General features: G+C 43.3%; 1 protein-coding gene across 1 annotated transcript; it reads right to left on the bottom strand.

Annotated features, from left to right (window-relative positions):
• Nucleotides 1-16,218: 16,218 nt before the first annotated feature.
• Nucleotides 16,219-123,962, bottom strand: LOC133044310 (uncharacterized). Its single transcript, XM_061125702.1, is given in 30 exon segments — nt 16,219-16,424; nt 17,663-17,761; nt 18,962-19,033; nt 20,261-20,344; nt 20,845-20,943; nt 22,202-22,273; nt 23,491-23,574; nt 24,063-24,161; nt 25,361-25,399; nt 25,402-25,432; nt 26,641-26,682; nt 33,000-33,052; nt 33,549-33,647; nt 34,854-34,925; nt 36,140-36,223; nt 36,728-36,826; nt 38,032-38,103; nt 39,306-39,389; nt 39,891-39,989; nt 41,201-41,272; nt 42,490-42,573; nt 44,569-44,695; nt 53,654-53,838; nt 70,121-70,218; nt 70,673-70,892; nt 112,235-112,318; nt 113,049-113,117; nt 117,862-118,004; nt 122,539-122,680; nt 123,890-123,962. Coding segments are annotated over 30 exon segments (2,886 nt in total).
• Between the last annotated feature and the right edge of the window lie 8,991 nt (nt 123,963-132,953).

The raw sequence follows: 132,953 nt of genomic DNA, 5'->3' as shown, positions 1-132,953 counted from the left end.
AGGTGGGCTCATAGTAAGTGGTGATAAAAGATAGCTTGCTGTTCTTGAACAACCTTATCAATTAATTATCATTATTCCTTTCTTACAGATGAAGATACAGAACTACAACTACAGAAAAGTGACTTTCTGGAACACAAACAGCTGAAAAGCAGGAGGAAGACACTTGCCTGTTTTTCAAGTGTTCCCAGATATTTCAATTTCACTAATACACAAACATACAAACACCACCCAGGCAAATCTAGTTGATATTAACACAGATGATGCATCAAAGATTTTGGACATGACTTCATGAGTGTCACATCATATTCACAAGAATAGGAGGTGGTTCCAGCCTCTCTGGCAGCATCCAGGTGGCCATGTTCCCAAAACTCTTGAAGTGCTGGTGGGGTGGAGGAAGAAGGAGGTGAGGATGCAGTGATGAAGAAGATTACAGCAAGAATCAGGATTTCACATGCCAGGCTCTACTTTCACTCCAGTCTTGAGGAACTTTTCTCCTACATTGTTTCCATACTAACTTCAATTTTTATGGACTGTATTCTTTGTGCCTGGAGCTGTGCAATATTCTGGGGATAAACAGAAGACTTGCTCTCAGGGTGCTTAGAGCCAACTGGATGAGAGATAAGTAAAGCAAATAGTCAAATGGGAGCGGAAAGAGGCAGATTTCTGCTGAGAAAGGTAGTGTTGAGAAGCAAGAGGGAAAGGCTGAATATTATCACAAGCAGCCAGAGCTCAGCCCTGACTGGATCCTCCTTGGACTTCAGCTTCTCAGGAAACCTAGTTCCTGTGGCCTCTGCAGAAGGAGAGGAACTTGATGACTGAATCTCTGAAGCCCCAGACCTGGACACTGTGTACCTGGACAGGACCTAGTCCTGCCTAGAAATGAGCAACCACAGTGCTTTCAGGATCGCAGTGACCACCAGAAGGAAGTGAATTTTTGAAGCCAAGGTGGGGGACTCAGCAGCACTCCTGACCTGCTCTGTGGGGTGCTGACTTACTCTTCCCATCTAGAAAGGGGAGCATGAGCGTAAGCTCGGATTATCAGGATGGTGCCTCTAGGGCTGAACCTTTGCCAACTGGCTCCTGAAGGACATGCTCAGCCCATGATTTCAAAGAACACTGTAGCCACTTCTCAGGAAAATAGTCACTGTGGGTGGTTTTGAGGACTGTGTATCCTCCTGAGCTCCACCTCTCTCCCCAGCCCTTCCCCTCTCCCCTGCCCTTCAGGCTGTCTTACCCAGGATAGGATACCACCAGCAGGGGTCTTAACACAGGCCAGCCTCTGATGTAATCTATATTCTTAACATTTTAACTATTATATACAGTGGTCTCCCAGAACCTGTGTTTGAGTTGTAGAAGTGTCTGATTATTTTGGTTTTGCAGGGACCCATGTGTGAAAGCTTCAGGCAGACCTCAGCCCGCAGGGCTGTAGCAATGGGAGGATATTGGTAAAATAGAAAAATGGGCAGCACAGTTGGAACTAAAAGGTGAACAACAGAGAATACCAGCTTGTTTGCAATAGAGAGTGGTAGGGGTACAGTGGTGCAAATATGAAAAGGCCTTTTCATATCCTGTTCTGTAGGACATTAGTATTAATGTTGTTAGGCTTCAGATCCACAGAGTAATGTTGTGAATAATTACATATCATTACTGAATATTTGTGCATGAATAGGCATGTCATCAATGATGAGCTCCAAATAGGACAAGAATAAAAGATACACATTAAGAATATTCTCCATATGTTGATCATGACTAGAGCTGGACAATGGTCCACCAGTTTATAATTCTATGATCTGTACATATATATAGTTGAAAGTTTCCACTATAAAAAACACAGTGAGAAACCATCATGATTTAATGGAGAATGGCATGGAAGAAAACTGCCCACAGTGTTCACTTTGTTTACATCATGGGCATTGGAAATAAGAAATATTGAGGGAATACTGATACTCTGACTTACATAAGAAGTATTAATTTGGTCTAACCATTCCTGGAACTGAGCTCCTAAAATGACTGGATTTCCTAAGAAATGGCAGCATCAAGGGTGTCTTTTATAATGTGAGGAAGGTGACCAGCAAAGCCTCAACCTAACCTAAGAAAGGAGGTGGGTTGCCTGGGTAACTAACACGGGATTTGGTGGACGAGTTTTTTTGAGTTTTTTACTTTATATATTTTTTCACTGTATGATAATTGCTTTACAGAATTTTGCTGGTTTCTGGCAAACATCAACAAGAATCAACCATAGATATAGGTTTTAATTCCCACCTTCAGCTTTTCCCTTGCCCCCAAACCTCAATGAGTGGCAAGGGTTAGAAGGGTGAATACATCACAAATGGCTGAAGAGTTAATTAATCCTTATTTGTGATGAAGCCTCTACAGAAGTCTCAACAGAGCAAGATATTCACGTTATTCTAATAAACTGAGATCAATCCATGCAACAATGTGGATACACACTTCATCACAGCTCACCTGGACAATGCACCAGTCCACCCAGGGGCCTCTGTCTCTGCCCTTCACCCCCTAAAGGCCACTCTTCACATGACAGCCACAAGGACCCTGTTTCAAAGTGAATCATATTCCATGGCTGCAGTGACCAGTCCCTCAGCGACCCCCTAGCTTTCTGAGAGTCAAATTCTGATTCTTACAATTCTACAGACCTCTTCATGACTTGTCACCAGAGCCTCTGTCTCATGCCTTCCACTCCCCTGGCCCTCAACCACTCTGGTCCTGGGTGCTGTTTACTCAGGCACTTTTTTGGAAGGCTCTGCTCAAAACCTCCTTATCACAGAGCATTTCCCTGACACTTGTCCAGTCTCCTTTATCCCCATCACTCTCTTTCTTCAGAACACTCCTCATAACTGGCATAGGATTTTCCCCAACTTTATTGTGTGTTTCCCTCCTTTACTGTGTGTATATTATTCTACTATATTTTGTTTACAGCCATTTCCCTACTCAAACAACTATGCTCTCAGAATAAAAAAGATGCATTTTGATAAATATTTCACAAGTAAATGATTCTCCTACTTCATACTCATGCCAAGTACACTGTCACTGAAGAGAGTGGACAGAGTAAAATTCCTATTAGCCTCTATGATGATGAGGCTTAACTCTATAATTATGAGGGTAACTGTCATGTGTATCATAGGAAAATAAAATATAGTCTGATAGGTGAGAGCAAGGTGAAGGGCATTGAGTCTTAACTAAGATCATACCAGCCTGGAAAAAAGTGTCTAGGCCCCGTGAGCAAACTCAACAAAGTACTGCATCTCTTGCTGCCTGCAGTTGCCTCTGAGGAGAAGACCCTCAGCTGTCACTCAGCTCTCTGATTAATTTCATCACAGAGAAATGATCATTATTTGACACTTTTTTTTTAATATGTCAAGAAGAAACGTAGGTAGGTTGACAAGTCTTTCACACTAAAATGCTTTGGTGGAAAATGGACACCTCTGACCACAAAGGTGTAAATTCTCTGTACTCATGACTGGTAATCCTTTCAAAAATCTCTAGAAACATGGTGCCCTAGCTCTCTTGAAAGAGCTGTAGGTGGGAATATCCCAGGACACACAGCATGCAGGTGGTTAGGATGAGGACAAGACACATTCTGTCACAACCCATTTAATCAAGTCCTTGATTCTGCCAGGGATTCTGAAAATGCAGAGAACTACTGAGGGGTTCTGAGTGCTCTGTTCAGCATATTATAGTCTCCTGTCCTTGAGCCTCACCCCAAACGCAAATGGAGGGAAAGAGTGATTCTGGGTTTTGTCCCTGACACCAAACATGTGGGGTGTCTGCCAACAGCAACCAGTTCCTCCAGACCCACTGGACATCCAGGAGTCAACTCATCTGACACTAAATCCCCAAAGGTTACCCAGAAACCACAGGGTGAGGGCTCCATCCCTGAGGATGGCCCACACTTCAAGTGTTGATCACAAGTCCTGGGGTCACTTACACGTGTGACCAACTAATTGTCAATTCAGAGATTCTTTGACCCAATTTCCAAGTTGAACATGTTATCAAAACCACTCACAGAACTGGGGAACTTTTACTTATGGTCCCCAGTTATTATAAAGGTTAAAACACTGAGACAGTGAATGGGAGAAGAAGCATAAGGCAAAGAGAGACTAGGAAATGTCCAGCATCCACCCCATCTAAGGACATCCCCCCTTTACAAACGCTTGATGTTATCAACCTTCTAAAGCTCACTGAATCCAGTGTACATGGGATTTAATTGAGGGTTTGAAGTAGTCAATTTGATTGAATCTTTGGCCATTGTTGATGGAATTCAATATTAGTTCTCTCTTCTCCCCAGAGGGACTGGTGATTGATAATTCTAACCCTCTAATCATCTGATGGCACATTCTGGAGTCCAGGTACACACAGATACTATCTAACATCTGATCCATCACAGATTTTCATTACTTATAGAAAGACAATAAATTCCAAGAGTTTCTGGAGTCAAGGGGCACGAACTAGGATGAAGATCAAATATGGGTCTTTTTACTATTCTAAGGGGGGGGTGGTTATGGACTAGAAAGATACCAGGAATAGACAGTCTCAGAGAAGAAGTTCATGATTTTGTAAGATGAGGTGGGATATATTTATTAAAAGCAGACACATAGTGATACTTTTTGAGAGTGAAGTAATGTCTCTGGAGCTCAATTGCTCACTTCCGAGGAGAAATCCAAAGAGGGCTGGCAGCATCCACCACACCCCTCTTCCCACTCCTTCCATGCACTCACCTCCTTTCTCTCCAGTCTGTAGAGGAGAGGTGAGCTGGGACTTACTCTGGACCCAGTTGTTGGCTTTACAACCCAGAATGCTGGCCACCAGGGTGCCCAGGAGCAGGACTGCAGAAAGGCAGAGTCTGCTCACACTTGTGACCTTGCAGAAGGGCGTCTATGGAAAGACAGGTGTTGACAGATCTGTTTACAACCCAGCAGATGTGTAAGAACAGGCCAGAAGGAGGGGAGTGAGGAAATGGAGGATTTGAGGTCAGTCATGTACATATAATCTTCCCACCTTCCATTGTCGTGCTTCTCTCTGTCCATGTGTGTCTGCTCAGTAACTCATCTGGTCTGACTGTTTGAGACCCCATGGACTGTAGCCCACCAGGATCCTCTGTCCTACTTCTGTTCGCCTGAGTGAAATGCCCAGGAAGTACAGTTCTCAAACTTGACTCTGTCTGTGGTCTCGTGACAACACAGAATGTGACTCTGTGTGTGGAATTCTGTCCAGTATGGTCACTGAAGGGGCATTCTGGCACCCAGAGACATGCATGGCACATGAGGGATGGCCTGAGAGTGGATGAGATCAGACTAAAGGACTCTTAGGTGATCAGCAGTGTGTTAGCCCAGGTCCTCCTTTACATGCTCATGAGGAGACTTCATATCTACCTGTCAATGCTCCCCCTCTCACATTAACTCCACCTACTTCAGAAGACAGGTATGACACAGGTAAGCTTCCTGCAACCATTGTTGCAGCATCTTTACTGAAACACACAAGCTCTTTCCTGGCACTGGTTCAAAGAGATGTTGAGCTGGGGAAGAGCAGCACCATCTGCAGCACAAACGCTGATATTCTGGGTAGCAATAGAGTAAAGGGAGTGGGCAGAAGGGAAGTAGAGACATAAACACATCTCTAGAGCATGACCACACACTGCCCCTCACCTGGTTTTACCAACAGGAGAGCTACCTGACAGAGTGGACCTCAGGGACTAGAGTGGATCTCAGGGAACTTGGAAGATTACCTACCACTCATATACACCCACTACAACTTGGAACTCAACATTAGTGGTTTTTGGAACAGAGGAACTCAGTTTAAGCCTCAGTTCTGCCTTTTCCTAACAATGTGACCTGGGGCTGGAAATTACCCTCTTCTGCACTTGTAACGTGATATCGTGTTGCTTATATCCTGGGGCTGTTCTGAATCATTAGAGGCCCTAGATATATATTCTTCTCCCTGCAGAATCAAAGTCCTTTGAAATAATAATGATGAGTAATTATTATAATTAACACTTAACTACATTGTCCAGAGAGTCAAATAGACAAGAAGGAGTGGGAAAGGGGCTGGACATGGGTGAGATCAATCAGTGAAGCAAGAGGGCTTTTGCTTACCTCTGAGGAACAAGGAGACCTAATTGGAATTGGGACGATGACTCCACTCTAACACTGAGGCAGTTTCCTGAGGGTGAAATTCTAGAAGATGACTCTACTACAGTCAATTTTATTTCCTCCTGTCTTTACTACAGTAGACAGCACATTTAAAGAGCAGTCAGGAACAGAGGAAAATAAAATTCTGTGCTTCTAGAAATTTTTTTTTAGTCTGAGGTGTTCAAATACATTAGCAACAAAATCACAATGGTTCTCGAAGTACCCAAATCTGGGCATTTCTTAATACAGATATCATCTTTCCCTTTTTACTAAAAAAGAATCTATGTCTCAGGGAGGTGAAATGACTTGCCTAAGATCACAAAACACAGTGAGTTACTGAAGCCAAACTCTTTTCATTAATATCAAATCATTTTCATTACACAGTTACAAAGTAATAATTATTAAAATTAAATAACGTATAGTATGACTGCTCTTCTTGGATCACTGCCTTTTTGTGGCAAAGGGGCTTTTGTAACTCAACAAATCTATGAGCCATACCATGTAGGGCCACCCAAGATGGACAGGTCATAGTGGAGAGTTCTGACAAAACGTGATCCACTGGAGAAGGAAATGGCATACCACCCCAGTATATTTGCCATGGAATCTTATGAACTCTATAAAAGGACAAAAGCATATGACACTGAAAGATGAGTCCCCCAGGCCAGAAGGTGTTCAATATACTGCTGGGAAAGAGCAGAGGAGAACTACTAATAGCCCCAGAAAGAATGAAGTGGTAGGGCCAAAGTGGAAACGACACTCAGTTGTGGATGTGTCTGTTGATGAAAGTAAATTCTGATGCTGCAAAGAACAGTACTGCATAGGAACCTGGAATGTTAGGTCCCTGAAGCAAGGTAAATTGGACATGGTCAAGCAGGAGATGATAAGAATAAACTTTGACATCTTAGGAATCAGTGAATGAAAATGAATGGGAATGGGCGTAATTAATTCAGAAGACCAATTTATCTACTAGTATAGGCAAGAATTCCATAGAAAAAATGGAGTAGCCCTCATAATCAACGAAAGAGTCTGAAATGCAGTAATTGGGTGCAACCTCAAAAATGACAGCATGTTCTTAGCTTGTTACCAAGCCAATTAATGTCACAGTAATTCCAGTCTATGCCCCTTCTACCAATGCTGAAGAAGCTGAAATTGATCACTTCTATGAAGACCTAAAAGACCACTTAGTTCAGTTCAGTTGCTCAGTCATGTCTGTTTCTTTGCAACCCTATGGACTTCCACATGCCAGGCTTCCCTGTCCATTATCAACTCCCAGAGCTTGCCCAAACTTGTGTCCATCCAACCATCTCATCTTCTGTCGCCTCCCTCTCTTCCTGCCTTCAATCTTTCCAGCATAAGGGTCTTTTCTAAGGTTCATCACATCAAGTGGCCAAATTTGGAGTTTCAGTTTCAGCATCAGTCCTTTCAATGAATATTAGGACTGATTTCCTTTAGGATTGACTGGTTTGATTCCCTTGCAGTCCAAGGGACTCTAAAGAGTCTCCTCCAACACCACAGTTCAAAGCATCAATACTTCAGTGCTCAGTTTTTTTTTATAGTCCAACTATCACATCCATACATGACTACTGGAAAAACTATAGCTATCACTAGATGGATTTTTGTCAGCAAAGCAATGTCTCTACCTTTTAATATGCTGTCTATGTTGGTCATAGATTTTCTTCCAAGAAGCAAGCATCTTTTAATTTCATGGCTTTTAATTTCACCATCTGCAGTGATTTTGGAGCACCCAAAAATAAAATCTGTCACTGCTTCCATTGTTTCCCCATCTATTTGCCATGAATGATGGGATTGGATGCCATGATCTTAGTTTTCTGAATGTTGAGTGTAAGCCAACTTTGTCACTCTCCTCTTTCACTTTCATCAAGAGGCTCTTTAGTTCTTTACTTTCTGCCATAGGGTGATGTCATCTGCATATCTGAAGTTATTGATAATTCTCCTGGCAATCTTAATTCCAGCCTGTGCTTCATCCAGCCTAGCATTTTGCATCATGTACTCTGCATATAAGTTAAATAAACAAGGCAACAATATACAGCCTTGACATACTCCTTTCCCAGTTTGGAACCAGTCTGTTGTTTCATGTCTGGTTCTAACTGTTGCTTTTTGACCTGCATACAGATTTCTCAGGATGCAGCTCAGGTGGTCTGGTATTCCCATTTCTTTCAGAGTTTTCCACAGTTCATTGTGATCCACACAGTTAAAGGCTTTAGCGTAATCAATAAAGCAGAAGTAGATGTTTTTTCCTGGAACTCTCTTTCTTTTTCAATGATCCAGTGGACGTTGGCAATTTGATATCTGGTACCTCTGCCTTTTCTAAATCCATCATGAACATCTGGAAGTTCTTGGTTCATGTATTGCTGAATCCTGGCTTGGAGAATTTTGAGCATTACTTTAGTAGCTTGTGAAATGAGTGCAATCGTGCGGTAGTTTGAACATCTTTAGCATTGCCCTTCTTTGGGATTGGAATAAAAAGTGACCTGTTCTAGTCCTGTGGCCACTGCTGAGTTTTCCAAATTTGCTGGCATATTGAGTGCAGCACTTTCACAGCATCATCTTTTAGGATCTGAAATAGCTCAACTGGAATTCCATCACCTCCTCTAGCTTTGTTCATAGTGATGCCTCCTAAGGCCCACTTGACTTCACATTACAGGATGTCTGTATAGTTCTTCTGTGTTTTCTTGCCACCTCTTCCTAATATCTTCTACTTCTGTTAGGTCCCTACCATTTCTTCCCTTTACTGTGCCTATCTTTCCATGAAATGTTCCCTTGGTAACTCTGATTTTCTTGAAGAGATCTCAGGTCTTTCCCATTCTATTGTTTTCCCCTATTTATTTGCATTGATCACTGAGGAAGGCTTTCATATATCTTCTTGCTATTCTTTGGAATTCTGCATGGATGTATCTTTCTTTTTCTCCTTCACTTTTAGCTTCTCTTCTTTTTTCAGCTATTTGTAAAGCCTTCTTAGAAAACCATTTTGCCCCTTTGCATTTCTTTTTCTTGGGGATGGTCTTGATCACTGCCTCCTGTATAATGTTGCAAACTTCCACCCATAGTTCTTGAGACACTCTATCATATCTCATCCCTTGAATATATTTGTCACTTCCACTGTATAATCATAAGAGATTTGATTTAGGTCATAATTGAATGGTCTAGTAGTTCTCCCTACTTTCTTCAATGTAAATCTGAATTTGGCAATAAGGAGTTCATGATCTGAGCCACAATCAATTCCCAGTCTTATTTTTGCTGACTGTAAATAGCTTCTCCATCTTCGGTTGCAAGGAATACAATCAATTTGATTTTGGTATTGACCATCTGGTGATGTCCATGTGTAGAGTCTTCCCTTGTGTTGTTGGAAGAGGCTATTTGCTATCACCAGTGCATTCTCTTGGCAAAACTCTGTTAGCCTTTGCCCTGCTTCATTTTGTACTCCAAGGCCAAACTTGCCTGTTACTCCAGGTATCTCTTGACTTTCTACTTTTGCATTCCAGTCCCCTATGATGAAAAGGACATCTTTTTGGTGTTAGTTCTAGAATGTTTTAAAGGTCTTCACATAACCTTTCAACTTCAGCTTCTTTGGCATCAGTGCTTAGGGCATAGACTTAGATTACTGTGTTATTGAATGATTTGTCATGGAAACAAACAGAGATCATTCTGTCATTTTTGAGATTGCACCCAAGTACTGAATTTCACACTCTTTCGTTGACTCTGAGGACTATTTCATTTCTTCTAGGGATTCTTGCCCACAGTAGTAGATATAATGGTTAACTGAATTAAATTCATCCGTTCCAGTCCACTTTATTTCACTGATTCCTAAAATGCCAGTGTTCACTCTTGCCATCTCCTGTTTGGCCACTTCCAATTTACCATGTTTAGTTCACTGATTCCTAAAATATCTATGCTCACTCTTGACATCTCCTGTTTGACCACTTCCAATTTACCTTGATTCATGGACCTAACATTCCAGGTTCCAACGCAATATTGTTCTTTACATCATCGGACATTACTTCCATCACCAGTCACATCCACAGCTGAGCGTTGTTTTTGCTTTGGCTGTCTCTTCATTCTTTCTGGAAATATTTCTCCACTCTTCTCCAGTAGCATATTGGGCACCTAACAACCTGGGGAGTTCATCTTTCAGTGTCATATCTTTTTGCCTTTTCATACTGCTCATGGGGTTTTCAAGGCAAGAATACTGAAGTGGCTTGCCATTCCCTTCTCCAGTGTTTTGTCAGAACTCTCCACTATGACCTGTCTGTCTTGGGTGGCCCTACACAGCATGACTCATAGTTTCATTGAGTTAGACAAGGCTGTGGTCCATGTGATCAGTTTGATTAGTTTTCTGTGATTGTGGTTTTCTGTGATTCAGGAGAATGTTGGATCCCACCAAAAAAAGATACCCCAAGTTCAAGGGCAGAGGAAAAGTCCCAGCAAGATGGTAGGAGGGGCAAAATCACATTTAGAATCAAATTTCATACCCACCAGAGATATTCGGAGGGTTCAGACAAAACCTTGTGTGCACCAGAACCCAGAGACTCCACAAAGAATGTGCCAGGCCTGCCTTTGAGTGTTTGAGTGTCTCCTGTGGTGTCACGGGTCAACAGTGGCCTGCTGCAGGGGCAAGGGCTCTGGGTGCAGCAGACCTGGGTCACACAGCATGTGGCATAAGCCCTCCTGGAGGAGGTCACCATTAAGCCCACCTTATAGCTGCCAAGCAGACGACCCACAAACTGCAAAACAATTATACCAAATAAACTCTCATACTATTAAGAAAGTTCTAGGACCCACAACAGAATTCCCAATCTGGGGATCTGACAGATGGACTGAGAATCCCCAGGGAATTTGACTTCAGAGGCCAGTGGGATTTGATTATAGAACTTACACAGGACTGGGGAAACAGACTCTTGGAGGGTACAGACAAAACCTTGTGTGCACCAGGACCCTGGAGAAAGGAGCAAAGACCCCACAAGAGACTGACCCAGACTTGCCTGGGAGTGTCCAGGAGTCTAAGGTGGAGGTATGGGTTGACAGGGACCTGCTGCAGGGTCAGGGGCACTGAATACAACAGTGAGTGCACAACCTTTTGAAGGAGGTCACCATTATCTTTATTACCCCTACTATAGTTTAGTCTCAGGTCAAAAAGAGAGAGGGAACACAGCCCCTCCCATCAACAGAAAATTGAGTTAAAGATTTACTGAGAATGGCCCCGCCCATCAGAACAAGACCCAGTTTACCCCACAGTCAGTCTCTCCCATCAGGAAGCTTCCAGAAGCCTCTTATCCTTATCCATCAAAGGGCAAACAGAATGAAAACCACAATCACAGACCTCCTAGAATTAACACACAAAATAAAATGTTTGATTCATCACTGGGTATTGGAATGCAAATATAAGAAGTCAAAAGATACCTGGAGTAACAGGCAAGTTTGGCCTTGGAGAACAAAATGCAGCAAGGCAAAGTCTAACTGAATTCTGCCAAGAGAATGCACTGGTCATAGCAAATACCCTCTTTTAACAGCACAAGAGACAACTTTACACATGAACATCACCAAATGGTCAGTACTAACATCAAATCAGTTGCATTGTTTGTAGCTGAAGATGGAGAAGCTGTGTAGAGTCAGCAAAAGAAAGACCTGGAGCTTACTGTGGCTCAGAACGTCAGGTTCTCATAGGAAAATTCAGGCTTAAACTAAAGAAAGCAGGGGAAACTACTAGGCCAACCAGATATGACTAAATCAAATCCATTATGAATATGTAGTAGAGTTAACAAATAGATTCAAGGGATTAGAACTTGTGAACAGTGTGCCTGAAGAACTATGAACAGAGGTCCATATTATTTTATAGGAGGAAGCAAACAAAACTATTCCAAAGAAAAAGAAAAACAATAAGGCAAAGTGGTTACCTGAGGAGGTTTTACAAGTAGCTGAAGAAAGAAGAGAAGCAAAAAAACAAGGGAGAAACAGAAAGCTATATCCAACTAAATACACAGTTCCAAAGAACAGCGCAGAGAAAAAAGAAGGCCTTCTTCAATGAACAGTGCATAAAACTAGAAGAAAACAAAAGAAGGAGAAAGACCAGAGATCTCTGCAGTAAAATTGGAAATATCAAGGGAATATTTCACCCAAAGATGGGCACAATAAAAGACAGAAAGGTGGAGACCTAGTAGACGCTGAAGAGATCAAGAAAAGATGGAAAGACTACATGGAAGAACTGTACAAAAAAGATCTTAATGACCCAGATTAATATGATGGTGTGGTCAGACACCCAGAGGCAGACATTCTGGACTGCCAAGTCAAGTGGGCTTTAGGAAGCACTGCTGTTAATGAAGCTAGTGGATGCAATGGAATTCCAGTAATTACGCAAAACCTTAAAGGATGATACAGTCAAGGTGTTGCATTCAATATGTCAGCAAATCTGGAACACTCAGCAGTGGTCACGGATAGGAAAAGGTTGATCCTCATCCCAATTCCCAAAAAGGATAGCACTAAAGAATGTGCTAACTGTTGGACAATTGCACCTACCTCCCATTCTAATAAAGTCGTGCCTCGAAATCTTGCATGCTGGGCTTCAGTGTTATGTGAACCAATAACTTCCAGATGTCCAAGCTGGGTTTAGAAAAGGCAGAGGAACCAGAGACCAAATTGCCAACATTCACTAGATAACAGAGAATGCAAGGGAATTTCATTAAAATATCTACCTCTGTTTCATCAACTATGTCTGGTGTGACCCTGTTTGTTTAACCTATACACTGAGCACATCATGAGAAATGCCAGGCTGGATGAATTACAAGCTGGATTCAAGAGATGAGAGAAACATCAACAACCTCAGATATGTGAATGATACCAGCCTAATGGTAGAAAGCGAAGAGCAACTAAAGAGCTGCTTGATGAGGGTGAAGGAGAAGAGTGAAAGAGCTGGCTTAAACTAAATATTTAAAGAAGATCACGGCATCTGGCCCCATTATTTCATGGCAAATAGAAGGGGAAAATGTGGAAGTAGTGACAGATTTCCTCTAAAACCACTGTGGATGGTGACTGCAGCTATGAGATCAGAAGATGATTGCTTCTTGTTAGGAAAACTATGACAAAACTAGACAGTGTGTTGAAAAGCAGAGACATTACTCTGCTTGAAAGGTCCATATACTCAAGTCTAAGGTCTTCTCAGTGGTCATGTATGGTTCTGAGACCGGGACCAGAAAGAAAGCGGAGCCTGAAGAATTGATACTTACAAACTGTGATGCTGGAGAAGACTCCTGCAGGTCCCTTGGACAGCAAAGAGATCAAACTAGTCAATCTTAAGGGAAATAATCCCTGAATGCTCATTGGAAGGGAAAAGCTGAAGCTGAAGTTCCAGAATTTTGATTATCTGATGCGAACAGCCAACTCATTGCAAAAATCCCTGATACTAGGACAGATTGAGGGCAGAAAGAGAAAAAAGTGTCAGAGGATGAGATGGCTGTATAGCAAAACTGATGCATTGACATGAACTTGGGAAAACTTTGGGAGAGGGACAGGGAGGCCTGGCATTCTGCAGTCCATGGGGTCGCAAAGAGTGGGACACACCTGGGTGACTGAGCAACAATGACAGCAACAATATAGTATTACTATCACTATTATCATGTCTGACATTCATCAAATGGTTACTCTGATAACACTGGAACAAAGCATTTAACAAATACATCTCTTTCACTCTCATCACGACCCTTTGAGATTGATAAAGAGAAAAGCAACCTCTGAGTTCCAAGACCTGAGCTGGTACCACAATGGCCCTTCTGTTCTCCTGCTCAACATAAACATTTTACAATGCTTCCACACCAGATGAGACCATTCTGGGTTGGTGAGAGATCTACACAAAAATAGGACATTGGATAATCATGTTTGAGCACTGAGCAAAGGAAACATTACACAAACCATCAATATGACCATACACCTTCCTATCTTGAGTGACTGTTAGTTCTTGGCCAAGTACAACTCTAACCCCTATCTAGTCTTTGCCTCTTAGAGTTAAGATTAAGATACTCAGAGAACTATCACACTTCCTAAATATCATCCATTCAAAGCCAGCTATCTGAAATCATCCCCAAATTCAGCTCAGAAGCCCACATCTTATAAGTTCTTTCTAACATTGTCTTAAGAGGACTGCATATTATTATCCAAGATAATACCACTTCCTTGCTGCAGTGAGTAATAAACTCAATGAGTTCAACTAGAAACGGGAGTATTCTAGTGTTCTCTGGTTAGAAACATTGACAAGTACAAGCCTTCTCCTTATTTTTATAAATAAAGCAAAGCTCAGAGATGTTGACAGTTTTCCCAGGACTGGAAAGATATGAAAAAGAGTACCAACACCCTGTGTGTTCTCCTTTATTCAAATACTAATACTTGCTCTGGTCTCCATGACATAGTGAAACAGATACTGTCTGTTTCCAAAGTTGCCTTCATTCTAAATCTTCCAAGATGCTGAGCAAGAAAGCATCATCAAAGAACCTCTGCTTGGGAGAGTGGGGACCCGCCATATTTGGAAATGAATACAGCACCTAAGTGCCATCTCTATGTCTCCATTTCCTCCCTTGAAGGATTCTTAGCATGATAAATAGAAAAATGCAGGCAAAATGCTAACACAGAGCCAAGGACACTAAACAGTAGTTGCCCTTTCTTTATCTGAAGTTAGAAGCCCCCTCCCTACATGTGACCTCAAGGAATCGGATTTCTTAGAAAAGTGGACAACTGAACCTCACGCCCATTCTCCTTATGAGAGTCAGGAGGACAGCCTGCCCCCCAGTTTGACTGAACTTAGAGGTAAGGAAGAAAAGCTGTCATGTTGACATGTGTATCTCCCAGGATTCTGTGTAACTTGTGCAGCTATTAAGAAGTCATTGATGACATAATGAGTTTGCTTCCTATACTCGGTAGGGCACAGTCTGTGGAAAGGTAAAGGTTAGGTGCTCACAGTCTGCAGAACAGTGAGAAGGACCACCATTTCCATGGACCCTATTGGTTGAGGTTTGTAATTACAAACAACAGACTCCACTCTAGTCAGTTTAATTTTGAACGTGCATTTATTGAAATATAACCCATAGTGCTTGAGGCTACAGAAACGAAAATTGCAAATCATTGTACGGTCAAGAAACATTTTTAAATGAAACTCTTCTCTCATGACTGATGCTCAGAACTGGATTCTGGAAATACCACCTTGGACATCCACAAGGAGAGCAGTGATGGTGGGCACAGGGATGAAGGTGAAGATGCCGTGAGGATGGAGGTGAAAACAAAAATCCTGTGTTACACTGCAGGCTCTGAGTTAATGTGGTCATGAGGAATGTGCTCCTACCTTACTCCTTCCTTACTCAAATAATTATAAACAGCCTCATTGGTGTCAGGAACCGTGTGAAGTGCTAGGGGTAAATGGAAGACATGCTCTCATGGTAATGAGAGCCACCTGGATAGAAGAGAATTAGACGTGTTGACCAATAGAGGAAAGGAAATAGGCACATTCTGCTGAGGAGGGCAGGGAGAGAAGGACTGTGAGGAGACTGAAGACGTTCAGATGTAGACACAGCCCAGCCCTGCAGGAGTCCTCCTCGAACATCAGAGTTTCAGGGACTACTCTTCGCGTGTCCTCTGCAAAAAGAAAGGAACTTGTTGAGTGCCATCAGTGTAGCCCCAGACCTGGACAATGGTCAACTTAATAGATCCTGTATTTTCAGAAAAATATGGAACCACATTCCCGAATCACAAACAAGAAGGAAGTGAGTTTTCTAAGCCTAGGTGGGGTGCTCAGGAGCACTGCAGACCTGCCCTGGAGGGTGGCTGAGTCAGTGTTCCCATCTAAGAAAGGGGAGCATGTGATCAGGCTGAGAGGACCACAAAGAGGCATCAGGGGTTGACCTTCTGCCATTCTCTCCCTGGAGACCTCGCTCAGTGTGGGTTTCACAGGACACTGCAGCCTCCCCTCCTGGCAGCAGTGAGGAGGAGGACACTGTGCAGGGTGAATGGTGTGCGGCCCCCTGAGCCCCACCTCTTTCCCCAGCCCTTCCCCTCCTCCAGTGCCCTGCCCCCTGTCTTACCACAGGGACCCTGCCTCTTGAGAGCAGGTCTTCATGCAGTCCTCTAACTTCTCGAAGTTGTTTGCATTTCCTTCACAGCCACTGTACACAAACTGCTCACAGAGGCCGGTCTGGGCATTGTAGAAGTACCTGGTCATCATGGTATTGCAGCCACCTGTTACTTTAGGCTCCAGGCAGAAGGCAGGCTTAGAAGTTGGTGAAACTAGAGGGACAATGGCACAATTATGAGGATGGTCATCACTGCTCCGTACAAGGACAACAACTAGAACCACCAGTTTGTTTGCAAGAGAGAATGTTAGGGTTGTGGAGTGTGGTCAAATTGAAATGCCCATGTGAAAACACCCCTTCTGGGACAGAATATGAATGTTGCTGGGGATGGCATGATATAGTAATCATGTACAAATGTATATCTCCTCATTAAGTCTTTTAAGAAAGATAGGTATAATGCCTCTGATAAGCTGAAGAACATCTATAAGACTTCTGAGGTGGTCGAGTGGTTAGGAATCTGTATTCCAATTAAGTAGTCCTAGGTTCAATTCCTTGTCAGGAAACTAAACTTCCAAATGCTGTAGACACTAAGATAGCAGGGCATAAATTCTTTATACTCATGACTGGAACTCTGTTCAAAGGATGTATGTAACGTATTTCCCCTCTTCAGGTGAGGAAATTGCAGATAACTTTTCCCATGAAACAGAGCATGTGGATGATAGAGTCAGGACAAGTTGCTATAGTGTCACACAACTCATCTGATATAATATATGATTCTACCAGGAATTCAGGAAACACAGTTTACTTGTAAGAGTTTCTTGAGCTGGTGACCTACTTTCATTACTTCCTTGTATATAAGGTAACCTAAGCCCCCAAATCAAGGGGCAAACTGAGCCTGGGTTTATCCTATCACAAATATATGGTGTCTCTACCAACATTAAGCCATTCTCCAAACACCCACTGGGTGTCCCCCAGTCAACTGATGTCTGGTATGATATCTATGCAGTTACTGCAGATCCCGCAGGTTGAGCACCCAAGACTGTCCTCACTTTAGTGCAAGCAATGTGGTCCCCACTTAGTTTTGCTTATGACCAAATGGTTAAAATGGAGAGGTCCATGATCCCAACTCCATGTTCAATAACTGAGTGTTAATGATGACCAAACTTTGGACAACACTTACTTACTGTTCCCAGATGAATATACATGAAACATTCACAGTGAAATGGAGGAGAGGAGTAGGGAAAAGGGGCAGTGAAGGTGTGTGGAGCCTCCATTCCCCAGGGAACACAGCACCCTCAAAATGGTATTGACCACCCAGAAAACTCTGAATCCAAATATTTACACACTGTTCAGGTTTCAATAAATAGTCTTACTGATTGAATCATTGGTCATTGATCATTGATCTGAATCTCAGTGCCCTTCCCTCTTCCCCAAGGCACAGACACTACAAACCTTTCATCTCCTCACTGAGTGTTGAGTATTCCATATTGAGTGTAAGAAATTCCTCTTGCGTATGGTTATCAAACTGTATTCTGGAAATCATCACCTGACCTATGAAGGAGTGTAAATTTCAAGAGTTTCAGGAGGCCTGGCCCATGAAACAGGAAAAGGATCAAACATGGGTAAGATAATAACAGTCAAAAGACAACAAGGGAAAGGGCCTGAAGACTTTCATTATATTGTATCAGCCTTGCTCCCACAGGCTACCCCACAAGGGCTGTGTTTCTTGCTTTCCCTGCAATTGCCCTCCTCCGTGGTTTGACATCTTTTGATTGTTCTTAACAACACAGGAGTAAACATTATTTGATAGAGAAATATTTTTACTTGGCCACAGCAAGTAGGTAGAGAATATTTTTTCAGATTAGCACATTGTGGTGGGAAGTGGACAAATCTGGTCGTGACACATGGATAAACTGTTTCTATTCATAACTAATGTAACATGTTTCCCCTGTTCAGATGAGGAAACTGCTGATAACTTGCCCAGGACACAAGCATGTGGGCGGCCTGGTCAGGACAAGATACTGTCATGTCACATCACATTTGATACACTATTGATTGGCTAGGAACTCGACAACATAAATAATGGGTGAGCGTTTCCAGGTCCAGGGGCTCACTTTCACTACTCACCTCTCCCCAAGCCTCACCAGAGCCCTCACATCACAGGGGAGGGTGAGCCTGGGTGAGTCTATTTTTCCTGACAAAAAATACGTGGTTTTTCCACCAACCATCCAATTCCCAGCACCCAACAGGCCTCCCACTGTCCATTGACTTCTGATATCATATCTGTGGAGTCAGGGCCGATGGCATAGGTTGAGGTATCAAGACTGCTCTGACCTCAGATGCCAGCCTTGTGTTCTTGAGTTATCATGTTTCTGACCAAGTGACTGAAACTTGGAATTTCCATGACTCCACCTCCATGTTCAAAACTCAGTTGAACCAGCGACCAAATTCAGAAAACTATTAATCACTGTTCTCAGATTAACATACAGGAAAAAAACTCAGAAACCTTGAAATGGAGGAGATCTTTCACACATGGGAGAAGTGGAGATGGACAGAGCCTCCATGCCTTCCTGAGCAGAGCACCCTCGCTTCATGACCGTTTCTTCCCACCTCATGAGCTCTCTGAGCCAATATTTATGGATTTTTATTGAGGTTTCACTCAATAGGCATATGTTTTGAATTGTCAGCCAGTGGTGACTGATCTCAGTCTCAGTGCCCTCCTCTCTCCCCAGAGGTGCAGAAAGTTCTAACCTTTAAGGGCTTTGTTGACTATTTCAGCCAATCCTGTTAGTATACTGGCTCCCTTTCCGAAAATCTTGGTACCTAAGAAAGACAAACATTTCAAAATTTTCACGACTGTTGGGCCATGAACCAGGACAACATTCAAATATGAAAAATAAAATGATAGGAAAAAGTGGACAAAGGAAAAGGCCTGGACAATTAGCTAATATTGTTCAAGGCTTGGTGCCATGAGCCAAGGGCTGGTTTGCACCCTTTCCCAGCAGTTCCATATCTGAGTGGTCAGGGTCTGTGTGATTAATTTTTAAATAAAGGGATGATCATTATTTGACCCATAAATATTCTTTCTTTCTGGCCCCAAGTGAGAAGGTAGAGAAATATTTCATGAACATATCCTGTGGAAAATGACCAAACATGGCCATGAAATGTGAATAAACTGCTTATATTTATGACTGATAATATGTTCAGTGGAGAAGGAAATGGCAACCCACTCCAGGATTCTTGCCTGGAAAATCCCATGGACTATAGATGACTTGCCAGAGGACACATGGCATGAGGGTGAAAGGGTCTGAGCAAGATACACCCTGTCACAACCCACTTTATATACTATCCTATTCTGCATGGAACTCTGAAAATACTGATAACTGGTAACAGCTTCTGGGTACAGTGTCCCACTTTCATTACTCTCCTGGCCCAGCACTCACCCGAGCTCCCAAAGCACAAGGGAGAGTGACTTGGGTTTCCTTGACACCAAATATGTGGTGTCTCTCGAAACAATATCCAGTTCCCCAAACACCCACTGGGTGTGCCACCAGGCAATTTAATTCAGAGAGGAAATCAGGGGAGTGAATATACATTCTGCATGTTGAGGTCTCAGAACTGTCCTCACTTCAGATACCAACCATGTGGGCACATTCCTCATGATTTGACAAAGTGTCTAAAACTGGGAAGTTCCATTACCCCACCTCCATGTTCAATAACTCAGTTAAACTGATGACCAAACTCAAGAAGACAACTCAAATACGAATCTCACGATAATATTAAGGATAAATCTAGACACACCAAAATGAACAGATGTGCAGGGCAAAGTGGAAGTGGAGTTGTGGGGAGCCTCCATGTCCTAGAGAACACAGGACCCTCATATCATCAACCTCACTAATTTAACAGCCCAAAAGCTTTCTTAATGCCAACTTTTATGGATTCTTCTTCAGGTTTTATTAAACAGGTATTTTGATTGAATCATTGGCCAGTGGTTACTGGTTCCAAAAATCAGGGCCCTCTCCTCTCCCCAGAAATACAAGAAGATCAAACCTTTAATCACACCGCCGAGGATACTTTTGACCACATGTACTACTGAACGCTTCTCAAGTACCCGTTTATGGCTTGTCTCCACACCTATGAAAAATAGGAAATTCCAGATTTCAGGAGGCCTGGTCCATGAACTAAAACAAGGATCAAATATGCCTAATAAAATGGTAGTGAAGAGTGGACAAAGGAGGGAACAAATATGGATAATAAACAATATTCAAAATGGGACATGGGAAAGGGACTGGAGACTTTCCTAATAATTTCTCAGCTTTGGTATCAAGAGTCAACCTACAGAGGAATCACAAATTCCCTGCAGAACACTCATACCAAGTTTTTCTAATTTCTTTTCATGATAGCAGGATACTCCTTATTTGACACCTAAATATTTATCCTTGCCCAAACTAAGAAAGTAAAGAAATTTTTTGAGATTTATACATCCTGGTGGAACATGCACAAAACTCACCATGAAACATTTATGCAATGTTGAGGTCTCAAGATATAGATTTATTGATTGAATCATTGGTCATTAGTCATTGATCTCAATCTCACTGCCCTTCGCTCTTCCCCGAGGTGCAGAAAATACAAACCTTTATTCTCCTCACTGAGTGTCGAGTATTCAATCTGGAGTGTTGGCAATTCCTCTTGTGTATGGTTATCGAATTGAATCCCGGAAATCATCACCTGACCTATGAAAGAGAGTAAATTTCAAGTTTCAGGAGCCCTTGGTGATGGAAATAAGAAAAGGATCAAACATGAATGAGTTAATAACACTCAAAAGACAACAAGGGAAAGGGCCTGGTCACTTTCATTATGTTGTATCAGCCTTGCTCCCACAGTCTACCCCACGAGGGCTGAACTTCTTGCTTTCCCTGCAGTTGCCCTCCTACGTAGCTCAACATCTTTTGATTACCCTTGATAATACAGGCATGAACATTATTTGATAAAGAAATATTTTCCCTGACCAAAGCATGCAGGTACAGAATCTTTTTTCACAATTACACATTGTGTTGGAAAATGGAGAAATCTGTTCTTGACACATGAATACAGTCTTTCTATTCATAACTCGTCATCTATTCAAAGGACTAATGTAACCCTGTTCCGTTCTTTTGGAACCCTGTTCCAAAACTAATATTTCCCTTGTTCAGATGAGGAAACGGCAGATGACTTGGTCAGGACAGAAGCATGTGGGTGGCCAAGTCAGGACAACATACTGTCATGTCACAACTAATTTGATACATGATAGATTGGCTAGGAACTCAACAATACAGAGAACTGGTGAGAGTTTCCAGGTCCAGGGTCTTATGATCACTACACACCTCGCCCCAAGACTCACCTGAGCCCTCACATCACAGGGGAGGGTGAGTCTGGGTGAGTCTATTTCTCCTGACACCAAATATGTGGTTTCTCCAACAAGCATCCAATTTGAAACACCCAATGGGCCACCCCCTGTCCATTGATTATTGATACCATATCTGTGGAGTCAGGGCCGATGCCACAGTTTGAGGTATCAAGGCTGCCCTGACTATAGATGCTAGCCATGTGTTCTCGAGGTATCATGCTTCTAACCAAGTGACTCAAACTTGAAATTTCCACGATTCCACCTCCATGCTCAAAAAGTCAATCAAACCAGTGACCAACATCAGGAAAACCTTATTAAACTGCTCTCAGATTAACATACAGGAAAAAAAACTCAGAAACAGTGAAATGGAGGAGATCTTTAGGGCACAGAGGAGTGGAGATGGATGGAGCCTCCATGCCTCCTAAGCAGACACCCTCACCTCATCACCGTTTCTTCCCACCTCATAAAGTCTCTGAGCCAATATTTATATAAGGATTTTTACTGAGGTTTCACTCAAGAGTCGTACGTATTCAATCGTCAGCCACTGGTGACTGATCTCAGTCTCAGTGCCCTCCTCTCTCCCCAGGGGTGCAGAAAGTCCTAACCTTTAAGTGCTTTCTTCACTATTTCAGCCAATCCTGTTAGTATGCTGGCTCCCTTTGCGAAAATCTTGGTACCTATGAAAGACAAACATTTCAAAAATGTCAGGAATATTGGACCATTCACCAAGACAATGTTCAAATATGAAAAATAAAATGATAGGCAAAGAAAAACAAAGGAACGGACTGTGGAATTTTCTAATATTGTACAAGGCTTGGTCCCATGAACCAACGACGCAAGGCCTGCGTTTCATGCTTTCCCAGCAGTTGCCTCTCTCAGTGGTACAGGTCTGTGTGACTAATTTTTAAATAGAGGGATAATCATTGTTTGACAATAAGTATTCCTTTTTTCTGGCCCCAAGTAGGTAGGTAGAGAAATCTTTCATGAACATTTCCTAGTTTAAAATGACTAAGAATGGCCATGAAATGTGAATAAGCTGTTTATATGTATGACTCATAATATGTTCAAAGAACTCATGCAACACTTATCTGATGTTCAGATGAGGACTATAGAAGACTTGCAAGAGGATACATGGCATGAAGGAGCCAGGGTTGGAACAAGATACTTCCGTGTCAAAACCCACTTGATATACTATCCTACTCTGCCAGGAACACTGAAAATACTGAGAACAGATAATAGCTTTGGGTGCAGTGTCCCACTTTCATTACTCCTCTGGCCCAGCATGCACCCGAGCTCCTGAAGCACAAGGGAGAGTGACTTGGGTTTCCTTGACACCAAAAATGTGGTGTCTCCAGAAACAATATCCAAATCCCCACACACCCACTGGGTGTGCAACAAGGCAATTTAATTCAGAGAGGATATCGGGGGAGTGAATATGCTTTCTGCATGTTCAGGTCTCAGAACTGTCCTCACTTCAGATGCCAGCCATGTGAGCCCATCCCTCATGATTTGACAAAGTGTCTAAAACTGGGAAGTTCCATTACCCCACCTCCATGTTCAGTAACTCAGTTAATCTGAGGACCAAACTCAGGAAGTCCACTCACATAAGGATAACACCTTGTTACTAAGGATAATTCTAGGCACACCAAAATGAGGAGATGTGCAAGGCAACATGGAAGTGCAGTTGTGGGGAGCTGCCATGTCCTAGAGATCACAGGACCCTCAGATCACCACCCTCCCTGTTTTAACAGCCCAGAAGCTCTCTGAAAGCCCACATTTGTGGATTCTTCTTGAGGTTTCACTAAACAGGTGTTTTGATTGAATCACGGGCCAGTGGGCCCTGTTCGCAGTCTCAGTGCCCTGTCCTCTCCCCAGAGGTACAGGAAGAACAAACCTTTAAGCACACCGCCGAGGATGCCTTTAACCACAGGTAGTACTGAGCGCTTCTCAAGGCCCTGTTTATGGCTTGTGTCCACACCTAGGAAAGACAGTAAATCCAAAGAGTTCCAGGAGGCCTGGTTCATGGACTATAAAACAACGATCACACATGGATAACAAAATAGTCGTCAAAAATGGACAAACAAGGGAAAAAAATGTGGATAATATGGAATAGTCAAAAGAGAATGTAGAAAAGGGCCTGGAGACTTTCCTAATAATGCCTCAGCTTTGGTATCAGGAGGCAACATACACAGGGCTGTTTCTTACATTCCTTGCAGAGCATTCATCCAAGTATGAATGGGAATACTCATTATTTGACACTTAAATATTCTTTGTGGCCCAAAGTAAGTAGGCAAAGAAATTTTTTAGATGAATACATACTGGTGGAACATGCACTAAATTCACCATGAAATATTCATGCACAGTTGAGGTTTCAACAACAGGCTTATTGATAGAATCATTGGTCATTGGTCATTGATCTGAATCTCAGTGCCCTCCCCTCTTCCCTCAGGTGCCAAAAATACAAACCTTTATTCTCCTCACTGAGTGTTGAGTATTCAATCTGGAGTGTTGGCAATTCCTCTGGTGTATGGTTATCGAATTGTATCCCGGAAATCATCACCTGACCTATGAAAGAGAGTAAATTTCAAGAGTTTCAGGAGACCTGGTCCGTGAAACAAGAAAAGGAACAAATATGGATAAGATAATACCAATCAAAAGACAACAAGGGAAGGGGCCTGGAGACTTCCCTGATATTGGGTCAACCTTGCTCCCACAGGCTACCCTACAAGGATTGTGTTTCTTGCTTTCCCTGCAGCTGCTACCGTCATGGCTCAGATTTTTGATTACTCTTAATAATTCAGGAATAAATAATATTTGATATATAAATATATTTACTTGGTCACAGCAAGTAGGCAGAGAATTCTGTTTTCAGCTTAACACACTGTACTGGAAAATGGACAAATCAGGTCATGACTCATGAATAAAGTCTTTCCTTTCATAACTCATCATCTGTTATAAGAACTCATGTAACATGTTTCCCCTGTTCATATGAGAAAACTGCTAATGACTTGGTCAGGAATAAGCAAATGGGTTGCCTGGTCAAGACAATATGCAATGATGTCACAACCCATTTGATACACTATTCATTGGCTAGAAACTCAACAATAGAGAGAACTGGGTAGAGATTCCAGGTTCAGGGGCTGACTTTCACTACTCACCTCTCCCAAGCCTCACCTGAGCCATCAAATCACAGGGGAGGGTGAGTCTGGGTTTTATCCTGACACCAAATATGTGGTTTTGCCAACAACCATCCAATTCCCAATGGCCCAACGTGCCACCCAGTATCCATTGATCTCTGAGACCGTATCTGTGGAGTTAGTACTGATGCCACAGGTTGAGGCATCGAGACCCCCCAGATGCCAGCCACGTGTTCTCAGGTTATCATGTTTCTGAACAAGTGACTAAAACTTGAAATTTCCACTCTACCTCCACGCTCAAAAACTCAATCACACCAGTGAACAAACTCAAGAAAACTCTTAATCACTGTTCTCCGAGTAACGTACAGGAAAAAACTCAGAAACAGGGAAATGGAGGAGATCTTTAGGGCTGGGTATAGTGGAGTTGGATGCAGGCTCCATGCAGTTCTGAGCACAGCACCCTCAACTCATGGCCATTTAGCGCCACCTCATAAGCTCTCAGAGAGAATGTTTATGTATTTTTATGACGTTTCACTCAAGAGCCGTATGTATTGAATCATCAGCCAGTGGTGACAGACCTTAGTCTCAGTGCCCTCCGCTCACCCCGGAGGTGCAGAAAGTCCTAACCTTTAAGTGCTTTGTTGACTATTTCAGCCAATCCTGTTAGTATACTGGCTCCCTTTCCGAAAATCTTGGCACCTATGAAAGACAAACATTTCAGGAATATTGTACCATGAACCAGGACAATGCTCACATATAAAAAATAAAACGATAGGAAAAGTTAAGACAGAGGGAAGGCATGGAGAATTTTCTAATGTTGTACAAGCCTTGGTCCCATGAACCAACCACACAGGGCCTGTGTTTCATGCTTTCCCGGCAGTTGCTCTTCTCAGTGCTCCAGGTCTGTGTGATTCATTTTTAAACACAGGGATAATCATTACTTGTCTCATAAATATTCATTCTTTCTGGCCCCAAGTAAGTAGGTACAGAAATGCTTCATGAACATTTACTGGTGTAAAATGACAAAACATGGCCATGAAATGTGAATAAACATTTATATTTATGACTCATAATATGTTCAAAGAACTCATGAAGCACTTATCTGCTGTTCAGATGAGGACTATACATGACTTGCCGGAGGACACGCCGGAGGACACATGGTATGAGGTGACAGGGTCCGAACAAGATACACTCTGTCACAACCCACTTTATATACTATCCTATTCTTCCTGGAACTCTGAAAATACCGATAACTGGTAACAGCTTCTAGGTGCAGTGTCCCAGTTTCATTACTCCATGGGCCCAGCACTCACCTGAGCTCCCAAAGCACAGGGGAGAGTGAGTTGGGTTTCCTTGACACCAAATATGTGGCATCTCTAGAAACAACATCCCGTTACCCAAACACCCATGGGGTGTGCAACAAGGCAATTTAATTCAGAGCAGAAGTCAGGGGAGTTAACATACATTCTGCATGTAAAGTCTCAGAATTGTCCCAAGTTCAGAAGCCAGCCAAATGCACCCATTCCTAATAATTTGGCAAAGTGTCTAAAACTGGGAAGTTCCAACTCCATGTTCAATAACTCAGTTAATCTGAGGACCAAACTGAGGAAGACCACTCACATAGGGATCGCACCTGTTATTAAGGATAATTCTGGGCACACCCAAATAAGTAGATGTGAAAGGCAACGTGGAAGTAGAGTTGTGGGGAGCTCCATGTCCTAGAGAACACAGGACCCTCACATCACCACCCTCCCTCTTTTAACAGCCCAGAAGCTCTCTGAATGCCCACATTTCTGGATTCTTCTTGAGGTTTCACTAAACAGGTGTTTTGATTGAATCACCGGCCAGTGGGCACTGTCCCCAGTCTCAGTGCCCTTCCTCTCCCCAGAGGTGCAAGAAGAACAAACCTTTAAGCACACCGCCGAGGATGCCTTTAACCACAGGTAGTACTGAGCGCTTCTCAAGGCCCTGTTTATGGCTTGTTTCCACACCTGGAAAGACAGTAAATCCAAGAGTTCCAGGAGGCCTGGTCCATGGACTAAAACAACCATCACATATGGATAAAAGTATAGTCATCAACAGTGGACAAATGAGGGAACAAAATGGATAATACGCAATAGTCAAAAGAGAGTGTGGGAATGGGCCTGAAGACTTTCCTAATAATGCCTCAGTTCTGGTATCAGAAGTCAACCTACACAAGGCTCTTTCTTATATTCCCTGCAGAACATTCATCCTAGCTTGCTGTAATTATTTTTCATGATAGAGGAATACTCATTATTTAACACCCAAAGATTCTTTGTGGCCCAAAGTAACTAGGTAAAGAAATCTTTTGAGATGAATACATCTTGGGGTAATATGCACAAAATTCAGCATGAAATATTTCTGCACTGTTGGGGTTTCAAGAAACAGGCGTATTGATTGAATCATTGGTCATTGATCTGAATCTCAGTACCCATCCCTCTTCCCCGAGGTGCAGAAACTACAAACCTTTAGTCTCCTCAGTGAGTGGTAAGTATTCAATCTCGAGTGTTGGCAATTCCTCTTCTGTATAGTTATTGAATTGTATGCTCGAAATCATCACCTCATCTGTGAAAGAGAGTAAATTTCAAGAGTTTCAGGAAACCTGGTATATGAAAGAGGAAAAGGATCATCCATGGATAAGATAATACCAGTCAAAAGACAACAAGGGAAAGGGCCTGGAGACTTCTGTTATATTGTAAAGCCTTGTTCTCACAGGCTACCCTACGAGGTCTGTGTTTCTTTCTTTCCCTGCAGCTGCCCAGTTTCATGGCTCTACATCTTTTCATTACTTTAAATAATACATAAATAACCTTTTCCAACAAGAAATATTTTTACTTGGCCACAGCAAGTAGGTAGAGAATATTTTTTCAGATTAACACATTGTGGTGGAAAGTGGACAAATCTGGTCGTGACACGTGGATAAACTGTTTCTATTTATAATGCCTCATCTGTTCTAAGAACTCATGTAACATGTTTCCCTGTTCAGATGAGGAAACTGCAGATGACTTGCACCAGCACACACATTGGGGTGGCTTGGTCAGGACACGATACTGTCACGTCACAACACATTTGATACACTATTGCTTGGCTAGGAACTGGACAATTCTGAGAACTGAAGAGAGTTTCCGGGTCCAGGGTCTTACTTTCCTAACTCACCTATCCTCAAGCCTCACCTGAGCCATCACATCACAATGGTGGGTGACCCTGGGTTTTTTCCTAATACTGAATACATAGTTTTACCAACAACCATCCAAGTCCCAGCTCCCATCATGCCGTCCAAAGTCCACTTTCTTCTGATACCATCTGTGGAGTTCGGGCCAATGCCACAGGTTGATGTAGAGAGATGACCCTGACTTCAGATGCTAGCCATGTCCTCTTGAGTTATCATGTTTCTGACCAAGTGACTGAATCTTGAAATTTCCACAACTCCACCTCCATGCTCAAAAGCTCAATCGAACCAGCGACCAAACTCACGAAAACTCTTAATCACTGCTCTCAGTGTACATTACAGGAAAAATCTCAGAAACAGTAAATACAAGGAGATCTTTAGTGCACGGGAGGAGTGGAGATGGACGGAGCCTCCATGCCTTTCTGAGCAGAGCACCTTCAACTCACTACCGTTTCTTCCCCCTCATAAGTTCTCTGAGCCAATACATATTGAGTTTTATTGAGGTTTCACTAAGAGTTCAATATGTATTCAATCGTCAGCCACTGGTGACTGTTCTCAGTGCCCTCCTCTCTCTCAAGGGGTGCAGAAAGTCCTAACCTTTAAGTGCTTTCTTCACTATTTCAGCCAATCCTGTTAGTATGCTGGCTCCCTTTGCGAAAATCTTGGTACCTATGAAAGACAAACATTTCAAAAATGTCAGGAATATTGGACCATTCACCAAGACAATGTTCAAATATGAAAAATAAAATGATAGGCAAAGAAAAACAAAGGAACAGACTGTGGAATTTTCTAATATTGTACAAGGCTTGGTCCCATGAACCAACGACGCAAGGCCTGCGTTTCATGCTTTCCCGGCAGTTGCCTTTCTCAGTGGTCCAGGTCTCTGTGACTAATTTTTAAATAGAGGGATAATCATTATTTGATAATAAATATTCCTTTTTTCTGGCCCCACCTAGGTAGGTATAGAAATCTTTCATGAACATTTCCTAGTTTAAAATGACTAAGAATGGCCATGAAATGTGAATAAGCTGTTTATATGTACAACTCGTAATATGTTCAAAGAACTCATGCAACACTTATCTGCTGTTCAGATGAGGACTATAGAAGACTTGCAAGAGGATACATGGCATGAAGGAGCCAGGGTTGGAACAAGATACTTCCGTGTCAAAACCCACTTGATATACTATCCTACTCTGCCAGGAACACTGAAAATACTGAGAACAGATAATAGCTTCTGGGTGCATGTCCCACTTTCATTACTCCTCTGGCCCAGCATGCACCCGAGCTCCTGAAGCACAAGGGAGAGTGACTTGGGTTTCCTTGACACCAAAAATGTGGTGTCTCCAGAAACAATATCCAAATCCCCACACACCCACTGGGTGTGCAGCAAGGCAATTTAATTCAGAGAGGAAATCGGGGGAGTGAATATACATTCTGCATGTTGAGGTCTCAGAACCGTCGTCACTTCAGATGCCAGCCATGTGCGCCCATCCCTCATGATTTGACAAAGTGTCTAAAACTGGGAAGTTCCATTACCCCACCTCCATGTTCAGTAACTCAGTTAATCTGAGGACCAAACTCAGGAAGTCCACTCACATAGGGATCACGCCTTGTCATTAAGCATAATTCTAGGCACGCCAAAAAGAGGAGATGTGCAAGGCAACGTGGAAGTAGAGTTGTGGGGAGCTCCATGTCCTAGAGATCACAGGACCCTCAGATCACCACCCTCCCTGTTTTAACAGCCCAGAAGCTCTCTGAAAGCCCACGTTTGTGGGTGAAACCTGAGGTTTCACCAAACAGGTGTTTTGATTAAATCACGGTCCAGTGGGCACTGTTCCCTGTGCCCTGTCCTCTCCCCAGAGGTACAGGAAGAACAAACCTTTAAGCACACCGCCAAGGATGCCCTTAACCACAGGTAGTACTGAGCGCTTCTCAAGGCCCTGTTTATGGCTTGTGTCCACACCTAGGAAAGACAGTCAATATAAGAGTTCCAGGAGGACTGGTCCATAGACTAAAACAACCATCACATATGGATAACAAAGTAGTCGTCAAAAATGGACAAATGAGGGAAAAAATATTGATAATATATAATAGTCAAAAGAGAACATGGGAAAGTGCCTGGAGACTTTCCTAATGATGTCTAAGCTTTGGTATCAGGAGGCAACCTACACAGGGCTCTTTCTTACGTTCCGTGCAGAACATTCATCCCAGCTTCTGCCAATTATTTTTCATGATAATAAATACTCATTATTTGACACCTAAATATTCTTTGTGGCCCAAAGTAAGTATGTAAGGAAATTTTTTAGATGAATACATACTGGCGGAACATGCACTAAATTCACCATGAAATATTCATGCACAGTTGAGGTTTCAACAAACAGGCTTATTGATTGAATCACTGGTCATTGGTCATTGATCTGAATCTCAGTGCCCTTTCCTCCTCCCTCAGGTGCCAAAAATACAAACCTTTATTCTCCTTATTGAGTGTTGAGTATTCAATCTGAAGTGATGGCAATCCTTCTGGCATATGGTTATCGAATTGTATCCCAGAAATCATCACCTGACCTATAAAAGAGTAAATTTCAAGAGTTTCAGGAGACCTTGTCTGTGAAACAAGGAAAGGAACACACACGGATAAGATAATACCAGTCAAAAGACAGCCAGGGAAAGGGCCTGGAGACTTTCCTGATATTGTATCAGCCTTGCTCCCACAGGCTACCCCACAAGGATTGTGTTTCTTGCTTTCCCTGCAGCTGCTACCCTCATGGCTAGTATCTTCTGATTACTCTTAAATATACAGGAATAAACATTATTTGATAAAGAAATATTTATACTTGGCCACAGTAAGTAGGTACAGAATTTTTTTTTCACCTGAAGCCATTGTGTTGTAAAATGGACAATCAGGTTGTGACACATGAATAAACGTTTTCCTTTCATAACTGGTCATCTGTACTAAGAACTCATGTAACATGTTTCCCCTGTTCATGTGAGGAAACTGCTAATGACTTGGCCAGGAGTAAGCAAGTGGGTTGCCTGGTCAAGAGAATATACCATGATGTCACAACCCATTTGATACACTATTGATTGGCTAGGAACTCGACAATACTGAAAACTAGGTAGAGATTCCAGGTCCAGGGGCTGACTTTCACTACTCAGCTCTCCTCAGCCTCACCTGAGCCATCAAATCACAAGGGAGGGTGAGTCTGGGTTCTTTCCTCACACCAAGTATGTGGTTTTTCCAACAACAATCCAATTCCCCTCACCCAGCGGGGCGCCCAGTGTCCACTGACCTCTGAGACTGTATCTGCGGAGTTAGTACTGATGCCACAGGTTGAGGCATCGAGACCTCCCAGACTTCAGATGCCAGCCACATGTTCTCGGCTATCATGTTTCTGAACAAGTGACTAAAACTTGACATTTCCACTCTACCTCCATGTTCAAAAACTCAATCACACCAGTGAACAAACTCAGGAAAACTCTTGATCACTGTTCTCAGAGTAACATACAGGAAAAAACTCAGGAACAGTGAAATGGAGGAGATCTTTAGGGCTGGGTGTAGTGGAGTTGGATGCAGGCTCCATGCCCTCCTGAGCACAGCACCCTTAACTCATCACCGTTTATCGCCTCTTTATAAGCTCTCTGAGCCAATATTTACGGATTTTGATTGAGGTTTCACTCAAGAGTCGTATGTATTGAATCATCAGCCAGTGGTGACTGACCTCAGTCTCAGTGCCCTCCTCTCGCCCCAGAGGTGCAGAAAGTCCTAACCTTTAAGTGCTTTGTTGACTATTTCAGCCAATCCTGTTAGTATACTGGCTCCCTTTCCGAAAATCTTGACACCTATGGAAGACAAACATTTCAGGAATATTGTACCATGAACCAGGACAATGCTCACATATAAAAAATAAAATGATAGGAAAAGTTAAGACAGAGGGAAGGCATGGAGAATTTTCTAATGTTGTACAAGCCCTGGTCCCATGAACCAACCACACAAGGCCTGTGTTTCATGCTTTCCCAGCAGTTGCTCTTCTCAGTGCTCCAGGTCTGTGTGATTCATTTTTAAACAGAGGGATGATCATTATTTGTCCCATAAATATTCGTTCTTTCTGGCTCCAAGTAAGTAGGTACAGAAATGCTTCACAAACATTTACTGGTGTAAAATGACAAAACATGGCCATGAAATCTGAATAAATGTTTATATTTATGACTCGTACTATGTTCATAGAACTCATAAAGCGCTTATCTGCTCTTCAGATGAGGACTATACATGACTTGCTGGAGGACACATGGCATGAGGTGACAGGGTCCAAGCAAGACACAGCCTGTCAAAACCCACATGATATACTACCCTATTCTGCCTGGAACTCTGAAAATACCGACAACTGGTAACAGCTTCTGGGTGCAATATCCCAATTTCATTACTCCACGGGCCCAGCACTCACTTGAGCTCCCAAAGCACAAGGGAGAGTGAGTTGGGTCTCCTTGACAACAAATATGTGGTGTCTCTAGAAACAACATCCCATTACCCAAACACCCACGCGGTGTGCAACAAGGCAATTTAATTCAGAGCAGAAATTGGGGGAGTTAACATACATTCTGCATGTAAAGTCTCAGAATTGTCCCGAGTTCAGCAGTCAGCCAAATGCACCCATTCCTAATGATTTGGCAAAGTGTCTAAAACTGGGAAGTTCCATTACCCCACCTCCATGTTCAATAACTCAGTTAATCTGAGGACCAAACTCAGGAAGACCACTCACATAGGGGTCGCACCTTGTTATTAAGGATAATTCTAGGCACACCAAAATGAGTAGATGTGCAAGGCAACGTGGAAGTAGAGTTGTGGGGAGCTCCATGTCCTAGAGAACACAGGACCCTCACATCACCACCCTCCCTCTTTTAACAGCCCAGAAGCTCTCTGAAAGCCTACATTTCTGGATTCTTCCTGAGGTTTCACTAAACAGGTGTTTTGATTGAATCACGGGCCAGTGGGCACTGTCCCCAGTCTCAGTGCCCTTCCTCTCCCCAGAGGGGCAAGAAGAACAAACCTTTAAGCACACCGCCGAGGATGCCTTTAACCACAGGTAGTACTGAGCGCTTCTCAAGGCCTTGTTTATGGCTTGTCTCCACACCTAGGAAAGACAGTAAATCCAAGAGTTGCAGAGGCCTGGTCCATGGACTAAAACAACCATCACATATGGATAAAAGTATAGTCATCAACAGTGGACAAATGAGGGAACAAAATGGATAATACGCAATAGTCAAAAGAGAGTGTGGGAATGGGCCTGAAGACTTTCCTAATAATGCCTCAGTTCTGGTATCAGAAGTCAACCTACACAAGGCTCTTTCTTATATTCCCTGCAGAACATTCATCCCAGCTTGCTATAATTATTTTTCATGATAGAGGAATACTCATTATTTAACACCCAAAGATTCTTTGTGGCCCAAAGTAAGTAGGTAAAGAAATCTTTTGAGATGAATACATCTTGAGGGAATATGCACAAAATTCAGCATGAAATATTTCTGCACTGTTGGGGTTTCAAGAAACAGGCGTATTGATTGAATCATTGGTCATTGATCTGAATCTCAGTACCCGTCCCTCTTCCCCGAGGTGCAGAAACTACAAACCTTTAGTCTCCTCAGTGAGTGGTAAGTATTCAATCTCGAGTGTTGGCAATTCCTCTTCTGTATAGTTATTGAATTGTATGCTCGAAATCATCACCTCATCTGTGAAAGAGAGTAAATTTCAAGAGTTTCAGGAAACCTGGTATATGAAAGAGGAAAAGGATCATCCATGGATAAGATAATACCAGTCAAAAGACAACAAGGGAAAGGGCCTGGAGACTTCTGTTATATTGTAAAGCCTTGTTCTCACAGGCTACCCTACGAGGTCTGTGTTTCTTTCTTTCCCTGCAGCTGCCCAGTTTCATGGCTCTACATCTTTTCATTACTTTAAATAATACATAAATAACCTTTTCCAACAAGAAATATTTTTACTTGGCCACAGCAAGTAGGTAGAGAATGTTTTTTCAGATTAACACATTGTGGTGGAAAGTGGACAAATCTGGTCATGACACGTGGATAAACTGTTTCTATTCATAATGCCTCATCTGTTCTAAGAACTCATGTAACATGTTTCCCTGTTCCGATGAGAAAACTGCAGATGACTTGCACCAGCACACACATTGGGGTGGCTTGGTCAGGACACGATACTGTCACGTCACAACACATTTGATACACTATTGCTTGGCTAGGAACTCGACAATTCTGAGAACTGGTGAGAGTTTCCAGGTCCAGAGTCTTACTTTCCTAACTCACCTATCCTCAAGACTCACCTGAGCCATCACATTACAGTGGTGGGTGACCCTGGGATTTTTCCTAACACCGAATCCGTGGTTTTACCAACAACCATCCAATTCCCAACTCCCAATATGCCGTCCAAAGTCCACTGACTTCTGATACCATCTGTGGAGTTCGGGCTGATGCCACATGTTGAGGTAGGAGACATCCCTCACTTCAGATGCTAGCCATGTCCTCTTGAGTTATCATGTTTCTGACCAAATGACTGAAACTTGAAATTTCCACGACTCCACCTCCATGCTCAAAAACTCATTCGAACCAGTGACCAAACTCAGGAAAACTCTTAATCACTGCTCTCAGTGTACATTACAGGAAAAATCTCAGAAACAATGAATACGAGGAGATATTTAGTGCACGGGAGGAAGGGAGATGGTCAGAGCCTCCATGCCTTTCTGAGCAGAGCACCTTCAACTCACGACCATTTCTTCCCCCTCATAAGTTCTCTGAGCCAATGTATATTGAGTGTTATTGAGGTTTCACTAAGAGTTCAATATGTATTCACTCATCAGCCACTGGTGACTGATCTCAGTCTCAGTGCCCTCCTCTCTCTCAAGGGGTGCAGAAAGTCCTAACCTTTAAGTGTTTTGTTGAGTATTTTAGCCAGTCCTCCTAGTATAGTGGCTCCGTTTCCGACAATCTTGGAACCTATGAAAGACAAACATTTCAAAAATTTCAGGAATATTGGAACATGAACCAGGACAATGTTCACATATGAAAAATTAAATGATAGGGAAAAGTGAGAAAAGGAAAGGCCAGCGGAATTTTCTAATATTGTAAAATCCTTGGTCCCATGAACCAACCACAAAAGGCCTGGGTTTCATGCTTTCCCGGCAGCTGCTCCTCTCAGTGTTCCAGGTCTCTGTGATTAATTTTTAAACAGAGGAATAACCATCATTTGAGCCAAAAATATTCTTTTTCTCTGGCCCCAAGTAAGTAGGTACAGAAATTGTTCATAAACATTTCCTGGTGCAAAATGATCAAATATGGCCATGAAATGTGAATGAGCTATTTATTTATGACTGGCATTATGTTCCAAGAACTCATGCAGCGCTTATGTGCTCTTCAGATGAGTACGGTGGATGACTTCCCAGATGACACATGGCATGAGGGTGTCAGGGTTCGAACAAGATACGTGCTGTGACAACCCACTTGATACACTCTCCTATTCTGAAGGGAACTATGAAAATACCGATAATTGGTAACGGCTTCTGGGTGCAGTGTCCCACTTTGATTACTCCCTGGACCAGCACTCACATGAGCTCACAAAGGACAAGAGAGAGTGACTTGGGTTTCCTTGACACCAAATATGTGGTGTCTCTAGAAACAACATCCAATTCTGCAAACACCCGCTGGGTGTGCAACAAGGCAATTTAATTCAGAGAGGAAATCGGGGGAGTGAATATACATTCTGCACGTTGAGGTCTCAGAACTGTCCTCACTTCAGATGCCAGCCATGTGGGCCCATCGCTCATGATTTGACAAAGTGTCTAAAACTGGGAAGTTACATTACCCCACCTCCATGTTCAATAACTCAGTTAATCTGATGACCAAACTCAGGATGACCACTCACATAGGGATTGCACCTGTTATTAAGGATAATTCTAGGCACACCAAAATGAGTAGATGTGCAAGGCAACATGGAGGTGCAGTTGTGGGGAGCCCCCATGTCCTAGAGAACACACAACCCTCACATCACCACCCGCCCTGTTTTAACAGCCCAGAAGCTCTCTGAAAGCCCACGTCTGTGGAATCTTCCTGAGGTTTCACTAAACAGGTGTTTTGACTGAATCATGGGCCAGTGGGCTCTGTCCCCAGTCTCAGTGCCCTGTCCTCTCCCCAGAGGTGCAGGAAGAACAAACCTTTAATCACACCGCCGAGGACACTTTTAATCACATTTTTTACTGAACGCTTCTCAAGGCCTGGTTTATGGCTGGTCTCCACACCTAGGAAAGACAGTAAATTTTGAGAGTTTCAGGAGTCCTGGCCATGAACTAAAACAACAATCAAATATGGATAATAAAATCTTTGTCAACAGTGGACAAATGAGGGAACAACAATGGAAAATACACAATAGTGAAAAGGGAATATGGGAAAGAGCCTGGAGACTTTCCTAATAATGTCACAGCTTTGATATTTGGAGGCAACCTGCACAGGGCTCTTTCTTACATTCCCTGCAGAGCATTCATCCCAGCTTCTTCCAATTATTTTTCATGATAGAGGAATACTCATTATTTGACACCTAAATATTCCTTGTGCCCCAATGTAACTACGTAAAGAAATTTTTTAGATGAATACATATTGGCAGAACATGCACTAAATTTACCATGAAATATTTATGCACTGTTGAGTTTTCAACAAACAGGCTTGTTGATTGAATCATTGATCATAGGTCATTGATCTGAATCCTAGGGGCCTTCCCTCTTCCCCAAGGTGCCGAAAATACAAACCTTTATTCTCCTCACCGAGTGTTGAGTATTCAATCTGGAGTGTTGGCAGTTCCTCTGGCATATGGTTATCGAATTGTATACCAGAAATCATTACTTGACCTATGAAAGAGAGTAATTTAGAGTTTTAGGAGACCTGGTCCGTGAAACAAGAAAAGGAACAAACATGAATAAGATAATGCCAGTCAAAAAACAACAAGGGAAAGGGCCTGGAAACTTTCCTTATATTGTATCAGCCTTGCTCCCACAGGCTACCCCACAAGGGCTGTGTTTCTTGCTTTCCCTTCAGCTGCACCCCTCGTGGCTCGGATCTTTTGACTACTCTTAATAATACAGGAATAAACACTATTAGATAAAGAAATTTTTTACTTGGCCAAAAAAAGTAGGTAGAGAATTTTTTTTTTCAGCTTAAGGCATTGTGTTGGAAAATGGACAAATCAGGTCGTGAGACATGAATAAACTCTTTCCTTTCATAACTGGTCATCTGTTCTAAGAACTCATGTAACATATTTCCCCTGTTCATATGAGGAAACTGCTGATGACTTGGCCAGGAATAAGCAAGTGGGTTGCCTGGTCAAGACAACATACGATAATGTTACAACCCACTTGATACACTATTGATTGGCTAGGAACTGGACAATACAGAAAACTGGGTAGAGTTTCCAGGTCCAGGGGCTGACTTTCACTACTCAGCTCTCCCCAATCCTCACCTGAGCCACCAAATCACAGGGGAGGGTGAGTCTGGGTTTTTTCCTGACACCAAGTATGTGGTTTTTCCAACAACAATCCAATTCCCCTCACCCAGCGGGGCGCCCAGTGTCCATTGACCTCTGAGCCCACATCTGTGGAGTTAGTACTGATGCCACAGGTTGAGGCATCGAGACCTCCCAGACTTCAGATGCCAGCCACGTGTTCTCAGGTTATCATGTTTCTGAACAAGTGACTAAAACTTGACATTTCCACTCTGCCTCCATGCTCAAAAACTCACTCAAACCAGTGACCAAACTCAGGAAAACTCTTAATCACTGTTCTAAGAGTAACATATAGGAAAAAACTCAGAAACAGTGAAATGGAGGAGATCTTTAGGGCTGGATGTAGTGGAGTTGGATGCAGGCTCCATGCCCTCCTGAGCACAGCACCCTCAACCCATCACCGTTTAGCCCCACCTTATAAGCTCTCATAGCCAATATTTATAGATTTTTATTGAGGTTTCACCCAAGAGTCGTATGTATTGAATCATCAGCCAGTGGTGACTGACCTCAGTCTCAGTGCCCTCCTCTCACCCCAGAGGTGCAGAAAGTCCTAACCTTTAAGTGCTTTGTTGACTATTTCAGCCAATCCTGTTAGTATACTGGCTCCCTTTCCGAAAATCTTGGCACCTATGAAAGACAAAACAGTTCAGGAATATTGTACCATGAACCAGGACAATGTTCACGTATGAAAAATAAAACGATAGGAAACGGTAAGACAGAGGGAAGGCATGGAGAATTTTCTAATGTTGTACAAGCCTTGGTCCCATGAACCAACCACACAAGGCCTGTGTTTCATGCTTTCCCGGCAGTTGCTCTTCTCAGTGCTCCAGGTCTGTGTGATTCATTTTTAAACAGAGGGATAATCATTAATTGTCCCATAAATATTCATTCTTTCTGGCCCCAAGTAAGTAGGTACAGAAATGCTTCATGAACATTTACTTTTTCATGACCAAACATGGCCATGAAATGTAAATAAGCTGTTTATATTTATGACTCGTAATATCTTCAAAGAACTCATGAAGCACTTATCTGCTGTTCAGATGAGAACTATACATGACTTGCTGGAGGACACATGGCATGAGGTGACAGGGTCCAAGCAAGATACAGCCTGTCACAACCCACATGATATACTATCCTATTCTGCCTGGAACTCTGAAAATACCGATAACTGGTAACAGCTTCTGGGTGCAATATCCCACTTTCATTACTCCACGGGCCCAGCACTCACTTGAGCTCCCAAAGCACAAGGGAGAGTGAGTTGGGTCTCCTTGACAACAAATATGTGGTGTCTCTAGAAACAACATACTGTTACCCAAATACCCCTGGGGTGTGCAACAACGCAATTTAATTTGGAGTGGAAATTGGTGGAATTAAGATACAGTCTGCATGTTGAGTCGCAGAATTGTCCCGAGTTCGGGAGTCAGCCAATGCGACCATTCCTCGTGATTTGACAAAGTGTCTAAAACTGGGAAGTTACATTACCCCACCTCCATGTTCAATAACTCAGTTAATCTGAGGACCAAACTCAGGAAGACCACTCACATAGGGATCGCACCTGTTATTAAGGATAATTCTAGGCACACCAAAATGAGTAGATGTGCAAGGCAACGTGGAAGTAGAGTTGTGGGGAGCTCCATGTCCTAGAGAACACAGGACCCTCACATCACCACCCTCCCTGTTTTAACAGCCCAGAAGCTCTCTGAAAGCCCACAATTGTGGATTCTTCTTGAGGTTTCACTAAATAGGTGTTTTAATTGAATCACAGGCCAGTGGGCACTGTCCCCAGTCTCAGTGCCCTTCCTCTCCCCAGAGGTGCAGGAAGAACAAACCTTTAAGCACACCACCGAGGATGCCTTTAACCACAGGTAGTACTGAGCGCTTCTCAAGGCCTTGTTTATGGCTTGTCTCCACACCTAGGAAAGACAGTAAATCCAAGAGTTGCAGAGGCCTGGTCCATGGACTAAAACAACCATCACATATGGATAAAAGTATAGTCATCAACAGTGGACAAATGAGGGAACAAAATGGATAATACGCAGTAGTCAAAAGAGAGTGTGGGAATGGGCCTGCAGGCTTTCCTAATAATGCCTCAGTTTTGGTATCAGGAATCAACCTACACAGGGCTCTTTCTTATATTCCCTGCAGAACATTCATCCCAGCTTGCTTTAATTATTTTTCATGATAGAGGAATACTCATTATTTGACACCCAAAGATTCTTTGTGGCCCAAAGTAAGTAGGTAAAGAAATTTTTTAGATTAATACATCTTGTCAGAACATGCGCAAAATTCACCATGAAATGTTTATGGATTGTTGAAGTTTCAAAAAAGATACTTATTGATTAAATCATTGGTCTTTGATCATTGATCCAATCTCAGTGCCCTTCCCTCTTCCGGGAGGTTCAGACACTACAAACCTTTAATCTCCTTACTGAGTGTTGAGTATTCAATCTCCAGTGTTGCCAGTTCCTCTTGTGTATGGTTATCAAATTGAATTCCCGAAATCATCACCTGACCTATGAAAGAGAGTAAATTTCAAGAGTTTCAGGAGACCTGGTCCATGAAACAAGAAAAGGAACAAACAGATAAGATAATATCAGTCAAAAGATAACAAGGGAAAGGGCCTGGAAACGTTCGGTATTTTGTATCAGCCTTGCTTCCCCATGCTACCCCACAAGGGCTGTTTCTTCCTTTCCCTTCAGTTGCCCTCCTCCATGGCTCAACATCTTCTGATTATTCTTAAGAATAATACAGTAATAAACATTATTTGCCAAAGGTGTATTATTATTTGGCCACAGCAAGTAGGTAGAGGAATTTTTTTTTTTCAGATTAACACATTGTAGTAGGAAATGGACAAATCTGGTCATGACACGTGAATAAAGTCTTTCTATTCATAGCTCGTCATCTGTTCTAAGAACTCATGTAACATGTTTCCCCTGTTCAGATGAGGAAATTGCTGATGACTTGCACCAGGACAAAAGCATGTGGGTTGCCTGGTCAGGACAAGATACTATCATGTCACAATCCATTTGATACACTATAAATTGGCCAGGAACTCGACAATACAGAGAACTGGGGAGAGTTTCCAGGTCCTGGGTCTTACTTTCACTACTCACCTCTCCCCAAGCCTCACCTGAGCCCTCACATCATAGGAGAGGGTAAGTCCAGGTTTTTTCCTGACACGAAATACGTGGTTTTTCCACCAACCATCCAATTCCCAACACCCAGTGGGCCGCCCACTCTCAATTGATTTCTGATACCACATCTGTGGAGTTACTGCAAATGACACACTTTGGGATAGCAAGACTGCCTTGACTTCAGATGCCCACCACGTCTTCTCAAATTATCATCTTCCTGACCAAGTGACTTAAACCTGAAATTTCAATGACTCTACCTCTATGCTCAAAAACTCAATCGAACCAGCCCCCATACTCAGGAAAACTCTTAATCACTGTTCTCAGGTTAATGTCCAGGAAAAATCTCAGAAACAGTGAAATGGAGATCTTTATGGCAAGGGAGGAATGGAGTTTGACAGAGTGTCCACACCCTCCTGAGTAGAGCACCATCACCTCACAACCATTTCCTCCCATCTCATAAGCTCTCTGAGCCAATATTTATGGGTTAAATGAAGTTTCAGTCAATAGTCATATGTGTTGAATCATCAGCCAGTGGTGACTGATTTCAGTCTCAGTGCCCTTTTCTCTCCCCAGAGGTGCAGAGTTCTAACCTTTAAGTGCTTTGTTGATTATTTCAGCCAATCCTGTTAATATACTGGCTCCATTTCCAACAATCTTAGTACCTGTGAAAGACAGAGATTTCAAATTTTTCAGGAATATTGGACTATGAGCCAGGACAATGTTCAAATATGAAAAGTAAAATGATATTCAAATGGGACAAAGAAAAAGGCCTGGAGAATTTGCTAATATTGTACAAGCCTTGGTCCCATGAGCCAACCACACAAAGAGTGGGTTTCATGCTTTCCCAGTATTTCCTCTTCTCAGTGGTCCAGGTCTGTGTGATTAAATTTTAAATAGAGGGATAATCCTTATTTGACCCATAAGTATTCTTTCTTTCGACCCCTAGTAAACAGGTAGAGAAATCATTCATGAACATATCCTGGTATAAAATGACCAAACATGGCCATGATATTTGAATAAGCTGTTTATATTTATGACTCATAAAATGTTCCAAGAAGTCATGCAGCACTTATCTGCTGTTCAGATGAGTACTATAGATGACCTCCTGGGGGACACATGGCATGAGGGTGACAGGGTCTGAACAAGATATACACTGTCACAACCCAATTGATACACTCTCCTATTCTGAAGGGAACTCTGAAAATACTGACAATTGATAACAGTTTCTGGGTGCAGTGTCCCACTTTCATTACTCCCCTGGCCCAGCACTCACCTGAGCTCCCAAAGCACAAGGGAGAGTGAGCTGGGTTTCCTTGACACCAAATATGTGGTGTCTCTCGAAACAACACCCAATTCCCCAAACACCCCCTGGGTGTGCAACAATGCAATTTAATTCGGATAGGAAATTGGGGGAGTTAACATACATTCTGCATGTTGAGGTCTCAGAACTGTCCTCACTTCAGATGCCAGCCATGTGGGCCCATCACTCATGATTTGACAAAGTGTCTAAGACTGGGAAGTTCCATTACCCCACCTCCATGTTCAATAACTCAGTTAATCTGATGACCAAACTCAAGAAGACCACTCACATAGGGATCGCACCTTGTTATTAAGGATAATTCTAGGCACACCCAAATGAGTAGATGTGCAAGGCAACGTGGAAGTGGAGTTGTGGGGAGCCCTCATGTCCTAGAGAACACAGGACCCTCACAGCACCACCCTCCCTCTTTTAACAGCCCAGAAGCTCTCTAATGCCCCACATTTCTGGATTCTTCTTGAGGTTTCACCAAACAGGTATTTTGCTTGAATGATTGGCCAGTGGGGACGGTTCCCAATCTCAGTGCCCTGTCCTTTTCCCAGAGGTGCAGAAAGATCAAACCTGTAATCACACCGCCGAGGATACTTTTAACCACATTTACTACTGAACGCTTCTCAAGTTCCCGTGTATGGCTTGTCTCCAGACCTATGAAAGACAGTAAATTCCAAGAGTTTTAGGATGCCTGGTCTATGAACTAAAACAAGCATCAAATATGGATAATAAAATAGTAGTCAGCAATGTACAAAGGAGGAAGAACATATGGATAATAAACAATATTCAAAAGGGAACATGGGAAAGGGCCTGGAGACTTTCCTAATAATGTCTCAGCTTTGGTATCAGGAGTCAACCTATAACAGGTTGTTTCTTACATTTCCTGCAGAACATTCATCCCAGGTTTTTCTGATTATTTTTCAGATAGAGGAATACTCATTATTTGACACATAAATATTCTTTGTTTCCTAAACTAGGTAGTTAAAGAAATTTTTTTAGAGTAACACATCGCGGCAGAACATGCACAAAATTCACCATGAAATGTGATTCAATTTTTATATTCATCACTAGTGATCTTTTCAAAAAGCCATGTAACATGTATCCCCTGTTCTGATGAGAAAACTGCAGATGACTTGCCCCAGGACATGGCATGTGTGTTTCAGGGTGAGGACAAGATTTTGGCATGTTACAACCTATTTGATACAGTCCTTGATTATCCCAGGAACTCTGAAAATACTGATAAGTGGAAACAATTTATGGGTGCAATATGTATTTCCATTACTCCCCCTCTTTGAAGCATCACCTGAACCGCCAATCACAGGGGAGAGTGATTCTGGGTTTTTCCCTCACACCAAATATGTGGTGTCTCTACCAACAGCAACCAATTACCCAAACACCCACTGGGTGTTCAACAAATCCATTTACTTCTGATGGGAATCGATGGAGTTACTGCAGATTCTAAAGGTTGAGGGCTCAAGACTCTCCTCAGTTCAGATGGCAGCCATGAGGTCACGAGTCAATCATGCTTGAGACCAAACAACTAAAATGGGGGGCAGGCAGGTCTATGACCCCAACTTCAAAATTCAACAACTCAGTAGAACCCGTGGCTGAACTTCAGGAAACCATTGCTTACTATTCCCAGATTAATGTACAAAATATAACTCGAGGCAGCAAAACGGAAGAGATGTGTAGGACAAAGGGAGTGGGAGGTGTCCCCAGCATCTGTGCCCTAGTGAGCATAGCACCCTCACTTCAACTTCCTTTATTCACCAACCCACAAGCTCTCTGAGCCCAGTTTTTATGTCTTTCTTCCTAGGGATCACTAAATAGGCACATTGGTTGGATAAGCCATTGGTGATTGATCTCACTTTCAGTTCCCTCCCTTCTCCTCAGAGGTGCTGGAAAAACTGTAAACGTTAAATGGATTCTTGTGGTTTCTTGGACACAAACCACACCTCAAGGTTACCTTGTGTTGCCTTTTGTTACTCATCTCATAATATCTAAAGTAAGGAAACTGCAAGAGTTTTAGGAGAAAAGAGTTGGACACGACTGAACGACTTTCACTTTACTTACTTTTATTACTAACTACAGTGAGGTTCAGGGACATGGCCGGGAACAAGAATAGAGATTCTCAGAAATGGGGTTCCTGATCTGGCAGAATTTTGAGACATATATATATATATTTTTTTTTTTTTTTTAATAAATATCCTCATGAGAGTCATGATGTCAGTGGAGTTAAAAGTCTGCAACTAAAGACTTCCCTGGTAGTCCAATAGAAAAGAATCCACATGCTAATACACAGGACTTGGGTTCTATCCCTGGTTGTGAAGATTCCACTTGCCTTGCGGCAACTAAGAAGATGAACTGCAACTACTGAGCCCAGATGCTTAGAGCCCCTGATCTACAACAAGAGAAACCACCCCAACAAGATTCCACACTCTGCAACCAGAGAGTAGACTCCGGAACTAGAGAATATCCTTGAATAGGGAGGAAGACCAGTGCTGCCAAAACCAAAGAAACAAACAAAATTCCTGGCCAGCATGACAGGAGAGAGGGTTGGCAACACCCACTCCTCATCTGCCCCACCCACTTTCATGGACTTCCATCATTTTCCCAGAAGCTGTAGAAGAGAGGTGAGGCTGGACCTACCTTCATCCTGGATATGGTGTATATTCAGCGGGGTGCTGTCCACCAGGATAACCAGGAGGACAAGAAGGGCTGCGGAGAGGCAGAGCCGTCTCATCTTGGTGGCCTTGCAGGAGGGCTCCTGAGGATGCTGAGGACAGACAGACTGACCTTTTAATATCCTGGCAGAGGGGTGGGATCAGGTGATGAGGAGGGGAGTGGGCAAGGGGAGGAGCTGGGTCAGTCCTGTTTATTGCGTAATCTGCCTACCTAACCATGCCTCCTGCTTCTGTCTGCAGGGCTCAAATATTCAGTAAGAACACTTCTCAGACTTGATGATGCCTGTGGGTCTCATGTAAACACAGATTGTGATCAGACAGATGGAGGGAGCATCCCAGCCCCTAGAGCAGTGCCTGGCATGTGATACATAAATGGATGAGAGTAGATCAGAAGACAGATAAGCAACTAGCAATGTGTTAGCCCAGGTTCTCCATTTCAGCCTTCCGCATGAGTCATCTCACCTGGACCTCAATGCCCTGACCCCCTTCACCTACCTCAGATGACAGGTGTGACACAGGTCACCTTCCTAAAACCATTGCCACAACTTCTCCCATGGATGGACACTTGCACTTTACCAGGCATTTGTCCAGTCAGGAACTTAGCTGGTGAAGGTGACATCATCCTGGGCTCTAACCCTGTTTATGCATTGAAAAACGAATAAAGGAAGAGGCTGAGGAGAAGCAGGGAGCTGAACATGTATCCGCAGCATGACCCACAGTCGTCCCTCATCTGGTTTCATCAACTAGTTAAAAACCTAAGACCATGGAATCTGACCCCATTATTTCATGGCAAATAGAAGGGTAAAAGGTGTTAAGTAGTGACAGGTTTCCCCTAATTAGGCTCTAAAATCACTGTGGTTGGTGACTGCAGGTGTGAAATCAGACGATTGCTTCTTTTTAGCAAAGTATGACAAACCTAGATAGTGTGTTGAAAAGTAGAGACATCACTTTGCAAAAAAAGTTCCATATAGTCAAGTCTATGGTCTCATTGGTCACATATGCTTGTGAGCTCTGGACCAGAAAGAAGGCAGAGTGCCGAAGAATTGATGCTTTGGAACTGTGGTTCTGGAGAACACTCCTGAAGTCCCTTGGACAGCAAAAAGATCAAACTAGTCAATCTTAAGGGAAATGAACCCTGAATACTCATTGGTAGGTCTGATGCTGAAGCTGAAGCTCCAGTATTTTGATCATCTGATGTGAACAGCCAACTCACTGGAAAAGTCCCTGATGCTGGAAAAGATTGAGGGTAGAAGGAGAAGAGGTGTCAGGGGAAGAGATGACTGGATGGCATCACCAATGCAATGGACATAAACTTGGGCAAACTCGGGTGATGGTGAGGGACACGGAGGCCTGGCATGCTGCTCTCCATGGAGTTGCAAGGAGTGGGACATGCCTGGGTGTCTGAATAACAGCACAATCTGGTATTACTATCACTATTATCGTATCTGACATTCATCAAATGGTTACTCTGCTAACATTTGAACAAAGCATTTAACAAATACATCTCTTTCACTCTCATCATGATCCTTTGAGATTGATAAAGAGAAAAGCAATCTCTGAGTTCTAAGACCTGAGCTGGTACCACCAACAGCCCTTCTGTTATCCTGCTCAACATAAACATTTTACAATGCTTCAACATCAGATGAGACCATACTGGGTTGGTGAAAGTTCTAGACAAAAATAGGATATTGGATAATCATGCTTGAGCACTGAACAAAGGAGCTACATTACACAAATCACCGATATGATCAAACACTTATCTTGTGTGAGTGTTATTTCTTGGCCAAGTACAGCTCATACCTCTATCTAGTCTTTCCTTCTTAAAGGTAAGATTAAGATACTCAGAGAATTACTTCACTTCCTCAGAGAACTACTCCACTTCCTAAACATCATCCATCCAGACAAAGCCAGCTTTCTGAAACCCTCCCCAAATTCAACTCATAGAAGCCCACATCTTTTAATTTCTGTGGACGAGGGGAAGCAGGGAGCTGAACTTGTACCAACAGTCATCCCCTCATCTGGTTTCACCAACAGGAAAGAGCTGTCTGCCTGAGTGTATATCAGGGGGCCTCGGAAGACCACGAATAGCCACCCCCTTCCTCCTGCTCTCTCCCTCAATGGCAACGGGGACATAGGACCTCGGTTTGGGTACCAGCTCTGCATTTTCCTAACTTCGTGCCTGAGGGTTTAAGCCTCTCAGAATTACGTGTCTTCAGGTGTTACCTGAGATCCATGCTGCACACTCATGTGGTTGCCATGGAAGCAATGGATGCAACAGGCATATAGTCCTTCTCCCTAGAAGTTAGTCTTTGTAGTAGTAACAATAACAGTAATGAGTAATTACTCTAATTAAAATTTAAATCCTTCATTGTAGCAGGCATTATCCTAGACACATGAAACATAAAATTCATCTAATCCTAAGAAATCTTTAAAGAAAGGGGGAGAAACTGTTGACATATCTGTGTGTTACTGAAGAGGTACCTGAGATAACAAGAAATAAAGTAATTTGCTTAGATCATAGCTTGTTGAGAGAGGATTTGGGCCCAGTGATCTGACTTAGAGTCTATGCACATGCATTCTGCTGCATTGCAAGCTGTAAATTAGAGTGCACACAAGTCACATCCACCATCCCGTCACTCACTCGTGTTTAATACTTGTACTTACAAACATAGAGCACGGTTGAGAATGGCAGGAGCTCTCAGTACCAAGCTGGCTTAGTACACATGTACATCGGGAGTGGGTGACTCACAAAAGAAGCCACTGTGAGTGGAGGGTCCCTCTCTCCTGGGACATTCCATGTGCATGATTTCATTTAGCCTCATGTCAGTTCTGCAATATCTGGGATTCTCATATCACGGTGTCAAGCAGAAAGGAGAGGCTCAGAGAGGTAATGCCACTTGCTCAGGACACACAACCTGCAGATGGTACAACAAGGATTCACGTTCAGAAGGCGCTCTGGTCCTGCCTCTCTTCCTGCCTCAATGTCTGCATCTGAGACCACATTGTAGCTGAGACTCTCCCCAAAAGAAACTCCTCTTTTCTCCCCTCTCCTCTCTCATCGGTATGTCTTTTTCTCCCAGTGTTCTCCTCTCCCGGTCCTCCTTACTCTGGTCAAAATTAGAGGCCCCCAGTTCTGCTAGCCCCCTGATAGGCCAGTTCTGACTCCACCTCCATGCTCCCTGCTCATGTAAGTGTGGTCTCTAACTAGAAACCTCGCTGACCCCTGCAGGCAGGCCTCTTTAGAAAAACTGCAGGACAGGAACAAACAGTGGATGTACACCGGATGAAGACAAGTGATGCCAACCCTCTGGGACCCCAGGTCATATCTCTGCTTCTGTTCCTCAGTATCTCCATCTGAATAATGGCAATCTTCAATTCCATGCTATCTAAGGCCACATCTTCAAATGGATGGAATGCACCTGGGGCAGAGATAAGATTTTAGATATTTCAGATGCTGTGCCATGGGAGAGGTACTTTCACATCCAAGTAATGTGACTGCTTTCTTGCTACATGATACAGAGTACCTGACTTTTGAGCCCCATGGTATATTTTTTTAAATTATGTCCAAGATTAAAAGGGAGCATAAACTAGAGGTTGCACGTCTGGCTAGACTATATGTAATATAAGCTCACAGAGGTGATTTTACAATTTTAGGCATTTATAAGACTTCACAGTGGGAGATTTAATTTATTTTTTTTCCCATTTGTTTTTATTAGTTGGAGGCTGATTACTTCACAACATTGCAGTGGGTTTTGTCATACATTGACATGAATCAGCCATGGATTTACACATATTCCCCATCCCAATTCCCCCTCACACCTCCCTCCCCACCCCATCCCTCTGGGTCTTCCCAGTGCACCAGCCCTGAGCACTTGTCTCATGCATCCAACCTGGGCTGGTGATCTGTTTCACCCTTGATGATATATGTGTTTCGATGCTGTTCTCTCTAAACATCCCACCCTCGCCTTCTCCCACAGAGTCCAAAAGTCTGTTCTGTACATTTGTGTCTCTTTTTCTGTTTTGCATATAGGGTATTGTTACCATCTTTCTAAATTCCATATATATGCATTAGTATACTGTATTGGTCTTTATCTCTCTGGCTTACTTCACTCTGTATAATGGGCTCCAGTTTCATCCACCTCATTAGAACTGATTCAAATGAATTCTTTTTAATGGCTGAGTAATATTCCATGGTGTATATGTACCACAGCTTCCTTATCCATTCGTCTGCTGATGGGCATCTAGGTTGCTTCCATGTCCTGGCTATTATAAACAGTGCTGCGATGAACATTGGGGTGCACGTGTCTCTTTCAGATCTGGTTTCCTCGGTGTGTATGCCCAGAAGTGGGATTGCTGGGTCATATGGCAGTTCTATTTCCAGCTTTTTAAGAAATCTCCACAATGGAGAGATCACAACAGACAACACTGAAATACAAAGGATCATAAGAGACTACTACCAGCAGCTCTATGCCAATAAAATGGGAAATTTAATTTAAAAATTTTCTATCAATGCAGGACAAGTAACCCAACTGGCATCACAGTCCTGGTATTTAATAAAAACCATGGGTCTCAATGTGAGTGAGCATCAGAATCCCTTAATCATTTGGCCAAACACAGATTTGAGATCTTCATCCCCAGATTTTGGTTTCAGTAGCACATGGTAGGACCTGAGTAGCTGCATCAACAAGGTTTCCAAGGCACTGGAGGTGCTGCTCAAGGGACCACACTTTCAAAACTCTGAACTAAGCTAACAAGAGTGGCTCTTTTTTCAGGAGGGGAGCATTCTCTTCAATTTCCATAAGCCCCACCATTTCATATCGTCTGCCTGCCTCCACCTCACACAAAATACTTCCATTCACATTACTCACTTGTCCTGAAGGGCATTTAAAATTGTGACCTGTCATGTGGGCTCAGAGGAAGTGTTGATAAAAAGATAGCTTGCTCTTCTTTAACAATCTTATCAATCAACTATCATTATTCCTTTTTCAGAGATGAAGATACCGAATTACAGCTACAGAAAAGTAACTTTCTGAAAGACAAACAGCTGAAAATCACGAGGAAGACATTTGGCTGTTTGTCAAGTGTCACCAGGTATTTCAAAATCACTAACAAACAAACATATGAACACCACCCAAGCAAATCTATTTGGTATTAACACAGACGATGCATCAAAGATTTTGGGCATGACTTCATGAATGTCACATCATATTCACAAGGATATGAGGTGGTCCCAGCCTCTCTGGCAGCATCCAGGCAGCCACATTCCAAAGGCTCTCGAAGTGCTGGTGGGGTGGAGGATGAAGGTGAGGATGCAGTGATGAAGAAGATTACAGCAAGAATCAGGAATTCAGATTTCAGGCTCCACTTTCACTTCAGACTGGAGGAGATTTTCTCCTGCATTGTTTCCATCTGTACTAAAATATTCATGGACTGTATCCTTTGTGCCTGGAGCTGGGCAATGTTCTAGGGATAAAGGGAAGACTTGCTCTCATGATGGTTAGAGCCAACTAATTGAGACAGAAGTAAAGCAAGTACTCATATGGGAGAGAGGAAAGAGACAGATTTCAGCTGAGAAGGGCTTAGTTGAGAAGCAAGAGGGAAAGGCTGAATATTGTCACAAGCAGTCAGAGTTCAACCCTGACCGGGTATTCCTTGGACTTCAGCCTCTCAAGGTAGACCAGTTTCCATGACCTCTGCAAAAGAGAGGAACTTGCAGATTGAATCTCTGAAGCCCCGAACCTGGACCCTGTGTACCTGGATATGACCTAGGCCTTCCTAAAAATGAGCAACAACAGTCCTCTAAGGATCACAATGACCACCAAGAAGGAAGTGAATTTTTGAAGCCAAGGTGGGGGACTCAGCAGCACTACTGACCTGCTCTGGAGGTAGCTGACTTACTCTTCCCATCTAAGAGAGGGGAGCATGAGAGTAAGCTCAGGTTACCATGACAGTGCTGCTACGGCTGACCTTTTGCCAAGCTGGTCCCTGGAGGACTTGCTCAGCCCATAGCTTCTCCTGGGAGGTAGCAAAGAGAATAGTCACTGTGGGCGTTTGTGAGGAGTGTGTGTCCTCCTGAGCTCCACCTTTTCCCCTAGCCCTTGCCCTCTCCCCATGCCCTGCCTGCTATCTTACTCAGGATAGGGTATCACCTTCCGGGGCCTTAACACAGCCGGGCCCCCATTGTAGTCTTTGATTTTAACAGTTTAGCTACCATATACAAAGGTCTCCTAGAACCTGGACTTGGCAATGTAGAAGTGTCTGCTTCTTTTGGCCTCGTAGGGACCTATGTACAGTAGTTCCAGACAGACGTCAAGCCACAGGGCTGTAGGGATGGGGGGATCTCCATGAAATAGGACAATGTGCATTATAGCTGGGTCTAAAAGGCAAACAACAGAAAATATCAGTTTGTTTGCACTGAGAGTGTTAGGGGTGCAGGGGTGTGAAAACCCAGAGGGATGGGTTGAGGAGGGAGGTGGGAGGGGGTTCAGGATGGGAGGGGACACATGTACACTCATGGCTGATTCTTTTAAATGTATGGCAAAAGTCACCACAATATTGTAAAGTTAATTAGCCTCCAATTCAAATAAATTAATTTTAAAAATTAAAGAAATTACCAGTTTGCTTGCAATAGAGAGTGGTAGGGGTGCAGGGATGTGAATGTGAAAAGGCCCTTTCATATCCTGCTTTGTAGGACATTGTTACTAATGTTGTTAGGATTCGGATCAATGGGGTAATATTGTAAATATTTACATATCATTACTGAATATTTATATATGCATTGGCATGTTGCCAATGATTAGCTGCAGATAGAACAAGAATAAAGGATACATATTAAGGATATTCTCCATATGTTGATCAAGACTGGAGCTAGACAATGGTCCACGAGTTTATCACCATTCATGAGTTTACTGGTCACTCTCCACACTACAGTCACAAGCACCCTATTTCAAAGTGAATCATATTCCATGGCTCCAATGACCAGTCCCTCAGTGACCCTAGCTTTCTAAGAGTCAGATTCTGGTTCTTTAAATTCTACAAGCCTCTTCATGACTTGTCCCCAGACCCTCTCTGTCTCATCTCCTCCACTCCCCTTCCCCTCAACCCTCTCAGCCTCAGCCACTCTGGATCTGGCTGCTGCTCAAAGTTTCAGGCACTTTTTTGGAAGGAGCTGATCAAAACCTCCTTATCACAGAGCATTTCTCTGATGCTTGCCATCCACCTTTACCCCCATCACTCTCTTTCTTCACAACACTCATCATAACCTGGCATAGGATTTTCCCCATTCTTTATTGTGTGTTTCCCTCCATTATTGTGTGTATGTTATTTTCCTATATTTTGTTTATAGTTGTTTCCTTACTTGAAAAAACTATGCTTTCAGAATCAAAAAGATACATTTTGATAAGTATTTCTCAAGTAAATGACTCTCCTGTTTCAGACTCATGCCAAGTGTATCATCATTGAAGAGAGTGGATAAAGTAAAAATTCTATTAGTCTTTATGATAATGAGGCCTAGATATATAAATATGAGTGCAACTGTCATGTATATCATTATAGAAAATTAAAATATACTCTGATAGAGGAGCAAGGGGAAGGGCATTGAGTCTTGACTAATATCATATCCGCCTGGGGAGAGCAATTTTGGCCCCAGGAGCAAACTCAACAAAGTATTGTATTTCTTGCTCTGCCTGCAGTTGCCTCTGAAGAGAAGACCCTCAGCTGTCCTACAAGTCTCTGATTAATTTCATCACAGGGATATGATCATTAGAGAAAAATAGGTAGGTCGACAAATCTTTCAGATGAAAATTTTTGCTGGAAAATGGACACAACTGACAACAAAGGTGTAAATTCTTTGTACTCATGACTGGTATTCCTTTTAAAAATCTGTAAAAACATGATGACCCTGCTGTCATGAAAAAGCTGCAAATGGGAATATTCTAGGACACACAGCATGTAGGTAGTAGGATGAGAACAAGACACAATCTGCAAAACCCATTTAATCAAGTCCCTGATTCTGTCGGGAATTCTGAAAATGCAGAGAACTACTGAGGGGTTCTAAACACTCTGTTTAACATATTATAGTCCCCTTACCCTGGATCTCACCCGAGACGCAAATGGAAGAAAACAGTGAGTCTGGGTTTTGTCCCTGACAACAAACATGTGGGGTCTCTGCCAACAGCATCCAGTTCCCCTACATCCACTGGGCACCCAGCAGTATATTCACTTTTGACACTAAATCCGCAGAGGTGACCCAGACCCCACGTGGTGAGGGCTCCATCCTTGAGGACAACCCACACTTCCAAGTGTTGATCACGAGCCTTGGGGTCACTTACACCCATGACCAACTGACTGTTAATTCAGGTATTGCTTGACCCAACTCCCATGCTGAACGAGTTATCAGGATCACTCACAGAAATGGGGACCCTTTACTTACGGTCCCCTCTCATATAAACTCCCCACTGAATAAAATAAAACTCCAAGACAGCAAAAGGGAGGAGAAGCATAAGGCAAACAGGGAGAAGGAAATTCTGAGTGTCCATGCCATCTCAGGACACTCCTCCCTTAAACCATTGATGTTATCACCCCTCTGAAAGTCTCTGAATGCAGTCTTCAAGGGTTTTAATTGGCAGTTTGAAGTGGTCAGTTTGACTGAATCTTTGGCCATTCTTGGTGGAACTCAGTATCCATTCTCTCTTCCCCAGAGAGATTGGGGACTGAAAATTCTAAGCTTCTAATCATATGATGGCATATTCTGGAGTCCAGGTGTACACAGATACTATCTAAGGTCTGATCCTTCACAGATTTCAGTACTTAGAGAAAGACAATAAATTCCAAGAGTTTCTGGATTCCTGGGGCATGAACCAGGACAAAGATCAAATATGGATATTTTAACTATCCTAAATGACATTTAGGGACAAGGTAGAGACTAGGAATAGACAGTCTCAGAGATGAAATTCATGATTTTGTAAAATGAGGTGGGATAATTTTATTAAAAGCAGAACACATATTGATATTTTCTGAGAGTCAAAAATGTACTGGGTTCAACTGCTCACTTCGAGAAGAAATCCAGAGAGGGCTGGCAGCATCCTCCACACCCCTCTTCCCACCCCTTCCATGCACTCACCACCTTCCCCTCCAGTCTGTAGGGGAGAGGTGAGCTGGGATGTACCCCGGAGCTGGTTGCTGGTTTCATCCCCCAGAATGCTGACCAGAACGGTGTCCAGGAAAATCAGCAGGGCTGCAAAGAAACAGAGTCTGCTCATGTTTGCGGTCTTGCAGAAGGGCATCTATGGAAAAACGAATGTTCACAGAACTGCTTACACCCCAGCAGATGGGTAAGAACAGGCCAGAAGAAGAGAAGTGTGGAAATGGAGGATTTGGGGTCAGTCACGTACAATGTGTAATCTCCCTGCCTTCCATTGTCCTGCTTCTCCCTGTGTTTTTGTGTCTGCTGAGTCACTTCATATTGTCTGACTCTGACACCCCATAGGATGCAACTTGCCAGGCTCCTCTGTCCTGCTTGTGTCCTGCAAATGAACAGTGACTTCAGTCTTCAAACTTGACTCTGTCTGTGGTCTCATGAAAACATAAAACATGATTCTACAGGTGGAATTTTGTCCAATATGGTCGTCAAGAAGCATCCCAGCACCTAGAGCACTGCATGGCACGTGAAGGTTGGTCTGAGGGTGGATGAGAGCAGATCAAAGGACTGCTAGGCAATCAGCAGTGTGTTAGGCCAAGTCCTCCTTTACAGCCTCATGCAGCTGTCTTCATATCTACATGTCAGTGCTCTCACATTAACCCAATTTATTTCAGAACAGGTGTGACACAGGTAAGTTTCCTGCAACCATTGTGGCAGCATCTCTAATGGAACACAGAAGCTAGTTACTTGGAACTGGTCTAAAGAGATGTTGAGCCAGGGAAAAGAATCTCCATTGGGGCACAAACTCTGATATTCTGGGTAGAAATAAAGTAAAGGGAGTGGGCAGAATGGTAGTAAAGACATAAACATGTCTCCAGAGCATGAACACCCATTACCCTCCCTTGGTTTCACATAACAGGAGAGCTGCCTGCCAGAGTGGGCCTCAGGGGCTAGAGTGAATCTCAGGGACCTTGGAAGATTACCTACCACCAATCTACCAAACCACAACTCAGGCCTCCACACTAGTGATTTTTGTACCAAGGAGCCCTGGCCCTGACACTGGTACAAGAAGGAACTTAGTTGGTGAAGGTGATGTCATCCTGGGCTACAACTTTGTTTATGCATCAAAAACCAAGTAAGGGGAAGGAGCAGAGGGGAAGAAGGGAGCTGAACTTTTATCCACAGCATGAACATTCATCTCTCATCTGGTTTCACCAACAGGAGAGCTGTCTGCCTCTGTGGATATCAGGGGACTTTGGAAGAACACTGGTAGCCACCCCATTCCTCCTGCTCTCTCCCTCACTGGTGATGGGGCCACAGGACCTTGGTTTGGGTACCAGCTCTGCATTTTCCTAACTTTGTGCCTGAGGATTTAAAATCTCAGAACCCTGTGTCTTCAGGTGGCACATGAGGCGGATGATGCCCACATGATGTGGTTGCTGTGGAAGCAAGGGACCCAACAGGCATTCCCTCTCCCCAGAAGGCAAAGTCCTTTGTAGTAGCATTACTCTAGGTAAAACTTAAATTCTTCATTGTAGCAGGACTTATCCTAGACACATGAAACATATAATTCATCTAATCCTAAAAACCCTTAAAGAAAGGGAGCAAACCAGTGACATATCCTCATGGGGCTCTCTTCTCAGGAGGGGAGCATTCTCTCAAACTTCCACAAACCCACCATTTCGCATGGTCCACCTGCCTCCACCTCACACAAAATACTTCCATTCACATTACTCACTTGTCCTGGAGGGCATTTAAAATTGTGACCTGTCATGCGGGCTCTCAGGAAGTGTTGATAAAAAGATAGCTTGGTCTTCCTTAACAATCTTCTCAATCAACTATCATTATTCCTGTATTAGAGATGAAGATACCGAACTACAGCTACAGAAAAGTGACTTGCTGCAAGACAAACAGCTGAAAATCAGGAGGAAGACACTTGCCTGTTTTTCAAGTATTCCGAGATATTTCAATTTCACTAACACACAAACAAACAAACACCACCCAGGCAAATCTTCTTGATACTAACTCAGGTGATGTTGGATGTGATTTCATGACTGGCAATCACATTTATAAGGAAATGAGGTGGTCCCAGCCTCTGTGGCAGCATCCAGGCTGCCACGTTCCCAAGGCACTCAAGGTGCTGGTGGGGTGGAGGATGAAGGTGAGGATGTATTGACGAAGAAGATTACAGCTAGAGTCAGGAATTCACATCCCAGGCTCTACTTTCACTGCAGTCATGAGGAGCTTTTCCCCCGCATTGTTTCCATCCTAACTTCAATATTTATGGACTGTATCCTATGGGTATGGAACTGTGCAAAGTTCTAGGGATCAAGGGAAGATTTGTTCTCATCATTATTAGAGCCAACTGGATGAGGCAGGAGTATATAAGTAGTCCTATGGGAGAGGAAAGAGGCAGATTTCTGCTGAGGAAGGTAGTGTTGAGAAGCAAGAAGGAAAGGCTGAATATTCTCACAAGCAGCCAGAGTTTAGCCCTAACTGGGTGCTCCTTAGACTTCAGCATCTCAGGGGAGCTCAGTTCCCATGGCCTTTGCAAAAGTAGAGGGACTTGCTGATTGAACCTCTGAAGCCCCAGACCTGGACACTTTGCATCTGGACAGGACCAAGGGTACATTTCTAGGACCTCATCCTAAAAATGAGCAACCACAGCACTCTCAGGATCACAATGACCAACAAGAAGGAAGTGACACAGTAGCACGGCAGACCTGCTCTGTGGCTGGCTTACTTACTCTTCCCATCTAAGAAAGGGGAGCATGAGAGTAAGCTCAGATTATCTGGATGGTGCTTCTAGGGCTGACCATTGCCCAAGCTGACCCCTGGAGGACATGCTTAGCCCATGATTTCTAAGGATACTGCAGCCCCTTCTCCCAGGAGACAGCAAGGAAAATAGTCACTGTGGGTGGTCTAGAGAAGTGTGTACCCTCCTGAGCTCCAACTCTTTCCCCAGCCCTTCCCCTCTCCTTATCCCCTGCCTGCTGTCTTACCCAGGATAGGATAGTACCAGCAGGGGTCTTAACACAGTGAGGCCACCACTGTAGTCTTTGTTCTTAACATTTTAGCTACCATGTACAAAAATCTGCCAGAAACTGGATGTGGCATTGTAGCTGTGTCTGCTTAGTTTGGCTTTGCAGGGACCCATGAATGGAGGCTCCAGGCAGATGTCAGGCCACAGGGCTATACGGATGGGAGGATCTCAGTGAAATATGAAGGTGGTCATTACAGCTGGGTCTAAAAGGTAAAATACAGAAAATACCAGTTCCTTTGTGATAGAGTGTGGTATGGGTATGAATGTGAAAAGGCCATTTCATATACTGCTTTGCAGGACATTATTATTCATGTTGTTAGTTTCAGATCGACAGGATAATATTGTAAATAATTGCATATAATTACTGATATTTATACATGAATTGGCATGTTTCCACTGATTAGCTGTAAATGAAACAAGAATAAAAGATACACATTGAGAATATTCTCCATATTTTGATCATAACTGGAGCTGGACAATGGTCCACCAGTTTATAATACTATGATCTGTACAAGTGTATAGTTGAAAGTCTCCACTATGAAAAACACAGTGCGAAGCTGTCATGGTTTAATGGAGAAGGGCATGGAAGAAAACCTCCTGCTATGTCTACTTTGTTTACACCATGGGCACTGGAATAAAGGAATATTGAAGGAATACTGACACTCTGACTTATACAAGAAGTATTAATTTGGTCTTCTAACCAGTCCTGTTACCGATCTCCTAAAATGATTGAATTTCCTAGGAGATGACAGCATCAAGGGAGTCTTCTATGATGCACAGGACCTGACCAGCAAAGCTGCAGTCTAGTCTTAGAAAGGAGGTTGTTTACCTGGGTAATGAACACCTGATTGGGAGGTTGAGTTTTTTATCTTTTTCTTAATTTATATATTTTTTCATCTTAGGTAGGATAATTACTTTACAGAATTTTGTTGTTTTTTGTCAATCATCAACATGAAGCAGCCAGAGGCATGTTTTAATTCTCACCTTCTGCTTTTCCCTGTTTCCAAACCTCAAGGAGAGGCAAGGGTTAGAAGCGTGAATACATCACAAATGCCTAAAGATTTAGTGAATCCTGATTTGTGATGAAGTCTCAACAGAGCAAGTTGTTCACGTTATTCTAATGAACTGAGATCAATCCAAGCAACAATATGGATACACACGTCAACATGGGTCACCTGGACAATTCAGCAGCCTGCCAGAGTACTCTATCTCTGCCCTTCGCCCCCTAGAGGCCACTCTCCACACTACAGCCACAAGGATCCTCTTTCTTTTCTTTTTTTTTTTTTCTTTCTTTTATTTTTATTAGTTGGAGGCTAATTACTTTACAATATTGTAGAGGTTTTTGCCATACATTGACATAAATCAGTCATGGATTTACATGTGTTCCCCATCCTGACCCCCCCCCCCACCTCCCTCCCTATCCCATCCCTCTGGGTCATCCTAGCGTACCAGCCCTGAGCACTTGTCTCATTCATCCAACCTGGACTGGCGATCTGTTTCACACTTGATAATATACATGTTTCGATGCTATTCTCTCAGATCATCCCACCCTCGCCTTCTCCCATAGAGTCCAAAATTTGTTCTAAGGAGATCCTCTTTCAAAGTGAAACTTTACTCTGGACCTAGTTGCTGGTTTCACCCCGCCCCCAGAATGCTGGCCAGAATGGTGTCCAGGAAAATGAGCGAGGCTGCAGAAAGGCAGAGTCTGCTCATGTTTGTGGCCTTGCAAAAGGGCATCTAGGGAAAGAAGAATGCTGACAGATCTGTTTACATACCAGCAGATGGTAAGGACAGGCCAGAAGGAGTGGAGTGTGAAAATGGAGGATTTGGGGTCAGTCATGTACAACATGTAATCTCCCCACCTTCCATTGCCTGTGCAGACGTGTCTACTGAGTCACTTCATATTGTCTGACTCTGACACCCCATGGACTGCAGCTTGCCAGGCTCCTCTGTCCTGCTTATATCTGCTCAGGGAAAATGGATGGTGACTTCAGTTCTCAAACTTGACTCTGTCTGTGTTCTCATGAAAACACAGAATATGATTCTACAAGTGGAATTTTGTCCAATATGGTCCTCAGGAAGCATCCCAGCAGCTACAGCACTGCATGGCACGTGAAGCATAGTCTGTGGGTGGATGAGAGCAGATCAAAGGACTGCTAGGTGATCAGCAGTGTGTTAGGCCAGGTCCTCCTTTACAGCCTCGGGCAGCTGTCTTCATATCTACATGTCAGTGCTCTCACATTAACCCTACTTACTTCAGAAGACAGGAATGACACAGGGAAGTTTCCTGCAACTGTTGTGGCAGCATCTCTGCTGGAACACACACTCTTTACTTGGAACTGGTCCAAAGAGATATTGAGCCGGGGAAAAACATCTCCATCTGGGGCGCAAACCCTGATATTCTGGGTAGAAATAAAATAAAGGGAGTGAGCAGAAGGGAAGTAGAGACATAAACACATCTCCAGAGCATGACCACCCATTGCCCCTCTTCTGGTTTCACCAACAGGAGAGCTACATGCCAAAATAGACCTCAGGGGCTAGAGTGGATCTCAGGGACCTTGTAAGATTACTTACCACCCAACTACCCCAACCACAATTCGGGACTCTACACTAGGGGTTTTTGAAAGCGAGGAACTCTGGCCCTGGTGTTGGTCCAGGTAGGAAGGTAGCTGGTGAAGGTGATGTCATCCTGGGCTATAACTCTGTTTATGCACAAAAAAACAAGTAAGGGGAGGGGGCAGAGGGGAAACAGGGAGCTGAACCTGTATCCACAGCTGACCCTCAGTCATCCTTCATCTGGCTTCACAACAGGAGAGCTGTCTGCCTTAGTGGACATCAGGGGACCTTGAAGGAACACCAGTAGCCACTTCATTCCTCCTGCTGTCTCCCTCACTGGTGATGGGACCATAGGACCTCAGTTTGGGTACCAGCTCTGCATTTTCCTAATTTTGAGCCTGAGGATTTAAAACTGTCAGAATCCTGCGTCTTCAGATATCACATGAGACCCGTGCTGCCCACATTATGTGGTTTCCGTAGCAGCAATGGATGCAACAGGCATATATTCCTTCTCCCTAGAAGGCAAAGTCCTTTGTAGCAGTAATAATAACAATAATGAGTAATTACTCCAGGTAAAACTTAAATTCTTCATTGTAGCAGGCATTATCCTGGATACATGAAACATATAATTCATCTAATCCTAAAAATCCTTAAAGAAAGGGAGCAAACCAGTGACATATACTCGTAGGGCTCTCTTCTCAGGAGGGGAGCATTCTCTCAAACTTCCACAAGTCCCACCATTTCGCATGGTCTGCCTGCCTCCACCTCACACAAAATACTTCCATTCACATTACTCACTTGTCCTGGAGGGCATTTAAAATTGTGACCTGTCATGCGGGCTCTCAGGAAGTGTTGATAAAAAGATAGCTTGGTCTTCCTTAACAATCTTCTCAATCAACTATCATTATCCCTGTATTAGAGATGAAGATACCGAACTACAGCTACAGAAAAGTGACTTGCTGCAAGACAAACAGCTGAAAATCAGGAGGAAGACACTTGCCTGTTTTTCAAGTATTCCCAGATAATTTGATTTCATTAATACACAGACTTACTAACACTACCCGGGCAAATCTACTTGATAGTAACACAGACCACACATCAAAGATTTTTGACGTGACTTCATGAGTGTCAATCATATTTACAATAATATGAGGGGGTCCCAGCCTCTCTGGCAGCATTCAGACAGCCACATATCCAAGGCTCTCAAAGTGCTGGTGGGGTGGAGGTTGAAGGTGAGGATGTAGTGACAAGGATGATTATAGCAAAGGTCAGGAATTTGCATTTCAGGCACTATTTTCATTGCATTCATGAAGAGCTTTTCTCCTGCATTGTTTCTATCCTTGCTTCAATATTCATGGACTGTATCCTTTCTTTCTGGAGCTGTGCAATGTTCTAAGGATAAAGAGAAGACTTGCTCTCAATGGATGAGGCAGGATAAAGGAAGTAGTCCTATGGGGGAGAAGAAAGAGGCAGATTTCTGCTGAGGAAGGTAGGGTTGAGAAGCAAGAGGGAAAGGCCTGAATATTATGACAAGCAGCCAGAGCTCAGCCCTGACTCGGTGTTCCTTGAACTTCAGCATCTCAGGGGAGCCCAGTTCCCATGGCCTCTGCAAAGTAGAGGAGCTTTCTGATTGAATTTCTGAAGCCACAGATCTGGACATTATGTACCTGGACAAGACCTAGGCCATCCTAGAAATGAGCAACCACTATCCTCTCAGGATCACAATAATCAACAGAAGGAAGTAAATTTTTGAAACCGAGCTGGGGGACTCAGTAGCACGACAGACCTGCTCTGTGGGGGTGCTGACTTACTCTTTGCATCTAAGAACAGGGAGCATGAGAGTAAGCTCAAATTATCAAGATGGTGCTTCTAGGGCTGACCTTTTCCCATGTTGGCCCCTGGAGGATATGCTCAGCCAATGATTTCTAAGGATACTGCAGCCACTTCTCCCGGGAGGCAGTGAGGAAAACAGACACTGTGGGTGGTTTTGAGGAGTGTGTACCCTCCTGAGCTCCACCTCTTTCCCCAGCCCTTTCCTTCTCCTTATGCCCTGCCTGCTGTCTTACCCAGGATATGATAGCACCAGCAGGGGTCTTAACATAGCCTGGCCCCCATTGCAGTCTTTGTTCTTAACATCTTATTTTACTTTTTTTTCCATTTATTTTTATTAGTTGGAGGTTAATTACTTTACAATATTGTAGTGGTTTTTGCCATACATTGACATGAATCAGCCATGCATTTACATGTGTTTCCCGTCCCGATCCCCTCTCCTGCCTCCCTCCCCATCCCATCTGTTCTTAACATTTTAGCTACCACGTACAAAAATCTGCCAGAAACTGGATGTGGCATTGTAGCTGTGTCTGCTTAGTTTGGCCTCGCAGGGACTCATGAATGGAGGCTCCAGGCAGACATCAGGTCACAGGGCTATAGGGGTGGGAGGATCTCAGTGAAATACAAAGATGGTCATCACAGCTGTGTCTAAAAGGTAAAATACAGAAAATACCAGTTTATTTGCAATAGAGAGTGGTATGGGTGTGAATGTGAATAGGCCATTTCATATTCTGCTCTGTAGGACATTATTACTCATGTTGTTAGGCTTCACATTGACAGGGTAATATTGTAAATATTGCATATCATTACTGAATTGGCATGTTTCCACTGATTAGCTGCAAATGGAACAAGAATAAAAGATACACATTAAGAATATTCTCCATATGTTGATCATGACTGGAGCTGTACAATGGCCCACCAGTTTATAATACTCTGATCTATAGTTGTGTATAGTTAAAAGCTTTTGGTATAAAAAAGAAGTGTGAAGGCATCATGATTTAATGGAGGCAGGCATGGAAGAAAACCCCCCAAAATGTCTACTTTGTTTACATAATGGGCACTGGAATTAAGGAACCATTAATCCTGGAACTATTCTCCTGAAACGATTGGATTTCCTTAGAGATGACAGCACTAAGGGTCTTTTATGATGTGAGAAAGGTGATCAGCACAGCCTCAATCTAACCTTAGAATGGAGTTTGGTTGCATGGGTAACTAACACCTGATTTGGTGGTTGCTGCTGCTGCTGCTAAGTCACTTCAGTCGTGTCCAACTCTGTACGACCCCATAGATGGCAGCCCACCAGGCTCCTCCGTCCCTGGGATTCTCCAGGCAAGAACACTGGAGTGGGTTGCCATTTCCTTCTCCAATGCATGCAAGTGAAAAGTGAAAGTGAAGTCGCTCAGTCATGTCCAACTCTTCGCAACCCCATGCTCTGCAGCCTACCAAACTCCTCCGTCCACGGGATTTTCCAGGCAAGAGTACTGGAGTGGGTTGCCATTGCCTTCTCTGTTGGTGATTGAGTTTATTTTCTTTTAATTTATATATTTTTTTACTTGAAGGATAATTGCTTTACGGATTTTTGCTGTTTTCTGTCAAACATCAACATGAATCAGCCACAGGTATAGGTTTTAATTCTCACCTTCTGCTTTTCCCTGTCCCCAAAACTTAAGGAGAGGCTAGGCTTTGAAGGGTGACTACATTATAAATGGCTAAAGATTTAATGAATCCTAATTTGTGATGAAGCAGCCACAGAAGTGTCAAAAAAGCAAGTGATTCATGTTATTCTAATGTACTGAGTTCAATCCAGGCAACAATATGGGCACACACTTCATCATGGCTCACCTGGACAATTCAGCAGCCTGCCCAGGGGCCTCTGTCTCTGCCCTTCACCCACTAGAGGCCACCCTCCATGCTACAGCCACAAGGATCCTGTTTCAAAGTGAATCCTATCCCATGGCTCCCATGACCCATCCCTCAGTGACCCCCTAGCTTTCTGAGTCAAATTCTGATTCTTACAGTGCTATACATGTCTTCATGACTTGTCCCCAGGCCCTCTCTGTCTCATCCCTTCCACTCCCCTGCCCCTCAACCCTCTCAGCCTCAGCCACTCTGGTCGTGGGTGCTGCTCAAACATTCAGACACCTTTTTGGAAGCATCTGCCCCAAACCTCCTTGTCACAGAGCATTTCCCTGACCCTTGCCAGCCTCCTTTATCCCCATCTCTCTCTTTCTTCACAACGCTCATCATAACCTGGCATAGGATTCTCCCCAACTTTATTGTGTGTTCCTCTCCTTTATTGTGTGTATATTATTTTACTATTTTTTGTTTATAGCTGTCTCCTACTTAAAGACTATGCTCTCAGAATCAAAAAGATACATTTTGATAAGTATTTCTCTAGTAAATGACTCTCCTGGTTCGGACTCATGCCAAGTGCACCATCATTGAAGAGAGTGGATAGAGTAAAATTCCTATTAGTCCCTATGATGATGAGGCCTGTCTATATAATTATGCGTGTAACTGTCATCTGTATCATTATAGGAAAATAAAATGTAGTCTGATAGGGGCACAAGGGGAAGGGCATTGATTCTTGACTAAGGTCGTACCAGCCTGGAGAAAGCAATCCTGGCCCCAAGAGCAAACTCAACAAAGTACTGCATTTCTTGTTCTGCCTGCCATTGCCTCTGAAGAGAAGACCCTCAGCTGTTACTCAACTCTCTGATTAATTTCACCACAGAGAAATTTTGTCACATGTTTTTTTGGATATGTCATGGAAAAATGTAAGTAGGTCAACAAGTCTTTGAGACGAAAATATTTTGGTGGAAAATGGACACCACTGACCACAAAGATGTGAAATCTTTGCACTCATAACTAGTAATCCTTTCAACAATCTCTAGAAACTTGGTGCCACTGCTCTCATGTAAAAGTTGCAGATGGGACTATCCCAGGATAAACAGCATGTAGGTGGTAGGATAAGGACAAGACACATTCTGTCACAACCCATTTAATCAAGTCCCTGATTCTGTCAGGAATTCTGAAAATGTAGAGAACTGCTGAGGGATTCTGAGTGTTCTGTTCAACATATAGTCCCCTGTCCCTGAATCTCACCCCAGATACAAATGGAAGAAAACAGTGAGTCTGGGTTTTGTCCCTGACAACAAACATGCGGGGTCTCTGCCAAAAGCAACTAGTTCCCCCACACCCACTGGGCATCCAGCAGTCTATTCACTTTTGACACTAAATCTGCAGAGATGACCCCGACCCCACAGGATGACGGCTTCATCCTTGAGGTCAGCTCACACTTCAAGTGTTGATCATGAGCCCTGGCTGGGGTCACTTACACCCGTGACCAACTGACAGTTAATTCAGATATTCTTGGACCCAACTCCCATGTTCAAGAAGTTATCACAACCACTCACAGAACTGGGGAACCTTTACATATGGTCCCCTCTTATTATAAAAAATAAAACTCCGAGACAGTGAAAGGGAGGAGAAGCATAAGGCAAAGAGGGAGTAGGAAATTCTGAGCATCCATGCCATCTCAGGACACTTCTGCCTTACAAACCAATTCTGTTATCACCCCTCTGAAGCTCTCTGAATGCAGTGTACCTGGATTTTAATTAAGGGTTTGAGGTAGGCAATTTTATTGAATATTTGGCCATTGTTGATGGAACTCAGTATCCATTCTCTCTTCCCCAGAGGGTCTAGGAACTGATAATTCTAACCCTCTAATCATATGATGGCATATCCTGGAGTCCAGGTGCACACAGATACTATCTAAGGTCTCATCCTCTACAGATTTCAGCACTTAAAGAAAGACAATAAATTCCAAGAGTTTCTGGAGTCCTGGGGCATGAACCAGGTCAAGGATCAAATATGGATCTTTTTACTATTCTAAAGTGGCATTTAGGAATAAGGTAGAGACTAGAAATTGACAGTTTCAGAGATGAAGCTCACGATTTTGTAAAATGAGGTGGGATAATTTTATTAAAAGCAGACCACATGCTTTTTGAGAATCAAGAAATGTCCCTGGAGTTCAACTGCTCACTTCCCAGAAGAAATCCAGAGAGGGCTGGCAGCATCCACCACACCCCTCTTCCCACGCCTTCCATGCACTCACCCTCTTTCCCTCCAGTCTGCAGAGGAGAAGTGAGCTAGGACTTACTCTGGACCTGGTTGCTGGTTTCACTCCCTGAGATTCCAGCCACTAGGGTACCCTGGAGTATGAGCAGGACTGCAGAAAGGTCGATTCAGCTCATGTTTTTTGCCTTGAAAAGGGCATCTATGGAAAGACAGATGCTGACAGATCTGTATACACCCCAGCAGATGGGTAAGGACAGGCCAGAAGGAGTGGAGTGTGGAGATGGAGGATTTGGGGTCAGTCATGTACAATGTGCAATCTCTCCACCTTCCATTGTCCTGCTTCTGCCTGTGTGTGTCTGTCTGCTCAGTCACTCAGTCTGTTCTGACTCTTTGAGGTTCCATGGACTGTAGCCCACCAGGCTCCTCTGTCCTGCTCGTGTCTGCTCAGGGCAAATAACCAGTGGCTTCGGTCCTCAAACTTGACTCTGTGGTCATGAAAGCACAGAATGTGATTCTACAAGTGGAATTTTGTCCAGTGTGCTCCTCAAGAAGCATCCCAGCACCTAGAGCACTGAATGGCACCTGAAGGATGGTCCATGAGTGGATGAGAGCAGATCAAAGACTGCTAGGTGATTAGCAGTGTGTTAGCCCAGGTCCTCCTTTACAGCCTCGTTCAGGGGTCTTCATATCTACGTGTCAGTGCTCCCCCTCTCACATTAACCCCACCTACTTCAGAAGACAGGTATGACACAGGTAATTTCCTACAACCATTGTGGCAGCATCTCTACTGGAATACATAAGCTCTTGACCTGGCAGTGGTCCAAAGAGATGTTGAGCTGGGGAAGAACATCTCCATCTGCGGCCTGATATTCTGGATAGAAATAAAGTAAAGAAAGTGAGCAAAAGGGAAGCAGAGACAAAAACATATCTCTAGAGCAAGACCACCCACTGCCCCTCACCTGGTTTCACCAACAGGAGATCTACCTGCCAGAGTGGACCTCGGGGGTTAGAGTGGATCTCAGGGACTTTGGAAGATTACCTACCACCCATCTACCCCCACCACAACTCTGGACTCTTCACTAGAGGTTTTTGGAACAGAGGAACTCAGTTTGAGTTTCAGTTCTGCCATTTCCTAGCTATGTGATCAGGGGCAGAAATTTACCCTCTTCTTCACTTGTAGCATGGTATCATGTTGCTCACGTCATGAGGCTGTTCTGAATCATTGAAGACCATAGACATATATTCTTCTCCCTGCAAAGTCAAAGTCCTTTGAAATACTAATAATAATGAGTAATTATTGTGATTAACACTTAATGGCATTGACCAAAGAGTCACACAAAGACAATGGAGGGTTGCAAAAAGAGCTGGACCTGGGTGAGGTCAATCACTGAAGCAAGAGGGCTTTCAGTTAGCTCTGAGGAAGAAGGACACTTAATTGGAATTGGGACTATGACTCTGCTCTGGCACTGCACCAGTTACTTGAGGGGGAACTTCTAGAAGATGACACAACTACAGTCAAGGTTATTTGTTCCTTTCTTACTACAGTCAACAGCACATTTAAACAGCAGTCAGGAGTGGAGGAATCTAATACTTGACGTGCTTCTAGACAGTTTGTTTTGGTGTTCAATGCCATTAGCAGGGTAATCAACATGGTTTTTAAAAGTATGCAAATCTGGAGATTTCTTAATGTAGATATCACCATCTTCTTTCATTAAAACCATAAGTAAAATCTGTGTCTCGGGGAGATGAAATGACTTACCAAAGACCAGAAAATATAGTGAGTTACTGAAGCTAAGCTTTCTCATTAATATCAAGTCATTGTCATTACACTGTTATCAACTAAAAATTGTTAAAAATTAGATAACATATTTATACTACTACTGGGACTTCCCTGGTGGCTCAGAGGGTAAAACATCTGCCTTCAGTGCAGGAGACCTGGGTTTGATCCCTGGGTGGGGAAGAGCCCCTGGAGAAGGAAATGGCAACCCACTCCAGTATTCTTGTCTGGAAAACCCCATGGATGGAAAAAGCCTGATGAGCTACAGTCCATGGACTCACAAAGAGTCAGACACGACTGAGTGACTTCACTTCACATACTACTACTATCACTATTGCCACGTCTGACCTTCATTAAATGGTTACTCAGGCAGTCTTGGACAAAGAATTTAACAAATACATCTCTTTCATTCTCATCAATACTCTATGAGATTGATAGAGAAAGAGAAAAGCAACCTCTGAGTTCTAAGACCTGATCTGGTACCACAATGGCCCTTATGTTCTTCTGCTCAAGATAAACATTTTACAAAGCTTCATTCTGGTTTGCTGAAAGATCTAGACAAAAATAGAACATTGGATAATCATGTTTTAGCCCTGAACAAAGGAGCTACATTACACAGACTACCTATATGACCTAATACCTTCCTATCTTGAGTGACAGCATTTCTTGAACAAGTACAGATCTAAACTTTATCTAGTCTTCCCGTCTTAGAGTTAAAATTAAGATATCAATCAGATAACCCTATATGCAAGACAGCAAAAGAGACAAAGATGTATAGAACAGTCTTTTGGACTCCATGGGAGAAGGCGAGGGTGGGATGCCTTGGGAGAATGGCATTGAAACATGTATATTATCATATGCAAAATGGATCACCAGTCGAGGTTCGATGCATAAGACAGGGTGCTCGGGGCTGGTGCACTGGGATGACCCAGAGGGATGGGATAGGGAGGGAGGTGGGAGAGGGGGTCAGGATGGGGAACACATGTAAATTCATGGTTGATTCATGTCAGTGTATGGCAAAAACCACTACAATATTGTAAAGTAATTAGCCTCCAATTAAAATGAATAAATTTTTTAAAAATAAATAAAATCAAATATAAAATCAAATAAACAAATAAATTAATTTTTTACATATTTTGCTCTAAAAAAAAAAACAAGATACCAATTAGAGAACTACCCCACTTCCTAAACATCATCCTTCCAGAGCAAAGCCATCTTCCTGATACCTTCCCCAAATTCAAATCACAGAAGCCCACATCTTGTAAGTTCCTTTGAACATTGTCTTAATATGACAGCATACTGTTTTCCAAGATGATTCTTGTTCTTTGCTGCTGTGAGTAGTAAATAAATCCAATGAGTTCAACTAGAAACAGAACTATTTCTAGTGGTCACTGGCTAGAAACATGAACAAGTACCAGCCTTATCCTTATTTTATAACTAAAGAATGCAAAGTTCAGAGATGTTGAGAATTTGCCTAAGACTGGAAAGATATAAAAAGTAACACCAGCACCCTATGTTTTCTCATCTATTTAAGTAGTATACTTGCTTCAGTCCCCATGGTAAACTTTACTCATTTGTAGTGACACAGATACTGTTTCCAAAGTTGCCTCCATTCTAAATCTTCCCAGAAACAGAACAGGAAAGCATCATCAAAGTCCTTCTGCTTGGGAAAGTGGGGACCTGCATGTTAGGAAATGAATACAGCAGCTAAGAGCCATCTCTACAACTGCATTTCCTCCCTTGAAGGATTCTTAGCATGATTAACAGAATAATGCAAGCAAAATGCTCACACAGACTGGGACACTAAATGAGACTTGCCCTTCTTTACCAGAACTAAAAACCCTCCCCAGATGCAACATCAGAGAACAGGAGTCCTTAGAAATTGGACAACTGAGCCCCAAGCCCTTTCTCCTTCTGAGAGTCCAGGAGAACAACCTGGCCTGAAATTTGAACTGAACTGAGAAGTAAGAAATGAAGTTTTCATGTGCAGGTGTGTGCCTCCCAGCTTTCTGTGTAGCTTGGGGTGACTACTGAGATGATGATGCTATAATGGGTTTTCTTCCTATACCTGGGAGGGTACAGTCTCTGGACAGGAAAAAGGGAGGTGCCCACTCCTCTGCAGAACAGTGAGAAGGATCACCATTTCCAGGGACTCTGCTGGTTAAGTTTTTTTTTTTTTTTTCCCATTTGTTTTTATTAGTTGGAGGCTAATTACTTTACAATATTGTAGTGGTTTTTGCCATACATTGGCATGAATCAGCCATGGATTTACATGTATTCCCCATCCCGATCCCCCCTCCCACCTCCCTCTCCACCCGATCCCTCTGGGTCTTCCAGTGCACCAGCCCCGAGCACTTGTCTCATGCATCCAACGTAGGCTGGTGATCTGTTTCACCCTTGATAGTATACTTGTTTCAATGCTGTTCTCTCGAAACATCCCACCCTCACCTTCTCCCACAGAGTCCAAAAGTCTGTTCTATACATCCGTGTCTCTTTTTCTGTTTTGCATATAGGGTTATCGTTACCATCTTTCTAAATTTCATATATATGTGTTAGTATACTTTGGTTAAGTTTTGTAGTTGTAAACAACAGACTCCACTTCAGTCAGTTTAATTTTTAATATGCGTTTATTGAAATATAAGCCACAATGTTTGAAGCTTCAGAAAGGTAAATCACTGCATCATTGTGGGGTCAAGAGGCTTCTTTATCCCAAACCCTTCTCTCATTACTGACAGTGAGAACTGAATGCTGGAAATTCCTCTTGGCCACCAAGAAGGAGAGCAGTGATTGTGGGAATGGGTTGAAGGTTAGGATGCCGTGAGGATGGAGGTGAAAACAAAAATCCTGTGTTGCACCACAGCCTTGTACTTAATATGGTCATAAGGAATGCGCTCTTACATTCCTTCCTTCTTTCCTCAAATAATTATAAACTGTCTCATTGGTGTCAGGAACTGTGTGAAGTGCTAGGGGTACAGGGGAGACATCCTCTCATGGTCCTGAGAGCCAGCTGGATGAGACGGAATTAGATGTGTTGACCAATAGGGGAAAGGAAATAGGCAGGTTCTGCTGAGGAGGGTAGGAGAGAGAAGTACTGTGAGAAGACTGAACTGTTTCAGAAGCAGCCACAACCCAGCCCTGCAGGGGCCATCCTTGGCCTTCAAAGTTTCCGGGACCACTCTTCGCATGCCCTCTGCAAAAAGAAAGGAACTTGTTGAGTGACATCATTGTGGCTCCAGACCTGGATACCGGTCATCTTGACAGAGCCTAGACTTTCCAAAAAATATGGAACTGTAGTGCCCATGACCCAAATGACCTACAAGAAGGAAGTGAGTTTTCCAAGCCTATGTGGGGCACTCAGGAGCACCACAGACCTGTCCTGGAGGGTAACTGAATCATTATTCCCAAATGAGAAAGAGGAGCATGTGATCAGGCTGAGAGGACCACAAAGAGGCATCAGGGGCTGACCTTCTGCCATCCTCTCCCTGGAGACCTCGCTCAGTGTGGGTCTCACAGGACACTGCAGCCTCCCCTCCTGGCAGCAGCGAGGAGGAGGACACTGTGCAGGGTGAATGGCATGTGGTCCCCTGAGCTCCGCCTCTTTCCCCAGTCCTTCCCCTCCTCCGGTGCCCTGCCCCCCGTCTTACCCCTGGGACTCTTCCAGTGGGCAGCAGGTCTTCATGCAGTCGGGACAGCAGGACTTTAAGCAGTCCTCTATCGTGTTGAAGTTGTTTTTGCTCCCTTCACAGCCACTATAAACAAACGGCTCGCAGCACCCAGTCTTGGCGTTGTAGAAGTACCTGGCTGTCTTGTTCTTGCAGGAACCAGCTAACTTAGGCTCCAGGCAGAAGGCAGGCTGAGAATCTGCTGGAATGAGAGAAGCAACGGCTCAGTTATAAGGGTGGTCATCAGTGCTCTGTAGAAGGACAACAACTAGAACCTCCAGTTTGCTTGGAATGGAGAATGTTAGGGTTGTGGGGGATGGTCAAATTGAAATGCCCATTTGAAAACCTCCTTTCCTTTCTGGGACAGAATTATGAAGGTGGCTAAGCATGATATGTTATAGTAATCATGTACAAATGTATATCTCCTCATGAAGTATTTTAAGAAAAATTGGTACAAGGCCTTTGAATAGCCTTAAAACTTCTGAAAGACTTCCGAGGTGGTTTAGTGGTTAAGAATTCGCCTTCCAACGAAGGATTCATATCTTTAATCCCTTATAAAGAAATTAAAGTCCCAAATGCTGTAGGCATAGAGTCGACAGGCCATAACTACTGAGTCTGGGACCCACAAATAAGAACCAACCCACACAGACAAATATATAAATGCTAAAAAAGAAAAAAGAAAAACCACCACAACAAAAAGAGGACATAGGTAAAAATTAATCCCTGTATGTCAATAATTAATGGGCCTGGATAACAGAGTTTTATAAGATTATTAATATTGTCTTTATTTAAGTGTGTGGTAAAAACTTTTCACCATTAATAACAATGGTGAAGGAATCATGCTATAATGGGAAAAGGCATGAAGAAAACGTAACACTGTGTTTACTTCAGTTACCTCACAGGGATTCTATAAAATGAATATTGATACTAATGATATTGTGATTCTATGAAGAAATATACATATTTCTTTTTTCATCCTTTTCCTGACACTGTTTCTAAAAATCTTGGTATTTCTTATATGATGAGAACAGCAAAGGTGTCTTTTGGTATGTGAAGTTGGTGAGTTTGGAAATACCTTCATAAGCCCATAATGGGCTCTGATATTGCACCAGGAAGGATTGCCTACAGGAAGGTGAAAACTTTCATTCCCACCCTTCTGCAGGGTCTTTCTTCCACAATCTCCTTGCCTTCCCTCAACCTCAAGGAGTTTAATGAAACTGTCTGTTGAACAATCCCCAATAGCTAATGATTTAATGCATCATGACTAGGTAATGAAGCCTCCGTAGAAACCTCAACAGAGTAAGACATTCATGTTATTCGAGAGACCTGGGATCCACCCACTGCAGCACCCTGCTCACTGGGGCGCTGTCTCTGCTCCTTGCTCCCTAGAGGACACTCTGTGCACTGCAGCCTCAGGGATTCTGTTATTCAGTCAGTCCTATCCCACGGCTCCCTGGAGACCAATTCTTCAGTGAGACACCTTTTCTCTGAGAGTGAAATTCTGATTCTTAAAGAGTCCTGCAGGGCTCCTCGCGATCTGCTCCCATGGCCTCTATGCCTCATCCGTTTCCACTTCTTTCCCCTAACCTAAACCAACTCAGCTCCAGCCCCTCTGGTCCTGGCTCCTGCTCAAACACAGCAGAAACGAGTAACCAAGCACCTTACTTCTGCAGTTCTGCTCCATACCTCCTTATCACAGAGGGTTTCCCTGACTCTTAAGAGAAAAAACACAGCATCCTTTCTCTGCTCCACTCTCTACCTTCAAGAAACTGATAGCCTACCATAAGATTTCACCCTTCGCTATTTTTAAGTCTCCCTCCTAGAAGGCCATTTATTTTACCATATGTTTTTGACAGCTGTGTCCCCAAGAACACTGCTTTGTAGGGACTTCCTAACTCCTATTTTCATCCTCTTCACAAGTGCAAGGTCATCAAATAGAATGGGTATAATTGAATTCCTTTTAGTACAAAATCACCTTGATGATGGGGCACATCAACGCAAGGTCAATCTCCCTCTAACATTCAATCTGCTGAGAGGATAATAAAATAATGTGTCCTAGTGATCTTTAACCCCGAAACCTCTGAACCCAAATTCTTATGGATATTTATGGAAATTTTCAATAAACAACCATATTGACTGAATTAGCCGCTATTGCTGATTAATCATAAGTTTACAGCCTACACCTGAGGGTTCCTGGGTTGCTTTCCCTGAGTGCTCTCATGACCTAGCAAAGAAAGTAAATGCCAAGAGTTTCAGGAGGCCTGGGCAATGAACCAGGACAAGGATCAAATATGGGTCAAATATGAATAATAAACTCATAGTCAAAAGAGAACAAGGGAAAGGTCTGGAGACTATTCATATTGTCTCAGCCTTGATCCCATGAGCCAAACCACGCAAGCACTATGTTTCTTGAGCTCTTGCAGTTGCTGTTCAGTGGTCCCAGGTCTTTCTGATTATTCTAATAATAAAGCAATAATCATTATTTGACACCTCAATATGTTTTCTTGCTCAAAGGAAGTCAAAGGATAAAGTTCTTCAGATTAACACATTGGTGGATAATGGACAAAACTGATCATGAAATATGAATAAATTCTTTATATTCATGACTGGGAGTCTGTTCAGAGAACCCATGTAACATGTTTCCTCTGTTCAGATGAGGAAACTGCAGATGACTTACCCCAGGACACAGAGCATGTGGGTGGTAGGGTCAGGACAAGTAACTATGATGTCACAACCCATCTGATACAATACCTGATTCTACCAGGAATTCTTTCTTTCTTTCTTTCTTTTTTTTTTTTTTATTAGTTGGAGGCTAATTACTTCACAACATTTCAGTGGGTTTTGTCATACATTGATATGAATCAGCCATGGATTTACACATATTCCCCATCCCGATCCCCGCTCCCACCTCCCTCTCCACCCGACTCCTCTGGGTCTTCCCAGTGCACCAGGCCCGAGCACTTGTCTCATGCATCCCACCTGGGCTGGTGATCTGTTTCACCATAGATAGTATACATGCTGTTCTTTTGAAATATCCTACCCTCACATTCTCCCACAGAGTTCAAAAGTCTGTTCTGTATTTCTGTGTCTCTTTTTCTGTTTTGCATATAGGGTTATCGTTACCATCTTTCTAGATTCCATATATATGTGTTAGTATGTTGTAATGTTCTTTATCTTTCTGGCTTACTTCACTCTGTATAAGGGGCTCCAGCTTCATCCATCTCATTAGGACTGGTTCAAATGAATTCTTTTTAATGGCTGAGTAATATTCCATGGTGTATATGTACCACAGCTTCCTTATCCATTCATCTGCTGATGGGCATCTAGGTTGCTTCCATGTCCTGGCTATTATAAACAGTGCTGCAATGAACATTGGGGTGCACGTGTCTCTTTCAGATCTGGTTTCCTCAGTGTGTATGCCCAGAAGTGGGATTGCTGGGTCATATGGCAGTTCTATCTCCAGTTTTTTAAGAAATCTCCACACTGTTTTCCATAGTGGCTGTACTAGTTTGCATTCCCACCAACAGTGTAAGAGGGTTCCCTTTTCTCCACACCCTCTCCAGCATTTATTGCTTGTAGACTTTTGGATAGCAGCCATCCTGACTGGCGTGTAATGGTACCTCATTGTGGTTTTGATTTGCATTTCTCTAATAATGAGTGATGTTGAGCATCTTTTCATGTGTTTGTTAGCCATCTGTATGTCTTCTTTGGAGAAATGTCTGTTTAGTTCTTTGGCCCATTTTTTGATTGGGTCATTTATTTTTCTGGGATTGAGCTGCAGGAGTTGCTTGTATATTTTTGAGATTAATCCTTTGTCTGTTTCTTCATTTGCTATTATTTTCTCCCAATCTGAGGGCTGTCTTTTCACCTTACTTATAGTTTCCTTTGTAGTGCAAAAGCTTTTAAGTTTCATTAGGTCCCATTTGTTTAGTTTTGCTTTTATTTCCAATATTCTGGGAGGTGGGTCATAGAGGATCTTGCTGTGGTTTATGTCGGAGAGTGTTTTGCCTATGTTCTCCTCTAGGAGTTTTATAGTTTCTGGTCTTACATTTAGATCTTTAATCCATTTTGAGTTTATTTTTGTGTATGGTGTTAGAAAGTGTTCTAGTTTCATTCTTTTACAAGTGGTTGACCAGTTTTCCCAGCACCACTTGTTAAAGAGGTTGTCTTTTTTCCATTGTATATCCTTGCCTCCTTTGTCAAAGATAAGGTGTCCATAGGTTCGTGGATTTATCTCTGGGCTTTCTATTCTGTTCCATTGGTCTATATTTCTGTCTTTGTGCCAGTACCATACTGTCTGGATGACTGTGGCTTTGTAGTAGAGTCTGAAGTCAGGCAGGTTGATTCCTCCAGTTCCATTCTTCTTTCTCAAGATTACTTTGGCTATTCGAGGTTTTTTGTATTTCCATACAAACTGTGAAATTCTTTGGTCTAGTTCTGTGAAAAATACCGTTGGTAGCTTGATAGGGATTGCATTGAATCTATAGATTGCTTTGGGTAGAATAGCCATTTTGACAATATTGATTCTTCCAATCCATGAACACGGTATGTTTCTCCATCTGTTTGTGTCCTCTTTGATTTCTTTCATCAGTGTTTTATAGTTTTCTATGTATAGGTCTTTTGTTTCTTTAGGTAGATATACTCCTAAGTATTTTATTCTTTTTGTTGCAATGGTGAATGGTATTGTTTCCTTAATTTCTCTTTTTGTTTTTTCATTGTTAGTATATAGGAATGCAAGGGATTTCTGTGTGTTAATTTTATATCCTGCAACTTTACTATATTCATTGATTAGCTCTAGTAATTTTCTGGTAGAGTCTTTAGGGTTTTCTATGTAGAGGATCATGTCATCTGCAAACAGTGAGAGTTTCACTTCTTCTTTTCCTATCTGGATTCCTTTTACTTCTTTTTCTGCTCTGATTGCTGTGGCCAAAACTTCCAACACTATGTTGAATAGTAGTGGTGAGAGTGGGCACCCTTGTCTTGTTCCTGATTTCAGGGGAAATGCTTTCAATTTTTCACCATTGAGGGTGATGCTTGCTGTGGGTTTGTCATATATAGCTTTTATTATGTTGAGGTATGTTCCTTCTATTCCTGCTTTCTGGAGAGTTTTAATCATAAATGGGTGTTGAATTTTGTCAAAGGCTTTCTCTGCATCTGTTGAGATAATCATATGGTTTTTATCTTTCAATTTGTTAATGTGGTGTATTACATTGATTGATTTGCGGATATTAAAGAATCCTTGCATTCCTGGGATAAAGCCCACTTGGTCATGGTGTATGATTTTTTTAATATGTTGTTGGATTCTGTTTGCTAGAATTTTGTTAAGGATTTTTGCATCTATGTTCATCAGTGATATTGGCCTTAGTTTTCTTTTTTTGTGGCATCTTTGTCTGGTTTTGGAATTAGGGTGATGGTGGCCTCATAGAATGAGTTTGGAAGCTTACCTTCATCTGCAATTTTCTGGAAGAGTTTGAGTAAGATAGGTGTTAGCTCTTCTCTAAATTTTTGTCTACCAGGAATTCTAAAAATATAGTTTACTTGTAAGAGTTTCCAGCTTCCCAGGTGGCTCAGATGGTAGAGAACTTGCTTGCAATACAGGAGACCCAGGTTTGATCCTGGGTTGGAAAGATCCCTTGGCGAAGGGCATGGCAACCCACTGCAGTATTCAGGCAGAGGAGCCTGTGGCCTTCAGCCCATGGGGTGGCAAAGAGTCGGACATAACTGTACAACTAACACTCCACTTTCACTGTAAGATTTTCTGGATGCAGTGTTCTACTTTCATTACTTCCCTGTCCCCAAGTCTCGTCTAAGTGCCTAAATCACAGGAGAGAGTGAGCTCGTGTTTACCCTATCACCAAATATGTGGTGTCTCCACCAACATCAACCAGTTCCCCAGACACCCACTGGGCGTCCCCCAGTCAATTGACGTCTGATACGAAATCCATGCAGTTAGTGCAGATCCCACCCACTGAAGGATCATGACTGCCCTCACTTTAGTCCCAGCCACAGGGTCCCAACCAGCTTAGGCTTATGACCAAATGTCTAAAATGTAGAGGTCCAGAAAGTACAAACCTTTATTCTCTTCTTTGAATATGTGTGTTGGGAACTTCTGTAGTGTATGGTTTTCAAGTTGCCTTAAGGAAAACATCTCCTCCCCATGAAAAAGAGAAAATTTCAAGAGTTTCAGGAGGCCTGGTCCATGAAACAGGAAAAGGATCAACCATGGATAAGAAAATAAGGGTCAAAAAAGGACAAGGGAAAAGGCCTGAGACTTTAGTAATGTTGTATCAGCCTTGGTCCCACAGCTTACCACACAAGGGCTGTTTCTTGCTTTTCCAGCATTTGCTCTCCTCCATAGTTCAACATCTTTCAATTAGTTTTAATAATAGAGGAATAATCATTATTTGATAAAGAAATATTTTTACTTGGCCAAAGCAAGAAGGTAGAGAAATTTTTTTCAGATTAACACATCGTGGTGGAAAATGGACAAATCTGGCCGTGACATATGAATAAACTGTTTCTATTCAAGACTCGTCATCTGTTCAAATAACTCACGGAACATTTTCCCCCTGTTTAGATGAGGAAACTACAGGTGACTTGCCCCAGCACACAAGCATGTGAGTGGCCTGGTCAGGACAAGATACTGTCATGTCACAACCCATTTGATACATTATTGATTCTGCTAGGAACTCAAAAATACAGTTAACTGGTAAGAGTTTCTGGGTGCAGTGTCCTACTTTCACTACTCACTTCTCCCCAAGCCTCACCTGAGCCCTCAAATCACAGAGGACAGTGAGTTTGGGTTTTTCCCTGACACCAAATATGTTGTTTCTCCACCAACACCACACAGTTCCCAACACCAACGGGGCAACCCTCTGTCCATTGACTTTTGATCCCATGTCTGTGGAGTTAGTGCCAATGCCACAGGTTGAGGGATCCAGACTGTCCTGACTTCAGATGCCAGCCACGTGGTCTCAAGTCACTTGTGATTCTAACCAACTGACTAAAAGTGAGAGTTTCTATGACCCCACTTCCATGCACAATACCTCGATCGAACCAGTGACCAAACTCAGAAAAATTTATACTCACTGTTCTCAGATTAATATATAGGATTAAATCTGAGAAAAAGTGAAATGGAGGAGATGTTTAGGGCAAAGTGGGAGTGAAGGTGAGAGGAGCCTCCGTGCCCTGGTAAGCATAGCACCCTCACCTCACCACAATTTGTTCCCACCTCATAAGCTCTGTGAGTCAATATTATGGACTTTTATTGAAGTTTCACTCAATAGGGATACTTATTGAATCCTCGACCAGTAGTAACTGATTTCAGTTTCAGTGCCATCCCCGCTCCCCACAGGTGCAGAAAGTTCAAACCTTCAAGGCATTTTTTGAATGTTTCAGCTGCTTTTCTTATCATCTTGCATGCCTTGCAGATAATTTCGGTACCTGTGAAAGAAAAAAATTCCAAAATTTGCAGGAGTCTTGGACCATAAACCAGGATGAAGTTCAAATATGGATAATAAATTGATGCCAAAAGTGGACAAGGGAAGAGGCCTGGAGACTGCTAATATTGTATCAGTTTTTGTTCCATGAGCCAGCCACACAAGGGCTGTGTTTCATGCATTCCTTGCAGTTGCTTTACTAAGTGGTCCCAGGTCTTTCTAATTAATTTTTATTGGACAAAGATAATCATTGCGATGCACAAAGGTTCTTTCTCATCCCAAGCAAGTAGATAGAGAAATCTTTTCAAATGAACATATCCTGGTGGAAATTAACCAAAATTGGCCATGAAATGTGAGTAAACTCTTTATATCTGTGGCTGGCAGTATGTTCAAAGAAATCAAGTGGCATGTATCTGCTGTTCAGAAGAGGAAGCTGTAGATGACTTGTTGCAGGACACATGGCATGTGGGCAGCAGGGTCAGGACAAGATACTTCCCTGTCACAACCCATTTGTTACACTATCCTGTTCCGCCAGTAACTCTGAAAATACCAATAACTGCTGAGAGCTTCTGGGTTCAGTGTCCCATGTTCATTACTCACCTGTCCCCAGGACTCACCTGAGCTCCCAAAGCACAGGGAGAGTGAGTCTACATTTCCCTGACACCAAATATGTGGCGTCTCTAGAAACAACATCCAATTCCCCAAACACCCACCAAGTGTCCAACAAGTCAATTTACTTCTGACATGAAATTGAGGGAGTTGGTACAGACTCTGCATGTTGAGGGCTAAATCTGTCCTCAGTTCAGATGCCAGCCATGTTGTCCTGAGTCATTCATGATTTGACAAAGTGGCTAAAACTGGGAAGTTCCAGTTATTGAATCTCCATGTTCAATAACTCAATAGATCTGATGACCAACTCAGGACAACCACTTACATGCTGATCTCACATTGTTATTGTTAAGGATAAATCTAAGGACAGTGGAGTAAGTGAGATGTGCAGGGCAAAGTGGAAATGGAGGTATGTGGAGCCTTCAAGCCCTAAAGAACACAAGACCCTCATATCACCATCATGTGTTACCACCCCAAAATCTCTCAGAATGCCTGTGTCCATGGATTTTTATTGCAGTTTCACTAAACAGACATATTGATTGAATCATTGTCCAGTGGTGGCTGTTCTCAGTCTCAGTGCCCTCTTTTCTCCCAAGAGATTCAGAAAGTTCAAACCTATAATCACATCGTCAATGACTTCTTTAATCACAGATGATACTACAAGCTTCTCAGGTCCCCTTGTAAGGCTTGTCTCCAGACCTGTGAAAGACAGTAAATTCCAAGAGTTTCCAGAAATGTGGGATGTGAACTAAGGCAAGGATCAAATATGGATCATAAAATAGTAGTCAACAGTGGGCAAGGGAGGAGACACATATGAATAATAAAATAATAGTCAAAAGGGGACAAGGGGAAGGGCCTGGAGACTGTACTAACATTGCATCAACCTTGGTCCAAGGAGCCAATCCACACAGGGCTGTGATTCATTCTTTCCCTGCAGTGGCTCTGCTCATTCATCCCAGGTGTTTCTGGTTATTTTTTATAATAGAAGAATAAAAATTATTTGATACCTAAATATTCTTTCTTGCCAAAAAAAGTAGGTAGAGGAATTGTTTTCAGATTAACATATCTTGTTGGAAAATGCACTAAATTCACCATGATATCTGATTCATCTCCCTTATATATATATGACTGGTAATCTGTTCAAAAGCCCATGCAACATTATCTCCTGTTCCAATGAGAAAATTGCAGATGACCTGCCCCAGGCATGTGGGTGGTAGGGCCAGGACAAGATACTAGCATGTTACAACTCATCTGATACACTCTCTGATTCTCCCAGGAACTCTGCAAATACAGATAAGTGAGAACAGTTTCTGGTTGCAATACGTACTTTCATTTCTCCCTTTTTCTGGAGCATCACCTGAACCCCAAATCACAGGGGACAGTGAGTCTAGGTTTGTCTAGGTTTCCCTGACATCAAATATGTGGTGTCTCTACCAACAGCAACCAATTCCCCAATCACCTACTGGGTGTCCAACAAGTCCATTTACTTCTGATTCCAATCCATGGAGTTACCGCAGATTCTGCAGGTTGGGGGCTCAAGACTGTCCTTAGTTTAGATGCCAGCCATGAGGTCCAGAGTCACTCGTGCTTGTGACTAAATGGCTAAAAACAGGGCATCCATGACCCCACCTTCACATTCAACAATTCAACAAAACCGGAGGCTGAACTTAGAAAAACCCTTACTTACTGTTCTCAGAAAAGTATACAAAATAGAGCTCAAGACAGCAAAGGGAGGAAATGTGTAGGGCGAAGGGGGAGGGAGGTGTGCCCAGCCCCCAAGCACTAGTGAGCACATCACTGTCACACCATCCTCCTGCATTCACCCACCTGCAAGCTCTCTGAATGCCAACATTTCTGTATTTCTTTCTAGGTTTCGCTAAACAAGCATATTGGCTGGATAATCAGCCATGGCTGATTTTTCTCACTCTCTGTTCCCTCGCCTTAGCTCAGAGTGCTGGAATGAGAGGTGGTGAAAACTGTAACCTTTAAAGCAGTATTTGAGGTTTCTTAGAGACCAGCCCCATTCTTAAGGTACCCTGAGTCACCTTTAGTGACTCATCTCATAACCACTAAAATCAGTAAATTCCAAGAGTTTAGGAGGCATGGCCATATCATGAGAAGGATCAAATATGGATCTTTTTATTACTACACTACAGTGCGGTTCATGGACAAGGCAGGACCAGGAATAAATAGTCTCACAAATAGGGTCCCTGATCTGGTACAGTTAGGTGGGATTATTTATCTTTATATATATGAATTTTAATATATCTCCTCATGCACATCATAATGTCAGTGGAGTTAAAAGCTTGCAACTTCTGACTTCCCTTGTGGTTCAGCAGTTAAGAATCCGTCTGCCAATTCAGGGGACATGGATTCGATCCCTAGTGTGAGAAAATTCCACGTTGCCTCAAGGGAACATGTGAACCACAACTACTGAGTCCAGATGCCTAGAGTCCCTGCTCTGCAACAAGAGAAGCCACACAGTGAGAAGGCCACACACCGCAACCATAGAGTAGCCCTCGTGATTAGTGAATATCCTCACATATCGAGAAACACCAAGGCAGCCAACACCAAACTAACAACAAAATCCTGCCCAACTTGACAGGAGAAATCCAGAGAAGGTTGGCAGCACCCACCCCACCACTGATCCCCTCCCCCTAACCCTTCTATGGACTCTCCTAATTTCATGAGAACCTGTAGAGGAGAGGTGAGTCCAGACATACCTTGGTCCAGGGAATGGTGTTCATACACCGGAGTGCCATCTACCAGGATAACCAGGAGGAAGAGAAGGGCTGCAGAGAGGCAGAAGCAGTTCATCTTCGTGGCCTTGCAGGAGGGCTCCTGAGGATGCTGGGGACAGACTGAGCTTTTCATATCCTGGCTGAGGGGTGGGATCAGGCGATGGGGAGGAAAGTGAGGGAGGGGAGGAGCTGGGTCAGTTCTGTTTATTACATAATCTCCCTCCTAACCATGCCTCCTGCATCTTTCTGCAGGGGCCAAAAGTCCAGTAAGAGCAGAACTTAGACATGACTATGCCTGTGGGTCTCCTGTCAATACAGATCATGATTTCAATATGTTCACTCAGGGAGCGTCCCAGGACCTAGAGCACTGCATGGCACATGAGGGACAGTCAGGGAGTGGATGCAACAAATCACAGGACCTATAATTGAATAGCAGTGTGTGAGCCCATGGCCTCTTTTTCAGACTCCTACATGTATCATCTCACCTGGACCTCAATGCCCTGACCCCCTTACCTAGCTCAGAAGACAGGTGTGACACAGATCACTTTCCTATAACTATTGTCACAGCTTCTCAACTGGATGGACACTTACTGTTTACCAGACACTGGTTCAGGCAGAAACTTAGCTGGGGAAGTTGACGTCCTCCTGGACTGTAACCCAGTGTGTTCACTTTGGTCACAGCATGAGCACAGAAATAATGGAATATTGAGAGAATATTGATACTGTGACTTATGTAAGAAATATTAATTCAGTCTCCTTCCTATTCCTGACACAGAGCTCCTGATGCCCCTGAAGTTTCCTGAGAGATGAGAGAAACAAGGAGATTTTTGTCATGTGAAGGAGATGACTAGCAAACACTCAGCCTAAACCAAGAATTGAGTTGGTTGCCTGGGTAACCAACACTTAATTAGGGGAGTGGGAATTTTCATTTCCACCTTTCCCCTTTGTCTGCTCCCACACCTCAGGGACGAGTGAGGGGTGGAGGGTGAATCCATCACAAATGCCTAAAGATTGAATGAATCATGATTTGGGATGAAGTCTCACAAAAACCTTAACAGAGCAAGTCATATATGCTCTGCTGAGGAAACAAGATCTACTCAAGGCACAACACAGGTACACACTGCACCATGGCCCCCTGGACCACTGCAGCAGCCTGCCCAGGGGCCTCTGTCTCTGACCTTCACCCCCTAGAGGCCATTCTCCATTCTGCAGCCTCAGTAGGTCAGTTCAGTCAGTTTAGTCACTCAGTCGTGGCAGACTCTTTGCGACCCCCTGGATTGCAGCACGCCAGGCTTCCCTGTCCATCATCAACTCCCAGAGCCTACTCAAACTCCATTGAGTCAGTGACGATCATCATCATTGAGTGAATGATGCCATCCAACAATCCCATCCTCTGTCCTCCCCTTCTCCTCACATCTTTAATCTTTCCCAGCATCATAGTAGTGAGTAGTGAAAGTCACTCACTCGTGTCCAACTCTTGCAACCCCATGGACTGTAGCCTGCCAGGCTCCTCTGTCCATGGGATTCTCCAGGCAAGAATATTGGAGTGGGTTGCCATTTCCTTCTCCAGAAAATCTTCCCGATCCAGGAATCAAACGCAAGTCTCCTGCATTGCAGGCAGATTCTTTACCGACTGAGCTATAAGGGAAGCTCCCAGCATCATGGTCTTTTCAAATGAGTCATTTCTTTGTATCAGGTGGCCAAAGTATTGGAGTTCAGCATCAGTCCTTCCAGTGAATACTCAAGATTGATCTCCTTTAGGATGGACTGGTTGGATCTCCTTGCTGTCCAAAGACTCTCAACAGTCTTCTCCAATACCACAGTTCAAAAGTATCAGTTCTTCAGTGCTCAGCTTTCTTTACAGCCCAACTCTCATATCCATACATGACTACTGGAAAAACCAAAGCTTTGACTAGATGGACCTTTGTTAGCAGCCTCAGGGATCTGCTTAAAATTTGAGTTCTATCACATGGCTCCCATAACCACTCTCTCAGTGACACCCCAGCTCTCTCAGAGTCAAATTTGGATTCTAATAAAGTCCTACATGGTTCCTCATGACCTTCCTCCATGGCCTCTCTGCTTCATCTCCTTCCACTCCCCTCCCCTCACCCACTCAGCTCCAGCCACCCTGGTCTGGACTGCTGGGCAAACACACCAGGCTCATTTTTGGCAGCCTCTGCTCAAGGCCTTCTTACTACAGAGTGTTTCCCTGACCCTCTAAGCCTCATGAATCCCCATCACTCTCTTTCTTCACTTCACTCATCACCACCTGCCATAGGATTTTCCGATGTCTTCATTGTCTGTTGGTCTCAGAAGGCATATAATTTTACTATATTTTGTTTACAGCTGTTTTCTTAAACCAAGAAATATACCTTCTGGGATATTTCTGGGATATTTATGTTGAGAGAGAGAGGTTTCATCACCAAATAAACTAACATGAATTGTATTATCCAGACTCTTCAATGACTGTGTACTTAGCTTGAGTATGACATGAGAGATTCATTTACTTGACAAATATTTATCAAATACATAGGCTTCATGTCCCATAAGGTATATCTTTTGGCGTGCATATGTGTGTATATATATATATACACATATATATAGAGAGAGAGCTTCCCTCGTGTCTTCATGGTAAAGATTGCCTGCAATGCAGGAGACCTGGGTTCAATCCCTGGGTCAGGAAAATCCCCTCAAGAAGGGGATGGCTAACCACTCCACTATTCTTGCCTGGAGAATTCCATGGACAGAAGAGCTGGTGGGCTACAGTTCATAGGGTCACAAAGATCAAACACAACTTAGCCATTAACACTTCCATTTTTTTTCACCCGTCTATACAATTATGAGTCTCCTCTATAAATGCATATCCTGGTAGGAAAATTAAATAGTAGTCTGACAAGACAACAAAATGAGGTGCATTGAATTTTGATTTATATCATACCAGCCTGGAAAGAACAGTCTTTGCACCTTGAGCAAACTCTCAAAAGTACTGCATTTTCTGCTGTTCCTACACTTGTCTCCAAGGTAAGAAGCCCAGTTTTCATTCAACATTCTGATTAATTTCATAACACAGAAAAGATCATTATTTGACAGATAATTTTTTTAGAGGGATGGTGAGGAAATGTAGGTAGAAAAGTCTTTTGGACTAAAACATTTTGGTGGAAAGTGGACATCATTGTCCATGAATATGGAAACTCTTTACACTCATGACTGGTAATTCTTTCAAAAAACTCATATAACCTGGTCCCCATGTTCAGGAAATGAAACTGCAGATGACTTGCTCCAGGACAGAAAGCCTGTCAGTGGTAAGATCAGCACAATGCAGTGTTTATGAGTTGTAATTGAGGGTTGGATGCAGGTAATTTGATTGAATCTTTGGCCACGATGCCTGAACCCAGTATCAGTACCCTTTCCTGTCCCCAGAGGGACTGGGCTTGATAGTTCTAACCCTCTAATCACCTGGTGGCAATCAGTGCAATCCAGTCCCATCCAGACACTATCTTAGGCCCCATCCTTCACTCATCTCCTGATTTTGATACAGAAAATATGAGTGTTTCAGGGGGCCTGGGGCATGGACAGAGACAGGGGTCAAATTTGGATTTTATTATGACACTACAGTAGGATCAGGGTCCAGGCACTGACCAGGAATAAGGTCTCAGTTATGGGATCCCTGATATGATAGAATCAGGTGGGATTTTGTTTTTTTCAAAGCTGAACACATTATGGTACATTTTGAGAGTCAAGGAATTTCCCTGAAATGAAAACTGCTTAATTTACCAGAAGAAATGCAGAGAGATTTTGCTGTATCCACCCCACACCTGTACTTCAGTGCCTTCCATGGACCTCCCTCATCACCTGTCTCCAGCCTATAGAAGAGAAGTGAGCCAGGGCTTTCCCTGGGACCACTTCCTGGTTTCACCAGGTGCCCAGGAAGACAAGAAGGGCTAAGGAGAAGCAGAACTGGCTCACCTTTGTGGCCTTGCAGGAGAGCCTCTTGGGAAAGCTGGGGGCTGACTGAGCTTTTTGTACCCAAGCTGAGGGGTCAGAACAGCCAACAAAGAGGCAAGTGAGGAAGGGGTTGATCTGGGATCCATCTTGTACAATGTGTAAGATCTCCACCTCTCATGGTTCTGCTTCTGCCTGTTGGGGCCAAATGCCCAGTATCATTGATTCTCAAAGTTGCTTATGCCTGTGGGTCTCATGGGAAACACAGCTTATGATTCCAAAGGGGGAATTTTGTCCAATATGGTCACTCAGGGAGAATCCCAGCTCCTGGAGATTCTCCTGCATGGCACGTGATGGATGGTCAGTGAGTGGATGAGAGCAAATCAAAGATGGATCATTGATCAGTGCTGTTGCCTCAGTGAGTGAATAATCTGCCTCCAATGCAGGAGACCCAGGTTTGAACCCTGGGTTGGGAAGATCCCCAGGAGAAGGAAATGGCAACCCACTCTGGTATTCTTACTTGGAGAATCCCATGGACAGAGGAGCCTGGTGGGCTACAATACATGGGCTCAGCTTGCAAAGAGTCGGAAAGACTGAATGACTAAGCACAGCACACAGTTGATCAGTAGTGTGTTAGCTCATATCCCCTTTTCAGCTGAGTTAAATTCACCCATTCCAATCCATTTTAGTTCACTGATTCCAAAAATGTTGATGTTCACTCTTGCCATCTCCTGTTTGACCACTTAGCAACCCCATGTCCAAGGAGAGGCGGCTGCGCTGGAGGGCCGAGAGGAGCCACTCCACATTCAAGGTCATGAGGGCTGGCCGTGAGGAGATATCCCTTGTCCAAGGTAAGGAGCAGCGGCTGCGCTTTGCTGGAGCAGCCGTAAAGTGATACCCAACGTCCAAGGTAAGAGAAACCCAAGTAAGACAGTAGGTGTTGCGAGAGGGCATCAGAGGGCAGGCACACTGAACCCATAATCACAGAAAACTAGCCAATCTGATCACAGGGCCACAGTCGTGTCTAACTCAATGAAACTAAGCCATGCCGTGTGGGGCCACCCAAGACGAACGGGTCATGGTGGAGAGGTCTGGCAGAATGTGGTCCACTGGAGAAGGGAATGGCAAACCACTTCAGTATTCTTGCCTTGTGAACCCCATGAACAGTATGAAAAGGTAAAAAGATAGGATACTGAAAGAGGAATGCCCCAGGTCAGTAGGTGCCCAATATGCTACTGGAGATCAGTGAATAAATAACTCCAAAAAGAAGGAAGGAAGAAGGAAGGGATGGAGCCAAAGCAAAAACAATACCCAGTTGTGGATGTGACTGGTGATAGAAGCAAGGTCCGATGCTGTAAAGAACAATATTGCATAGGAACCTGGCATGTTAGGCCCATGAATCAAGGCAAACTGGAAGTGGTCAAACAGGAGATGGCAAGAGTGAATGTCGACATTCAATCAGCGAACTAAAATGGACAGGAATGGGTGAATTTACCTCAGATGACCATTACATCTACTACTGTGGGAAGGAATCCCTTAGAAGAAGTGGGGTAGCCATCATGATCAAGAGAGTCTGAAATGCAGTACTTGGATGCATTCTCAAAAATGACAGAATGATCTCTGTTCGTTTCCAAGGCAAACCATTCAATATCATGGTAATCCAAGCCTATGCCCCAACCAGTAACGCTGAAGAAGCTGAAGTTGAACAGTTGTAGGTAGGTAGTTGTAGTAGTTGAAGTTGTAGGTCTATGAAGACCTACAAGACCTTTTAGAACCAACACCCAAAAAAGATGTCCTTTTCATTGTAGGAGACTGGAATGCAAAAGTACGAAGTCAAGAAACACCTGGAATAACAGGCAAATTTGGCCTTGGAGTATGGAATGAAGCAAGGCAAAGGCTAATAGAGTTTTGCCAAAAGAACTCACTGGTCATAGCAAACACCCTCTTTCAACAACACAAGAGAAGGCTCTACACAAGGACATCACTAGATGGTCAACACCGAAATCAGATTGATTATATTCTTTGCAGCCAAAGATGGAGAAGCTCTATACAGTCAGCAAAAACAAGACTGGGAGCTGACTGTGGCTCAGATCATGAACTCCTCACTGCCAAATTGAGATTTAAATTGAAGAAAGTAGGGAAAGTATGGAAAACCACTAGATCATTCAGGTATGACCTAAATAAAATCCCTTATGACTATACAGTAGAAGTGAGAAATAAATTTAAGGGACTAGATCTGATAGACAGAGTGCCTGATGAACTATGAACAGAGGTTTGTGACATTGTACAGGAGACAGGGATCAAGACCATCCCCATGGAAAAGAAATGCAAAAAGGCAAAATGGTTGTCTGAGGAGGCCTTACAAATAGCTGTGAAAAGAAGAGAAGCTTTGAAAACCAAAGGAGAAAAGGAATTATATTCCCATTAGAATGCAGAGTACCAAAGAATAGCAAGGAGAGATAAGAAACCCTTCCTCAGTGATCGATGCAAAGAAATAGAGGAAAACATCAGAATGGGAAAGACTAGAGATCTCTTCAAGAAAATTAGAGATACCAAGGGAACATTTCATGCAAAGATGGGTTCGATAAAGGACAGAAATGGTATGGACCTAACAGAAGCAGAAGATATTAAGAAGAGGTGGCAAGAATACACAGAAGAACTGTACAAAAAAGATCTTCACGACCCAGATAATCACGATGGTGTGATCACTCAGCTAGAACCAGACATCCTGGAATGTGAAGTCAAGTGGGCCTTAGGAAGCATCACTACGAACAAAGCTAGTGGAGGTGATGGAATTCCCGTTGAGCTATTTCAAATCCTGAAAGATGATGCTGTGAAAGTGCTGCACTCAATATGCCAGCAAATTGGGAAAACTCAGTAGTGGCCACAGGACTGCAAAAGTTCAGTTTTCATTCCAAGCCCAAAGAAAGGCAATCCCAAAGAATGTTCAAACTACCGCACAATTGCACTCATCTCACACACTAGTAGAGTACTGCTCAAAATTCTCCAAGCCAGGTTCAGCAATATGTGAACCGTGAACTTCCAGATATTCAAGCTGATTTTAGAAAAGGCAGAGGAACCAGAGATCAAATTGCCAACATCTGCTGGATCATAGAAAAAGCAAGAGAGTTCCAGAAAAACATCTATTTCTGCTTTATTGACTGTGCCAAAGCCTTTGACTGTGTGGATCACAATAAATTGTGGAAAATTCTGAAAGAGATGGGAATACCAGACCACCTGACCTGCCTCTTGAGAAACCTGTATGCAGGTCAGGAAGCAACAGTTAGAACTGGACATGGAACAACAGACTGGTTCCAAATAGGAAAAGGAGTATGTCAAGGCTCTATATTGCCACCCTGCTTATTTAACTTATATGCAGAGTACATCACGAGAAATGTTGGGCTGGAAAAAGAACAAGCTGGAATCAAGATTGCCGGGAGAAATATCAATAACCTCAGATATGCAGATGACACCACCCTTATGGCAGAAAGTGAAGAGGAACTAAAAAGCCTCTTGATGAAAGTGAAAGAGGAGAGTGAAAAAGTTGGCTTAATGCTCAACATTCAGAAAACTAAGATCATGGCATCTGGTCCCATCACTTCATGGCAAATAGATGTGGAAACAGTGGAAACAGTGTCAGGCTTTATTTTGGGGGGCTCCAAAATCACTGCAGTTGGTGATTGCAGCCATGAAAGTAAAAGACGCTTACTCCTTGGAAGGAAAGTTATGACCAACCTAGGCAGCATATTAAAAAGCAGAGACATTACTTTGCCAACAAAGGTCTGTCTAGTCAAGGTTATGATTTTCAAGTGGTCATGTACGGATGTGAGAGTTGGACTGTGAAGAAAGCTGAGTGCCAAAAAATTGATGCTTTTGAACTGTGGTGTTGGAGAAGACTCTTGAGTGTCCCTTGGACTGCAAGGAGATCCTACCGGTCCATCCTACAGGAGATCAGTCTTGGGTGTTCATTGGAAGGACTGATGCTGAAGCTGAAACTCCAATACTTTGGCCACCTCATGCGAAGAGTTGACTCATTGGAAAAGACTCTGATGCTGGGAGGGATTGGGGGCAGGAGGAGAAGGGAACGACAGAGGATGAGATGGCTGGATGGTATCACCGACTCGATGGACATGAGTTTGAGTGGACTCTGGGAGTTGGTGATGGACAGGGAGGCCTGGCGTGCTGCGATTCATGGGGTCACAAAGTCGGACACAACTTAGCAACTAAACTGAACTGAATTTGCCTTGATTAATGGACCTAACATTCCAGATTCTTATGCAATACTGCTGTTTACAGCATCGGATTTTACTTTACACCAGTCCTATCCACAACTGGGTGTTATTTTTGCTTTGTCTCCATCTCTTCATTCTTTCTGCAGTTATTTCTCCACTGATCTCTAGCAGCATATTAGGCACCTACAAACCTGGGGAGTTCATCTTTCAGTGTCCTGTCTTCTGCCTTTTCATACTGTTCATGGGATTCTCAAGGCAAAAATGCTGAAGTTGCTTGCCATTCCCTTCTCCTGTGGACTATGTTTTGTCAGAACTCTCCACCATGACCCATCCGTCTTGGGTGGCCCTACACAGCATGGCTCATTGTTTCATTGAGTTAGACAAGGCTGTGGTCCATGTGATCAGTTTGGTTAGTTTTCTGTGATTGTGGCTTTCATTCTGTCTGCCCTGTGATGGATAAGGACAAGAGGCTATGGAAGCTTCCTGGTGGGAGAGACTGACTGAAGGGGAACGGGGTCTTGTTCAAATGGGTGGGCCATGCTCAGTAAATCTTTAATCCAACTTTCTGTTGATGGGCAGGGCTGTGTTCCCTCTCTGTTGTTTGATCTGAGGCCAAACCATCGTGGAGGTAATGAGGATAATGGTGACCTTCTTCAAAAGGTCCAGTGCACCCACTGCTGCATCAGTGCCCCTGATCCTGCAGCAGGTCACTGCCGACCAAAGCCTCTGCAGGAGACTCCTGGACACCCACATGCAAGTCTGGGTCAGTCTCTTCTGAGGTCATTGCTCCTTTCTCCTGGATTCTGGTGTGCACAAGGTTTTGTTTGTGCCCTCCAAGAGTCTGTTTCCCCAGCCCTGTGTAAGTTCTGGTGGCTCTATGGTGGGGTTAATGATGACCTTATGCCAAAAACAGGTCTGCTGCACCCAGAGCCCCTGCCCCTGCAGCAGGTCACTGCTGACCTGTACCTCTGCAGAAGACACTCAAACATAGCTCTGGCTCAGTTTCTGTGGGGTCCCTGGGTCCTGGTGCACACAAGGGTTTTTTATGCCCTCCGAGCATCTCTAGCAGGTATGGGAATTTATTCTAAAAGCAGTTTCACCCTTCCTACCATCTTGCTGGGGCTTCTCCTTTGCCCTTGGATGTGGTGTATCTTTTTGGTGGGATCCAACATTTTCCTGTCAATGGTTGTTCAGCAGCGAGTTGTAATTTGGAGTTCTCTCAGGAGAAGATGAGCACACGTCCTTCTACTCCACAATCTTGTATCCATCTCATCATGCCTGCAGGTAATTCTTCACAGAACTTTTGCAGAACATAAGCACCCTGAGGGCAAGGACATTTTGTTGTTCTTCAATATATCCCTGTTGCCTTTCCAGTGTCATACAGTCCACTTTACAGGAATCTGGAGTCAGCTTTTGTCCTGAAACAAAGAACTGTCTGAAACTGAACTGACCCCACACTGCCCACAACATCTCCAGAAAAATTCCTAGATATATTTTTACTATTCTCATTTAAAATTATTTTTTATTTTTTAAGTTCTTTATTACTCCTTTCTCATTTTTATAATGTTCTAGTACCTTGTTTAAAAAAAGCCCTATTTTTAAAGCAAATTTCATATACATATATATATATTATAATTTTTTGATTGACTTTTTTTGTATTTTTAATACTGTATTTTTGATAGTCTAACCTCTACTCTAGATTTTTAATCCTTGATTTTTGGTATTTGTTATCAATTTTGTACCTTTAAGAATCTAATCTTCAGTATCCATTTTCACTTAGAGGTGAAATTACCGGTTTCATTGCTCTCTCCCCTTTTGACTCTCCCTTTTCTCCCCCAATTCACCTCTATCTCCTCCCTCCCTCTTCTCTTCTCTATGTAACTCTGTGGACCTCTCTGGGTGTTCTGGGCTGTACAGAACACTTAGGGAATTGATTATAGGCTGTATTGGTCTCTCACCTTTTGACTCCCCCTCTTCTCCACCTGGTCACCTCTATCTTCCTCCTCCCTCTTCTCTTCTCTATGTAACTCCATGAACCTCTCTGGTGTTCCAGACTGTGGAGAACACACAGGGAATTGATTACTGGCTAGATCGCTTGCTCCATTTTGACTCCCTCTCTTCTCCCCCTGGTCACCTCTATCTCCCTCCTTCCTCTTCTCTTCTCCATGTAACTCTGTGAACCTCTCTGAGTGTCCCTCATGGTGGAGAATATTTTCACCATTAACCTAGATGTTTTATCATCTGTGCTGTATGGATGGAGAATTTTTGAAGCTACTCTAAGAATAAAACTGAAAGCCAGAGGCAGGAGGCTTAAATCCAAAACTTGAGAACACCAGAGAACTCCTGATTCCAGGGAACATTAATAGACAAGAGATCATCCAAAAGCCTCCATACCTTCACTGAAACCAAGCTCAACCCAAGAGCCAACAAGTTACAGAGAAAAACATACCATGCTAATTCTCCAACAATGCAGGAACACAGCCCTGAGCATTAAAATACAGCCTGTCCAAAGCCATGCCAAACCCGAAGACACCCCAAAACTCACTACAGAACACATCATTGCACTCCAGAGAGAAGAGATCCAGCTCCACCCACCAGAACATGGACACAAACTCCCCTAACCGGGAAACCTTGACAAGCCACTCGTCCAACCCCACCCACAGGGAGCAAGCTCCACAATAAAGAGGAACCACAAACTTACAGCCTACAGAAAGGCAACCCAAAACACAGCAATCTAAACAAAATGAAAAGGCAGAGAAATATTCAGCAGGTAAAGGAACATGATAAATGCCCACAAAACCAAACAAAAGAGGAGATAGGGAGTCTACCTGAAAAAGTATTCAGAATAATGAAAGTAAAGATGATACTAAATCATGAAAACAAAATAGAGTTACAGATAAATAGACAAGAGACAAGGATTGAGAAGATGAAAGAAATGTTTAATAAGGACCTAGAAGAAATAAAAAAGAGTCCATCAATAATGAATAATTCAATAACTGAGATCAAAAACACTCTGGAGAGAACCAACAGTAGAATAACTGAGGTAGAAGATAAGACAAGTGAGGTAGAAGATAGAATGGTGGAAATAAATGAAGCAGAGAGGAAAAAAGAAAAAAAGTGTTAAAAGAAATGAGGACAAACTCAGAGACCTCTGGGACAATGTGAAACACCCCAACATTTGAATTATAGGAGTCCCAGATAAAGAAGACAAAAAGAAAGGCCATGAAGAAATACTTGAGGAGATAATAGTTCAAAATTTCCCTAAAATGGGGAAGGAAATAGCTACCCAAGTCCAAGAAACCCAGAGAGTCCCAAACAGGACAAACCTAAGGCAAAACACCCCAAGACACATATTAATCAAATTAACAAAGATTAAACACAAAGAGCAAATATTAAAAGCAACAAGGGAAAAGTAGCAAATAACATACAAGGGGATCCCCATAAGGATAACAGCTGATCTTTCAATAGAAACTCTTCAGGTCAGAAGGGAATGGCAGGACATACTTAAAATGATGAAAGAGAAAAACCTACAACCCAGATTACTACACCTAGCAAGGATCTCATTCAAATATGAAGGAGACATCAAAAGCTTTACAGATAAGCAAAAGTTGAGAGAATTCAGCACCACCAAAACAGGTCTTCAACAAATGCTAAAGGAGCTTCTCTAGACAGGAAACAGAAAAGGTTTATAAATTCTAATGCAAAACAACCAAGTAAATGGCAACAGGATCATACTTATTAATAATTACCTTAAATGTAAATGGGTTGAATGCCCCAACCAAAAGACAAAGAATGGCTTAATGGATACAAAAACAAGACCCCTATATATGCTGTCTACAAGAGACCCACTTCAAAACAAGGGAAATACAGACTGAAAGTAAAGGGCTGGAAAAATATTTCACGCAAATGGAGATCAAAAGAAAGCAGGAGTAGCAATACTCATATCAGATAAAATAGATTTTGAAATAAAGACCATGAAAAGAGACAAAGAAGGACACTACATAATGATCAAAGGATCAATCCAACAGGAAGATATAAAAATTATAAATATACATGCCCCCAACATAGAAGCACCACAATATGTCAGGCAAACACTAACAAATATGAAAGGGGAAATTAACAGTAATCCAATAATAGTGGGAGACTTTAATACCCCATTCACACCTATGGATAGATCAGTCAAACAGAAAAGTAGCAAGAAAACACAAACTTTAAATTATACAATGGATCAGTTAGACCTAATTGATATCTATAGGACACTTCACACCAAAACAATGAATTTCACCTTTTTCTCAAGTGCACATGGGATAGATCACATCCTGGGCCATAAATCTAGCTTTGGTAAATTCAAAAAAATTGAAATCATTTCAAGTATCTTTTCTGATCACAATACGGTAAGATTAGATGTCATCTACATCTAAAAACTATTAAAACACACACATATGGAAGCTAAACAACACGCTTCCGAATAACCAACAAATGACAGAAGAAATCAAAATATGCATAGGAACAAATGAAAATGAAAACACAACAATCCAAAACCTATGGGATTCAGTAAAAGTGGTGCTAAGGGGACGGTTCATAGCAATACAAGCTTACTTCAAGAAACAAGAGAAAAATCAAATAAATAACCTGATTTTATGCCTAAAGAAACTAGAAAAAGAAGAAATGAAGAACCTCAGGGTTAGTAGAAGGAAAGAAATCATAAAAATTAGGTCAGAAATAAATGAAAAAAAAATAAAGGAGACTATTGCAAAGATGAACAAAACTCTGCAGGTCAGGAAGCAACAGTTAGCACTGGACATGGAACAACAGACTGGTTCCAAATAGGAAAAGGAGTATGTCAAGGCTCTATATTGTCACCTTGCTTATTTAGCTTATATGTAGAGTACATCATGAGAAATGCTGGGCTGGAGGAAGCACAAGCTGGAATCAAGATTGCTGGGAGAAATATCAATAACCTCAGATATGCAGATGACACCACCCTTATGGCAGAAAGTGAAGAACTAAAGAGCCTCTTGATGAAAGTGAAAGAGGAGAGTGAAAATGTTGACTTAAAGCTCAACATTCAGAAAACTAAGATCATGGCATCTGGTCCCATCACTTCATGACAAATAGATGGATAAACAGTGGAAACAGTGGCTGACTTTATTTTGGGGGGCTCCAAAATCACTGCAGATGGTGATTGCAGCCATGAAATTAAAAGATGCTTACTCCTTGGAAGGAAAGTTATGACCAACCTAGACAGCACTATTAAAAAGCAGAGACATTACTTTGTCAACAAATGTCCATCTAGTCAAGGCTATGGTTTTTCCAGTGGTCATGTATGGATGTGAGAGTTGGACTATAAAGAAAGCTGAGCACCGAAGATTTGATGCTTTTGAACTGTGGTGTTGGAGAAGACTCTTGAGAGTCCCTTGGACCGCAAGGCAATCCAACCAGTCCATCCTAAAGGAGATTGGTCCTGGGTGTTCACTGGTAGGACTGATGTTGAAGCTGAAACGCAAATACTTTGGCCACCTGATGTGAAGAGCTGACTCATGTGAAAAGACCCTGATGCTGGGAAAGATTGAGGGCAGGAGGAGAAGGGGACGACAGAGGATGAGATGGTTGGATGGCATCCCTGACTCAATGGACATGAGTTTGGGTAGACTCTGGGAGTTGGTGATGGACAGGGAGGCCTGGTGTGCTGCAGTTCATGGGGTGGCAGAGAGTCGGACACGACTGAGTGACTGAACTGAACTGAACTGAAAAGCTGGTTCTTTGAGAAGATGAATAAAGTAGACAAACCAATAGCCAGACTCATTGAGAAAAAAACGGGAGAAGAAACAAATCAACAAAACTAGAAATTAAAATGGAGAAATCACAACAGACAACACAGACATACAAAGGATCATAAGAGACTACTATCAGCAACTATATGCCAATAAAATGGACATCTTGGAAGAAATGGATGAATTCTTAGAAAAGTATAACCTTTCAAAACTGAACCAGGAAGAAATAGAAAATCTTAACAAATGTATGGCAAGCGTGGAAATTGAAACTGTAATCAAATATCTTCCAACAAACAAAAACCCAGGACCAGATGGCTTCACAAGTGAATTCTATGAAAAATTTAAAGAAGAGCTAACACCTATCCTACTCAAACTCTTCCAGAAAATTGCAGAGGAAGGTAAACTCCCAAACTCATTCTATAAGGCCACAATCACCCTAGTACCAAAACCAGACAAAGATTCCACAAGAAAAGAAAACTATAGGCCAATATCACTGATGAACATAAATGCAAAAATCCTCAACAAAATTCTAGCAAACAGAATCCAACAACATACTAAAAAGATCATACATCATGACCAAGTGGCTTTATCCCAGGGATGCAATCATTCTTCAATATTTGCAAATCAGTCAATATGATACACTGCATTAACAAACTGAAAGATAAAAATCATATGATTATCTGAATAGATGCAGAGAAAGCATTTGAAAAATTCAACATCCATTTATAATAAAAATCCTCCAGAAAGCAGGCATAGAAGAACATACCTCAACATAACAAAAGCCATATATGATAAACCCACAGCAAACATTACCCTCAATGGTGAAAAATTGAAAACATTTCCCCTAAAGTCAGGAACAAGACAAGGGTGCCCACTCTCACCACTACTTTTCGACATAGCTTTGGAAGTTTTAGCCACAGTGATCAGAGAAGGGAAAAGAAATAAAAGAAATCCAGATAGGAAAAGAAGAAGTAAAACTTTAACTGTTTACAGATGACATGATCCTCTACATAGAAAACCTTAAAGACACCACCAGAAAATTACTAGAGCTAATGAATGAATATAGCAAAGTTGCAGGATATAAAATTAATACACAGAAATCCCTTGCATTACTATACACTAACAGTGAGAAAACAGAAAGAGAAGTTAAGGAAGGAATTCTGTTCACCAATGTGACAAAAAGAATAAAATACTTAGAAATGAATCTACCTAAAGAAACAAAAGACCTATATATAGAAAACTATAAAACACTGATGAAAGAAATCAAAGATAATACAAATAGATGGAGAAATATATCATGTTCATGGGTCATAAGAATCAATATAGTGAAAATGTGTATCCTACCCAAAGCAATCTATACATTCAATGCAATCCCTATCAAGCTATCAATGGTATTATTCACAGAACTAGAACAAATAATTTCACAGTTTGTAAGGGTATAAAAAAACCTCAAATAGCCAAAGCAATCTTGAGAAAGAAGAATGGAACTGGAGGAATCAACCTGCCTGACTTCAGACTATACTACAAAGCTACAGTCATCAAGACAGTATGGTACTGGCACAAAGACAGAAATAGAGATCCATGGAACAAATTAGAAAGCCCAGAGATAAATCCATGCAGCTATGGACAACTTATCTTTGACAAAGGAGGCAAGAATATTCAATGGAGAAAAGACAATCTCTTTAAAAAGTATTGGGAATACATGTAAATCCATGGCTGATTCATATCAATGTATGACAAAACCCACTGGAAAAAAAAAATTAAAAAAAAATAAATAAATTTTAAAAAAAAAAGTGGTGCTTGGAAAATTGGTCAACCACCTGTAAAAGAATGAAACAAGAACACTTTCTAACACCATACACAAAAATAAGCTCAAAATGTATTAAAGGTCTAAATGTAAGACCATAAAATATAAAATTCCTAAAGGAAAACATAGGCAAAACACTCTCTGACATAAATCACAGCAGGATCCTCTATGACCCACCTCCCAGAGCAATGGAAATAAAAGCAAAAATAAACAAATGGGACCTAATTAAACTTACAAGCTTTTGAACAACGAAGGAAACTATAAGCAAAGTGAAAAGACAGCCTTCAGAATAGGAGAAAATGATAGCAAACAAAGCAACTAACAAAGAATTAACCTCAAAAATATTAAACAAGAAGCTCATGCAGGTCAATACCAGAAAAATAAACCCAATCAAAAAATGGGTCAAAGAACTAAACAGACATTTCTCCAAAGAAGACATACAGATGGCTAACAAACACATGAAAAGATGCTCAACATCACTCATTATCAGAGAAATGCCAATCAAATCCACAATGAGGTACCATCTCACGCTGGTCAGAATGGAAGCTATCAAAAATAATAAATGCTAAAGAGGGTGCAGAGGAAAGGGAACCCTCTTACACTGTTAGTGGGAATGCAAACTAGTACAGCCACTATGGAGAACAGTGCAGAGATTCTTTAAAAAACTGGAAATAGAACTGCCATACAACTCAGCGATCCCACTGCTGAACATACACACTGAGGAAACCAGAATTGAAAGAGACACATGTACCCCAGTGTTCATCACAGCACTGTTTACAATAACTAGGACCTGGAGGCAACCTAGATGTCCATCGGCAGACGAATGCATAAGAAAGCTGTGGTACATATACTCAGCTACTAAAAAGAACACACCTGAATCAGTTTTGATGAGGTGGATGAAACTGGAGCCTATACACAGAGTGAAGTAAATCAGAAAGAAAACCACAAAAAACACTACAATATTGTAAAGTAATTAGCCTCCTCACCTGGTTTCATCAACAGAAGAGCTGCCTGCTGAGTGGACCTCAGGGGCTAGAGTAGATCTCAGGGGTCAACTCTCAGAAGTACACCTGCACTTCCTGACCCCCAACACTGGTCTCCCCAGTGTGCATTTTGGGATCAGAGGACCTCAGTTTGAGTCCCAATTATGCCTTTTCTAACTTTGTGACCAGAATTATCCCAGGGCCCCTTGGCTTCAGGTGTCACAAGAGATCAGCACTGCCCACATCCTGAGGGTGTTGCAGAAGCGGCGAAGACCAGGGACATATATTCCTACTTCCTGCAAACTCAAAGTCCTTAGAAATGATAATATTATTGAGTAATTATTACTGTAACACTTAGCTCCTTTGACTAGAGGTTTAAATACTGACAAAGTGAGGTGGGAAAGTGTTTCCCCAGTGGTGCTAGTGGGAAAGAAACCACCTGCGAATTCAGGAGAGTTAAGAGACCTTGGTTCCTTCCCATTTGGGGAGATCCCTTAGAGGAGGAAATGGCAACCCACTCCAGTATTCTTGCCTGGAGAATCCCATGGATAGAGGAATTTGGTGGGCTATAGCCTGGAGGGTCACAAATAGTGGGACAGGACTGAAGCGACTTTAGAACACACCCAATAGCACGAGGTAGGAAAAGGCCTGGACCTGGGTGACGTCAATCACTGAAGCAGGAGGGCTTTCCACTACCTCTGAGGAAGAAGGATACCTATTTGGAAGAGAGACTGTGACTCCACTCTGGCACTGAGGGAACTTCCTGCTCTGCTGGTGAATTTCTATATCAGAAGGTGAAACTACAACATCCAGTTCTATTTCTTCCTTTCTTTACTACAGTTGACACCATATTTAAAGAGCGATCAGGAGCCAAGGAAACTAAAAATCTATGTGCTTCTTAACAGTTTGCCTTGTTCTGTGCTGTTCCAAGCACATTAGCTGCATAATCAACATGGTTCTCAAAAGTAACCAAATCTGGGGATTTCTTTATGCAGACACCATTATTCTTTTTTAGAAAGAAAGAATCTGTGTTTTGGGGAGATGAAATGACTTGCCCAAGACTGCACAGCAGCATAGTGAGTTACTTAAGCCAATATCATTTCCTTAATAACAACTCATTATCCCATTGTTGTCCTTGTTCAGTTCCTAAGTCCTGTCTGACTCTTTTGAGACCCCATGGGGGTCCACCAGGCTTATCTGCCTGTGGGATTTTCCAGGCTTGAATACTCGGGTGGACTGCATTTCTTCTCCAGGGGATCTTCTCCACCCAGGAATCAGTACCATGTGTCCTGCATTGGCAGGTGGATTCTTCACTCCTTAACCAAGAGGGCAGCCCTTAGGAAAAGGTAGCTTGTTTTTATTTAACTGTCTTATGAGTTAAGTATTATTATTACTATTTTTAGCTGTCCCAGGTCGCTCAGTGGGTAAAGCAATGCAGAAGACATGTGAGACTCAGTTTCAATCCTTTTGTCCAAAAGATCCCCTGGAGCAGGAAATGGAAACCCACTCAAGTATTCCAGCCTGAAAAATCACAAGGAAAGAGGAGCCTGGTGGGCTATGGTCCATGGGGTGGCAAGAGTCAGGCACATTGAGCACATCCACACATATTGATATTTTAGAGATGAAGAAACAAAGTTCACCTAAGGAAAAGTCTCTTGCTGAAAGAAAAACACCTGAAAATCAGAAAAGGACACTTACCAAAGTGTTAGTCATATGTCCCAGTTCTTAACCAAGTACAGCTCTAACCTCTATCTAGTCTTCCCTTCTTAGAGTTAGATCTTCCCTTGTGGCTCAGCTGGGAAAGAATTCACCTGCAATATGACAGACCTGGGTACGACCCCTGGGTTGGGAAGATCCCCTGCAGATGAGAAGGGGTACCCACTCCAGTATTCTGGCCTGGAGAATTCCACGGACTGTATAGTCCAGGGGATTTCAGAGTCACACACAACTGAGCAACTTTCACTTCACTTCACTTCACTTCTTAGAGTTAACATTAAGATGCCAAATCAAATTACCTTGATAAGATTACTTGATAAGATACCATTATCAAGTGAGAATTACCTCACTTCTTCAGAGCCTTCATCCAGAGCAAAGACAGCTTCCTGAAACCCTCCACCAAGTCCTATCCAATCCAGCCTATGTCCTATAAGTTCTTTCAAACATTGTCTTTATAAGACAGCATATTGTTTTCCAGGATAATTCCTGTTCCTTGCTGCAGTGAGTAATAAACCCAACAAATTCAACTAGGAGCAGGGGTATTTCTACTGGTCTCTAGTTAGAAATACTAAGAAGTAAGATCATTATCCTTATTCTATACTAAAGAAAAGAAAGCTCAGGGATGTTGAGAAATTTGCCCAAGACTCTGAGGAAGTGAGTAACAGCACCAGCACCATCTGTGTTCTTGTTTATTACAATTCTGTGTGTTCTGTGGTCCCCATGCCTACTTTACTCATCTGTCATGAAATGAATACTGTCTGTTTTCCCAAGGTGCCTCCATCCTACATCTTCCCAGAGGCAGAAGCAGGAGATCATCAAAGGCCCTCTGCTGGGGAGAGCAGGAAACTGCCATGTTAGGAAATGACCAGTAAGTGTCATCTCCATGCCTCCATTTCCTCTCTTGAAGGCCTCAGGATGGTTAATACAATAATGCAAGCAAAATACTAAAACAGAGGCTGGGGCACTAAAAGGTAATCATCCTTCTTTAACTGAACTAAGCAGCCCCCTCCCCACAAGTGACTTCAGGGAATCAGATACCTTAGAAAATTGGACAAAGAGCCTCATGCCCATTCTCCTTCTGACAGTCCATGAGGACAAACTACCCCAAAATTTGACTGAACTGAGAAGAAAGGAATAAAAGCTGTCATGTGGAAGAGTCTGTCTCCCACGGTTTTGTGTGGCTTGTGTAGCTATTAAGAGGTCAATGATGCTACAATGAACTTGCTTCCTATACCTGGTAGGGCACAATCTCTGGCCAGGGCAAGGGGAGGTGCCCACAGTTTGCAGAACAGAGAGAAGAACCACCATTTCCATGGACCCTATTGGTTAAGGTTTGTAGTTGCAAATAACAGACTCTACTCCAGGCAGTTTAGTTTTGAAAATGCATTTATAGAAATATAAGCCACAGTGTGTGAAGCTACAGAAAGGAAACTTGGAACATCATTGTAGGGTCAAGGGTCTTCTTTATCCCAAACTCTTCTCTCATTATGGATGCTGAGAACTGGATCCTGGAAATTACACCTTGGCCATGCATGAGAAGAGCAGTGATGGTGGGAAGGGGGATGACAGTGAGGATGCCATGAGGATGGGGGGTTAAAACAAAAATCCTGGCATCAAACCAAAAGGCTATAGTTACTTTGGTCATGAGGAATGTGCTCCTACATTCCTTCTTCCCTTTCTCAAATAATTATGAACTCTCTCCTTCATGCCAAGAATTGAGCTTAGGGGTCTCATGGTATTGAGAGCCAACTGGATGAGGCAGAGTTAAGACATGAAGACAAAGGAGGAAAGGAAATAAGCAAGTACAGCTGAGGCATGTAGGGGGAGAAAAAACTGGAAGGAGATTGAACTGCTTTAGAAGCAGACGCAGCACAGCCCTGCAGGGGTCCTCCTCAGACTTCAGAGTTTTGGGGACCACTCCTCTCATGTCCTCTGCAAAATGAAAGGAACTTGTTGAGTGACATCATTGTAGTCCCACAGGTGGACACCAGTCAACTAGACAGATCCTAGACTTTCCAAATAATATGGAACCATAGTCCTCATGACCCAACGGCCTAAAAGAAGAAAGTGAGTTTTCCAAGCCTAGGTGGGGCACTCAGGAGCACTGCAGACCTGCTCTGGAGGGTGGCTGAATCAGTGTTCCCAACTGAGAAAGGGGAGCATGTGATCAGGCTGAGATGCCCACAAAGAGGCATTGGGGGTTGACCTTCTGCCATCCTCTCCCTGGAGACCTCGCTCAGTGTGTGTTTCACAGGACACTGCAGCCTCCCCTCCTGGTAGCAGCGAGGAGGAGGACGCTGTGCAGGGTGAATGGTGTGCGGCCCCCTGAGCTCCGCCTCTTTCCCCAGCCCTTCCCCTCCTCCTGTGCCCTGCCCCTGTCTTACCACAGGGAACCTGGCACTGGAGAGCAGGTCTTCACGCACTCCTCTTTTGTTAGGAAGTTGTTTCTGTTTCCTCCGCAACCGCCATACCTAAACCGCTCACAAAGGCCGGTTTTGGTGTTGTAGAAGTATCTCATTATCGTGGCCTTGCAGTCACCCTTTAATTGAGGCTCCATGCAGAAAGCAGTCTTAGAAGCTTCTGGAAGGAGAGGGGCAATGGCTCAGTTATGAGGGTGGTCATCACAGCTCCGTACAAGGATAACAACTAGAACCACCAGTTTGTTTGCAATAGAGAATATTAGGGTTGTGGAGGATGGTCAAATTGAAAAGCGCATTTGAAACCTCCTTTTTCAGACAGAATTACGAATGTTGTGTGGCATGATGTGATATACAAATGTATCATGTACAAATGTGTATCTCCCCACGAGTTATTTTAAGCAAAATTCATGTAATGCCTTTGATTAGCCTTAAAACTTCTATAGGATTCCCTGGTGGTCCAGTAGTTAAGAATTCTCCTTCCAAGGAAGGAATTCTGGGTTCAAATCCTTGTCAGGGAACTAAACTCCCAAATGCTGTAGGCACTGAGTCAGCAGGCCATAATTACTGAGCCTCAGACCCACAGCTAATCACCAGTTCACCCAAATCAATGCGTAAATGCTCAAAAAAAAAAAACCCACAGCACTATAACAGCAAAAAGAGGTCACAGGTAAAAAATATTCTTTATATGTCAATAATTATTGGGTATAGATACCTGAGTTTTATAAGACTATTAATGTTCTCTGCACTGATCTGTATGGTAAAAACATTTCACTACTCATAAAAATTGAGAAGGAATCATGCTATAAAGGAAAAGGACATTAAAAAAAAGCATACCACTGTTTACTTTTTTGCCTCATGGGATTCTATAAACTGAGTAATGATACTACTGATATTGTGATTATAAGAGGAAATACATATAATTGTCTTTTCATCTTTTCCATGACACCATTCCTAAATATCTTGGTATTTCTCATGTGATGAAAACAATAAAAGTGTCTGTTGGTATGTGAAGTCAGTGAGTTTGTTAATACCCTCATAAGCCATATGGGCTCTGATTGCACAGGAAAGGACTGACTATAGGAGGGTGGGAAATTTCATTTCTACCCTCTTCCAAGGTGTTTTATCCACCAACCTGCACATTCCCTCAACCTCAGGGAGGGTAATGGAACCATCTATTGAACAATCTCCAGTGGCTAATGATTTAATACATCATGACTAGGTAATGTTCTCATACCAGACACCCTCTTCCAACAACACAAAAGAAGACTCTACACATGGACATCATCAGATTGTCAAAACCAAAATCACATTGATTATATTCTTTGCAACCGAAGGTGGAGAAGCTCTATCCAGTCAGCAAAAACAAGACTGAGAGCTGACTGGGGCTAAGATCATGAACTCCTTATTGCAAAATTAAGACTTGAATAGAAGAAAGTAGGGAAAACCACAAGACCATTCAGGTATGATATAACTCAAATCCTTAACGATTATACAGTGAAAGTGACAGATTCAAGGAATTAGATCTGATAGAGTGCCTGAAGAACTATGGATGGAGGTTTGTGACTTGTACAGGAGGCAGTGATCAAGACCATCCACAAGAAAAAGAAATACAAAAAGGCAAAATGGTTGTCTGAGGAGGCCTTACAAACAGCTGAAAAAAGAAGAGAACTGAAAGGCAAAGAAGAAAAGGAAAGATATAACCATATGAATGCAGAGTTCCAAAGAATAGCAAGGAGGGATAAGAAAGCCTTCCTGTGTTCAAGACAAAGATAGAGGAAAACAACAGAATGGGAAAAACTAGAGATCTCTTTGAGAAAATTAGAGATACCGAGGGAATATTTCATGCAAAGATAGGCACAATAAAGAACAGAAATGGTACGCACCTAACAGAAGCAAAAAATATTAAGAAGAGGTAGAAAGAATACACAGAAGAACTACACAAAAAAGATCTTCAAGGCCCAGATAAAAATGATTGAGTGATCACTGGACTAGAGCCAGATATCCTGGAATGCAAAGACAAGTGGACCTTAGGAAGCATCACTACGAACAAAGCTAGTGGAGGTGATGGAATTCCAGTTGAGGTATTTCAAATCCTAAAATATGATGCTATGAAAGTGCTGCACTCAATATGCCAGTAAATTAAGAAAACTCAGCATTGGCCACAGGACTGCAAAAGGTCAGTTTTCATTCCAATCCCAAAGAATGTTCAAACTACCACACAATTGCACTCATCTCACACAAGAGCAAAGTAATGCTCAAAATCTAAGACAGGCTTCAACAGTACAAGAACAGAGAACTTCCAGCTGTTCAAGCTGGATTTAGTAAAGGCAGAGGAACCAGAGATCAAATTGCCAACATCCAATGGGTCATCAAAAAAGTAAGAGAGTTACAGAGAAACTTCTGCTTTATTGACTACAACAAAGCCTTTGACTATGTGGATCACAACAAACTGTGGAAAATTCTTCAAGAAATGTGAATACCAGACCACCTGACATGCCTCCTGAGAAATCTGTACGCAGGTCAAGAAGCAACAGTTAGAACTGGACATGGAAAAGCAGACTGGTTCCAAATGGGGAAAGGAGTATGTCAGGGCTGTATATTGTCACCCTGCTAATAAACTTATATGCCAACTACATCATGCAAAATGCCAGCCTGGAGGAAGCACAAGCTGGAATCAAAATTGCCAGAAGAAATATCAGTAAGCTAAGATAGGCAGATGACACCACCCTTATGGCAGAAAGCAAAGAGAAACTAAAGAGCCTCTTGATCAAAGTGAAAGAGGAGAGTGAAAAAGTTGGCTTAAAACTCAGCATTCAGAAAACTAAGATCATGGCATCCAGTCTGATCACTTCATGGCAAATAGATGCAGAAACAATGGAAACAGTGACTTTATTTTCTTGACGTCCAAAATCACTGCAGATGGTCACTGCAGCCATGAAATTAAAAGATGCTTGCTCCTTGGGAAAAAAGTCATAAGACAGTATGGTACTGGCACAAAGACAGAAATATAGACCAATGGAACAGAATAGAAAGCCCAGAGATAAATCCACAAACCTATGGACACCTTATGTTTGACAAAGGAGGCAAGGATATACAATGGAAAAAAGACAACCCCTTTAACAAGTGGTGCTGGGAAAACTGGTCAACCACTTGTAAAAGAATGAAACTAGAACACTTTCTAACACCATACACAAAAATAAACTCAAAATGGATTAAAGATCTAAATGTAAGACCAGAAACTATAAAACTCCTAGAGGAGAACATAGGCAAAACACTCTCCGACATAAATCACAGCAAGATCCTCTATGACCCACCTCCCAGAATATCGGAAATAAAAGCAAAACTAAACAAATGGGACCTAATGAAACTTAAAAGTTTTTGCACTACAAAGGAAACTATAAGTAAGGTGAAAAGACAGCCCTCAGATTGGGAGAAAATAATAGCAAATGAAGAAACAGACAAAGGATTAATCTCAAAAATATACAAGCAACTCCTGCAGCTCAATCCCAGAAAAATAAATGACCCAATCAAAAAATGGGCCAAAGAACTAAACAGACATTTCTCCAAAGAAGACTTACAGATGGCTAACAAACACATGAAAAGATGCTCAACATCACTCATTATTAGAGAAATGCAAATCAAAACCACAATGAGGTACCATTACACGCCAGTCAGGATGGCTGCTATCCAAAAGTCTACAAGCAATAAATGCTGGAGAGGGTGTGGAGAAAAGGGAACCCTCTTACACTGTTGGTGGGAATGCAAACTAGTACAGCCACTATGGAAAACAGTGTGGAGATTTCTTAAAAAACTGGAAATAGAACTGCCATATGACCCAGCAATCCCACTTCTGGGCATACACACTGAGGAAACCAGATCTGAAAGAGACACGTGCACCCCAATGTTCATTGCAGCACTGTTTATAATAGCCAGGACATGGAAGCAACCTAGATGCCCATCAGCAGATGAATGGATAAGGAAGCTGTGGTACATATACACCATGGAATATTACTCAGCCGTTAAAAAGAATTCATTTGAACCAGTCCTAATGAGATGGATGAGACTGGAGCCCATTATACAGAGTGAAGTAAGCCAGAAAGATAAAGAACATTACAGCATACTAACACATATATATGGAATTTAGAAAGATGGCAACGATAACCCTATATGCAAAACAGAAAAAGAGACACAGAAATACAGAACAGACTTTTGAACTCTGTGGGAGAAGGTGAGGGTGGGATGTTCCAAAAGAACAGCATGTATACTATCTATGGTGAAACAGATCACCGGCCCAGGTGGGATGCATGAGACAAGTGCTCGGGCCTGGTGCACTGGGAAGACCCAGAGGAATCAGGTGGAGAGGGAGGTGGGAGCGGGGATCGGGATGGGGAATACGTGTAAATCTATGGCTGATTCTTATCAATGTATGACAAAACCCACTGAAATGTTGTGAAGTAATTAGCCTCCAACTAATAAAAAAAAAAAAGAAAAGAAAGGGGTGGAATAAGTCTCAAAAAAAAAAAAAAAAGCAATGACCAACCTAGACAGCATATTAACAAGCAGGTGTGCCAACAAACGTCTGTATAGTCAAATCTATGGTTTTTCCAGTAGTCATGTATGGATGTGAGAGTTGGACTATAAAGAAAGCTGAACGCCAGAGAATTGACGCTTTTGAACCGTGGTGTTGGAGAAGACCCTTGGACTGCAAAGAGATCAAAGCAGTCCATCATAAAGAAAATCAGTCCTGAATATTCATTGGAAAGACTGATGCTGAAGCAGAAACACCAATATTTTGGCCACCTGATGTGGAGAGCTGACTCACTGGAAAAGACCCTCTTGTTGGGCAAGATTGAGGGCTGGAAAAAAAGGGGATGACAGAGGATGAGATGGTTGGGTGGCATAACCGATTCAGTGGACATGAGTTTGAGTAAACTCCAGGAGTTGGTGATGGACAGGGAAGCCTCATCCTCAGGGAGGGTAATGGAAGCATCTATTGAGCAATCTCCAATGACTAATGATTTAATGCATCATGACTAGGAAATGAAGCCTCCCTAGAAACTTCAACAAAACAAGACATTCATGTTATTCAGAAGACATGGGATCCACCCAGGGAACAGTGTAAATACACACTACATGTGAACCACTGCAGCCTAATCACTGGGGCTCTGTCTCTGCTCTTTACTCCCTAGAGGCCACTTTGCCCTGCAGCCTCAGGGATTCTCTTAATTCAGTCTTATCCCATGGCTCCCTGGAGACCAATTCTTCAGTGAGTCCCCTTTTCTCTGGCAGTCAAATTCTGATTCTTATAAAGCCCTACAAGGCTCCTCATGGCCTGCTCCCTTGACAAATCATTATATTCATGACTGACAGTCTGTTCAAAGAGGCGTCTATGCCTCACCCCCTTCCACTCGTTTCCCCTCACCTACACATACTCGTCTCCAGCAACACTGGTCCCTGCTGCTGCTCAGAGCATGGCAGGCATGTGACTTCTGCAGTCTCTGCTCAACACCTCCCTATCACAAAGGGTTTCCCTGACCCTTTAGACAAAAAGCACAGCTCCTTTCTCTGCCTCACTCTCTACCTTCCAGAAGCTGATAACCCACCATAACATTTCTCCCCTTAGCTATTTTATGTCTCCCTTCTGGAAGGCAAGTTATTGTGCCATGTTTCCCCACCTCCAAGCACTGTGCTTTGTAGAGGCTTAATAATTCCCATCTTCATTCTCTCAACAAGGGCAAGGTCCTTAAATACAAAGGATATAATTGATTTCCTTGTAGTACACAATCACCTTGATGATGGGGCATACCGACATAATGGTCAATCTCCCTCTAGCCTTCAGTCTGCTGAGAGGGTATTTAAACAGTCTTTATGGGTGATCATTAACCCTGAACCTCTCCAAACCCAAATTTTTATGGAGATTTTCAATAAATAGTCATATTTACTGAGTTAGCAGCCTTTGCTGACTGATCTGAATCTCAGGCCCTGCCCCTCTTCCCAGAGGTGCTGGCAAAAAAGTGGTGAAATTTTAAAATTCTAATTCATGGGAGAAGGTCCGGAGGCTCTACTCATATTGTCTCAGCCTCGATCCCACATGCCAAACCACACAAGGGCTGTGTTTCTTGTGCTCCTGCGGTTGCTGCTCAGTGGTCCCAGTTCTTTCTGCTTATTTTAATGGTAGAGGAATAATCATTATTTGACACCTCAATATGTTTTCTTCCCCAAAGGAGGTAAAAGGATAAACTTCTTCAGATTAACATGTTGGTGGAAAATGACAAAATTAGCCATTAAATATGAATAAATTCTTTACACTCATGATTGGTAATCTGTTCAAAGAATGCTTGCAACATGTGTCCCCTGTTCAGATGAGGAAATTGTAGATGACTTGACCCAGGACAAGAGTTGTGGTGGCAGTGTCAAGACTAGTTTCTATGATATTCAGTTCAGTTCAGTTCAGTCGCTCAGTCATGTCCAACTCTTTGCGACCCCATGAATCGCAGCACGCCAGGCCTCCCTGTCCATCTCAAACCCCCGGAGTCTACTCAAACTCATGCCCATCGAGTCAGTGATGCCTAAAACCTATCTAATACAATAAATGGTTCTAGCAGGAATTCTGAAGATACAGCTTATTTGTAACAGTTTCTGGATACAGTGTCTACTTTCATTACTTCCTGGCCTCAAGCCTCACCTGAGCCCCTGAATCACAGAGCAGAGTGAGTGATGTCACACCAAATATGTGATGTCTCTACCAACATCAATCAATTCCCCAACGACTTACTGGGTGTCTCCTGGTCAGTTGATGTCTGATATGAAGTCAGTGCATTTAGTGCGGATCCTACACACTGAGGGCTCAAAAGTGCCCTCACTTCAGTGCCAGCCACCTGATCCTGAGTTACTTATGCTTGTGGCCAAGTGGCCAAAATGTGGAGCTTCCATGATCACCCCTCTACATTCAATAACAGAAAGAAATTGACACCCAAACTTAGGAAAGCCCACACTTATTCTTCTCAGATGAACATACACAAGAAGCTGACAGAGAGTGCAATGGAGGAGATGTGTAGGACAAAGGGGAGTGGAGGTGTGTGGAACATCCATGCACTAGTGAGCATAGCACCCTCACATCATGTACTTGTGTTCCTCACCCCGAAAACCCTCTGAGCCAAAATGCTCATGCACTTTTCTGAGGTTTCAAGAAATAGGCTTATTGATTGAATCACTGGCCATAGGTGAATGATATCAATCTCAGTGCCATTCCCTCTCCTCAGAGGTGCAATAATCACAAACATTTATCTGCCTGTTTGAGTATTAGTGTTAGGAACTCCTGTACAATGTGTCTCTCATGTTGTCTTCCGAAAATCATCTTCCCATCTGTGAAAGGCAGTAAATTACAGGAGTTTCAGGAGGCCTGGTCCATGAAACAGGAAAAGGATCAAACATGGATAAGAAAATAACAGTCAAAAAAAGACAAGGGAAAGGGCTTGGAGACTTTCATAACGTTGTCTCAATCTTTGTCCCACAGCCTACCACAAGAGGGCTGTGTTTCTTGCTCTCTCTGCAATTGCTCTTCTCCCTGGTCCCACATCTTTTGATTAGTTTTAATAACAGATGAATAATCATTATTTGATAAAGAAATATTTTCACTTGGTAAAGCAAGCCAGTAGAGAATTTTTTTTTTCAGATTCATATATTGTGGTAGAAAATGGACAAATCTGACTGTGACATGTGAATAAGTTGTTTATATTTCTGGCTCGTCGTCTATTCAAAGAACTCATGTAACATGTTTCCCTTAATCTGATGAGGAAACTGCAGATGACTTGCCCCAGCACACAAGCATGTGGATGGCCTGGTCAGAACAAGATATTGTCATGTCACAACCCATTTGATACACTGTTGATTTGCTAGGAACTTGAAAATACAGAGTTTCTGGGTCCAGGGTCCTACTATCCTAGTCACCTCTCCCCAAACCTCACCTGAGCCTCCAAATCATAGGGGAGGGGGAGTCTCAGTTTTTTGCTGATATGAAACACATGGCTTCTCCACCAACACCATCCAATTCCAAACACCATCCAATCCCCAACACCCAGTGGGCAAACCACTATCAATTGACGTCTCATATCAAATCTGTGGAGTTAGTGCCAATGACATAGGCTGAGGGATCCAGACTGTCCTGACTTCAAAAGCCAGCCATGTGATCTCGAGTCATTCATACTTCTGACCAAGTGACTAATAAAAGTCGAATTTTCCATGACCCCACATCAATGCTCAATAACTCAGTCACACAGGCAAATGAACTCAGGAAAACTCTTACTCATTGTTCTCAGATTAACGTACAGGATGAAAGTTAGAAACAGTGCAATGGAGGAGATATGTAGGGCTAAGAGAGAGTGGAGGTGTGTGAAGTCTCCCTGCCCTGGTTAGCACAGCACCCTCACATAACCTCCATTTCTCACCATCCCAGAAGCTCTCTGAACGCCAGTATTAATGAATTCTTATTGAGGTTTCACTAAATAGGCATATTGATTGAGTCATTGGCCACTGGTGACTGATCTCAATCTCAGTGCCCTCCCCTTTCCCCATAGGTGCAGAAAGTTCAAACCTTTATATCCACATTCAAATACTTCAGCCACACTTTTTATTATATTGGATCCTAACTCAATTACCCGACTACCTATAAAAGACAAAAACTCCAAATTATCAGGGGTCTCCAAGCATGAATCAGGACAAAGTTCAAATATAAATAACTATATGATAGCCAAACATAACAAGGGAAGAGACCTGGAGACTTTGTTAATTTTCTATCAGCCCTGGTCCCACCAGTCAGCCACACAAGGACTGTGTTTCATGCTTTCCTGGCAGTTGCTCTGCTCAGTGATCACAGGTCTTTCTCATTACTTTTTATCAGAGAAGGATAATCATTATTTGACATAAAAATATACTTCTGGCCCCAAGTAAGCAGGTAGAGAAATCATTTGAAATGAACCTATTGTGGTGGAAAATGACCCAAATTTGCAGTGAAATGTAAATAAACTCTCTATATTAATGACCGGTATTATGTTCAAAGAACCCATGTAGCATGTATCCACTGTTCAGAGGAGGTAAGTGTAGATGACTTGTTCCTGGACATACAGCATGTGGGTGGCAGGGTCTGGACAAGATACTTCCCTGCCACAATCCATTTGATACACTATCTGATTCTGCCAGGAACTCTGAAAATACTGATAACTGCTAAGAGCTTCTGGGTGCAGTCTCCTACTATCACTACTCCCCTGTCCCCAGGACTCACCTGAGCTCCCAAAGCACAGGAAGAGTGTGTTGGGTTTCCCTGACACCAAATATGTGGTGTCTCTAGCAACAACATCCAATTCCCCAAACATCCACTAAGTGTTCAACAAGTCAACTTAATTCTGATAAGAAATCAGGGGAGTTAGTACAGATTCTGCATGTTGAGGGCTCAAAACTCTCCTCAGTTCATATGCCAGCCATGTGTTCCGATCGCGTATGATTCAACCAAGTGGCTAAAACTTGGAAGTCCCATTACCCCAACTCCATGTTCAATAACTCAATACATCTGATGACCAAACTCAGGAAGACCACTCACATACGGATCTCACGTTATTATAAAGGGTTAATCTAGAGACAGCGAAATGAGTGAGATGTGCAGGGCAAAGTGGAAATGGGTGTGTGGGGAGTCCCAAGGCCCTAGAGGACACAGGACCCTCACATCACGGCCGTCTGTTAGCACCCCAAAAGCTCTTGGAATGCCCATATTTCTGGATTTTTATTATCATTTCCCTAAACAGGCATACTGACTGAATCATTGCCCTCTGGTGACTGTTTTCAGTCTCAGTGCCCTCTCCTTTCCCAGAGATGCAGAAAGTTCAAACCTAAAATCACGTCGTTAATGATATCTGGAAACACATCGGGTTCTGACTGCTTCTCAGGTCCCCTTCTCTGGCTTGTCTCAAGTCCTATAAAGACAGCAAATCCAAGAGTTTCAGGAGGTCTGGGCCAAGACAACAATCAAATACAGGGCCGTAAAATAGTAGTCAACAGTACAATTGAATGTCATTCAGACAAGTCTGACTCTTTGTGAGCCCATGGACTATACAGTCCATGGAATTCTCCAGGCCAGAATACTGGAGTGGGTAGCCTTTCCCTTCACCAGGGGATCCTCCCAATCTAGGAATCAAACCCAGGTCTCCCACATTGCAGGTGGATTCTTTACCAGCTAAGTCACCAGGGAAGCCCTACATATGTAATATATTTACTCATGACATTTATAATATCAGTGGAGCTCAATCCTTGCAACTTCAGACTTCCTTGGGGTGCAATAGTTAAGAATCTGTCTGCCATTGTAGCGTTCATGAGTTTGAATCCTGATTTGGGAAGATCCACGTGCCTTGGCACAACTAGGCAGGTGAACTGCAACTAGTGAGCCCAGATGCCTGGAGCCCCTGCTTTGCAACTAGAGAAGTCACCCCAACGAGAAGCTCACATGCCACAACCGGACAGCAGAGCCCAGAACTAGAGAACGTCCTCGTCTCCCGAGGAAGACCAGTGCAGCCAGCACCAAAATAACAAAAACCCTGCCCCACACACCAGGAGAAATCAGAGAGGGCTGGCAGCATGACCTCTCACCTTCCCCCCTCTCCCCATCATTCCCTGGAGCCTGTAGAGGACAGGTGAGTCCAGACATACCTTGGTCCTGAATATTGTTTCTAAGCGCTGGGGTGCTGTCCACCAGACTGACCAGGAGGACCAGAAGGGCTGCAGAGAAGCAGAGCCAGCTCATCTTCGTGGCCTTGCAGGAGGGCTCCTGGGGATGCTGGGGATGGACCGAGTTTTTAACATTCTGGCTAGGGGGTGACCTCAGGTGCTGAGGAAGGGAGTGGGGAAGGGGAGGAGTTGTGTAAGTCCTTTTTATTGCCCAATCTTCTTACCTAACCATGCCTCCTGCTTTTCTCTGCAGGGGCCTAAATTCTATTAATAGCAGTTTTTAGACTTGACTATGCCTGTGGGTCTCTGTAAACACAGATCATGATTCCAATATGTCACTCAGGGAAAGTCCCAACACCTAGAGCAGTACATGGCATGTAATGAATGGTCATGAGTGGATGCAAGTCAATCAACGGGCAGATAAGTGATCAGCAGTGTGTTAGCGCACATCCTCCTTTCAGCCTCCTGCATGTATCATCTCACCTGGACCTCAGTGCCCTGATGCCCGTCACCTACCTCAGATGACAGGTGTGACACAGGTCACCTTCCTGCAACCACTGTCACAGCTTCTCCACTGCGTGGACGCATGCTCTTTACCAGACACTGGTCCAGGCAGGAATTTGGCTGGGGAAGCTGATGTGCTCCTGGGCTGTAACCCTCCAGTGTGTTCACTCTGGTCACAGCATGAGCACTGGAATCATGGAATATTGAGGGAATATTTATACTATGACTCTAAATTTGGTCTTCTTCCTATTCCTGACAGAGAGCTCCTAACACTGCTGGAGTTTCCTGAGAGATGACAGCAACAAGGAGTCTTTTATCATGTGAGGGAGGTGACTAGTAAACACTCAGCCTAAAAAACCACTACCATATTGTAAAGTAATTAGCCTCCAATTAAAATAAATTAATTAATTTTTTAATTAAAAAAAAAAAAACACTCAGCCTAAACCAAGGATGGAGTGTGTTGTCAAGGTAACCAACACTTGATTGGGGGAGTGGGAATTTTCATTTCCATCTTTCTTCTTTCCCTGCCCCCACACCTCAGGGAGGGGTGAGAGGTGGAGGGTGAACACATCACAAATGCTTTAAGGTTGAAGGATTCGTGATATGTGAGGAAGCCCCCAGAGAAACCTCAACAGAGCAAGTCATTCATGTTCTTCTAAAGCACTGAGATCTACCCAAGGAACAACACAGGTACACACTCCACCATGGCTCACTGGACCTCTGCAGCAGCCTGCCCGGGGGCCTCAGTCTCTGCCCTTGTTTCCTAGAGGCCACTCTCCACTCTGCAGCCTCAGGGTTCCTGTTTCAACTTGAGTCCTATCGTATGGCTTCCAGGACCAGTCCCTCAGTGACTCCCCAGCTCTCTCACAGTCAAATTCTGATTCTTACAAAGTCCTACAAGGCTCCTCACGACCTGCCCACACGGCCTCTCTGCCTCATCCCCTCCCACTCCCTTCCCCTCACCCACTCAGCTCCAGCCACCCTGGTCCTGGCTGCTGCTCAAACACAACAGGCTCATTTTTGGCGGCCTCTGCTCAACGCCTCCTTATTCCAGAGTGTTTCCCTCACCCTCTTCAGCCTCTTGAATCCCCATCACTCTCTTCCCTCACAACATTCATCATGACCTGGCATAAGTTTTTCCCCATCTTCATTGTTTGTCGGCCTCTTAGATAGCATATTATTTTACTATATTTTGTTTACAGCTGTTTTTCTACACCAAGAAATATGCCTTCTGGGACAAAAAGGATAAATATTTGATAAATATTTGTCAAGTAAATGAATCTCCATGTCACACTCATGCCAAGTGTACAGTTATTGAAGAGTCCAGATACATTAAAGTTCATGTTAGTCTATTTGATAATGAGGGCTGTGTATGTTGATAGATAGATAGATAGATAGATAGATAGATAGATATGGCTTCCCTCATGTCTCAATGGTAAAGAATGCCTTCAATGCAGGAGACCTGAATTTGATCGCTGGGATAGGACGATGCCCAGAGAAGGGAAGGGCTACCCACTCCAGTATTCTTGTCTGGGAAATTCCATGGATAGAAGAGCCTGGAGGGGCTACAGTTCCTGGGGTCACAAAGAGTCAGGTCCAACTGAGCAATTAACACGTTCACTTTCTTTCACTTGTCTGTATAATAATGTGTCTCTCTAACATTGTATATGCTGATATGAAAATGAAATAATAGTCTGACAGGACAACAGACTGAGGTGCATTGAGATTTGACTTACATTGTACCAGCCTGGAAATAACAGTCTTTTCACTTTGAGCAAACTCTCAGAAGTACTGCATTTCCAGCTCTTCCTGCAGTTGTCTCCAAAGGTAAGAAGCCCAGCCGTCACTAAACATTCTGATTAATTTCATAACGGAGGAATGATCATGATTTGACAGAGGAAATATTTTTATAGGGATGGTGAGGTAATGTAGGTAGACAAGTCTTTTGGAGTAAAATATTTTTGTGGAAAGTGAACCATCATGGACCACGAATGTGCAAATTCTTTATATTCATGACTGGTAATCCTTTCAAAAAACTCATGTAACATGGTCCCCCTATTCAGGAGAGGAAACTGCAGATGACTTGCCCCAGAACAGAAAGCCTGTGAGTATTAAGATCAGGAAAAGTCACAATCCATTAAGTTAAGTACCTGATTCTACCAAGAATTCTGAAAATACAGAGAACTGGGAATTAGTTCTGAGTGCTCTCCCCAGATAACAGAGTTCCAGGGACCTGAACCTCATACCAGACAGAAATGATAGGGAAGAGTGAGTCCGGGTGTTGTCCCAGTCTGAACATGCGGGTTCTCTACCAACAGCAATCAGTTCCCCAACACCCACGGGCATCCAGGAGTCAATTCACTTCTGACACTAAATCCGCAGAGGTGACAAAGATCCCACAGGGTGAGGGCTTGGTCCCTGAAGACTGTCCACACTTCAAGTGTCGATCACAAGTCCTATGGTCACTTAACACGTGTGACCTGCTGGCTACAAAATTAGAGGTTCCATGCCCCACCTCCAAGTTCAGTAACTTATTTGAACCACTCACAGAACTAACGAAAGCCCTTTACTTCCTGTCTTCAGTTAGTATAAAGCATGAAACTCAGGGACAGCGAAATGGAGAAGAAGCATAGGGGAAATGGGGAGGTAAGGCTGCCAAGCCTCCAAACCCTCTCAGGTTCACAAACCTCTCAGGTGTACAAATTCTCCCCTTTACAAACCCTTGATGCTATCACCTCCTCTGAAGCTCTCTGAACCCAATCTGCATGGGTTTTAATTGAGGGTTGGAGGTAGGCAATTTGATTGAATCTTCGGCTATTGATGACTAAACTCAGTATCAGTACCCTCTTGTCCCCAGAGGGACTAGGGTTGATAGTTCCTAACCCTCTAATTACCTGATGGAATGTTCTGAAGTCCAGTCCCATCCAGACACTATCTCAGGTCCCATCCTTCACTCATCTCATGACTTACGGAAAGATGCTAAATTCCACGTTTCAGGAAGCCTGGGCAGGAATGGGAACAAGGAATAAACAAAATAAGGATTTTGTTATTATACTACATTGAGTTTTAGGGACAAGATAGTGACCAGGAATGGAGAAGGAAATGGCAACCCACTCCAGTGTTCTTTCCTGGAGAATCCCGGGGACAGAGGAGCCTGGTGGGCTGCCGTCTATAGGGTCGCACAGAGTCAAACACAACTGAAGTGACTTAGCAGCACCAGCAGCAGTGACCAGGAAGAGAGATCTCAGTAATGGGGTCCCTATTCTGGTAGAGTGAGTTGGGATACTTAAAAAAAAAATGTGAATACATAATTGGGGACTTCCTCAGTGGCTCAGATGGCAAAGAATCTGCCTGCAACGCAGGAGACCTGGGTTTGGTCCCTGGGTTGGGAAGATCCCCTGGAGAAGGGCATGGCAACCCTTCTTGCCATGGAGAATGCCAGTATTCTTGCCTGGAGAATCCCCATGGACAGAGGTGCCTGGTGGGCTACAGTCCATGGGGTCACCAAGAGTCGGACGCGACTGAGGGACTGAGCACAAAAGCACATAGTGTTACCTTTTGAGAATCAAGGAAGCAACCTAGACGTCCATCGGCAGACGAATGGATGAGAAAGCTGTGGTACAGATACACAATGGAATATTACTCAGCCACTAAAAAGAATGCATTTGAATCGGTTCTAATGAGGTGGATGAAACTGGAGCCTATTATACAGAGCGAAGTAAGTCAGAAAGAAAAACACCAATACAGTATATTAATGCATATATATGGAATTTAGAAAGATGGTAACAGTGACCCTATATGCAAGACAGCAAAAGAGACACAGATGTAAAGAACAGACTTTTGGACTCTGTGGGAGAAGGCAAGGGTGGGATGATTTGAGAGAATAGCATTGAAACATGTACATTATCATATGTGAAACAGATCGCCAGTCCAGGTTCAATGCATGAGACAGAGTGCTTGGGGCTGGTGCACTGGGATGACCCTGAGGGACGGGATGGGGAGGGAGGTAGGATGAAGGGTCAGGGTGGGGAACACATGTACACCCATGGCTGATTCATGTGAATGCATGGCAAAAACCACCACAATATTGTATAGTAATTAGCTTCCAATTAAAATAAATTTTAAAAAAATAAAAAAAGAAATGTCCCTGCAGTGAAAACTGCCCAATATCTCAGAAGAAATCAAGAGAAACTTGGCAGCCTCCACCCCACCCCTGCTCCCCACCCAGCGCCTTCCGTGGACTCTCTTCATACTACCTCATCCTATAGAGGAAAGGTGAGCTGAAACTTACCCTGGGCCTGGTTGCTGATTTCACCCACCAGGATGCCGGCCATCACAGTGCCCAGGAGGATGAGAAGGGCTGCAGAGAGGCAGAGGGCCTTGCAGGAGGGCTCCCGAGGAAAGCTGGGGGTGACTGAGCTTCTCACACCCCAGCTGTATGGTGGGACAGGCGACAAAGAGGGGAGTAAGGAATGGGAGGAGCGGGGGTCAGGCTTGTCCAGTGTGAAATCCCTCACAGAGCCAGACTTTCTGCTTTTGCCTGCTGGGGCCAGATGCCCAGTAACACTGCTTCTCCAGCTTTACTTTGCCTGTGGATCCTGTGAAAACACAGTCTGTGATTCCACAGGTGCAATTTTTGTTTGATGCTCATGGAGCATCCCAGCACCTGGAGCAGTGCATGACAAGCGATGGACACGGAGTGAGTGGATGAGAGCAAATCAGTGGGTAGAGAAGTGCACAGCTGAGTTTAGCTCAGGTTCTCCTTTTCAGCCTCCCATGGAATCATCGCATCCTGATAGTAATGTCCTTCCCCCCTCACCTAGCTCAGAAGACACGTGTGACACAGGATGATTTCCTGCAACTATTGTCACCCCTTCTCCACTGGATGGACGCTTGCTGGCAACTGCCACTGGTCCAGGCAGGACGTATGGTGATGAGGAAAGTGATGTCCTGCTGGAGCAGCAACCCTGTTTTCTGGGTAGAAAAGGGGGTAAGGGGAGCGGGCAGAGGGGAAGCGGGGAGTTGATACACATCTCTACAACCTGGCCACCTGCCATCCCTCACCTGGCTTCACCAACAGAAGTGTGCCTTCCTTGAGTGGACCTCAGGGGGCCTTGAAGACTGGCTGCAGCTGCCCCTTCCTCCTGCTCTCCCTCAGTGGTGACGGGGCCACAGGACCTTGGTTTGGATACCAGCTCTACCTTTTCCTAACTTTGTTCCTGAGGATGTAAACCTCCCAGAGCTCCGTGTCTTCGAGTGTCAGATGAGATCCATGCTGCCCACATCACGGGGTTGCTGTGGAAGCAACAGACTCAGCAAAAATATATTCCTTCTCCCTGAGAAGTCAAAGTCCTTTGTAGTATTAATAATACTGAGTATTTATAGATGATAATATATAGACTCTTCTATGTGTTATAAGTGTTATGGTCTTGACACGTATTAACTCATTTAATTCACAAAAGTCCTAAAAGAGGGTATGAAGGACTATTGATATTTCCTCATGCTACAAAGAAAGAAGTTGAGGTAAAAAGCAATAAAGTAATCTTTCTAAAGTCATAGAGTGGAGAAAGAGGATTTGACCCTAGGAATCTGGTTTGAGTCTGTGCACACATACTCTTTGCATTGTTGGCTGTAAACTATGGTGCACACATGAGGGTGATACACCCACAACCCCCTCACTCACACCCATTTATCCACTCTCAGCTACAATCATGTAGCGCAAGACTCCCACCCATTCACTCATCCACACATTGACAAGCATTTCCCAACCACACACACACACACCCCCTATGCTCCATTCCAGGGTCAAGGAGAAGGGAGCCAGGCTTAATGCCCAGAAGCCACAGGAGCAAGTCCAGCCAAATGTCAAGCAGGCTCAGAGCTGGGTGATGAGCTGAGAGGACACGGGGGGCTGCCTTCCTGTACAGACACCCTTTCCCTGGAGAAGGGCAGGAGCTCTCAATACCGAGCTGCCCCAGGCCAGAAGGGCATCAGGAACCCGTGACTCACCAAACCCAAGCCACTGTGAGAGGAAGGTCTGCTCTCTCCTGAGACATCCCACATGCATGATTTCATTTAGCTTCATGTCCATCCTACAGCGTCTGGGTTCTCATCCCACTGTGTCAAGGAGGAAGTACAGGCTCAGAGAGGTAAAACCACTTGCTCAGGACCCACAAACAATAGACAGCACAACCAGGATTTCAGTTGAGGAAGCCTCTGGCCCTGCACCTCTTCCTGCCTGTTTGTCCATCTGAGACCAGGAGCAGCAGAGCCTCCTCCTAACAACAGAGACTCCTCTTTTCTCCCCCTCCTCTCTCATCTGCCTGTCTTTCTCCCTCATGTCCTCCTTTCCTGGTTCTCTTCACTCTGATCAGGATTAGATGCCCCCAGAGGAGAGGCCCCCAGATAATACAGTCCTCCCCTCACCTCCCCGCTGCCTACTCCTGACTGTGTCTGGTCTCTAATTAGGAATCTTGCAGGCCCTTGCAGGCCTTTTCAGAGAAATTACAGGGCAGGAACCTCATATTGTTCATATTCTGGATAAGGACCAATAACCATGACAACCTGGGACCACAGTTCATATCTCTGTTCCTATCCTACATTTTTTCCCATCTGAAAAGTGAGATCTTGGATTCCATGCTATCTAAGGCTGTATCCTGAAATGGACAGAATGCACCCAGGGCAAAGAGATGTTTAGATGTTTGAGATGCTATGCCCTCTGAGTTGTTGGTCAGTTGCTCAGTCGTGTCCAATTCTTTGTGACCCCAGGAATTGCAGCACGCCAGGCTTCCCTGTCCTTCACCATCTCCTGGAGTTTGCTCAAACTCCTGTCCATTGAGTGAGCAAGCCATCCAACCATCTCATCCTCTATCGCCCACTTCTCCTCTTGCCCTCAGGCTTTCCCAGCATCAGGGTCTTTTCCAATGAGTCGGCTCCATGCATCAGGTAGCCAAAGTATTGGAGCTTCCGAGAAGTACATTCATATCCGAGTAAAGGGTGACCACTTTCTTGCTACATGATAAAACAGCACCTCAATTTTTGGACCACATTGTGCGATTTTAAAGATTATTTTCAGGATTAAAAGGAAGAGAATAAACCAGAGGCTGCAAACCTGTCTAGAATATATGTATTGTTAGCCCACAGAGCTCATTTTACAATTTTAAAGCATTTACAAGATTTCACAGTGGGCGATTTCATGTAAAAATTTCTATCCATGCTGGAAAAGGAAAACAAACTAGCATCACAGTCCTGCAATTTAACAAGGGCAGCGAGACTCACACTTGAGTGAGCATCAGAAACCCTTAGCCATTTGGTCATACACAGATTTGAGAACTTCAGTCCAGAGTTTTTGATACAGTAGCAAAGGTGGGATCTAAGTGTCTGCATCAACAAGTTTCCCGAGGCACTGATGGTGCAGCTCAAGGGACCACATTTCGAAAACCGTGAACTAAGCTATGGAGTGCAGCTCTCTCCTCAGGAGGGGAGCATTCTCTCCACTTGCCATAATCCCCATCATTCCTTACTGTTCCCATGCCTCCATCCCTACCCCCACATACTTCTAACCTTAGGGATTACTCACCTGGTAAGACGGCATTTAAAATTGTGACCTGTGGGGTGGGCTCACAGTAAGTGTTCAAAAAAGGTAGCTTGCTCTTCTATACCAATTCATCAGTTAAGTATTATTATTCCCTTTTTAGCAATGAAGATATTGAACTTCAGCTATGGAAAAGTGACTTGCTGGAAGAGAAACAGCTGAAATCAGAAGGAAGACACTTGCCTGTTAGTTAAGTGTCCTCAGTTATTGCAATGTCACTAATTCACAAGCACACAAACACCACCCAGGCAAATTTATTTGATATTAACATACATGATGCATCGAAGATTTTGGACATGACTTCATGAGTGTCAAATCACATTTACAAGAACCAGAGTTGTATCCTAGCAATTCTCGCAGCATCCACACAGTCCAGGTTCCAAAGGCTCTCGAAGAGATGGTGTGGTAGAGGATGAAAATGTAGTGAAGAAAAAGATTAGGACAAGATCCTGGATTCAATCCCAGGCTCTACAGTCACTCCAATCATAAGGAGCTTTTCTCTTGCATTCTTTCCTCCCTTCCTCTAATGTTCTTGGACTGTATCCTTAGTGCCAGGAGATGTGCAAAGTTCTAAGGATAAAGAGAAGACTTGCTCTCAGGGTGCTTAGAGCTCACTGGATGAGATGGAAGTAAAGCAAGTAGACCCATGGAGGGAAGGAAAGAAGCAGATTTCTGCTGAGGAAAGTAGGGTTGAGAAGCAAGAGGGAAAGGCTGAAAACTATCACAGGCAGCCAGAGCTCAGCCCTGACTGGCTGCTCCTTGGACTTCAGCATCTCAGAGCCCAGTGCTCATGGCCTCTGCAAAAGGAGAGGAACTTGTTGATTGACATCGCTGAAGCCCCAGAGCTGGACAACGTATACCTGGACAGGTTCTAGACCATCCTAGAAATGAGCAGACACAGTCCTCTCAAGACCACGATGACCACCAAAATACTCAAAGGAAGTGAATTTTCCAAGCGAAGTGGAGCCCTGAGGAGTACTGCGGACCTGCTCTGTAGAGTGGCTGACTTAGTGATCCACTCTGAGAAAGGAGAACATGGTAGTAAGCTCTGGTTATCAAGCTGGTGCTTCTATAGCTGGCCTTTTGCCAAGCTGGTCCATGGAGGACATGCTCAGTCCATCATTTCAAGGACCCTGCAGCCACTTCCCCTGGGAGGCATCGAGGAAACAAATGTCACTGTGGGTGGTTTTGAGGAGTATGTGCCCTCCTGAATTCCAGCTCTTTCCCCAGCCCTTCCACCCATGCCCTGCCCCCTGTCTTACCCAGGATAGGATAGCACCACCAAGGGTCTTAACACAGCCCCATCCACCCACAAAGGCCCACCCATCTTTGTTCTTAACATTTTAGCTATCATATACAAAGGTCTCCCAGAACCTGGACTTGGCATTGTAGAAGTGTCTGATTATTTTCGCCTTGCAGGGACATGTGTATGGAGGCTCCAGGCAGAGGTCTGGCTGCAGGGCTGTAGGGATGGGAGGATCTCTGTGAAATATGACGATGGTCAGCACAGCTGGGTCTAAAAGGTAAAAAACAGAACCCGTCAGTATGTTTGCAATAGGGAGTGGAAGGAGTGCAGAAGTGTGAATGTGAAAAGGCCTTAGATATCTTGCCTTTTAGGGCATTATTATTAATATTTTTAGGTTTCACAATGACAGGGTAATATTGTAAATAATTACATGTTGTTACTGAATATTTATAGATGAATTGGCATGACACATTGATTAACTGCAAATAGAACAAGAATAAAGGATATATGTTAAGAATATTCTCCATATGTTGATCATGACTGGAGCTGAACAATGGCCCATGACTTTATACTATTTTCTGTACATGCGTGTGGTTGAAAGCCTCTACAGAAAAAAAAAAAAGAAAGAAAGTGTGAAGGCATCATGATTTAATGAAAAAAGGCATGGAAGAAAGCCCACTGTTTACTCTGGTTACATCATGGGCACTGGAAAAATGAAATATTGAGGGAATATTGATAATTTGGTCTTCTTCCAATTCCTGAAACAGAACTCCTAAAACCACTCACTGGATTTCCTAAGAGATAAGAGCACTACAGGAGTCTTTTATCATGTGAGGGAAGTGACTAGTAAAGGCTAAATTTAACCTTAGAATGGAGATTACTTGCCTGGGTAACCAACTCCTGATTAAGGGGTGGAGTTTTAATTTCCACTTTCTGCTTTTCCCTGCCACCACACCTCAAGGAAAGGAAAAAGTTTGAAAGTAAATCCATCACAAATGGCTAAAGATTTAATGAATCATGATTTTTTATTAAGCCTCTACAGAAACCTCAACAGAGCAAGTTATTCATGTAATTCTAATGAACTGTGATTCATCCAGGCAACAATATGTGTACACATTCCAGGGCCGCCTGGACTAACGCAGCCGCCCGCCCAGGGGCCTCAGTCTCTGCCCTTCGCCCCCTAGAGGTCACTCTCCACACTGCAGCCACAAGGAACCTGTTTCACAGTGAGTTCTATCCCATGGCTCCCCTGTTCAGTGCCTCTCCGACTCCCCAGCTTTCTGAGAGTCAGATTCTGATTCTTAAAGTTTTTCAAGGCTCCTTAAGACCTGCCCCCATGGCCTCTCTGCCTCATCCCCTTCCACTCCAGTCCCCTCAACTCACTCAGGTCCAGCCATCCTGCTCCTGTCTGCTGCTCAAACACAACAGGCATGACTTTGGCAGGCTCTGCTCAACACCTCATTATCACAGAGGGTTTACCTGACCCTGGACAGTCTCCTTTATCCCCATCACTCTCTTTCTTCATGACACTAATCACCACCTGGCATAGCATTTTCCCGTCTTTATTCTGTGTCTTTCTCCTATAAGGGTATTATTTTACTATATTTTGTTTATAGCTGTTTACCAACTCCAAGAACCATGTTTGTTTGTTGAACCAAAAGAATAAATTTTGATAAATATTTCTCCAGTAAATGACTCTCCTATTTCAGACTCATGCCAAGTACACCATCATTGAAGAGACTGGATAGAGTAAAATTCTTGTTAGTCTCTATGATGATGAGGCCTGTCTATATAATTATGAGCATAACTTTCATCTATATCATTATAGGAAATTAAAATATAGTCTGAAAGGGGAGCAAGAGGAAGAACATTGAGTCTTGACTAATATCATACCAGCCTGGAAAATGCAGTCTTGGGCCCACAAGCAAACTCAAGAAAGTACTACATTTCTTGATCTGCCTGCAGCTGCCTCTGGAGGGAAGATGCTCAGCTACCACTCAACTCTCTCATTGATTTCATCACAGAGAAATGATCATTATTTGACACATATGTATTTTTTTGATGTGTCATGAAGAAATGCAGGTAGGTCATCAAGTCTTTCAGACTAAAAGCTTTTGGTGAAAAGTGAACAATATTGGCCACAAATGTGTAAATTCTTTGTACTCATGACTGGTAATCCTTTCAAAAAACTCAAGTAATATGGTTCCCCTGCTCTCACCAAAAAAAAAAAAAAACCTGCAGATGGAACTTGCCAAATGACACACAGCATGTAGGTAGTAGGATGAGGACAAGACACAGTCTGTGACAATCCATTTAATCAAGTACCTGATTCTGCAGGAATTCTGAAAGTGTTGAGAAGTGGAGAAGGGTTCTGAGTGCTCTGCTCAACATAATATGGTCCCCTGTCCTTGAGCCTCACACCAGACAAAAATGGTAGGAAAGAGTGAGTCTGGGATTTGTCCCTGACTCCATACATGTAGGGTTTCTGCCAATAGCAGCAAATTACCCCACACCCACTGGACATCCTGGAGTCAGCTCACTTGTGACACTAAATCCACAGAGGTGACTCAGACCCCACAAGGTGAGGACTGCATCCCTGAGAATGGCCCACACTTCAAGTGTTGATCATGAGCCCTGGGGTCACTTACACTTGTGAACAACTGGCTATAAATTCAGAGATCCCTGGACCCATCTCCCATGTTGAATAGGTTATCAGAACCACTCACTGAACTCAGGAAAGCCCTTTACTTACTGTCCTGTTATTATAAAGAATAAAACTCAGGGATAGCAAAACTCAGGGACAGGAAGGAGAAGCATAAGACAAAGAGGGAGTAGGAAATACTGAGCCTCTAAGCCCTCTCAGGACCCTACCCTCTTCACAATCCCTTGATGTTATCACCTCAGCTGAAGCTCTCTGAACCAGTATTCATGTGTTTTAATTGAGGGTTGGATGGAGGCAATTTGACAGAATCTTTGGCCATTGCTAATGGAACTAAGTATCAGTACAATCTCCTCTCCCCAGAGGGACTGGGAACTGATCGTTTTAACCCTCTAATCATCTGATGGCATGTTCTGGGGTCCAGGTCCACATAGACACTATCTAAGATCTCATTCTTCACTTATCTCATGACTTATTGAAAGATTAAATTCCAAGAGTTTCAGAAGGCTTGGGGCATGAACCAGGACATGGATCAAATATGGATATTTTTGTTATACTAAAGTGGGGTTTAGGGACAAAATCGAGACCAGGATTAGAGAGTGTAGAGATGAAGTCCCTGATTTTGTAAAGTGAGGTAGGATCTTGTTTAAAAAATAAATCTGAACACATAGTTTTTTTGAGAGTCAAGAAATGTCCCTAGAGTTCTATTGCTCACTTTCCAAAAGAAATCCAGAGAGGTCTGGCAGAACCCAACACACCCCTTGTTCCCAGCCTATTCCGCGGACTCGCCTCCTTCCTCACCAGTCTGTAGAGGAGACGTGAGTTGGGACTTATCCTGGGCCTGGTTACTGGTTTCACCCCATGTGATGTGGGCCACTAGGGTGCCCAAGAGTTTGAGAAAGGATGCAGAAAGGCAGACTCTGAGACAGCTGAGGAGTCACTGAGAGATTCATCACGCGAGCATTTTGGTAAAACTCAAGTTTTAAGAGGATCCCTGAGGCTGCAGAGTGGAAAGTGTCCTCTAGGGGGCGAAGAGCAGAGACAGAGGCCCCTGGGCAGGCTGCTGCAGTGGTCCAGGGAGCCATGATGGAGTGTGTACCTGTTCTGTTCCTTGGGTAGATCGCAGTTCTTTAGAAGAACGTGAATGACTTGCCTTGTTGAGGTTTCTTGCCCTGTGGAGGCTTCATCACAAATCATGATTCATTAAATCTTTAGCCATTTATAATGGATTCACCCTCCAGCCCTCAGTAAGGGGAAGAAATCATCTTGGAAAACAGTATGATGTCTCATTAAGAGAATGTTAGGAAGAACTTCTAGGATGTGGGTTGTGTTAAATGATTTGGGGGAGGGTTTCAGGATGATTGGTGTTATGAAGTGGGGTAGTTCTCTGAATTGGTATCTTAATCTTAACTCTAGGAAGGGAAGACTAGATAGAGGTTAGAGCTGTACTTGATCAGGAAGTAGCAGTCACTCAAGATAGGGGGATATGTGGCCATTTCGGTGGTTTGTATAATGTAACTTCTTGTGTCTGTTCAGACATAATTACCAAATGTCCTATTTTTGTTTTGACCTTTCACAGACACAGTAGGAACTTGTCTGATCTTTCAGTTCTGTGTAATGTTTATGTTGAGCAAGAGAACAGAAGCCCCACTGTGGTGCCAGGTCAGACCTTGCAACTCAGAGGTTGCTTTTTGCTTCATCTATCAATCTCATAATATTGTGATCAGAAGAAAAAAGATATGATATATGTTAAATCCTTTGTGTAAGTATTGACAACAGTAACATTTTGATAAATGTCAGATCTGATGGCAATAATAGTGATACTACAAATATGTAAAGAATTTGATTTTTACTAAAATTATTAATTTATAACAGTGTAATGGGAAATGACTTGGTATTAAAGGAAAGAGACTGACTTCCATAACTCACTGAACTGCTGTGTGGTCTTGAACAAGTCATTTCATCTCCCTGAGACACAGATTCTCTTTTAGGAAAAGAGGATCATGGTGTCTGCATTAAGAAAACCTCAGACTTGGGTCTTTTAGAGAACCATTGTTGATTATGCTGCTAATGTGCTTTGAACACCACAGAACAAGGCAAATTGTCTAGAAGCACATAGAGTGTTAGTTTCCTCAGCTCCTGACTCCTCTTTAAATGTGCTGTCAACTATAGTAAAGAAAAAATAAAAATAGCATTGACTGTTGTAGTGTCCCCTTCTAGAAGTTCACTGTGAGGAAGCTCCCCCAGTGCCAGAGTGGAGTCACAGTCTGTCCTCCAAACAGGTCTCCTTCTTCCTCAGAGGTAACTGAAAGCCCTCTTGCTTCGGTGATTGACCTCACCCAGGTCCAACCCTTTTCCCACCTTACTTTGCCATTATTCGACCCTCTGGCCAAAGGAGTTAACATAATTACTCATCATCATTATTATTTCAAAGGACTTACACTTGGCAGGGAGTAGGATATATGTCATGGCCTCCATTGCTTTCAGAAAAAAAAAGTGAAGTCGCTCAATCATGTCTGACTCTTTGCAACCCCAGGGACTGTAGCCTACCAGGTTCCTCCGTCCATGGGATTTTCCAGGCAAGAGTACTGGAGTGGGTTGCCATTTCCTTCTCCAGTTGCTTTCAGAACTCTTCAACATGAGCAGCATGAGCTGCTATGTAACTATGTATGTATGTCACTATGCTGTGTAACATGTAAAGAGGAGGGAAATTTGTGACCCCAGGCCACAAATTTAGGAAAAGGCAGAACTGGATGCAAACTGAGGTCTCTGCTCCCAAAACCACAGGTGGAAAGACCAGAGTTGTGTGGTGTTGCAGGCGATCTGCCAGGGTGCCCTGAGGCAGGCAGCTCTCCTGTTGGTGAAACCAGGTGAGGGGCGGTGGGGGACCACACTACGGAGACATTTTTGTCTCTCTGCTCCCCTTCAGCCAACTGCCCTTACCCTTTTTTTTTTCCTACCCAGAATATCAAGTCTGTGCCCCAAATGCAGATGCTCTTCCCCCGGCTCACCATCTGCCTGGACCACTGTCCAGTAGAGATGCTGCCACAATAATTGCAGGAAACCTGATATGTCACACCTGCCTTGTGAAGAAGGTGGGGCTGAAGTGGAGCAGGGGCTGTAAAGACACCTACAGGAAGCTCAGAAGGAGACCTGAGCTAACACACTGCTGATCACCTACCTGTCCTGTGATCTGCTCTCATCCACTCACGGACCATCCATCCCGTGCCATGCATGGCTCTAGGTGCTGGGATGTTCCTTGAGGGACCATATTGGACAAAATTCCACCTGCAGAATCATAATCTATGTTTCCACCAGGCCCACAGGCATAATCAAGTCTAAGAAATGTTGTTACTGGGCACTTGACCCCAGCAGGCAGAGACAGGAAGTCTGGTTAGATGGGGAGGTCAAGCATGAACAGGACTAGCCCAGTCCTCCCCTTCCTCTTTGCTCTCCTCATCCTCCATACAGTTGGGAGGTGAGAAGTTCAGTCAGCCCCCAGCTTTCCTCAGAAGTCCTCCTGCAAGGCCATGAAGATGAACCAGAATCTGCCTCTCTGTAGACTTTCTCATCCTCCAGAGCACCCCCAGCGGGTAAAACCTGCATCCAGGCCCAGGTTAAGTCCCCGATCACCTCTTCTCTACAGGCTGGTGGAGGGGGTGTTGAGGGGAGTCCATGGAAGGGACTGGGGAGCAGGGGTAGAGGAGGTACAGCAAACCCTTTCTGGATTTCTCCTGATAAATTGGGCAGTTTTCACTCCAGGGACTTTTCTTGACTCTCAAAAGGTATCATTATGTGTTCAGCTTTGGGGGGAAAAAAAGCATTCCACCTGACTCCACCAGATCATGGACCTCATCTCTGAGACCCTATTTCTGGTCACTATCTAGTCCCTGACTGCACTGTAGTGTCATAACAAGATCTGTAACTGATCCTTTTCTCCATTTATGCCCCAGGTGTCCTGAAACTCTTAGAACTTACTGTATCTCTGTAAGTCATGAGATGAGTGGACTTGAGATAGTGTCTGGATGGGACTGGACTCCAGAACATGGCAGGAGGCGATTAAAGGGTTAGAACTGTCAACCCCAGTCCCTCTGGGGAGAGGAGAGGGTACTGACATGGAGTTCAGGCATCAGTGGCCGAAGATTCAATCAAATTGCGGGCATCCAACCCTCAATTAAAACCCAAATAAACATTGGGTTCAGAGAGCTCCAGGGGAGGTGAGCACACAAAGGGATCGAGGCGGGGAGACTCCTGAGAGGGCTTGGAGTCTCAGCATCCTCTACTCCCCATTTACCCTAAGCTTTTCCACTTCCCTGGCCCTGAGTTTTATGCGTTACAGCCCCAGCTCCCCATTTACCCTACGCTTCTCCTCCATTGGGCTTCCCTGATGGCACAGATCGTAAAGTATCTGCCTGCAATGCAGGAGACCCAAGTTCCATCCTTGGGTTGGGAAGATCCCCTGGAGAAGGGAATGGCTACCCACTCCAGTATTCTTGCCTGGAGAATTCCACAGACAGAGGAGCATGGAGGGCTACAATCCATGGGGTTGCAAAGAATCGGACATGACTGAGCAACTAATACCTTTTCTCCTCCATTTGGCTGTCCCTGATTTTATGCTTCATAATAACTGGGGACCACAAATAAAGGGCTTTCCTGAGTTCTGGGAGTGGTTCTAATAAGTTATTGAACATAGGAGGTGCATCATGGAACCTCTGAATTTATAGCCAGTTGGTCACACATATAAGTAACACAGGACTTGTGATCAACACTTGAAAGTATGGGCAGTCCTCAGGGACCAAGTTCTCCCTTGTGAGATCCAGGTCACCTCTGTGGATTTAGTGTCAGAAGTGAGTTGACTCCTGAATGCCCAGTGGGTTTGGGGGAACTCAGTGCAGAGATCCCGCATGTTTGGAGTCAGGGACAAATCTCAAAGTGACTCTTCTCTACCATTTGTGTCTACCATGAGGGTCAGGACCCTGGGACTAAGCACTCAGAACCCCTTCCCAGTTCTCTGCATTTCAGAATTATTGGCAGGATCACATACTTGATTAAATGGGTTGTGACTTACCCTGATCCTAACACTCAAATGCTTTGTGCCCTGGGGCAAGTCATCTGCAGTTTCCTCACCTGAACATGGGGACCAGGTTACAAGTGTTTTTTGAAAGGACTACCAGTCATGAGTATCAAGAGTTTACACATTTGTAGCCAATGATGTCCACTTCTCACCAAAATGTTTTACTCCAAAAGACTTGTATACCTATATTTCCTCACCCCTCTAAAAAATTATCTGTCAAATCGTGATCATTTATCTGTAATAAAATTCATCACAACATTGAGTGACAGCTGAGCTTTTGCCCTCCAGATGAACATAGATGGAGAACAGGATATTTCTCATATAAGTCACAGTGTCAATATTCCCTCACTATTCCATTATTCCAGTGCCCATGATGTAACCAAAGTGAACACACTGGTGGCTCTTCTTCCATGCATTTCTCTAGTACAGCATGATACCTTCCCACTCTCTTTTAACTCTTTATTTTGTATTGGAGTATAGGCTATCAGTTCAGTTCAGTTCAGCCACTCAGTTGTGTCTGACTCTGCAACCCCATAGACTGCCGCACACCAGTCCTCCCTGTCTATCACCAACTCCCGGAGTTTACTCAAACTCATGTCCCTTGAGTTGGTGATGCCATCCAACCATCTCATCCTCTGTTGTCCCCTTCTCCTCCCACCTTCAATCTTTTCCAGCATCAGGGTCTTTTCAAATAAGTCAGCTCTTCATATTAGGTAGCCAAAGTATTGGAATTTCAGCTTCAACATCAGTCCTTCCAGTGAATATTCAGGACTGATTTCCTTTAGGATGGACTGGTTGGATCTCCTCGCAGTCCAAGGGACTCTCAAGAGTCTTACAATATTATAAAGTAATTAGCCTCCAACTAATAAAAATAAATGAAAAAAAACAAAAAACAACAAAAAAAAAGAGTCTTCTCCAACACCACAGTTCAAAAGCATCAATTCTTCTGCGCTCAGCTTTCTTTATAGTCCAACTCTCACATCCATACACGACCACTGGAAAAACCATAGCCTTGACTAGATGGACATTTGTTGCCAAAGTAATGTCTCTGCTTTTTAATATGCTGTCTAGGTTGTTCATAACTTTTCTTCCAAGGAGTAAGCGTCTTTTAATTTCATGGTTGTAGTCACCATCTGCAGTGATTTTGGAGCCCCCAAAATTAAAGTCTGCCCTGTTTCCACTGTTTCCCCATCTATTTGCCATGAAGTGATGGGACCAGATGCCATGATCTTAGTTTCCTGAACGCTGAAGTGAAATGATAGTCAATCAACAATATTGTGATAGTTTCAGGTGGACAGCAAAGGGACTCAGCCATGCATACACATGTATTCATCTCTCCCAAATCCTCCTCTCCTCCAGGCTGCCACTTCACACTGAGCAGCATTACTGTAGGTGTATATACAGTAGGTATACAGTATATAACTATATACTATAGCTATACAGTAGGTCCTTGTTGGTTATCCAGCTTCACACTTCCTTTGTTAATGGTGAGAAGTTTCAATCACACACACATCCAGAAAATAGTACCCACAGACCATTGTACAGCTCCAATCATTATCAGCATATGGAGACTATTCTTAATACATATCCTCTTTTGTTCTTTTGGAGGACAGTTGCATTATGTCAATTAATCTAAAGATATTCAGTAACAACATAACATTTACAGCATTACCCTAACAACATTGTTAGGGTGAGTGATGCCTAACAACATTGGTAATAATGCCCTGGACAGAAGGCTATCAAAGGGCCTTTTCACACTCACCCCCCTGCACCCCTACCATCTCTATTGCAAACAAACTGGTGGGTTTCAGTTGCTCACCTTGTACACCAAACAGTGATGACCATCCTCTATTTGACTGAGATTCTCCCATCTCTGCAGCCCTGGGACCTGACTTCTGCCTGCAATCTGCTTACAAGAGTCCCTGCAAGGCCAAAGTAATGAAATACATCTACAACACCAAGTCCAGGATCTTCAAGTCCTTTGCTGCAAAGCAAAGAAGAACAATGTCAAGATGGGGAAGGACTGTTCCAGACCCACAGTGGTGCCATCAGGCCCTAGGCTAAGACAGGTAGAGGATGGGCTGGAGAAAGATGCGGAGCTCAAGAGAGCACACACTCCTCACAAACCCACAGTGTCTTTTTCCTTGGGGCATCCCAGGGGACGTGGCTGCAGTGTCCTTTAAAACCATGGACTAAGCATGTCCTCCAGGGGCCAGTGTGGCATAGGTCATACCTAGAAGCCCCATCATAACAATCTGAGACTACTCCCATGCTCCCCTTCCTCAGATGGGAACATTAAGTCAGTCACCCTACACAGAGTCACCTCTCACCCTACAGAGCCATCTACATTGCTCCTGAGTGCCCACCTTGGCTTAGAGAATTCGCTGCCTTCTTGGTGGCCATCCTCGTCTTGGGAAGACAGTGGTTTGCTCCTTTCTGGGATGGTCTAGGACCTGTCCAGTTATGCAGTATCCAGGTCTGGATCTTCAGAGGTATTAGTTAGCAAGTTCCTTTCCTTTTGCTTCCCTGGTGGCTAAAGTAGAAGCATCTGCTTGCAATGCAGGAGACCCAGGTTCAATCCCTAGGTCGGGAAGATCCCCTGGAGAAGGAAATGGCAACCCACTCCAGTATTCTTGCCTGGAAAATTCCATGGATGGAGGAAACTCATAGGCTACAGTCCATGGGGTCACAAAGAGCCGGCCATGACTGAGTGACTTCACTTTCACTTTCACTTTTCCTTTTAGAGAGGAAAAGTGCTCCCTTGAGATGCTGAAGGACAAGTCCATGGCTGGACTATGCTTCTGAAAATG

The sequence above is a fragment of the Dama dama genome, chromosome 23 (genome assembly GCF_033118175.1).
Source record: "Dama dama isolate Ldn47 chromosome 23, ASM3311817v1, whole genome shotgun sequence".
In the NCBI taxonomy this organism is placed as follows: Eukaryota; Metazoa; Chordata; class Mammalia; order Artiodactyla; family Cervidae; genus Dama; species Dama dama.
The sequence above is the reverse complement of the archived record's forward strand: the minus strand, read 5'-3'. Positions and strand labels throughout refer to the sequence as shown.